Raw genomic sequence first — 139,012 nt, 5'->3', positions numbered from 1 at the left:
TAAAAAGTAAACAACCAACTAGGCAAAGTAATTATTTACAGGAAAAGGAAAACTCCAAGTGAAAAAACACGAGAAAAAATAAATCTTTTTTATTCTTTTTTGATGAAGAAGAAAAATATGCACCATCAGTTACAACAAATCAATCAAAGCTAATAAAATGCAAATAACAAAAACGGAAGCCAAACAAGGAGTAGTGAACAGTGTGCATAACAGAATAAGTAGTCTCCTACCACTACGGTCTACCTAACAAATTTTTTATAGCACCATGTCACAACTATGTAAAGTCCATGTCTATCCCAAGAGCCACACCATTTGTCAATTTAATTGAAAAAAATGTTTAATTATATTTTTATTTCTCAGTAATTGTGTGATCTTAACTTCTAAGATTTTAATTTAATAATTCTAGTTATTAAATATTGTAATTATGCGATTTTAATCTTAAATAATTTAAGTTTTTTAAGTATTATAATCGTGAGATTTTAACTTTTTTTATTAAAAATTTTATAATTTTAAAAATATATCACACACGTGTGTATATATATATATATATATATATATAATATTTTAAAATTATATAATTGTTGACCTATTTAATTTAATTTGGGTTACATATACCATAATTTTCATTCATGTATCTAATAATATATATTTATTATTATTAAATAAATAATTTTTTATATATTATTAGTATTATAATATTATTGATAAATTAATATCAATAATATTATTATATATTTATAAATAAATTAATATCAATAATTTTTTATATATTATTAGTGCTATCATGTTTGCAAAACTTGATCAAACTAAAGTATTAAATAATCAAATTCAGTGTAAAATTATTAATCATCGATTTAAAATCGATGAACATTTCTTTGATTGAAATTGATCTAATTTATTTAATAATCAACTCTATTACCCACTTAATTGAGGGTCATGTCAATCAAAAATTTTTAAAATTTTAACCAAAAAAAAAATAAGGGTTAATATTACTCAAATATAATACTTAAGAACTATTTTTCCTCGATTAAATCTTAAGAAATCAAATTTTAATAATTATCATACTTAAGTGATGAAATGTATAATTAAGTTTTTTTTTTATATATTTTATCAACTTCTTTTATTTTTCTTTCCCTTATTTTTCACATATTTGTTTCCTTCTTATTAATCACACCCATGACTTTGATCTATGAATAATTTCTTTTACTAAAAATATATTCAGAAACACCTAAGTAGAATAATAATTAAAACATAAAAAAAGCGAGGAAGATATTAAAAAGAAAGACATAAATGCAGCATCTGAAGGTGGTCGTGCGCAGCACCGCCCAATAGGAAAGTGGCGTTTGAATGACGCGCCGAGGAAGCGAATTCGGCAGAGTTTTACCCTACACCTCCCGTTCTCATTCCGGTAACAGCCACGAAAACGCACATCAACACTGTTTTTGCCCCAAACTCAACCCATCTATCACACATCACACATCCAGCTGAGAAGGAGAGAGAGAGAGAGAGATCGATCCTCAAACCCAAAAATATTTCTTCCAACAACAATCCCAACCCTTTGCGCCAATCAACGACCCCACACTCAAAATTTTCCCTCAATTTTTCTCTCTCTTAAACCCCTCTCTCCCTCTCCCTCTCCCTCTCCCTTTCCTCTTCCCATGCCACCTTCTCCTTCAGGTATTCCCTTTCCCTCTAAAACCCTCACTCCCCTCTCTTCTTCAATCTCTCATTTCTCTTCTCAATTTTGTTTTTCGCAGAGAACCGAACCAAATGGCGCAAGCGCAAGCGCGATTCCCAAATCGGCCGGCGCCACCACAAGCACGACGAGGAGGACGACGACGACGAGGAAAACCCCAATGCCGAGGAAGACCACGCCGAACGCGACTACGATTCCGAGGAACAAACGCACCACCACCCTAATTCCCAACCGCACCTCGAGACGGAGGTTCTCTCCGACAACGCCGTCCAGATTTCGCAGTTCCCGCCGGTGATAAAGCGCACCGTCAACCGCCCTCACTCCTCCGTCACCGCAATCGTTGCTCTGGAGCGTGCACTCGAGTCCGGAGACAGCAAGGCTCATAGCGCAATCACTCCTCCGATTCTCGAGAACGTGTCTCACGGCCAGCTCCAGGCGCTGTCGTCTGTGCCAGCTGACAACTTCGCTCTCGACGGTGATCCCTCTTATGTCATCACTCCCCCTCCCATGTTGGAAGGTCGCGGCGTCGTTAAGCGCTTCGGAGCTAAGGCTCTTGTTGTTCCAATGCATTCAGGTGAATTCAGTTTCTATCTCGTGTTTGTTTGGCTTCAGTTTCGTGTTTCAGCTTTGGACAGTTTGAATTGATGTTTGGGGTTTCTAACATAGTTTGAATTGATGTTTGGGGTTTCTAACATTCTGTGAACAGATTGGTTTTCGCCTGCCACTGTGCATAGGTTGGAGAGGCAAGCAGTGCCGCATTTCTTTTCCGGGAAGTCCCCGGATCATACTCCGGAGAAGTACATGGAGTGTAGGAACTGCATTGTTGCACTGCACATGGAGGATCCCGGGAAGAGGGTTACGGTTTCTGATTGCCAGGGTTTGTTGGCTGGGGTTGATGTTGAAGATTTGACTCGGATTGTTAGGTTTCTTGATCATTGGGGGATTATTAATTACTGTGTTCGGATGCCGAGTCATGAGTCTTCCAATGCTGTGTCTTGCCTAAGGGAGGAGCCGAGTGGAGAGGTGCGTGTGCCATCGGAGGCCTTGAAATCCATAGATAGTTTGATCAAATTTGACAAGCCCAAGTGTAAGCTGAAAGCAGACGAAATTTATTCGGCCTTAACTGCACATAATGCCGATGCCAATGATTTGGAGGACAGAATAAGAGAGCATCTATCTGAGAATCATTGCAATTATTGTTCTCGTCCTCTTCCCGCTGTATATTATCAGTCCCAAAAAGAGGTACACTGGATTTTTTTCCAAATATAATAATATATCATTGGTCCTATGGCTGTTATTGCTTTCATCATGAGTAGTGGTCTGGTTGAAGTTATTAATAGGAAGGGCTCCAATTATTGAATAACACCATATGACCTTGCATGAGTGTGGTGAGCTACCATAGCATTAAGCATTCAGTGCATATAGTTGTTCTCCCTCTTTGTTATTTACTGATCTACTTTCCATACTGAGGCTTCTACCATTCTTATGCACACATGCTCAGATCACCCAAGGCAAGACTCTGGCATCTTTTCTAAAATAGATGTTACTCCGACATTTCCCTACGCATTCATTCCTAATTGTGTCTTGTCTAGTGTGTTCCCTTATCCAACACAACATTTTCATCTCTCCTTCGTTGAGTTTATTCTCTTATTGACCAACATTCAATTCCTTACAACATTGCCGGTCTTATAGCTTGTAGTAAGATTTTCCTTTTAAGTGATACCTTTTTTTTTATATCACAGATAACACCTAAAGTACTCCTCCATTTCATCCCACTTGAGTCTTATGGTTTATATCTGCTTTCATTTCTATGTTATCCTATATAATGGACCCTAGATACTTAGACTCTGTAACTTAAGGTAAGGTTTGTTTTCCAAGTTTTATATCTATGCTTGGGTTGTTGCTCCTCTTGCTAAGGATACAATTCATATGTTCCACCTTACATTTACTTAAGTGAAATCCATGTTCTTACAACTCCCCATCTCCAACTTCCAATTTATTTCCTCTCTTGATTTTCTCACTATAACTATTATGTTTGCAAAGAGCATACATTATGGACTGACTCTTGGATATGCTCTGTAAGAACATTTACGACTAAAGTAAAATGATAAGGGCTCAAAGCTGGCCTTGGTGCAGTCCTATGGTTGTAGGGAAATTTGCTACGCATCCATTGTGTTCTCACCCTAATTGTGAGTTTGTGACCTATTCGTACATGTCCTTGATTGCTCAAGTATATGCATCACAAAATCCTTTTTCTATTTGACCTTCCACAAAATTTCCCTTGGCATCCCATTGTATGCCTTTTTCAATTCAACTGAGAGCGTATTTAAATTATTTTTATTCTCTAATTTCTCCCACTCTATACAAATATTAATTTATATTTAATCTTCTTGCACCAACTTCTCATTAACATGCTCATATACTTTGTGTTACATATCCATGGTTCTTTCATAGCATTTTACTTTAAAGCTAAAAGAGTAGTACACTGTTATGAACCCAAAAACAGAGTCTGAGATGTCAGAGAGTTCAAGCTGAGAGAATAGAGAAAGCGAAAAAACACTTTTCTGATGATAGATTTAATAGTGAACTGAAAAAAAAAAAAAAAAAAAGAAGAGAATCCTCTTTTCAAGGGTTTCCCCTTAAACCAAAAGTTTCCTCTTTTACAACTGTGTTAATGCTCAGTTCTCGATTATTAACAATTCAGAATGAATCCCCTCCTACTATTTGACCAAACCATGTACCAACTAACTGATTCTGTATCTACACTTAACCACCTAATTAATTCTGCAACTATAACTGCTTTGCCTCAACCTCTACCTCCTAAGTCTGGACAATATCCTTATCCACTTATTGATCTCCTGCCAAGATTGTAACCTTCATACCTTTTCTGAGTACTTGTGCAGGGCACACAATGGTTACCCACACTGAAAACATCTACTCCCACTTCCCTTATTCTGATACGGAAATTGTTTAGCTCCTCCTGTATTTCATTGTGGGTATGTGCTACCAAGATTGTCAAATTTGATACAATATTTAAATTGGTGGAGGGTTGATAAACTTGAGCCGTAAACTCTAAGAGTTTACCTTGTACCAAAAAAATTTAAAAATACATAATTACAATATCCAAACCAAATATAATACCATAAAATAAAAAAAGGAACAATATTTTAACTTCATAAGAAGGCATTCCATAGTAACAGAATGATACTACAAACATTTTCAATGATCTAAGTTATGAAATTCTCAAATTTTGGTCCATATGTGTTGCAAAAAATAAATCAAAACTTTCTTATTTTAATAATAACAACCCAAAAATAACTGGCTTTTTGGTTTGGACACCCAGTTTTCATTTTAATAGTATATGATGGCAGTCAGGGGCCCAAAGAACACCTCCTTTACCTTTCAGTTGCACCTGGATTAGTAGGGTTTGGTTGGTCCTTTCACCAGTTGCTGGCTTCCAGTTGTGGCTGTGTGTCCTTTCTCAGGTTGTGGTTGTTGCAGGGAAGGCTTTGCAGATTTAGGAGTTGTAGATGTGGTTGTGACTGGTGGCTGGTTGCAGGTAGAGAATGGTTTGTGTCAATGGTGGCCAAGGTCATTGAAGGAATGATTGATGGGCTTTGCAACACTCAAATGCAGTTGCTGGTCACAATGGATCTTGGAAGTTTTGGGTGACTTAGGTATTGGTACGAAACAAAAGTGGGAATCCTTTAAGTTCTGTTGTTTTGTGGGGTTTTGAGGGATTTTTTCAGCATTGCTATCTACTCGTGACTTGCCCCTGAATTCGCGAGTTTATTCAAGTTCAGCTAAGTTCATGCAAGTAAGTTTACAAGTGTTCTGGCATGTCTTTGATAGGTTAAGGTATAAAAGTAAGCTTGTACAAGTTTGGGCTAAAATTCGAGTTTAACAAGCATGTGTGCTACTGCTCTGGAGTTGGTTATAGAGCGTATTGGAGCTCTATCCTCTCCCTGTACTCTCCTATTTGAGTAATTGGTTCGGTTAACGGCACTCTAGTCTGACTGGCTCTGTAGATGACTATCCTTGAATCAGACCAATTAAGTCAATTGGAGCTGCTCCAATACACCCCACTTGAGAGACAATTGTTCCCCCAGGATTATGGCATAAACTTGTTGCCAGAGCTTGATGCTGAGATTCTGGGAGTAGTTTGGAAGCATGCAGCTCCTCTCCCACAACTTTGGCCAGCTTAATGGCCTTCATAATGTCATTGAGGCTGTGTCTGCACTCTGCATTTTACTTAACCTTAACTCCAATCCCCCCAAGAAATACCTCAAGACAAGCTCCTTTGAGATCTAAGATCTTCAATGCTTGTGCCACCAAGGTTTCATATCTCAGATACACTGCCTAAATTTTATTCTCTGTACTTTGATCAATGCAGGCATCAGCTCATTCCAGGTCAAGTATGGCATTTTATTTCTCAAAATATGAAACCAATGTTCTGCTAAACCTTCCATGCCAACAAATGTGAGTCTCTGTCTGCTTGGTTTTCTGTACCTCAAAGAATTTCTTCTCATGAGCAATCCACCCAATTGTGTTGCAACCACTGAAATTAGGCAACTTGGCTTTCCTTTCCCAAGACTGACATTCATTGACGAAGAACTCATAATTTCCATCCTCTACTGTGTATCTGTCTTCTGCTTATTCAGCTGCAGAATTGACATCTCTTATGGGGTTATTCCTTGTCTTCCTCCATCTAAGGGCTTATTACTGTTTCTTAATCCCTTTGTACAGTATTTATCAATATCCTTCTGTATCATCCCTATTCTTCCAGATTTCTGCCACATGCATTCAGTAATCCAATTCCATGGTCACTGATTGTCTTCAAAACTCCACCAAATTCTCTAATGATTCTATCCTCTGTTACATTTCTTCCCCGGTAAGAGATCTTGCCGGTCAGATTTTATTATTACTTATTACTAACGCAAAACTAAATATGAGATTAAAAGAGTACTGAGAAAACAGAGAGCTTAGAAAGTGATTGAATGCTTTTATGATGTAGATAGTATGACAATTCAGAGAAAAACAGAATTCTCCTTCCAAGCATTTCTCTGATCAGTTCTCCAATATTAACAATTCAGAATGAACCCTAAACTATTTAGCCAATTTTATAACAGTTTAATCACTCTAGCATCTAAGTATCTAACTAGTCTATAACTACTTCAAATATTTTTGCCTCTCATTCTTGCGTCCAGGGTTCTTTCATATACTAGACTGTTTGTTACTGTTATTACTAGTGTCTTGACTTAATATTGTATTGAGATTGAATAGAGCATGTCTTTTAACCATTATAATGACTGATGTGATGACTGTTCTGACAGCAGAGAAATATTTACTATTTTGAGTATGTGAGGGTCTGTGTGCTTGATTAAAGCCGACTATTTAATGTTTTAACCAAGACTAACATTATATGCTGAAGTGTATAGTACTAAAATTTTTGTAAACTATTAGATGACCCTTGTCCAAAGCAAGTAGGCTGTAGAATAACTTTGAACACCTTTTCCTTCTTATGTAATTAGCATCTATTTTTACAGGTTGACACTTTACTCTGCACGGATTGCTTCCATGATGGGAGATTTGTCATTGGTCATTCAAGTATAGATTTTATAAGGACAGATTCGACAAGAGATTATGGTGAACTAGATGGGGATAGTTGGACTGATCAAGAAACTTTACTACTGCTTGAAGCAATGGAGATTTACCATGAGAATTGGAATGAAATTGCTGAGCGAGTTGGTACCAAGTCAAAAGCACAATGCATTCTTCATTTTCTCCGTCTACCCATGGAAGATGGAAAATTGGAAAATATTAATGTTCCTAGCAGGTCCTTGTCATCCAATGTGATGAATAGAGATGATAGTGGAAGACAGCATTGTTACTCAAACGGAGATACTGCAGGTCTGTCTTAAACTTTTGAATCAACTTGGTGTTATATGGTTTTGATTTGGTATCTATGCTCTCACAGGACCTGTCCATCAAATCAGAGATCCTGACAGCCGGCTTCCTTTTGCGAATTCTGGAAATCCTGTTATGGCTTTGGTGGGTGACTGCTAATGATATGCCTGTTATAACTACCTTTAGTTCTTTTATAAGAAACAAGTGATAATGTATTTTACACCGTCATCTATTTCTTATAAAAGGAACTCGAGGTAGTATTCATTTAAGAGATGCAATTGAAAACATGTCATCAGTCTAGGATGTGATTATAGTACAACACCTAACATCATGTCCCTAAATAGTTTATTCGTGTTTATTTATAAAATTTAACAAAAAATATTATAAAAGAAACTTGTTTCTTCAAGTTACATTGCTTCTCTTTGAAGGAGCAAATTTATTGACCACGACACTTCCCTAACGAAAGCGTAAAAGGGTGACATGTTGACTAAAATTTATTTAGACACTGGATCAGAGTTTCACAACAAATTAAACTACCTTTTGTATTCTGCAGTTCTTTTGATGAGATTCTTACACGTTTGGTTTTGGTTGGTGCATTCCAAAGGTTGCTTTTTTAGCCTCTGCGGTTGGACCAAGAGTAGCTGCTTCTTGTGCTCATGCAGCATTAGCAGTATTGTCGGAGGATAATTCTGGAAGCACGTCACAGATGGAAGCACCAGGACATGATAATGTTAATAGGTGAATATGTACATCCCATCGTCTGCTTTTGTGCTGTTTTTTTTATTAAAAATTTCTTAGACTAGAATGAACCTTACCTAAAACTCTCCCAAAAGGGGGAAAAAGAAAAGAAAAAAAAGGAAAGACAACATTAAGTTGTGTCCGTATCCCTGTTCCTATAGTAGAATGGAATGGTCGGTAGAGTGAGAAAAAAGCTCAACTTGAACTGTTGTTTTTGTATAGTTGCTAGTTTATGTACTAAAAATTATTATTTTTCACATATGAAGGACAAATCCAGAAAGTCGAGATGGTGGCCTTCACGGAGAAACAGCGATTTCAAATAATCATAATGGTCAGTTATGGTTACTGCTTTTATGTCGCTTATAGATAACCTTACCCCATCCTCTAATAAAACCCAATATGTAATTTTCTACTTGAGAAATATTTTCTTTGATTTCAGAGGATAAGACAAAAGTAGGTTCATGGGGTCTAAATGAGGGTAGGACAACCCCACTCGCTGCTGAGAAAGTTAAAGATGCGGCTAAAGCAGGCCTCTCGGCTGCAGCAATGAAAGCTAAATTATTTGCGGATCATGAAGAACGAGAAATTCAGAGGTTATGTGCTAATATAGTAAATCATCAGGTATCACTGTTTTTTTATTTTTACTTCAATTCCAGTTTGTTAAAGTATTAACTAAAATATCAAATATAGTTCATCTCGTGTCTATTTCCATGTGTAAAAACCAGATAAATATTTTTTGTACAGAATAGGGTAAATTATGTAATTGAAGATAAACTCAATCAGTTGCAGAGCTAGTATTTTGATGTATTTAACTTGTGTTGGTGGCTTGCTGCTATTGACAGCTGAAAAGATTGGAATTGAAGCTGAAACAGTTCGCAGAAATTGAGACATTGTTAATGAAAGAATGCGAACAACTGGAGAGAACAAAGCAGAGGTATGCAGCTGAACGGTCCCGCGTGATATCAGCACGTCTTGGAACTCCAGGAGCCACACCTACAATGAATGCATCAGGTGTTGGTCCCTCAATGGCTAGTAATGGAAACAATAGGCAACAAATGATCTCCGCATCTCCCTCGCAGCCCAGCATCTCAGGGTATGGCAACAACCAACCAGTTCATCCGCACATGTCCTTTGCCCCACGACCGTCAATGTTTGGGTTGGGGCAAAGATTGCCCCTATCGATGATACAACAATCACAATCAGCTTCTTCAACTGCCATGTTCAATGCCCCTACTAATGTGCAGCCCACTTCCAATCATCCATTGTTGAGGCCTGTATCAGGAACTAACTCTGGTTTATGATAAATAGGGGAGTAGATGTAAGTTTTGGAACTTATAAAGTGTAATTTTATTTGGTAATCGATTTCAGAAGTGAAGGGGAAGTTAGGTGGAAGTGCCAAGAAAGTTATTTAGTAAGTAGAGCCTGTAATTGGTTGCAGTTGATTGTGAAACTGTTGCTTAAAGGAAATAAGTAGCATTTGATATTCCTTACTTCTTTCTTGTGGTCTTTAGGTACCTTGAACTTTGATTAAGTGGCACATATCTTGTGGAGTTAGATTAGACTAAAACTACTTGGATGAATAAGGACCACGTTATGGTGACTTTTGTCTTCACTCCTCGTGGTATTTTATGCAGTCCATTGTTCTAGGTTTTGTTTCTAGTGAGCGGTTTGCCTCCATAAATACTGTTTTCTGGATTTAGCTCTTTTTTCTTTTAACTATTTTAACGGTATAAAGTATTTAGAGTCGAAGGCAGTGATTAATTTTTGTTGGAAACCTTAAATGTATACAAGATGAATATTTTTTTTTTAACATAATTTATATTATATTCAAGGTCAGAATCTGAATTCTAAACAATTTGGTTTAAAGATATAAGTTATTTTTCCTTGTGCTAACAAATGTTTGTAGTTTTTGGTTTTAGCCGTCTCTAATATTTGTCGACAATTAAGTTTTAAACAATTTGAAACTCATTTCTTGTGTGTGAAAATTGAAAAACAGCTTCACTTGCAATATAAAATTGAAGTTTCACGTGGGGCGAATAAATTTAAATGAAATTAACACTTCTACTGAAAATGATTGTAGTACAACGAGTACAGGAACATAATGCAAGTTTTTTTATTTTTATTCAAGTATTACTTTCGATGTCAACGTGGATAATTTGACATCGAAAAAAGTTAAATTGTTTCAAGGAGTGATTTATGAGAATTTGAAGATAAATAGAGGTGGATCTCACAGAAAAAAAATACCTTATAAAGAAACAGAATTTGCTAGAAATTTAAGAAAAGACAAAATTTTACATATTAGTTATTTCTTCTTTTTTTTTCTCATTTTATTAAATAATGATTAGATGCAATAAAAAATAATAATTTCAAATTTTTAATTTTTTTTCTCTATTTTTTACCTAATTCTACTCTATCAAACAACTATAAATTTTACTCTATTTCTTATTAAATCAATTCTCACCATTCTCTCACATTCTCTTCTATTCCTACACCTGTTCCAAACAAAGCATAAACTGTTTTATTATTATCAAATTTTCAATAAAAGCAAAATTATAACTACGATAAATAACTCCCTATTACAAAATTGGTCTATTTTAGAGTATAATTAAGGGGTTCATCACTTAATCGGCCAAATTTCAGTTTTATACTTTCAACATTTTTTACTTATTTTTTTAGTCTCATTAATTTGACATCTACATATTTTTCCGTCATCTTAAAAAGTTAATTTTTAAAGAAATAGAATTTGTGCGAGACTAAAGTGAAAAATACGGATATGATCCTGGCCTCTCCATTACTTTTCATACTTCCACTAAATTTTTGTCTCTGTGCCGGAGAAGCAGCACTGCAGGAGATACACCCCTCTGTTTTTCCGTTAGAAAACACAATTCCTAAAGAGAGGCCCAAATTTTATAGCAACCCAAAACCAAATACACTATTTCCGTTTCCTCTCAACACCTGCGCATTGAAATAACGTTAGCGACTGACTGGGGAAACCCTCTTACCTGTCGGTGTCACTATGAATATTGATAACAGCACTTCACTATTCCCTCTGTCGCAACTTAATTTCTCTCGCCAAATCAAGGTACCATGTTTTCTGCTTTATGCTCTCAAACTCAATCAATAGTAGCTGTCTTTCAATTTATATTATTTAACATTAACAATTAATTTTGACAAGTTGCTTACTTGTCAGGGAAATGAAACAGAGATTATCATTTCCAGATATGACGATCATTTTCTGGTGAGTGCGGATGGAGTTGTGATCTATGTTTTTATGCTGACAGTGCTTAATTTTCTGACTACTACTTATTAGGTTATTGCCACTCAAATAGGAACCATGGGGACAATGTTGTATGCTAGGTATGCATGTCACTTCTCTACAATAACTTTGATTTCATTTATGTTTCTTGACAAATAAAATTTTGAGCATAAAATTCTCAGAGAATAAATAGTACTACTGAAGAGAATTCCACATTTGACACCTTATGTAGAGTTTTATGAGAAATCATTGCCTTTGTTAGATTAGAGTTAGACTCAGTCACTTGGGTTACCTTTGATTAGAATAGCAATGGACAATGGTCTATCTCTTGTTGTCGTTGATAAGAATTTTTTGTGAGATATTATTGCCTCTATCTTCAGGTCCATGTTTTTGTTGATAAGAAATCTGGCAGGTCAGATCAATCTTGTTACAGACCCAAGATAAAGTTCTTAAATCTTAGGAAGAGAATTAAGGGGTGGAGAAGAGAGAAAGAGGGAACTATTCTAGTATTCTGTAATGATTTATTGAATCAAAAACAGAGATCAATGGAGAGAATTAGAATCCCAATTCCCTTGGGATTCACTTCAGCATAGGATTTTCCCTTTTACAAATGCTCGGTTCCCCAAACTTTACAATCTGAATGAATCCCTCTTCTACACCTCCTCTATTATTCAAGGCCCTGATCTTATTAACTTTACCTGCCTAACTGATTTGACTCATTTTCCTTATTTTCTCTTTTCATCTTTGGATACACCTTCCATGTTTTCTTTTCATTCTTCTGAATCCCTTCAAACCTACCATTTGTGGGTTTGGTTTGGTCAAGAGACTCAAGACCCTTGTGTTCATGAGTTGGCCCAACCCATTGGACGCCCATATTGACAACTAACAAACAAATCGTGCAAAAGTTATGAGAACTAGGACTTTAGAGAATCCTTGGTTTTTTTGTCAGCTTAAAATTCTGGTTCATCATGCACTTTCAAAATAGTGATATGCTTCAAAAAGAAAAGTTTCCTCACACAGTTGCACATGTCTTTCCAATGCCAGAAAGGAAGAAGGGGTGTCAATTAATCCGACATTCAACGTTTCTGTTATATTTGGCAAACGGGATGAGGTATGCTTGCCTATGTCTGAAAATATTTGTTCTCTTTGATCTTTTCCATGATTATTCTTCTTGTTAACTGAATCCATTGATGCAGCCAATGTTAATAGCATGTGCACGTCAGCTGATTGAGCATTTGAGGTAGGTATTCTTTTCTTCCTTAAGAGAATCTGAGTTTTTATTACACATCTTCTGGAGTGTTCAACTTAACATTTCCTCAAAATTAATGTGGGTTTCAAATATCCCTTAAAAGAGATATTTTAAAACAGTTGTCAATATATGATCCTTGAACATGTATAATTTAATAATTCATTTCAGAAATCATTTTGACTCTCCAATTCCTGATTTGCAGTTTGTCTGGTTCCTCCAGGCCATTGGTGCTCTCACTTGGTCTTAAAGATCATTCTGCGGTATGTTATACTGCTTTGCTCTTCTTCATGGGAAAGGAAAAGAAACAACAAATAAATAACCATACACATATTTCAATGTTCTATGCAGGAGACATTGAAAGGCATTGTTTCTGCAGTGATCGACAATAGCACGTGGTAAGAAATTGCTGATGAAATGTCAAATTTAATATAGTATGCAGAACTGCCGCATAGCTCAACCTTGTGGAGTTGCAGTGATTTTTAATTAGTGAATGCTGACTATTTTTTCTACCTTATTAGTATTTTCCAAAGTAAATGCAACAGTGTATTTCTGACTTTTGCACTTCAGATTAGAGTACGTAATTGACATTTATTACTGCAAGATAATCAGATTTTCTACTGTTAGGTGTAACGGATCGAAGTACTCAATTAATCAACTTTTCATCTTATGGTATGCAAACTTGGGTTAATATTGTTTCCAGTGAGTTGCTAATTGTCTGTACTTACATTCAGCCACTCAAAGAAGGGATTGGATTTTGAGGTCAAAATTTCAAATTTATAATAATTTTGTACTCCATCTTGACTGCTATACAACGGGGAAAAAAGTATAGTGGCCTAAAATGAGTAATTTTTAACTAACTTCATCATATTTAATGATAGTGTTCTGAACTACGTACCCTTCATTTAATTGAAATGTTGTTTTCAATGACTTTTTTTTTTTTATATAAATCAAATTCCAGTAAAGGATAATTTAATTAGAAGAAGTTTATATCTTTTTAACGAAATTAGAAAATTCAATGATACGGAGAACTAATTTTCTTAATTAAAATGAATTATTTATTTTTCTTATTTATCAATTTGAAAGGAGTAATATAAATGTTTTGAATTTTAAATATGTGTGGAAAATTTGGAGAGAATAAAGAATGTATAAATAAGTAGAGTCGGAAAGTGGAGAAAAAAAAAATATTTTAAGATCAAAATTTTCCTATTGTTGTCACAGTGTTCTAAAGTTAAAAATACATGTATAATATGCATAAGATTAAGGGTGTGATTTCAATGCACTTAAACGGAAAAGCATGAGTGTGGATGGATTGAGTTCAACGTACATTTAGCTATTCTAAACGGCAAAACAAACATGCACTAAATGTATCTCATCGCATCAATAACAATGGACGATAGTATAAATATAAAATCCAAATGATCGAAGCACGATTACTAGTTTTTAGGAAATTCTTATGTTGTTTAGAGAATTTCTATTGTTGGAGGTTGATTTGATGAAAATTAATAAGGAGCTACGATTACGAGCCAAATGCTAATGAATCAAATAAAAATGTAATAGTGAATAAGCTAAGTTGTTATGTTGTCTAGGGAATATCTCTTGTTGGATATTGAATTGATGAAAACCTACATGCAACGAAGATTATGAACCAAAGGCTAATGAATGAAATAAAAATGTGATAGTGAATAGGCTAAGTTGTGGTGATCTTAATTTTTGTGTGTTCAATTCTATTAAACTTGTATTATCTATTTATTACGAATATGCTACAATTTTTACATGTAATTATTGATTATGATTTACGATTCTTTTTTTTTGGCTTAACTTCTTATTTGATCATTTAAGAAATTAGAATCCTAAAGCTAACGTAACGAACAGAGGAATTGATTAATTAATCAATTAATCTATTTGAAAACTAAGATTGAAGGTCGGTCATGCATCAGTACATAATTTGATTATCCTAAACATCTACCAATTAATTACGATGTGATTGTTGTTCAATTAATCAATTCAAACATATAAGGATTGATCAACCGAAGAGTTAAGGCAATAGAATCTAATTGACTGAATAAGCAATAACTTAATTGAAATTAAAACATTTTGAGTTTTAAGCACAAATTACACCATAATTGTAATTACAGATTTAGCTGCCGGTGGTCATAGGAGATAAACATAAACATTTAAGAATCCACAAAGAATTGGTTTGCAATTGGCTGTGAAGTAATTCTTAAGAAATTCTTTCATGTGGACTTTAGATACCATGAAAGTTTTTTGTCTTCAGAAATCCCTTTTAATAGATTACCACATCTCTAGTGTGCAGTTTGTCTCATGAATGTATAAAGTTTGCCTAAAAACATAAAACTCGAGGTAGAGGAAGAATAGAAGAGAAGAAAACAATTCATTCTCAGAGAAAATGGTTGTAAATTGTAATACAACGAATACAATACATTACAGACTGTAACATCTTGCTTTCAGTCACGCCTTTCATTACAAAGTAAAATTTGACAAAGCTACTTACTATTGGGGTTTATTATTCAAAAACTTTCAAGACCTGTTGGTCCTGGGGCTTACACTGAAGTGGTTAAATTTCTCTACAACATAAAATAACATAAAAACTTATCTATAGTTATGTATTTAGTACGCACAACAAGCACATGGTGACAATTTGAGAGGAGAATTCTCATGGTCCAAACATTACATTCACTTCCAATCCATCATTTTGAGAGCCAGCCATCATCTGTCTCGTTGCTCATTAGAATGAATTGAAAGCAGTGCAATGTTTAACGCTTATGAGCAAAACCCTTCTTTTGGTGATGCATTTTATTTATGAACAAAACCCCTTCTCCTATTGTGGCAGTGGAATATCAGCCAAATCTTCTCTATAGGGAACTTGGCTCAACTCTAATTGACCATTATTCATAAATCCCTTTTCCATGTGGGTTTGCATTGCTGGTTCATTCTTTGTCTCAATATATGTCTTGACAGTGTCTTTTCTGAAGGTTAGGTAGATTACTGCGCCAATATAAACTGCCATCAGAGGAAACACTATGATCCCAATGAACACATTCGCCATCTTTGGTAGACTATTATGAATTAGCCAATCCACGAAGGCAGTAGAGAGGTAGTACACATTGATACCAATGATCCCCAAGCCTAGTATCCATGAGATCACAATGATCTGCACAAAATTATGTCACATTTTTTTCAATCTTTAACTAAAAATATCTCTAATATTGCTCTAGGATAATGGCTAGTGGCCACTATTATATTATGGGATATTAAAACGGAATACTTGTATTGAAGAGGGAAAAAGACAACTCACAATTATAGAATTCTTGTGAGGTCCCATTTTGATACTGCTGCTGCTAAACTTAAGCAGTGGAATTAAAGCGAATGGAAGCTCAAAAGAAAGTATCATCTGCAAAACAATTTTGGATGTATTCTATCATGATTTTTAATACAAATAATTATTTATTAATTTCTTAGCTAATGCTCTTAAAACATTTATTAGTAGGACTTGAGAAAGCAAAGAAAAGAAAGACAAATTCTAGAATATACAAACCGATGCAATGATGATAAGCCGACCAGCCCCTGCAGAACCACCAATGATGGAAACAATGAGACTAGGTGTTATGGCAATGCACCTAGTCACAAGGTTTCTGATCCACGTTTTCATCCTCATGTCCAAGAAACCCTATAGCACCAAACCAACAACTTGAATTGAGTAAATCCTTCATCAAATTATTAAGAAAAAGGGTGTTTGATGATTTTCCTAAATAACCTGCATGATGTATTGCCCTGCATAGGTTCCAGTGATAGCTGAACTTTGTCCTGAGGCTAGCAGTGCTACAGCATAAACTGTTGAACTCGACTTTCCCAACACATTCTACATACAATGAAATTAAAATTTCATGTGAAATAACTTGGAGCTGAGTTAGGATTAAACTTAAGATTATGATTTGACTACGACATTGGCATGGTAACTTATGTAGAATTGAATTAAGAACCTTGAGAAGGAAGGAAGCACTGTTAAGGGTAAGATCGCTGCAGTGACCAGTATTTTCTGCAGAAAGATTGTCAGCAGAGCACACAGTTCCCGTTACAGAAATCATTGCAACATTGATTAGAAATGCCACAAACAGTGCGAACGCACTTTCTATGAGAAAGTATCTACATGCATCCTGCGCAATCAAGAAAATGCGTCATATTAATTTCATTTTAAAGATCGTCACTTAAACTTTCTTTATTTCCTGAGTGGCTTACATTGATGCCACGCACGGAACTTGGTACTTTCCTAGACAGCACCAGAGCAGAGTGGAGGAAAAGATTGTGCCTGCATTTTGTCAACAGAAAAGCATTAGGCAGTGAATATTTAAAGAGATTATTGTTATATAAACTTAATTAACTTGGCTGCACTATGCTAATTAAATTATAACATGTTATCATATTTAAGTGATTTGATAGGGTATAAAATAAAAAAGAAAGAAAAGTAATAAAGTTAAAGAGAGTACGGCATGACAAGGGCACCCAAAAGGGCAATAGCATCTCCTGTGGCTCCATGACCACTGAGTTTTGGGATGAACATTCCTTTGATTACACCAGAAGCAGGTGGTTTCACGTAGCTCAATTCCCCAAAGAAACATCCAGCCATTACAAAAACTAGCATTGATATCAGCAGTTCTAACTTCCTTACCTGTCCAAACCCAGTAACATGTCAATAACTAATCTTACTCTTCAAAATCATCAAAAAGAAAAATTGAAAGAAAATTAAACATTATTATGAGACTTTAGTACTATCTTAAATGAGATATATTGTATCTTCATAATTTTAAATTATTGCAAAAAACTAAATTACCCCAAATCTCTGCAGACCCAGAAACAAGAGGGTGCTACAGCCAGTAACAAGAACTCCTGCCCATACTGGGATTTTGAAGAGTATGTTCAACGCGAAGGCTGTGCCAATCACTGCCACAATCAAGTTTGGTTTAAATTAATGAGCATAAAAGTGTAAAGATTAATTCAACTTAATTAAAAACTAGTAATATTAATGCTATATTTTTGTCAAGTTCATGAGAATGCTTTTAACAAGAGGGTAATTAATTTTGGAAAACAAAACATGAAATCTAAGCATAGTACTTATGAATAACTATTTTACTCACAAAATTTTTACAATATACTGTATATTTTTTTTTCATCTTTCCGTCACGCGTCATATTAACTTTTTCTCTCACTTTATTGTAGAAGTTGTAGTAGGACATTTTTCATCTATTATTTTGATTGAAAGGGTAACAAGGCGATGGAACAATAAAAAGACAAATTAGAACCTTCAGGTATGTCTGCAGCTATGACAGCGAGTTCAGCTAATAACCATAAGCAGTACTTGACCAATAATGGGTATTCCGCTTTGCATAATTCTGAAAGGTGTTTGCCTGCAAAATCCAAACCACAGACATAATTTTCTCAAAAAGAGAAAACATTTCATACTAATAATCTTCACATATATTTATTGCAACTACCACTTCTCTCTCATTCATTAGATAGGAACGGTTACATATCACAAGTACAATCTCAATTATCAAACTAGTCAACTTGATAAACAGTATATATTAATAGTAGCGTTACCAGTGGTTACGCCAAGATTCGCAGCCAATGATTGAATTATAAGCGCAAACACCAGTCCAATAAGTATTACCCACAGCAGCTGAATACAACACAACATATAAAGAGATTCATTAAATAATAGAGTATTAAAGAATATGTTGCTAAAAAAAACTTATATTTCTTCGTTCAGATTTCCTGTTTAATTGGCTTGTATTCTAATTAACTTGTTGCTTAATAGATATACCTCATATTTGTGGTCAGCTCCAGCTTGCAGATCAGTTTCCACTGCGTAAATGAGAAAATTAAAAATAAATAAGCGCTTGCATGTACATATATATGACATAAAGTGAGAGACATGTATAGAGGTATAGAGAGAGAGCTACTGTTTCCAGGATCAAGGTAAGCCAAGGAGACCAGAAAGCCAGGACCTACATATGCCAAAAACTTTTTCCACCCAGGTTTCTGTGTCATTAATAATGCATCAGTGTTATATATCACATAGATGAAGCTAATAAAGACTCACCCTAGTGCTTGAAATACTTAAGTGCACCAAAAAATGTGACTAGAAAAGAATGTTAAAAAGTTAGGCATAGAGAGAAAGAAAGACCTGGGGATGAGATTGAGATGGTGCAGGAAGGTCGTTAGAGGGGGTGGCATTGACGGCTACTATGCGGTTGCTACCTTCCTTCACTTGCTGCTGGGTTAAGCTTGCCATCATGTGTCTGCAGTGAAGTGCAAGGGTCAAGATTTGATTGAATTTGAATGAATAAAGTTATAAGTTTGCATATTTATATTCAACAGTGATGACGTGCTCTTTCCCTTACTTATTTGGAGTTCAGACAAGTCAGAGTTCCATTTTCATGCCTCTTAACTCACCTAGCTTACATCCAAGACGCTGTCTTATTTCAATGTAATATATGGCAGGCATGAGTCGCACACGACATTTTAATCTTCTTCGTCTTAATTAATTTGATATTAGTATATAGTAAGTTTGTTAATTTTTATAATAAATCTGAATATTATTAAAAGTGTAGAATAATTTTCTTGAAATTTTTCTGGCTCAAAACTACATCGTCCTAGACCTACTTATTTTGTAAAAAATTTCTGTACATTAAGAATTCAAACTCTTAGAAAACTAATTATTAGTTTTTAATAAATTTAATGACATACAATTAAGGATGTCACGTTTTTCAAACTCTTATAAAACTAAATTATTAGTTTTTAATAAATTTAATGACATACAATTAAGGATGTCACGTTTTTAATACAAATTATCTGTTTTCATATGATTTTTTTTTTTTATGGATTTTACGAGTCAATCTTTTGTTAGTCCATAAGTATTTATTTCACTGTGTTTTTCTCTTTCATTTACTATTTTGGTATGTACTTGTTGGTTATTTCTCTTTTACTTTTGTGTTTATAGTATCAAATTTTTTGTTCAATTTATTTTTTGTGTGTTTTCTATAGATGATGAATTGATTGTAATGAAACTTAACAGTGGCTTAAAAAGATATGCATGAGTGGGAAGTTTTATTTTTCTTTTATCAATTTATGATGGGCCGGGGGAGATTTGAGTATTTTTCTCTTCATATATTTTCTCCTTCTATAAAAATTCACCATAAAAATTATTTCACGATTCAATATATTATTCAAATTGGCTATATCTAAATTGTGTTATTTCAATTTCTCAATTTATAGTCCAATTTTTATCCATTCTCATTTTTTTCGTTATTTTCTCACACATGTTTTAGATCTAATAATTCCTTTTGCATAAGAAGGGGCAATTAAAAAACTGAAAAATTATTGCATTTTGATTGTGAAATAGAGTTTTATAGTGTGTTTGGATGAGGAATTTATATAGGGTAATTCATTTATTTGAAGAATTTCAAATTTCTTGAGATGAAATCTTTGTTTGGATGAGGAATTTACAAAGAATTTGAAATCCAAGCATTTGTAAAATTCTTTAAAATAGTAGAATTTCAAATTCTTCCAAAAATGAGAGAATTTGAAATTTCTCATATTTGTTTTTCTTATTTCACCTATATATTTTATCTTATCTCTTCATTCTTTTAAATTATTGGATATTCAAATATATTTTTAAAATTATTAAATATTATCTTATATTATTTTTTAAAATTATTAAATATTATCTAATATTAATTTTTAAAATTATTAAATATTTAAAAATTTATTAATATTTATTTTTATAAAATTTAATTTAAAAATCTCAACATATAAATATATTTTTAAAATCAATTTTATTATGATGGAATCAAATTATCATATTCAACCTAACAATTTAAAATTTAAGAAATTTAAATTGACTCATCCAAACAAAATATTTTAAGAATGATAAAAATTGAAATCAAAGTAATTCAAATACCAAGAATTTAAAATTCCTTAAATTTGTAAAATTCCTCATCCAAACACACTATTAAGCATTTCATTTTAGTGTTGCACAAGATTGAAGAATGAAAAATGAGAAGTTGATAAAAAAATTATATCAAAAAAGATACAAAGGTAACTTTCTTATTATTATTTGTCATTCAATATATGTTGAACATGAATTATAATTATTTATTAGTGTAAAATAGTTAATTATACTAAAAAAATAAAGAAAAAAATTGTTATTATTGAATCGGAAGTGTTGATATATTTCATCAAAGAAATTGAACCTTTTATGAAAAAAAAATAGACAAGATGGATATCATTGGTACTATAATGTTTTATTTGTTTATATAAAAATTGTACATGTTTAAAAGACTTGAGAACCGTCTTAATTTTTTTGATTTTGTATTTTTCTTTTCACATAAATCATATATTTTTGAATTTGTATTTTTTAATTAATAACTTTTTTATCATTAATTAAAGTGGCGTAGTCAAGTTAGGAATTGAAGATTATAGACCAATTACCCTAGCTAACTTTCAATTTAAAGTGATATCTAAATTAAAGTGTTGGTCGACCAACTTGCTATTTTGGCTCCTAAGTTTATTTCTAGACAACAGTGGGATTTTATTAAAGGGCATTAGACCTCTGATTTACTATAAAAAAAAATACAAATTACCGACGAATAATTTTTGACGAATATAAATTTATTAAAAAATTTATATTTTCAACGAATTTTATTGACGGAAAAAAAATTTTATAAGAAAAGTTAAATTATTGACGGATAATTTCTGACGGATACAAATCTGTCAAAAAATTTATATTTTCGATGGATTTTATCGACAGACAATTTTTAACAGATAAAAATCTGTTAAAAAATTTATATTTTCGACGGAAGAAAAATTTTGTAGGAAAATTTATATTATCGATAGATAATTTTTGACAAATACAAATCCGTCAAAAAAATTTATATTTTCGACAGATTTTACCCATGGAAAAAATATTCGTAGGAAAAATTATATTATCGATGAAATATTTTCGATGGATTTATATTTGTCGAAAATGTAAGAATTTTTAATGAAAATTTTCAACAGATGCTTAAATCAAATTTTTTTGACAGAATGTTACTGACGAATAATGATTTGTCAAAAATTCCATGGTTTCTAGCAATTGATTTTTGATGAAATATCCGTCAAAAATGTTATATATATATATATATATATATATATATATATATATAGAGAGAGAGAGAGAGAGAGAGAGAGAGAGAAGAGAGAGAGAAAGAGAGAGAGAGAGAGAGGGAGGGAGGAGGAGGAGGAATCAAATGACTCAAAGTAATTCTTGGTAAAGTTGCTCCATTTAATAACTTATGGTATACATTGAATTTCATCGATCCAACTATTAAATTAAAAGTTCTTAAATTTTACTAATAATTAATATAGAGAAAAATTGATTAGCTCTGGAATAAATTATTTGCTAAAAATATAGTTAAAAAATTAATTATTTTAAATTTTTTAACTAGAATCTTATTGACAATTTATTATATGATCATGATATTTTTGTATAACTAATATGTGATTTTAAATTTGATATGAAAATATTATGATATAATTAGATAAGATTTTAAATTAGTATTTTATTTATGATTGATAATTAAAAAATAAAACAAGGATAAATGCATTTTTGAATTTTATATCTTAGATTTAAGATAAATAAATATATTAAGTTAATCAATAATTTATTTAAAATGTTAAAATTTAATTTATAAATATGTAATAAATTAATATTTATAATTTTATAAATTATATTATCATTATAAACTATAAAAATAATATTTTAAAATATATAATTTATTATTTAAACTTTTAAATTTATAATAAATAATTGAAATTGTATCATAATATTAAATTTTAAATAGAAATAAATAGATTGTTAATTATAAAAGTAATTATATATAAAAATAAAGATTAATTAAATATAATATAATTATTATTATTTATTAATATAATTAAATATAATATAATTATTCTATTTTTATAATAGTCTGGATACATCAGAATGAGAGGGATCCAAAGATTGTACAAATATGAGATTATATAGTTGAGAATGACTTAAAGGAATTAATTTGTATTACTTATACTAACAAGATGCATCTAATTTTCGGTAGCTTATCTTATTAGAACTTCACAGTTAAGCGTGCTTAAATTGAAGTAATTTAGAGATGGATGACATTTTGGAAAATTTTCTAAAAAGTGTACGAGTAAGGACAAAACATGCTGAAAAGTGAGGTGTCATGGAATGGAGCGTGTTACATTAATAAATTTATTAAAATTAAATGAAAAAAATTGACAGATTTATCCGTCAGAATCACACAAAGATTTTCAAACAATATCGATGAAATTTATGACGAAATATATGTCGATAATTTCTGACAGATACATCAGTCGATAATTACCGACAGATATTTTCCACAGAATCATCCATCAAAAAATTTTGATGGATTAAATTATTTATGACTGATATTCCTTTTTACCAACGGATTATGTCCGTAAAAAATTTATGTTTCTCTTGTAGTGGATTGTATTTGTATAACTTCTAAAGTCATTATAATATGTTAGATAAAAAAAAATGGTCATAATTTAGCTATTAAATTTGATATTAAGGAGGTTTTTGACACTTTGGATTGGAAGTTCCTAATTAAGGCTTTGCAAGTTTTTGGGTTTAATAGTATGTTTCATGATTGAATCCAAACTATCTTAAAGTTGGTTAGGCTTTCTTTTTCTGTTAATGGTTCTTCAATGGTTATATGTTTTGTACAAAAAGGGTGCACCAGGGAGATTCGTTATTGCCCATACATTTTTGTGTAGTTGAGGATGTTCTTAGTATGGGTATCACCTTCCTGGTGGAAAATAATTACTTTTTTCCAATGGCTAGCCCGGTATCCCAACCCCTTCTCATGTACTATATTTGGATGATATATTCGTATTTTGTCGTGGTATTATTGAAATTTTTAAAGTATTTGAAGCAACTATGAAAAATGCAAATTTTATCATGGCTCTATGTCTTTGGCGAGGGTGGCTAAGGTGCAGGATATACTTGGTTTTGTTGTTGATCGTCTATTCGTCTTCCTTTTATATATTTGGGGATTCCCATTTTAAAAGAAAAACCACATGCCCGACATTTGCTTGGTATCATGGATAAAATTCAATGTAAGTTGTCCTCCTAGAAGAGTATGTTTATTTCCTTCATGGGACAAGTGCAGTTGGTTCGATCGATTATTTCAACCATGTTGCTCTATGACTTTCATGTATACTCTTGGCTAAAATCTTTGGTTAATACATTGGACATATGTGGATTAGAAACTTTATTTGGTCAGGTGATACTTTAGTGTGTAAACTAGTTACGGTAGCTTGGAAACATGTCTGTAGGCCACTTAAGGAGGGGGGTTGAGCATAAGATCTATTAGTTCCTTAAATGAAACACCTACTTTAAAGCTTGGTTGGGATTTTTTACATTCTAATGATTAGTGGGTTTTGCTCATGCGTGCTAGATTTTTGAAGCAACGTGCTCTTATGTTGAGGTATAAACCTTCTTCTATTTAGCCTTCCTTATCGCATCATTGGTTGTCTATCAATGACAATACTGGATGGGTTACTGATAACAAGAAAGATGTCAGCTTTTGGACTGATTCATGGTGCCTAGACACATCTATTGTTAATGCTCTTGGCATTTTTGTAAGGTTACAATGTCACTTGCGTGCATCGATTTCTTGTTTTGTTTAGCATTCTGCTTGGAATATTCCATAGCTAATCCTTAACTAACTATTCCTATTCTAAGTTATGCCTTGTCACATCTATGTACCCCTTGTGGACATGGGAAAGATCAACCGATCTTTGCCATCTTGCTAATGATGGGGTCCTCTCTAAAGTCTAATTTTCATATTGTTAGGCTACCAAAGTAACAAGTCTTTTTAGACTCAATTCATTTCGTCTAATGTCATCCCCTCCTCACGATTAAGCATTTTATGACGATTATTGCACAAAAGCTACCAATTGATGAGAATCTCATATCTCAAGGCATTATCGTGGTTTCTATGTGTAGTTATTGTGGGTCTTTATATGAAAGCATGGATCATTTGTTTCTTGAATGCTGCTTTGCTAAAGCTTTATGGTCTTGGTTGCAAGAAATGATATAAGTTACCATTGATTTATCATCCACCATCTTGCTTTTCAATTTCCTACAAAGAAGTTGGAGTAGTCAAGTTATGGATGTTTTGGCTTCTACAATGGTGCATGTCATTTGGATCATCTGGTTAGGGAGAAACTATTTATGCTTCAACAATAGAGCCTTTTGTTCCAACACTCAATTTTAGTGGTTGTGATAGAAGTGAGTGGGAGAAGTGATGATTGAACTCCTCCAAGCTCCTTCTAGGCACGGATCCACTTCAAAGGAGATACTACCGAATGAATGAACACCTTAGGAAGGTGAGAAGCTTGCGGAATGAAGGCCTAAGCCTTGAAGGAAGCATCCAAGCTCAAGAACATCAAAGGATTGCACACTTCAAAGGGAAGGAAACTAGGTTTTCCTAAGTGAATTTTGAAGGCACTCTCTAAGGTTCTCTCTTGAATGATTCGGTGACTCTTGAAAATGGCTGAAGCAACTCAGATTTTCATATATTCAAAAGTGATTACAATGTGTACGAGAAACACTTTAAGTAGGGACGGTTTTGGCACCTAGACTAAACTACACAAGTTGGCGCCTAAAATTTGAATTCAAATTGGAAATTTGAATTCAAATTTTGGTGCACATGGGTGTGGCCGTGAGTTTAGGTATCTAATGTGCATCTAGGTCTGATTTGAGAGTCATTTAGGGTTAATTTGAGTGTCACATGTTCAGCCACCAATTGGTGCAAAACATGTGACTCAAATGTAACTTAAATGGCTTCCAAATTAAACCTAATTTAACCTAGTTAACCTACTTTAGTATTTCTTGTATTTTCCTAATCTAATGACCTAAATACAATGGTCAAACAAATACAATGGAAAGGAAAAATTACAAGAATGAAAATGAGCCCAATATTGGGTACCAAAAGCCCAAAGGCCCATGAAGCCCAAAACTAGGCCCAACAAGCCAAAAACCTAAAATGCTACTCTATGTGGTCCAAAATACAAGACCAAAATATATGATACCTATACTAACATGATGTATAAAAAACATATGAAAATAGCTATAACAAAATATGGCCCATGAAAAGTTCAACTTGGGCCTTCCTAGGCCCATTGGGCCCGATGGGCCCTGACTGGCCCAAACCTTCATGTCTAGCCAACTCCTCTTGGATCTTTGAGTATGTCACCTCTTGCACTCCAAAGCATGATTCCATCATCCCCTCCCTCTTGAAAAGGATTTGTCCTCAAATCTCGAGGATGAATGGAAGAAGAAAAATTAACACCTACATATAAAACATGCAAGGAATAAGAAGTAACATGGTAAGAGAAAAGATCATGGATCCTAAGAGGAGTCCTAGTATCTAACCTAACAAAGAAAGATAAAATATTAGACTCTCTAAAAATAGGCTCCTCTTCTAAGCATAACCTAGAAGTAAAACCTAAAAATGTAAGAACACTATGACTAAGACAATGAAAAGACTGATTTTTAAACACTACAATATCTTGCCTAAAGTACCCTAAATGGTATCCTAGGCTTTTCCTAAAATATAAAGATAATACTACTAAAAAACGTCCTAAACAATTTTGGATTTGATTGTTTATTAGATACTCATAGTCATATATTCTATTTTTTTCTTGTAGGGAAGGAAACATATTAAGTTCAAAAAAATAAGAACTTCCCATAAGATCAAGCATAGAATATAGATTATTACAATTTATATCTACTAAACAATGTAAACCAAAAATTGGGTGCTTTATGAAATCCAAAGAAATACTTCCTTCCTTGTGCACCTTCAAGGAAGTAGTATAAGGAGTAACACTAGGTATAGTCCACTCCTTCTTCACTATATCTCGAAGTTGAGAAGAATTCTTTACTTGAAATTCATTTTGTTCCTCATTCTCAACTTTAAGATAAGTAGCAGCATTAGGATAAGAGCCAAGACTTTTATGAATAAAGAGAGTTCTTTCCAAATCTTGCTTGGTCATAAAATAACTCTCCTTGGTCACAAAGGTTTTAGTGGAATCCCCTTCTTCCACACTCTTTCCTTCTTTTCTTTCTTTATTTCTTTTTCTTTTCATTTGCTTTTGATCCTCAAACACTTGGGGTGGTGTTAAAGGATTAAAAACAACTTTCTTATTTTTATGAGTGAAGGTTATTTTGTTAGTAAGGCCATCATGTATAGTTTGTTTATCAAATTGCCATGGCCTACCAAGCAAAATATGACAAGCTTCCATAGGGATCACATCACATAAAACTTTGTCTTTATAATCCCCTATAGAAAACTTGACCTTCACTTGTTGATTCACCTCCAATTCCTCACCTTCATTGAGCCAATGAAGTTTATAAGGGTGAGGGTGAGGAATGGTGGTAAGGGCTAACTTGTTAACCAACCTTGTACTACAACAATTAGAACATGATCCACTATCAACAATGAGAGAACAAGTTCTTTTAGAAACCAAACATCTTGTATGAAAGATGTTCTCTCTTTGAGATAGTGAAGTGGGACAAGGTTGGCTTCCAAGAAGCCTTTTGATCATAAGAAGATCACCATCCACAGGATATAACTTTTCAATTTTAGGATCTTCCTCACTAGTCTCACTACCACTTGAAGTGGTAGAACTAGATTCATCAAGACTACTATAAATGTCTTGTCCTCTCAAAATCATGACCTTTTTAGTTGGACATTGAGAAGCTATATGGCCTCTCCCAAGACATTTAAAGCATTTGATGTCACTAGTTTTACTAATAGAAGTGACAACATTTTTATTATTTTCTTTTTTTATTTCTTTTTCTTGACCCTTACTAGAGTTTTTAGAAGAGTCATATTGACCCTCTCTCTTGTAGTCATTCTTGATATAAGAGTTAGTTTGAGTTTTTCCTTTTCTCAAATTTTGTTGTTCCACCCTTATACAAAGTTGAACCAAATCATCAAGGTCCCTATAAGGGAGTAACTCAACTCTATCTCTTATATCAAAATTTAGACCACTTAAAAACCTAGCAATGGTCAATCTTTCCTCTTCCCTTATGCCAGCCCTCATGAGATACAACTCCATCTTTTGTCTATACTCCTCAACACTCATATTCTTTTGTTGGAGTCTTTGGAGCTTATCCATAAGCTCCCTACTATAATAAGAAGGTATGTGCCTTCTTCTCATAGCACTCCTCAACTCATTCCAATAAGTGATTGGAGGGTCATTGTGAAGTCTTCTCTCTCTCTCTAAGGATGTCCACCAATACATAGCTTGTCCTTGGAAAGCTAAGGTGGCCAAGGGAACTTTTCTTTCTTCACCTACTTGGTGACAAGTGAAGATTTGCTCCACTTTCATTTCCCAATCCAAGTAGGCATCCACATCTTCTTTTCCATGAAAGTAAGGGAGATCAACCCTTGATTCCCTCACTTTGTGTTCTTTAATGACTCTCCTAGGATGAGGTTGATAGTAAGCATCCATATGCAAACTACCATCATTATTTTGGCTTTGAGAATCATTGGAGCTCTTGGTTGAGCTCCTAGAAGAACCTTTTGGACTTTTATTTTTATTTAATCTTTTCAAAAGTTTTTCTTCTCGTTGCTTAATCATTTGAATCTCTTGTTCTAAAGCCATGATTTGTACTTCTTTTTCAAGTTTTTCTTTTTGTTTTTGAAGTACTTCATCTTGCTTCCAAAGTTTTAGTGCTTCAACCTCCTTTACAATTCTTTTAAAACTTTTAGGAGATTGAAAGTCACTACTACTTTGAGAATGTTGACTCATGATTAAGCAATAAGAGTTTATATGCTATGCAAAAAGGTATAAAATATTTTTGAGATTTTCTAGGAATGAAAATAGCACTTGGAAGTCTAAGTGTACAAGTTGCACTATCAAGGGAGGTGAGCTACAAAGAGCCACTTAATAACCAAGCCTTTTCAAGTGGAAATCACTAAACTCCTTTGTGGTACTTCCAATTCCTCAAAACTTTTCACAAAACTTTTTGTATGCTTTTTCACAATTGGTTTGTTTTTAACACTTAACTAAACGTGAACAAATAAAACTACACAATTCTAGACGTTTATAGGCAACAAAGTAAAGCAATTAAGTACAAGAAAACTTGAAAGAAACAAGTTAAGCAACTAGTCGGATATCCTAAGTGGAAGCTTGAAACATATGAAATTTTCAAGCCACTTCCACTAGTACTACACGTGAGAGTCTATCAAGGATGTAGATATACCTGACCAGCTTCTTAATACTCCCTCCAAGCTTTACAAATTGGTTTAAAAATACAAGAGAATTGACAAAAATTAAACTAGCCTAAAAAGCAATAAAGTGGCGGCTTTGGTGACCAATTAGTGGCGGTTTTGTGTTCAACTTTTCTAACACTTAACCAAGTGTTTAATCCACCACTAATCCTTCAATATGCTGCTCCTGGACCTGCAAAAGAAACACAACAAAGAGGTTAAGGTGGCTGCCTCACAAGGTGAAGGAATTGGTCACTCAAGTGAAGGAGATTTAGGATGATTTTGGTCACTAAATTAGGTCAAATTTTTAGGTCTTAGTGTCCAAACTTTTCCTACTCTTTGTTGAGCAATGATTGATCCTTGAACAAGGATTTGAGGCCACTTCCAGCACAGGGAATTTAAAGAAAGAAAACAAGACAAGCAACAAAAGCACAATTTAAAAAGCTTATACCAAAAACAAGAGTAATAGGTGTATATGACAAGACACAAAGAGGTTCAACAAATAAAACTGAAAATTAAGACTCCAAATAAAGCTAGCACTCAGTTAGGAATGTTCCTAGATAGGTACTAGAGTAGATGAACAAAACAAAAAAAATTTGAAATCAATTGGATAAGTATAGCACAAGTAGTAGCAAAAACAATAACAAGGAATCAAGTGGATTTTTCAGCTTGTACACCTCTCGGCTTTTTCTTTATAAAATTTTTTTCTCTATTTTTTTTTAATTCTTTCTTTTTTCCAGTATCAAATTAAGAGTCCAGAGAGTATATTTGCCTTTTGTTTCAAATTTTTCTAAGATTCCAAGCTATAGAAACCGAGACTACAAGTTAGCCAAAAATTAGGTCAAAATTCAAGTAAACTTGAGAAACTAGTGCACTAGTCTTTAGGTTTTGATTTGGATTCCTTATGAACTCTTTTCTTTTGATCTTTTGAACACTTTAGGCTCTGTTTTAACTATGTTTTTCCAGCCTTAATATATATATTTTTTTTAAAATTTGAATCCAAAGATAATGCACTAGAAGTACTTGAAATTTTGAATCATAAATGTTTTTATAAGATTTTTCAATGGAAAGTGATTTGAAAACTTTAAGAACACAATGGAAACCTAACTCTAAGGAAACTTGCTAGGACTAATAGCAAATCATGAACACAATAAGGTAAAAGAAAAAGCACATATAGGTAGGCACATATGAACAATGACCGAGAGCAAAATTAATGAACAATGAACTCAAAACAAAAATTAGATCAACATGCTATTCAAGGAATTTTATGACATATAAGGACTACACACAAACTCTAAGACAAAACAAGATTAAAAACCAAAAATCTAATGCAAATGCATGAAGTCCAATCACGGACACATACAAGAATGGAGAGACTCAAATTAAATCAAAACAAGCACAAGCTAATAGGTCCTAATTCATGTTGATTGTGAAAGAAACTCAAAAACAATCAACCAATGGATCTATGGAACACAAGAGGATTCAAAACATATAGATCCACAACGAAACTTAAACAAGACAAGAAGAACATATTGAACACAAATTCGGACACAAAAAGATGAAGCACTTATCTCCTTGAAGAACCTTGCTCTTGATACCAAAAATGATAGAAGTGAGTGGGAGAAGTGATGATTGAACTCCTCCAAGCTCCTTCTAGGCACGGATCCACTTCAAAGGAGATACTACCGAATGAATGAACACCTTAGGAAGGTGAGAAGCTTGCGGAATGAAGGCCTAAGCCTTGAAGGAAGCATCCAAGCTCAAGAACATCAAAGGATTGCACACTTCAAAGGGAAGGAAACTAGGTTTTCCTAAGTGAATTTTGAAGGCACTCTCTAAGGTTCTCTCTTGAATGATTCGGTGACTCTTGAAAATGGCTGAAGCAACTCAGATTTTCATATATTCAAAAGTGATTACAATGTGTAGGAGAAACACTTTAAGTAGGGACGGTTTTGGCACCTAGACTAAACTACACAAGTTGGCGCCTAAAATTTGAATTCAAATTAGAAATTTGAATTCAAATTTTGGTGCACATGGGTGTGGCCGTGAGTTTAGGTATCTAATGTGCATCTAGGTCTGATTTGAGAGTCATTTAGGGTTAATTTGAGTGTCACATGTTCAGCCACCAATTGGTGCAAAACATGTGACTCAAATGTAACTTAAATGGCTTCCAAATTAAACCTAATTTAACCTAGTTAACCTACTTTAGTATTTCTTGTATTTTCCTAATCTAATGACCTAAATACAATGGTCAAACAAATACAATGGAAAGGAAAAATTACAAGAATGAAAATGAGCCCAATATTGGGTACCAAAAGCCCAAAGGCCCATGAAGCCCAAAACTAGGCCCAACAAGCCAAAAACCTAAAATGCTACTCTATGTGGTCCAAAATACAAGACCAAAATATATGATACCTATACTAACATGATGTATACAAAACATATGAAAATAGCTATAACAAAATATGGCCCATGAAAAGTTCAACTTGGGCCTTCCTAGGCCCATTGGGCCCGATGGGCCCTGACTGGCCCAAACCTTCATGTCTAGCCAACTCCTCTTGGATCTTTGAGTATGTCACCTCTTGCACTCCAAAGCATGATTCCATCAGGTTGTCTCGGTCATTTCTTTGACATGTAAATTGTCAACTGGTTCGAGTTCTCGTTCCATGGAGGAATTCAATATCTTGAAACGTCTCATGGTCCATTTTCATTTGTTGAAGCCCACTTTGATCAAACAGGATAATTGGTACCCTCTAGCTCGTGGTTTTATAAAGTGTAACATGGATGGTGGTGCTGAAGGCTCCCTTGGTCATGCTACTTGTGGTGGTCTTTTTAGAGATAGTAGCAAAACTTTTTTGGGTGAATTTGTATCCTACATTGGTATTAAGACCGCTTTACATGCTAAACTTATTATTATTATGCGTGTTATTGGACATAAACATGATGCTGGGTGGCGCAAGCTTTGGTTAGAGTGTGATTCTAAACTTGTTCTGAACGCTTTTGGAAACACCCAAATTGTTCCTTGGGATATATGTGGCAGATGGCGGCATTGTCTCCCACTTTGTTCGCATATGTATTTTTTGCATTCTCATATTTATAGGGAGGGAAATCAATGTGCAAACAAATTAGTTGGTTTTGGTTTAAAGCATAAGATTCTTTATAAGTGGTGACTTGTTCTGCCTTATTTTGCTTAGGAGGTTTTTTTTCATGATCGTTTTGATTTAGCTTCTTTTTGTTTTTGTTGATTCCCACATGGGTTTTGGTATAATCCCCCATGTTATTGTTACTATTTTCCTTTTTATATATATATATTTTTTAGTGTGTTGTAGATGATTGAGATTTCATGATGTCAACATTGTTGAGATGCCTTAATTCTATAGTGATGTTTAGCACGCTAAATCTTTTAATCATTAATCATTTAGAAAACATCATTAATTAATAATTGAATTTTTTTAACTAAATTCAATCAAATTTTTTTATAAAATTTTAATTGTAATCAATTTCTTTTAGTATCATTGATTATGAAAAGGTATATAATAGCGTTGCAATTAGTATTCGGTAACCAAGTATTTTTATATATTAATAAAAATCAAGGGATTGAATTTAATTAAAAATTTAGTTATAAAAAAAGTAAATACTGTGTAATTATTATTGATTATAAGCAATAAAAACAACATTTTTAATAATTTGTAAATATTTTATATTTAATAAATATTTAAGTTCAAATTTATGATATTCATTAATTAATAAAATTGTCAAAATATATATTTAATATATGTTTAAAAATTCATATTTCAATATTAAATTATATTGAAATAAATATTTTCTAAATTTTTTAAGTTTAACAATATATAATATTTAATAATCTAAAAATAATTTTAAATATTTAATAGTTAAAACAAATATTAATAAATTATACATCAATATTGTAGGTAAAAATATAAGCAAAAAATATTGATACGTAAAAAAAATATAGGAGAAAAAATAAAAAGAAGAAAAAAAAAGAAATAAACGAAAGATGAACAAAAAGAGAGAGAAAACATTAGAAGAGAGAGAGAGAGAGGGGGGGGGGGGAGGGAGGAGAGAGAGAGAAAAAAAAAAAGATGAGATAGGGAAGTGAGAGAGAGAAAAGAAGATGAGAGAGGAAAAAGAGAGAAAAAAAGGAGAGAGAGAGAGAGAGATAAATAAACAAAAAAAATCATATGAAATCACAATGATTTTTGTGAGATTGTTGAATAAATAGATTATATGTAAATTTTATTAAAAAGTATCACTAAATCTATTCTTTAAAATAACTCATTGAAATCTCCATATTTTTTAATATTAACATACTCTTTTTAAGTGAAAAAAAAAAATAATTAAATACCATCAGATTTTGATGTACTGCTAAAAAAATCTTTATTGTCTTAATTAAATGCCACCAATTTTTATATACTTTTAAATAAATATGAATTATCTTAATTGAATATCACACAATTTTTTATATTAAAAAATATCTTGATTAAATATCACAAGACTTTTTTATAATAATTTTTTAAAAAATACTTTAAAATCTCAATCAAATACAGCCCTTCATCTATTAGGTATGATTAACATATTTATTTCGATGATTAGTACCGATAGATCTCTTACTTGATGAATCTGTTAATTATTTAATGAAGACAATCATGAAAAGTGCTAGAAAAATTTCACTTAATCTATTATGTATGATTAGCTTATTTATTTCCATAATTACTACTTAATGAATCTGTTAATTATTTAATAAAGGCAATCTTTAAAACTGCTAGAAAAATTTCACTACATTTGTAACAAATCCTTTTAATTATCTACTGATGAAAATTTTCATTAATATTTTTTAAACTAACATTAAGGATGGTGTATTAGATTGAACTTAGATAAGGTTGTTTTAATATATTAAAAAAAAAAAAAAAGTCTTGTAAATTTTAAAAGACTTTATATAAATTTAATGACTTTTAAGAATTTTTTTCAAGACTTTACAAGAATGTAATGACTTTTTAGATTTTTTTTAGAAGATTTTTTTAACCAAGATTTTGTAATATAAGTTTGAATGGATTTGTACCTTATAGGATTTAAAAGGATTTTATTGAATTTCAAAGGACAATGTGAATTCTTTTAAAGACTTTTAAGATCATTGTGTTTGTCACCACAATTATTACCGGTTTTAAAAATTGGACAAGTCATAGTATTGGATCAATGGGTTAGAGGTTGAACTGATGGATCACTTGTTAAATTGCATGAACCAGTCTTTATTAAATTTTAAAAAAAAATATTAATGTCATGCCTATTTTATACCTATAAATTTTAATAAAATTTACATCATCCCTTAAAGAAGTCTTCAGAAAAGAAAAAAAAAAGTATAGTTAATATAATATTAGTAAAGCAACAAAATTATAAATTGGTTCTGCATATATTAATATATAATTTTAAATTAAAAATATGTTATACAAATTATTTAAATTAGTTGGATTACAAAAAAGTATGTGGATTTAGTGGTCATTAAAGTATTAAATAATTAATTTACTCATTAATTAATACAATTAATTGTAAAATTTTACAAACAAGGTACAATTGAATGTGTGTCGTCAAATCTCGTCTCATCCAATTTGCTCAGTTTTTAACTTGTTTAATTGCATAAATGATCCAATATTAGGCTCAAATTGGCTATGAATTGGGATCCAATTCAATCGATTCAACCGATCAATCCATATACCTTTTAAAATAATGATTATTACAACTATTGTCATTATCATTGTATTGTCGTCGTTACATAACCATCACCTCCACCGCTACTTCCACCACCACCACCGCTACTTCCACCACCACCACAACCACCATCATTGTTAGTTGTGTGATGGTGGTGATAGTGATGTAGTAATGGTACAATGGAGGTAGAAGTGATCGAAGAAACTACGATGACTACTATTTGTAAACCTTTAATTTTAAGTAATTTATTTTAATTTAAGGGTTGTTATTACAATAACAATGATGACAACGATTATGATAGAAGAAACTACAAAGACTACAGTACATGGTAACTTTATTTGTATTCTTTTAATCTAAGTCATTTATTATTTATTATTTAATCTAAGGATTGATATTATTTATTTTCATGTTCTCATATGTTACAAAGTCCCATATTTACTGCTCAATTCTACAAGTACAATTTTAGGTTATGTTGTAGTATCAAGCCTACTTATGTGGTTTACTCACTACTTATTGTTGTGAATGTTTCTCAATGTAAAACTCTCCAAGAGTGGTATCAGAGATGATGGTTTGGCTAAGTGACTAGTAATCGACTAAGATGAGTATTGGCCAATAGAATTGACAATAAATAGATCTAAGAGTGAAATCCTAAATAATGAAATTGGCAAGAGATTCAAGATTAGGATCATCCTTTATACTAAAAGTCTCCTTAGAGGTGTAGAGGATGTGTGTTGTTGATGTGCAATGGCAATGCAAGTAAGGTCACCATTGAATACTCGTGGATGAAAAAAAAGACTTTCGCTTGATGGGGAGTGTGACCATGTGGAAGAAATTCACACTTGACGAGGAATGTTGGAATTCAAGTGTGAAATAAGTTCCATATCGATTAAAGTTTGACACATTGAGTAGTATATTAGTGAGAAAGAGATACTTACCTAATGCCTTAAGATTTTGTGTATAAAAATAAGTCATTTAAGATAGACATTGCATGCCTCGAGAGTTTAGATTAGTTCGTGTATTCAACATCCATGGACAATAATCTTAAGGACTTATCTAAGGACTTATCCGCAAGCTCCCATGCAAGTCCCCCAATATGCAACAGGATGACAACAACCTAAAGAATTTATTTGTAGACTCCATGGACAACAATCTAATAGACTTATTCACAAACTCCCATGTAAGTCTCCTGATATACAACAGGATGACAATAATCTAAAGGACTTGCTCGCAGACTCTCATGCAAGTCCCCCAATATACAACAAGATGACAACAATCTAAAGAACTTATCCACAAACTCACATGCAAGTCTCCCAAGATACAACATGATGGCAACAATCTAAAAGAAGTTTTTGACCCAGAAAAGAGAGAAGAAGAGAGCAGTGCTCATTGCATCTAACTTCTACTAATTCTCGGTATTTATAGAAGAAAACATTGACTGTTGTGACTATAATTAATTATAAGAATTAAAATTAATTAAGTTTTAAAATGTTTATTATTAAAATTACAATGGTCAAATTATTATATCTCATTAAAATTGATATTAATTAGATTTTAAAACTTGTAATTAATAAAATAATTATTTTAAATTTAAAATAATTTTATGAATTAATTAACCTTTTTAAATATCTAAAAAAAAAAATATGCAACAATTTTAAGATGAAATATAATATGGTATCACAACTTATAACCCATCTCTAGTCAATTGATTTTAAGTTTGAATCTAACATCATATAAGCAAGTGTTCTTTATTTTAATAATGATTTTTTTTAATAATATTTTATTTTATTTTATATATTTATCATTTTCAAAGTCCAAGATAGATATTATTTTTTTATCCATTATACTCTTATATCTCATATAACTTTAATTAATTTATATATTGACAACTAATATATTTATTAAGGAGTAAAAATTGAAAGAGGATATAATATAAAATATCAAAAATATTTAATAGAAAAACAAAAAAGATTACATTTTTTGGTTTGTTTAAAAAAAAACATAAACAAATATTACAAACGAACGGATATATAGTAGCAAGGACGGATCCATTTGTGTGGGAGGCCTCCCCTATTTTTTTTTTTTATATAAAATTATATTACATCAGAGATAATATATTTTTTTAATGAAGGATTATTTTATTTTTAATGAAAGACCATTATTTTTATGAATATCTATAAACGTTTAATTGTTAAAATAATTTTTTTTTAATTTTTTAATATTAATTAGAAACAATCAATTTGTCTCCTAATTTGTAATGCACTCAAATCGACGAAGTTCATGGTTTTTGTGCTTCAGATTGTTAATTAGTAGAGTTATAGATAATTTCAATATGCTATGTGAAAAATAATTCTATGTCTTGAAGACCATCTGTCTCGAGTCGTCTGTTTAAGAGTCTTTTTCGTAACAAAACAAAACGATAAATTGATTCTATATTTCTCACCCATATCCCCGATTCTATAATATTAATTAATCAGCATGGGTATGAGTATCGTCATTTTGTTTAATAAATTCACCCATTTGTCTGGAAACCATGAATTGATCAGCAATTTAGCATATATGAAAGCCAAAGACGACAATTAATAGGATTGAAATGAATTAGGTTGAAGCAATAAATTTATACTAGTGGCCTGCAAAATGCATATGTTCCTCTAAGTTGCGAGTTGCATGACGTGATGGCGTATTCTTTAACATTCTACACGTATAGGACACAGTAACAAAACATGGAATATAAGACACTTTATTTTCTGATCCTATTGTGTGCATAGATCATATGTGGCATGATTCATTCAAGTATTTTCAAAATATAATAGAAGTCAAAATATCAAGTTTCATTTTCATGATATATATACGTGTGAAGGGAATTCAAACATTAAGTTATGACGTGGCTACAGCATTGAGACGGACTCATGGAGTCATACACAGTGGTTAATGTTACTGTAGCCACCATCAGACATAAAAAAACATGTGGTATCTTACGGTGTGTGTTTGATTGGACTTGTACTTTTCGAAGTTAGACGTACTTGGCTACTCCTAAAACTGGTGATAGTTTAGATAATTGGTCCTGCCAAGTGGACTTCTTGATAAACAGATAAGGGAACAGTCCTTATCAGTTGTCGTACCAGTACCACCGCTTTAAAATGTTATCTACACTAGAAAAACATATTTTAGGAATGAAGTCAACAAACTCATACAAATTGTGTTAACATATAAGGTTTATTTATACACATATAAGTACCCTATCATTGCGCTACAACATCACAATTTATGGAGATTCAAAATTGGAGAAAACATTTGCTAAAACTAAGGAACACCCTTATTACATCAAATCACAGCACAGCAATCGAAGGCGTGTCATTGTGTTGTGTGTGCAATAGTTTTCTAGGTTGTTAAAACGGGAGAACATTCAATTTGCCATCAATCTTATCCTAGGCCTAATCTTTAATTAGTATTTTCGTTTGTTTTGCTGATATTTTCTTTGACAACCAATTTTATCTCATATGGCAAACTCTCTCATAGAGTAACTTAAATGTATACCTTCAGTGCGTTATAACTTAATTTCGATTGGTTTACGTGGAGCTTAGAAGAAAATTAATCATATGTAAATTGACTGCATGTTAAGCAAGAAATTAGCGTCCCTAAAACTACCTTTTGCATCCCATCGAGGAGATATTAAAAATGACAAGCATGTTCATCTTGAAGGCTTCTATCATTGCCAACATTCAATAATCATAACTAGTGCATTGTGCTAAGACACACGTTTTTCATTTCTGCAGATCATTTTGTTCATCATGTACCAGGTTTGTATTACAAACAGTAACAAAAGTTGTATTATGTTGAATTAGCTGTTGAATTATTGATAATGGAGCATGAGATCTCACAGTGATTAGAAACCAATAAAAACAAAATTATGCTATTCCAAAAATGTGAATCAATGGGAAAGGCATGGAAGATTCCTGATCTAGCTTATATAGGCAGTGAAATTTGTTGATTGCCAGAAAGTATGAATGAGAAAAATGAAATATCTCACATATTAATTCATGAATCATGATTGTGTACGTTATGAAGTTTAGAATTAGGAGAGAAAAAAATGGCCAGTTAGAAAAATATACGGGCAGATTCTTGACATGTGCGATTTCTTATAGCCTTAAATTTCACACTGTCCCATCATATGCATACGTTACGGAGGAAATATAAGAAAGAACAACTCATTTTCTTAGGTGCGCCAAACCCATATTCAGAATCAGAGCCACCAACTTTCTTTGATTGAATTTAAAAAACAGATGAAAAAAAAAGAGTGTTGGTTTTTCACTATTTTTTGGACTGGCCTAAGAATAAAGGCCCAGTGGAGACTTGGACCAATGTTCAAATATGTGTATATATAAAGTTTAAATATACTGCCTCTTATCTTTTTTGACTGTTAATATACCGCCTCTTATCCTTCGTATAAAAAATAACTCAGTTTTTTTTTTAAGTATATGAAATATAGTTTGTGTATTAAATACTAATTTATTTTTTATATTTAAATATTGTATTTGGTAAAAAGAAAAAAAATAGAAAGAGAAGAAGTATATAGCAAAGAAGTGAAGATAAAAGATAAGAAATAAAGTAAAAATAAACTTTGTTTAGTTCAAGAGAGATATATGAGAAATACAATAAAAGATAACTTTTTTAAAGATTATAAGATTTTGAAAAATAAATAATGTTGGAAAAATAATTCAAATTTTAAATAAATTGAATGAGTGAATATTTAAGGAGATATTTTAGAAATTTCTAATATGTAGGATATTGTTTAGATTTACAGATTTTTATTTGTTTTGATATCTTCTAGGAATTTGTTTCCTGATTCTTTAATTAGGAGGATTATATGATTCAAATTTTGTATTACAATTTTGCTTTATATACAGAGAGCTAATAAATAAAATATGTGTGTGTTTCATTCAAAATCCTTGGATGTGTGAGTAATCTTATTGTATAAGGAGGAGTTTTTCCCTTCAATGGTATCAGAGCTATGGCAGGGAACACACAAAAATTTGGGATACTTTTATTTGATGGTAAGACAAATTTTATGATTTGGCAATGTACCTTTCAAGATATCTTAGTGCAACAAGGTCTTGATCAAGCTTTGGAAGATGAAAAGACAAATACTATCAATGAAAGAAAATGGAGTCAGATTCAAAAGAAGGTTGTGAGCACAATTCGATTAGCTCTTACTCTTGAGATCAAGTGCAACGTGTTAATGGAGACAACACCGATAGCCTTGTGGGAGAAGCTTGAGAGCATTTATGTGTCTAAGTCGTTAACCAATTGCCTATGTTTGAAGATGAAGTTGTATCAACTCAAAATGAAGATGGGAGAAAATCTTCATGATTACATTAATCATTTCAATCAACTGGTATGTCAATTGTTAAATGTAAATGAAAAAAATTTCTGATGAAGAGCAAGCACTGTTATTGTTGGCTTCACTTCCAAAGTCCTATAAATCTTTAGTTCAAACATTGCTCGTAGGAAAAACATCATTGAAGTTAGATGAAGTGACATCCGCTCTAGAAGAAAATGAGAGAATGATGAAAAATGAGAATATTGATACTGAAGGTCATGCACTAGCTGTGCAACATTACGAGCAAGGGAGAAATAATTCATAGAAACAAGATGGACATAAAGAAAGATCAAATTTTTAATCATATCTAGAACGAGATATGAGTAACGTGCAATATTATTTTTGTAGAAAGAAAGGTCACGTGCAATCAATGTGTAAAAAAATGAGAGAAGATCTTCAAAAATTGATAATTATGAGGGGAGATGATGACAACTCCCAAGCTAATGTAACCCAAAACCTTCTTGATGGTGATGATGTCTATTTGGCAACTACTGAGGAAGTTGCTAAATCAAAATAGGTAATGGATTTTACTAACTCAAAACGCATTTGTAAAGATTAAACAATGTTTCATACTCTAGAAACTAATGATGAGCTTGGTCAATTCAAGTTAGGAAATGGTGGGAAAATTGGAGGTTAAAGGCATTGGAACTGCGAGAATGAAACTTCATAATGGTGTCATCCAAACTTTTAAAAATGTGAGATATGTACCTTCTGCTGCATCTAATATAATTTCATTGGGAGAGTTGACATCATAAGACTACAATATGTTGGTTTAAAATGGGGATGCAAAGTGTACAAGGAGAAACGTTTAATATTACAAGGACAAAAGAATGAGAAAAATCTTTGCTACTTGAAAGGACAAGTTTTGAGAAGATAAATGTTTTAATCAATTAGTTATTTGGGAATTTTAAATTAAAGGAGGATTTCTTGGGAAAATAATTCAAATTTCAAATAAATTGAGTAAGTGAATATTTACGGAGATTTTTAGAAATGTCTAATCTTTAGGATATTATTTAGGTTTACATATTTTTATTTGTTTTGATATCTTTTAGGGATTTGTTTCCTGATTCTTTAATTAAGAGGATTATATGATTCAAATTTTGTATTACAATTATGTTCTATATAGACAGAGTCAATGAATAAAAGCTGTGCGTGTTCCTTTGAAGATCCTTAGACGTGTGAGTAATCTTATTGTGTGAGGAAGAGTTTTTCCTTTCAAATAATAATAATAATATATTATTAGGTTAAGGATAATTTGGGGAAAGAGGACATTCAAATGATTTGAGAATTGATGTTAATCTAGGTGATGTGTAATTGATTAAGATTGTTGAAGGGAAAAAAGTTTTAATCGATTATGTGCATGTTTGCTTATACATAATTAATTGATTTTTCTTCTATTTTCACATAAAAAGAATGATTTGATAGAGAAACAAGCTAAAGTAATTTCAGTTGAATGTGAAATATTACGATTTTAACACAAATGCAAACATGATAAGTTTAGAGGTGATGGGGTTAACACATGGAAGATGTAACTCATCAAGATTGAGGAAAAGAGAGTTAACTAGTTATAATAAGTTTGGAAGGAGAATCAAATAAAAAAGTTGTTATAAAGAACATAAAAATAAATAAAATATAATCAATTATGTTTCACGACATAATCAATTATGTTGCAATAAATAAATTAATAAATAATAATAAGTAAAAAATCAAAACAACAATTAAAACTAGTAGTTTTTTAAAAATCATCTTCTTCACAGAGGTTTCGTCACATGAGTCCCAAAAAAATTAAGCGAGTTGTATTAAATTGAGATTTCATAAGACTATTTTAACATGAAAATGTCTCGTAGATTTTAATGGATTTTAAAGATTTTGAAAGAATATCATGACTTTTAAGATTTTTTTTAAAAGACTTTTAAAACATAAATTTTAATCAAGACTTTATAGCTCAAATTTTAATAAATTTTAACGAATTTTGATGGATTTAATTCATAAGATTTTAAAGGATTTTATAGATTTCATAGGTAAACATAGATTTGTAAAGCACAATTAATGTTACAAGAATTAATAATAATAAAAATATAACATAAACAATAAACAAAAGTAAAACTAACACAAATTTTTTCTATCTTTTGATAAATAATTATCTTTATCTTTTTTACAAATAATTGACTTTAATATCCTTCTAACTAACATTTCTCTACATTATCTAAAGTTACACTCCTCCATTTCCTCCAAAGGTAGCTATTACCATTTGGAGACTCCAAATGAATAACTTGGCTACCTGCAATAATTTGATAAAAGACAAATTATTTTAAATGAAATGGAATCAAGGTGTAATTTTTGCAATCAAGAGCCTGAATCAGTGTCACATACATTTTTCTCCTGTCAGGTCATAGATAACGTATGGAAGGAGTGTTATAAGTGGGGGATATCACAACAGTACTACCAGACAACACCCTACAACACTATTTTCAGGAACCTTCCCTAAGTCCATCAAAAGTTTTTTGTCCAAAAGTGGAGAGTATTATGATGTGCAATCATCTAGACTACTTGGCGGACAGAAACAATGTTGTGTTTAGGGGACATAAATTTGACGCAGAACATGTGGTGAAAGATATTGCTTTTGTCACTTGGACATGGCTAAGATTGGATAAAAATTTCAATTACAGCTATGCTTAGTGGATCTCAAACCCTGATCTGTTTTTACTCTAGGTTAGCCGGCCACATATCATAATATTGTGACAAATTAACTGGTGAGGAATTCGGGAATCAAAACATCAGAAGGTTGACACTACAGATTAATAAGGTGGAGTGATCAAACATGCAGGAGGAAACTTGGATTATTAGCAGAGGAACGGAATGCAATAATGTTACTTTGTTCTTCATTGTGAAAAAGTTTGGGGTTTACAAACATTACATGCTCCTTATTGTTGGTTGAAATGTATCTTTTGAGGGAAAGATGGGCTTATGGCCCACATGGGTTGATTTCATATTGTAATTTTTTTTGCATGGTTAGTCATTAATCTAGTCAAATTGACTATATTATATCTAACCAAGCTTTTTATTTGTATATAGGGTTCATGGCACCCCTAGTGCCATATATTAATATACCTTTGCTTTTCAAAAAAAAAACACTACTCCTCCATATAATGACATATTCTTTTTCATGTTCTTGAGTCTGAACAATATCTTTAAAATTATGGTCTTCCTTAATTAGTAGCACTAAAATTTAAGATTCATCCATTGATTCAATCGAAAATTATTAAAATGACATTCTTTGTGAAGAAAGTTATGTAGCGTTACAAATGTTGATACAAATTTAGTTTGTGTCTTAAATAGAAATGAAAGCATTAAATTAAACATTATAAAGTATGATTTAAAAACATCAAATATCCTCTTGATCAGATTTCTTAAAGACGCATGATATAAATTGAACACTTAATTTTCATTTTGTGGGTTATTACCATAACCTGCAAATTTTTGAAGATGATATCACACATTTCTAAATGGAACTAAAAATTGATGTCTATTAGGAAATTCACAATTCATTAAAACAATATTACCTAATTACATATACAACACATGAAATTAGTATGAAAAGTTAAAAAAAAAAATTATTATTAAAAAATATTTACCTTGGAGCACTTTAGTTCATATTTCCTTATCAAAGCATCACTTAATAACTTCGAATCATGAGTTGAACCTTCTCACTCACTAAAAATATACGTGAATTCCAAATATAAGTTACAAGTTGTTAATAGATTTTTTGATATCTTTCCATGACGATTACAATAATAACTTACATCTTGTCTCTTCACCATTGTCAAAATATCAGTATCATCAATGACTGCAATGCAATCCAAATTTCTTTTGTATATTATTAAAGTTCAACCATTATAACTCTACCAAAATATAAATCAAATACTTCAATCGAAATACAATCAAAATTACACTTAAAAAAACATAGTTCAACAAAGTATTAATCATCCTAACTTGAAGTTTATCCGAGATGAACGTTCTTCTAATGACATCTTAAAGAAAGTGTCCTTCTTTTCTTTATTATCAAGCAAATCAACAACTATAAAATGAGTTTTACAATCCAAATTTGGAATCTCTTTTATAGCATCCAAATAGTATTATCTTTCTGTTTCTCTCTATCTTTTGTTATTTTCTCCCTGTCTTTTTCTCTTTTCTCCAATATGTTAGATATGTTTCAAAATTGATAGTAATAATCCCAATCCCAATTAAAAAAGTATCTAGAACTTTGGCATGATTGTTGGTACCACTTAAATTAGAACTCCTTGTGCACTCGAATCTACTTCTCTTATGAAGGCTTGAATTTTCAATGGGAACCTTTGGACTTAAAAAAGATTAGACAGTGGATTACATTCCTAAAGTGGTGAAGGTTGATAGAATGGTTCATGTTATTTGATTGATAAATTATATATACATCAATATTGATAGATTAAAATGTAACAAAAAAATATTGATAGATAAAAAAAGATAGGAATAAAAGTATAATATAAAGAAGAACAAATAAATGAGAGAGATGGACATAAAGAGAAAGATAATATGAGATAGAGAATGCATGTGTAGAAAGAGAGAGGGGAGAAAAAGAGAGAAGAAAAAAAGAGATAGGGAAGAGAGAAAGAGAGAGAGAGAGTGAGTGAAAGAGAAAAAAGAGAGAAGAAAAAAAGAGAGGGAGGAAAAAATTAAGAGAAATAAACGGAAAAAAAATAAAGTCATGGAAAATCTTAAAGATTTTGGTAAGATTATTAAATGAGTAAATTATAAGTAAATTCTACTAAAATGTCTCACAGAATCCATAATTCAAAATAATTCATTAAAGTCTCTATTTTTTTTAATACGGGGCAAACTTTTTTTAAATGAATTTTTTTTAATTAAATATCACTAAATTTTGACGTACTTCTAAACAAATTTTGATTGTCTTAATTGAATATCATCATATTTTGATGTATTCTTAAAAAAATTTAATTATCTTAATTAAATATCACGTAACTTTTTTATATTAAAAAAAGTTTTATTTGAATATCCCAATATTTTTTTATAATAAAAAATCTTTTAAAATCCTATCTCTGACACAATTGCAAACATTATAAATTTAAAGGTGAGAGGGTTAATGTAAAGAAGTAATCCATCAAGATTGAGGAAGAGAGAAAGTCAACCAACTATGATACATTTAAAAAGAAAATCAAATAAGAAAAGTTATAAAAGAACAAAAAAAAAATAAAACAAAGCATAATTAATTATGTTTTATGACATAATCAATTATATTATAATAAATAACTTAATAAATAAAAATAAGTAAAAGAAAACAACAATTAAAATTAGTAATTTCATACAAATCATATGAGTCCCAAAAAAATTAATATTTCACTTTTATTTTCTTTTACCAAACAATTTATTATAATATATCTTCCCATTTTCCTCTCTTCATTTCTTTTCTGCTCTATTTAACGAATATCAAACAAAGTATAAGAAAAGTGATGCAGATACAACAATTTGTATATTTTTTTTATTTCTCTAAAACATCATTTATTAAATTTCAAATTTATCTTTCTTAGTTGTGCAAAATTATTGTAATTTGTAGTAAAATCATTATATCTCTATCCGTAATTTATTTTAAATTTTGTAAACGAGTCTTTCACTCTTTTATTTTTTTTGGAAATTTCATGCATTAATTAGATTATTAAGAATATAAGTCACAAGCATTGATTGAATAATTATTCCTTCAACTACCACAATGTCATTTTGAGTTGAACATTTATGTACTAATTTTTACTATCAACAAATTACAAATTATGATACATATAACTTTTTAGTAGGTTTTATAAAATTCAATAAAACTATTATATATTTTTATTGGAAGCTATTTTCTCTTTAGTTTATGAATAACTTTAAAATAAAATTTAAATTTACATTATTACTGTTAAATAAAATTAGTTAACCTAATTTTATGTATTAATATTGATGAATTAAGTTTCTATTTCTAGTACATACTATGAACAGAAAATAGAGAAAATCATGTTAGTTGCTCATTTAATGAAATAAAAGTAAATAAGCAACTGACATGATACTATTAAAAAATATAATTGATTGTCAGTGTAAAAAATTTTACACTAACAATGTATAGATGATTAACTCTTATATTTACACAACATCGCGTAAGTCATAACCCTTTAACCTTTTTTCATCGAGAGAAAAGAAAAAGGCTCATGATAAACACACCTCCACTCTCCTATAAGCACACCCCCTTTTAAAAAAATATATATAAAATGTCTAAATTACCCTTAAAAAAAAAATTCCTAAATTTACACTCCTCCTTCCTCGTACCCCCTTCCTCGCACCCCCTTCCCCGCAAGCAGAACGGGCCGTACTGCAAGCAGAACGGCCCGTACTGCTTGCAATACGGCCCGTTCTGTTTTTAGTGCTGGCCGTTCTGCAGCAAAACGGGCCGTACTGTTTTCAGTACGCCCCGTTCTGCAAGCAGTACGTCACGTTCTTCAATCAGTACGGCCCGTTCTGCAAGCAGTACAGGCCGTTCTGCTTGCAGCAAGGGTCGTTCTGCTTGCAGCAAGGGCCGTTCTGGGGCCGTTCTGTTGCAGTACAGGCCACCGCGTCACTTTTAAAATGGCTACCTTATGACTGATTTTAAAATCCCGATTTTAAAAGTTATTTTGTACTAATCTTTCTTTTCATAGAACAAGTAAGAGTCTTTCTCATACAAAATCACTTGCCGACATTGCGCACCCTTCTTCTTTCTCTTTCTGGCACTCCTTTTCTTCTTCTTCTTACTGTTACGAAAAGTTCTTTCCGGAATTATATAAAAATGTTCCAGAAAATACTTTCCATAATATTAAATTCTTATTCCGGAAAGTATTTTCCGGAAATATTTTGTTATATAATTCCGGAAAGTATTTTCCATAATATTAAAGTTACTATTACGGAAAGTTCTTTCCGGAATTATATGAACAATAATTTCTATTCCGAAAAGTACTTTCCGGAATGCTAATGACTGTAAAAGTACTTTTCGAAATGCTATGACTGTAAAAGAACCTTTCTTATGCTGATTATGGTGGGACTAGTCCTTTTTTTTTATTCAGAATGACTGTAAAAGTATATTGCTTAATAACATTGAGCGAAAAGAGGCTTTGGGAAGAAGAGGGGTGTGAAATGTGGGGTGCGGGGAAGGAGGGTGGGGGAAGGGAGGTGTAAATTTAAGAATTTCATTTTTTTAAAGGGTAATTTAGACATTTTATATTTTTTTTTTAAAAAGGGGGTGTGTTTATATGAGAGTGGAGGTGTGTTTATCACCTGCCAAAGAAAAAAGTTCTCCGCGATTCCGATTCCGCATACAAGTCCAAAAATGACCCACTAACTCGTTCAGAAAAGCCCAAAGCCGGCCCATTCAGCATCGCTCACGGGCCGGGGCGACGACACCACAGAAGACGAGGCCGTTGAGGCCCGAAACGGCGAGAGGGACTTGGTCGACGACAAGGACCACCGGCCAAGCGTCTCCAGCTCCGACGTATAATCCTCCTCAACCACACGCTTCGGAACCGCCTTCCTCCGTTGTAGCCGCCTCAAAAACGGCGAAAAGAAACAACCCGACGACACGCTCTCGGCTCGGGCCAGAAGAGGCCGCTCGAACCGCCACCGCTCAGACCGGACCCTCGGACTGGACCGGAATGACCGTGTCCGGGGCTCCACCGGAGAAAGCAGGTAGGACCCCGCCGGCGGCGGCGGCCTCAGCTTCAGCGACGGCAATTCCAGCTTCTGGCGGTGGAGCTTCTGTTGCACTATGGGGAGTCCCGGTTTTACCTCCCACTTGAAAGGAACTGCTCCTGGCTTCTTAAAAGAGTCACCATCATCCACTACTGCACTCGCACCCATTACTCTATACTTTTTCAAAAAACTAAGCAACGGTTTGTGACTTTGTGCTACTTGTGACCACTATGGTGTATTTATATGGTGATTACTGATTAGGCACTGTAACCGCGAAATCAGAGGCACGGATTAGTGGGGACTCTGGGCCTGGCCCACACTCAATTGGACTTACGGGTCCATTTTGATACCACTAACTGACTTTGAGCGCTCTGTTAGAAAAAGAACATACACACCATGTGAGTAAGCTTTATGTACTAGACTTTTTGGTGTCAAATTTTAAAATTGAAACGTCTTTTGAGAAATCAGATTATGGACCTACCTTTTTGTTTCATTTCTTCTGAGGACGGACGTAAATTTCTCCGATTTTCGGTTATTGTTTTTGTCTTTTGCAAGGTCTAGAGTCCCTCCCAGAACAACAATTGAACGTTCAAGGGAATGATTATCGCTGCAGCAGCCTCAATGGATGATATAGTCAATTGCTAATATCAGACTAAACATAAGATTCAAATTGGTTGGCAAGAAGAGAGATACATAGGTGCATGTTCATAGGGACAAGTTGGACCACGTGTAATCATTTAGGTGAAGTCGCATTTGAAAGGGAAATGGCGCCACTAGAGACCAGTTGAGTACTAGTCTATTAGAAGAAGCTTAATGACTCATAATAACATTGCCATACAAGACCAACATTAATAAATCATTTTCTTCATGTGGGCAAAAGAATACTAATGGATGTCGTTTTGAGCAATTACTGTTTCCAGAACATAATAATATTCAGCGTGCTGACCCTTCAATTAATTAGTACTTTCATAACTTCCTTTGTTGGTTATTCAGTCAACTTATTTTAATGTCAATGTCTTTGAATGTTTTTCATTATCATTGTATTCCCTCCTTGAATGTTTTTTTTTGTTGTCAATGTTTTTTTTTTTTTTTTGACGTTCGTAATACTACATCCCTACTTATAAAACCATTTCAACTAAATTACATTTTTTAAGAAAATAAATTGTTTTAGTTAAGAGCACTAAATTTTTCAATAATTTAAATTATTTTTTTAAAATAATTTTCTCTCTTTCTACTTAATCATTTTTTTATCTAATTATTAATGTTTAGAAGAGAAATATTTATGTACTTATCTATCTTTCCTAATCTTATTAAGAGAATTTTTATCTAATTAATTTCAATCATAAAGTTATTAAATAAGAATATTTTAGAAAAGATATAATTAATACAATTGATAGACAATTAGAAGAAGGTCTTATTTAAAAGAATAGACAAAAAAAAAAGAGTCTTATATATTGTACCGTCTCGGTCAGAATTCGATCTGACCCCGTTACATGGGTGCACTCAGTCAGAATCCGATCTGACCCCTCTATATGGGTGAACTCAGTCAGAATCCGATCTTACCCTTTTGCGTAGGTGCGTTGTCTTGGTCAGAATCAGATCTAACTTTCCCACGTAGATACTGATTCGATATCAAGGATGAAATTATATCTTTAATGACCAAATATTCCAAAATAAAGCCGTCATAAAAATCTCTGCATTCGTGAGGCCCATGAGACCCATGGTGAAGAAAGTATAAGACCTGAAACCCTAGAACTAGGAGAGACAGATTACACTCTTGAATGCTCTGACTCGGAAGACTGATCTAGGAAAAGAACCCTAAACGCTCCCTTAGCTAGAATATATATATATATATATATGGATCGAAGTAGTAGCTTTTTGTATCTTTTTGAATTATGAAGGGTGGGAGTGAGAGGGTACAACCAACTGCTAAGAGGACTTTAGTTTATATGCACACCCTACCTGTCATGTATTGGCCCGTGGTTTTCTCTGGTGATTTAGATGAGTTATAATTTCAAATTGTTTGCTTATCTTTGTTCAGTTTCCCTCATATTTGATATTTTCTAGCCATGGCAGCATCATTTGATCTGACTTGTGAGGGTGGAATGTGGCAAAAATATTAGACTCGGGTATATTATGCTTGGTTTTCCTTCTTTATATGAGACAGGGAAGGAGCACCCTGATGTGTCACACTTAATAAATGCACCCTTTCAGCTGCATGAGTCACTCATGGTATGAATTCTATTACTCATGTCTTATTTATGTTAACTATCCTGACTCGAGTTTTTTTAAGCACTCACTGAATGTTGTTCTGTTTGCGAATTTCAAGGTTGTTTTGCATTTTATGTCATGGTGAACTACTTTGAACTTATCCTAAAATGCCATGTGAGGGAAAGGTTTAAACTTTAAAAGGTTCTTGCTTTGTAGTCTTGACTTCATTGTAGTGACATGTGAATTCATATCCCTTTGGTGTGTAGGGTTCATGCTGTAAGTAAATTTAATATATGAGCGTGTGCTCACTCCCTAGGCGATCATACGTAAGGTACAAGCCATGACTATTATATCGTGGTAAATTTTCAAATCCAAAGAAATCATGGCAAAGACTTATTTGATTAATTGATGCTTGTTATTGATGTGTGCTCAGATTTCAAATTCTAACTTTTGATGTCATTAATTTTAGGAGTTTTTTCCCCGATTTTTCAGCATATATATGTGGAGTATAATTTATGTTATGTATGTATCATAAAACTTAAAATTAGCAATATTCCTACTATAGCATTTTTGGGATTGAGTACTATGTTACCATGATTACTATAATTCTCATTAGTTATTTAGCTCCTTAACGATATGAGATTAAAATTATCAAAGAAAACTACATATTATAGCATGGAAAACAAGGTACATACTAATATAGTTGCATATAAAAAAAGTTAAAATCTTAATTTGATTTCTTATAATATTAAAATATTTTAATTTAGTCTCATTTTTTTTTTTTCAATTTAGTCCCAAATTATTTAAAATACTTCAACGTGAGACTTTCGTCTAAATTTTACAAATGGTGTTAAACGTTCATGAGAATCACGCCCGTGATTCTAAATCACAACCATGATTCTCATGCCTCGTGTTAAATCGTGGTGGAAAAGGGCTTTCTTTGTTCTTGTTCTCATTCTTCGTTCTCTAATCACCACTAACGTTGGAAACCGCCACACGTTCACCTCCACTATCGATCGTGGGCATCATCGGAGGCTCGCTCTTCATCGCGACCCTCATCCAAAGCTCCAAGAACAGCAGCAACAACTTCCTATGCATGTTGAGGAAGCAACAGGGGGTGCGAAGCTGACCACCTCCTCTCTAGCTACCCCCGATCTCCGGGCCCACACCGTCCGCTACCGCACGTAGCTCCGCGAGGCCGACCACCTCCTCTCTAGCGACCGCTCCGAGCCCGCCTGCTCACCAGCCTCTGCCACGTTCCGCGGCAACGAGCGCCACCGGCTGACACTGCAAAACCTCCCTGACAAGGTCTACATCACGGAGTGGAACCTCGTCATGATCAACGTGCCCAAGGGTTATACAAATGGATGAAAGCAAAAAAAAAAATGGGGTATACAAAGATATTTTGGATATGAAGATATCGAGTATTTCAATTTGACTACTTAGCTTCTTTAAGCCTTAGAGGCTTAAACTTATTTGATTCCTTGATGTTTGTTGTTATTTGATTCCTTTATATTGTGTAAATTGTCATCAACTGTTGAGAAATTTTTAATATTTTCATTGATTGTCCCTGTCAACATGAATCCTATCTCTCGGTAGTTGATACCTGTCATCATTAAACTGCTAATACAAATTACACAAAATAAAAAAGAACAATTAAGTAGAACTTGAGGTTTTACATAACTTTTAGGTGTTCTAAATTATCATTTTATTATATTACATAACAAAATAACAGACATTTTATAAGTGCCTTGTGTTTAAATAATTAATTATCTACTTTCTTCACACTTTAAATTCAGATTTAAGCTGCCTGTGTACCCGATAATGTAATTAGTCTCCTACCGACATGTCAAGAATTTATTTACTTACCCAATTCCTCCTAAAACCTACTGGAACCTTATAATATAAATAGTATTTGATCATAATCAAGATAATATAATCAGTATGATGTGCATGGGAGAAAGTTGACTTATTTAGGATTTTAATTGTGAAGGAGGAAAGACATGATATTTGAAGGAGTGCATGTTGCGAAGGGAAAAAAAGGGGACAAAAAAGAAAAGAAATAGTATAGAAAAGAGCAAGTAGCAAAAGAAAACTCAACAAATCACATTTCTTTCAATACTAACCCTAGAAGTTGAGGTCTTACATAAGGCTCCTATAGTATATTTAGTATTAGATCATCAAAGTGCAAAAGAGAGAGTCCGCTTAACCAGGATTTCAATTATAAAAGAGTAACCACCGGTCTCAACAGTACGATTCAAAGTAGTACAAGTTATGCGCTAATGGAAAAAAGTAACACAAAGCAATTTGCAATGACGAACTCAGCAAATCATTTTAATACCAATGCCCATGTGCAAAGTACCTATTGACATAGCTCTTAAAAAATAAGAAAAAGAAAGTTTGCTACTATTTAATACCATGTATGCAACAATTCATAGTAACATCAAGGAAAGTGTCAAAAACTCTATTTTATATAACCATGTCAATAGAGGAAGCGCATATGTACACATCCATTAATTAAACAAAAGAACATGTTAAAACAGATAATGTGTTCATTACACATATAAGAACCAAATGAGCAAAAGATGAGTTCTTTTATATGCAGGAGCTAAAAAGTAAATAACATGAGGAAAAATAAATCTTTTTTTATTTTAATTTTTGACGAAGAAAGACGTACACTATAAGTTACAACAGATCAATCAAATCTAATAAAATGCAAAGTACAAAAATGGAAGCCAGACGAAGAGAAGTCAATAGTGTGCATAACAGAATAACCAGTCAGCTACCACCATGGTCTACCTAACAAATTCTTGATAGCAGCATGTCACACCTATGTCTCGTCCATTTATATCCTCTGAGAGCCACACCATCTGTAGATCTCACTCTAGTTGAAAAAAGGAGGTAAATATTTGCCAGAAAGTTGAATGTCCAATGCCTAATTTATAAGGTGAATATGGAAAGACTAAAGTTGCTTTTCTAACCAACTTCTTCTTCACTGTCTCCCATCTTTGCAGAATTACGTTGTTTGATTGTCCGCAAATGTAAAGGTAGGATGGCCTTTTGCGAAGGTAATTCAGCTATGAATAACAGAGTCTGCGCCCAGCCAGCATATTTACCATATTTCGATACAAATGCCTCTGCAACACGATCGCAGAGCTTTGGCGTCAACTGGGAACCTGCAAGCTCAGGTAAGAGATACTTTGTGGCAATCTTACCCAAGTTCAAAAAAGACACATCCAAATTAACACTCAATGCTAAACTCTAGACAAATCCAATCCCAACATTCTACAAGATATAATAACCAATCAGTAAAGCATAAATGATGACAGGAATCCTCCTAAAGCAACAATGCAATTATAGAATAATTTGTTTTCCACTAAGGAGCTTACCCGCCAGACGTGGGTGTCAACAGGAACGGCATGGTGTTGATCAAGCGAGAAGAGAGCAACGCAAGCAGCCACTTTAGGACCCACACCGGGTAACTTAGAAAGTTCAGATATAACGTCATGAAGATCCAACTTACGAAGAGAGCGAAGCCATTCTTCCCCTCCACCAGGTTTTGATTGCAAAGCATTAACCGTCCCAATTATATATTTAGCCCTAGCAACAAGACAATCACAATCACAATCACAACCATAATCACAATTGAATAATGGTTAGGGTTAGGGCATGGGATGAACCTGTAACCAAAACCAGCGTCTCTGAGTTGTTGCTCTGAGAGCGACGAAAGCTGTTCCAAAGTAGGGAAAGCGTGGAACTGAAACCCTCCAACGTCTCCCACGTGGGTTCCGAGGGACGACACGTAGTTGACCATCTTGGTGATTCTTCCGATGTTGTTATTGGAAGAGCACAAAAACTGAATCAGGCACTCCAAAGGGTCTTGCCGGAGAACTCGTGCACCGCTTAAGTGGCCGGCGAGTTCGGCGAACCTCGCATCGGAAGCGGAAAAAGCGTTCCACAAGTCAGCGAGAGAAACGGTGGCGTTTAGGAAATCGAGCAAGGCCGTTCTGGCGTTGTCGGAGTGGGAGTGGGAGCGGGAGTGGAGGCAGTAGGAAACGTCGCCGTTTTGAAGGTGCTTGAGGGATACGAGGTGGGAGGCAACGACGCCGGTGTATTGAGAAGGGGCAGTGTTTTTCCAGCGGAAGGTTTGGCCCGTGGGGAAGGTGAGGGGCAAGGAGAGTTCGTCCTTGGGGAGATTGAGAGGGGCCCAGGATTGGGCTTGGGCTTTTGCAGTGTTGATGGAGTGGCGGGCTTGGGTTTGTGGAGTTGGAGGCGTCGAGGGAGGTGGCGGTAGCGGTAGCGGTTTTGGGGTTCTTTTTCTCTTCTTCATGGCCGCGGAAGGGACGTGGATGGCTCTCAAATGCAAGGAGCTCATGTCAGGGAGGACATCGTTATTCGTTACGGGTCGGGCGATGAGTCCTGCCTGACTATTGAAGTTCAACGGATACATGGATGAAATAAAAAAATTAACGGATATAAATTCTAACCTTGTTCAAAGATCATTTTCTTTCCAACAAAAATCTTGAAAATAAATAAATTGTTTATAGATCAAGGTTAGGATGATCTTACTAAAGTCATATACCATGATTAAAATTTACAATGATAAGAACCCATACATGTAGTAATAAATACTTGAAAGATTAACATTAGCTACATAAAACTCTTCCATCGAAAAACGTCATTTTTGCAAATACTAATAAACCAATTTATTTTTTAGTAAAAAAAATTAGATTAGGTCAAAATAAGGGTCAATCATCAATTTCTTTAAAGATTTTTTTTTAAGTAAAATTACGAATTACCTATTTCATTTTTAACACAAATACATATATAAGGGTATAAAATATAAAAGAGGTCAAAAGAATTCATTAGTTGTCATTTTCACAAGACTATATACTAGATTTTATATTCGTCTATAATACGAATATAAATTATTTGTTAATGAATATTAAAGTGTTAAATAAATACTGTATAAATGTTGTATAATATTGAAAAAACATATAAATGAATGATTTATTTTACATGAATATGTTTAAATTAGGTGAATAAAATTTCCTTCAATTTTAATTAAAAATAGTTAATATTATTTTTTTTTAATTTTTTTAAATAAAAAAAAAAAATCATTATAATTTTATTAAATTATGTTCTCGGAGATGAAATAGATTATGTTAAAAGATAAATATCTTGCTCAAAGTCTTTAACAAAGATTAATCACTATTTTTGATAATAAATACTTCATATTAATATCATAATTAAGAAAAATCATTATAATTCAATATAAATAATAAATAAAAAAAAGTCATTATAAATAAAATCTCAATTAAATAAATGATATCATAAAATGAAATTAGGTAAAGTTTATTTATATATCTTAGTTAATAAAACATGATCTTACATGACTTGGTGATAAGAAGTTTTAGATAGAATAGATAAGTACGTGTTTTAACTTTGTTTCTGTCATTAAAAGAACTAAAAAAAATGATGTATTTTTCTGTTATTTTAAAAAGTAAAAAATAAATAAATAATGGAATGTGTGCAATTAATTTTATTATGGAATAGTTACAAATATTAGCTTTTTTATACTCCAAGTTACAAATATTAGTTAAAGGATAAAAAAGTGAGAACACTGAAACAATCTATCCCCCTATTAAAAGTTATATGCAGACCACATGACGTAGACCTGATATGAGTTTTGAAGTTCCCGACACTGTTTAACATGCAGCAACTTACAGTGTAATGCAAAGTGTTTTGCAAAAATGTCGATGGAAAACTGTCACCAAATATTTTGAACCAGTCAAACTAAATGCAACAGGCATACAAATAGCTTATCAAGCAACGATACAAATGATGCATCAAGATTTTAATTATTTTGATTGCCATTGTTAGCAAAATCATTTATTGTATAAATATATAACTTGTCGATTCCAGGAAAAGAGTAAGAAAATAAATTATGAGAAAAAAGGTGACATAATTGCTAAACACAGCAGTTATTTAATTGTAGAAAGCATAATTTCAACTGAGTTAAAACTAAAAAGTTAAAAAAGTTATTGTTGAATTTTAAATAAAGGGTGCAATACAGAGTTGAATTGCAGCTAAACTTAAATTCAAAAATTGCATTGAATTCTATCTGGTATGACGGAATGGAATTGAGACTCGAGAGGAAAGGACTGCTTATACTCAAAATATTTGTGTGCAAACACAGTAAAATTGTTCCGTTATATATTCACTTTATCTGCAGCGGCGTCAATTTTGTACTTGGGAATGTGCTATGCTAGTGTCTAATTGCTTGTGGCCATTTACTTGAGTGCAAAATACCCACGCTGGATGAATTCTTCAAAATCCAAGTCTACATAAAGCAAGTTAACAATGGACACCAAATCTAATTGCGATACATAAATGCATGAGTTTTTTTTCTTCTATATAGCAGAATAATTGATCCTTCCAATATGCTGACTATCCTATATCTAGCTCTCGTAAGCAAATCCTTCTGGCATGTTACTAAAAGCTTTCATTGCATTGCTGACTACATCAAGAAGTTGCAAGTATTCATCAGCACCATCAACTAAGCACTGCAAGTCCATAAGCAACAAGTGAGAATTCTACCCAGAATAGGCAAATGCAATTCGGTATATTCTTTAATGTTCGTACAAGTCACAATACCAACAGAAAATAATAATAATAATAATAATAATAATGTAATGAACAAGAGCAGTAAACGGGAAGAGAGGGAGAAGCATATTAATTCCTTTAGAGTCATAAGTAACCTTATCAGCTTCACCCAGCTTTTTGGATATTCTTGCTTTCTGTTCATCTGATATGTCATTTTCTTCCACAATGGCCTCTAATAACTGGGGAAAATTAGAGAAAAAAGAAAAACTCAGTAACATAGTAGAAGTCTTAATGAAACTGACCCAATGAAACAGAAACAGGCAAAAGCAAGACCTGAGTAAGCATCTGAGAAGCTGGATATCCCTCTGCAACAAAATTGTTGACTTCCTTGTTTGCCAAATCAAAGTTACCACTTTTGCAAGCTTTAAGAAGTGCCTCCACAGCCTTTGCTGGAATAACCTGATATTTTGAGATTTTGGAATGTCAGGACAAACAGGAAGGGGGGAAAAGATGCGATCCTCTGTTACAAAGTTACCAGAAAAGATGTCACAAGAAACATAACAATTTGAATTGAAAATTAGTTAATGTTGCAAAAAAGCTTGATTAGAAAACCAATTCAAGGAGTAGATGCAATGTTGACTTTCAATGCTTCACAAAATGGCATTTAGACTGCAATTTTGTGAACTTATATATCAAGGCACCACACTATTAGAACCAGTGAAAAACCTTTAAACCATATAGTTACAAAAGCCAGGGTGAAAATCACGTTAGATAAGAATAAAACCAAAACTGCAATTCAAAATCCTTGTCCTTCAACTAATAATTATGTCAATGCTCAAGTACAACGTGAATTATCAAGACATTCAAACACCAATAATAATAATGTTATAAACAACTTTAAAAGTATGTCATTGTTTCCTTTGAAAATAAAACAGCACAACCACAGGAAATTATTGCCACAACCTACCCCAGACACAGAAATCAGATTCTCTGAAGAAATTGAAGATCCAAATAAGCGTGCAGCAGACTGCAATGTTAATACCAAGTTAGTTCAAAAAATAAACAGCATGTACATACAATGTGTTACAGATATTGTACAGATATTGTTGGATACATATATTATCCTCACTATCAATTAGGGATATGATTAGATTTTTTTTTTCCCTCTTTTTCTTCTTGCAGGGGCCTTCACCGACCGCCGCCGCCCACCGGCCGCCACCGCCGCCGACCGCCGCTGCCGCCGTTCGCCGCCGCCGTAGATTTTCGCCGCCGCCAATCGTTGCCACTTATATTCGTCTTTCATGGCTGCTTCTACTTCAACTACGACATTTACCAACATCCCTCCGATTCTGTGTGAAAAGTTGACCAGAGCAGCCAATTATACCACTTGGGCAGCTGCGGTTCAGCTTTGGTTTCGTGGTCAAGGACGTGCCAACCACTTAACCACTCATTTTTCTGAGATTGATACCGATCACCGTGAGCAGTGGCAACAAATTGATGTCTCGCTGTGTACGGTTCTTTGGTTTTCTATTGCTCCGAACCTTCAACATTCTTATCAAGCATTTGACACATGTTACGATGTTTGGCACAAGGCCAAGAAAGTTTACGCTAATAATGTTCAACGTCTTTACAACGTCATCACCACTATGATGACCACTAAGCTTGAGAATAGGGACATACAAACATATTTGAGTAAGCTTGACCGTCTGATTGCTGATTACAATAATTTAATGCCTTACCCCTCTGATGTGGCGAGCTTTGAGAAACAGCGAAACCAGTTCTTCATGATTCTTGCACTTGTTGGTCTTCCTCCTGAGCTTGAGTCAGTCCGTAATCAGATTTTGTCTGCCCCTATTATTCCTACATACGACATTGTTAGTGAACAATTGTTGCGTCTCTCCATCTCTCATACTGTTGCTACTCCTTCTGCAACTGCTACAGACTCCTCTGCTCTTGTTTCTCACTCATCTAATCGTGGTAATGGACGTAACGAAGGTCGTGGAAAACAGAAGCCTCGTTGCAATTATTGCCACCTCTTTGGTCATCTTGAAGTCAACTGTCGCAAAAAGGCCCGAGAACAGTCATCATCAGTGAATGTTGCTCATGTGCCTAATACTACCTCCTCTGCCGACTCTTCCTCTCTTATAGATGTCACTATTTCTGCCTCTGAGTATCAAGATCTTCTTCAGCTTCGAGCAACTCAACAATCTGCCTCGCCTGCCACTACAGTGGCTCACTCTGGTAATCCTGTGGCCTTTATGTCTCAATCTCCTTCTCTTGGACCTTGGATTCTTGACTCTAGTGCATCTGATCATATCACTGGTAATCAATCTTATTTTTCTAAATTGTCTTTCTCCGACTCCTTGCCACCTGTTACTCTTGCCGATGGTTCTCAAATTAAAGTTCATGGCATTGGTCAAATTCACCCCCTCCCTCACCTCCCTTTACACTCTGTTTTGTTTGTTCCTGGTTGTCCTTTTAATTTAATTTCCATTAGCAAACTCACCAGTACCCTTGATTTCTCTGTGTTGTTTGTTAATAATTCTGTTCTTATTCAGGATCGGCGTACTGGACAGACGATTGGAGCAGGACATGAGTCTGGGGGATTGTATCGTCTCTCATCACCGATTGCGTGTGTTTCCACCTCTGCTGATCTTGCTCATCAACGTCTTGGTCATCCCAGTTTGGAAAAATTACGACTTTTAGTTCCTAACCTTTCTACCGTTAAAAACATCCAGTGTCAGTCATGTCAATTAGGAAAACATGTTCGTCAATCTTATCCATCTAGTGTCCATAAATGTGCTGCGTCACCATTTACCCTAGTTCACTCCGATATTTGGGGACCTAGTCGAGTCTGTTCAACTTTAGGTTATTCTTATTTTGTTACCTTTATTGATGATTTTTCGTGTTGTACTTGGGTTTTCTTAATGAAACACCGTTCTGATGTTTTTCATATTTTTCAAAGTTTTTTCACTGAAATTACTTCTCAATTTGGTCAATCTATTAAAACCTTACGTACTGATAATGCAAAAGAGTATTTATCTTCAAAATTTCAGTCTTTTCTTTCCTCCCAAGGTATTCTTCATCAAACCTCTTGTGCCCACACACCACAGCAAAATGGTGTAGCTGAACGCAAAAATCGTCATTTGGTTGAGACAGCTCGTACTATTCTCCTTCATCACAAAGTTCCACTTCGATTCTGGGGTGATGCGATTCTTACTGCTTGTTACTTGATTAATCGCATGCCCTCCTCTGTTCTCAGCAATCAAATCCCATACGCCATCCTATATCCACAAAAAGATCTCTATCCTGTTCCACTTCGCGTCTTTGGTTGTACATGTTTTGTCCATGATCTCACTCCAGGTAAAGATAAATTTTCTGCTAAGTCTCTCAAGTGTATATTTCTTGGTTATTCTAGACTCCAAAAAGGGTATCGTTGTTTTTGTCCACAACTTCAACGCTATATTGTTTCCGCTGACGTTTCCTTCTTTGAGTCATCCTCCCCTTTCTTTTCTGAGGATATTACTAGTCATACTTCTTTAGATGATCAACCTATTAGTCCTCCTCCGGCTCCGGCTGTAGTCATTGATCCACCACCATTACTTGTCTATCAGCGTAGGACACGTCATCCACAGGTGGTTCCATCTACAACTCCCCCAGCTTCATCTTCTGCTCCAACCGACTCTCTAGCGATGCCTCCTGCACTTGAACATCCTTTGCCTGAGTTACCCATTGCAATTCATAAAGGTATTCGCACTACCCGCAATCCTCATCCTTTATATGCTTGTACTCTTTCCTGTCATCGATTGTCTCCTTCCTACTTTTCTTTTGTTTCTTCTTTGGATTCTGTGTCTATTCCCAAGTCTACAGGTGAAGCTATGGCTGATTCTCGGTGGAGACAGGCGATGCTAGATGAAATGGATGCTTTGCAGACTAGTGGCACGTGGGAGTTGGTACCTTTACCACCTGACAAGTCTACTGTTGGTTGTCGATGGGTGTACATAGTGAAAGTTGCACCAGATGGTAGCATTGACCGCTTTAAAGCGAGATTGGTTGCAAAGGGCTATACTCAAATCTATGGCCTCGATTATGGGGATACTTTCTCCCCTGTCGCCAAGATGACTTCTGTTCGCTTGTTTCTTGCTATGGCTGCCATTCGTCATTGGCCACTACACCAATTGGATATTAAAAATGCCTTTTTAAATGGTGAATTGCAAGAAGAGGTTTATATGGATCAGCCCCCTGGCTTTATTGCTTCCGGTGAGACTAACCTTGTTTGTCGTCTTCGTCGTTCTCTTTATGGCTTGAAGCAATCTCCTCGTGCTTGGTTTGGACGCTTCAGCTCCGCCTTGATTGAGTTTGGTATGACTCGTTGTGAAGCTGACCACTCTGTTTTCTTCCTTCACTCCTCATCTGGACTTTGTATTTATTTAGTGGTGTATGTTGATGACATTGTCATTACTGGTGATGACTCCGATGGTATTTGTCGTCTCAAATCTCACCTTCACCGCCAATTTCAGATGAAAGACCTTGGTCCACTTAGATATTTTTTGGGGATCGAGGTTGCTCACTCCACTTCTGGTATTGCAATTTCTCAACGAAAATATGCTCTGGACATTCTCACTGAGACTGGTATGGTTGACTGCCGCCCTAGTGATACTCCGATGGATCCCAACATCAAGCTTCTTCCTGGTCAGGGGGAGCCATTGGATGACCCAGAAAGATATCGTAGACTTGTTGGCAGACTTAACTATCTTACTGTCACCGGGCCAGACATCGCATTCCCAGTAAGTGTAGTAAGCCAATTCATTAACGATCCTCGTGATAGTCATTGGACTGCAGCAATGCGGATACTCAGATATATCAAGAAGGCACCAGGCCGAGGACTACTATACGAGGACAAAGGCAATTCCAAAATTGTCTGTTATTCAGATGCTGATTGGGCAGGATCACCATCAGATAGAAGGTCTACCTCTGGCTATTGTGTTCTAATTGGAGGCAACCTAATTTCATGGAAAAGCAAGAAGCAAACTACAGTTGCTAGATCCACTGCGGAAGCTGAATATCGTGCTATGGCAGCAGCTACAAGTGAAGTTACATGGCTACAACAACTTCTCAAGCAACTTCAAATTGGAGACACTCAGGGAACTAAACTCATCTGTGATAATGAAGCTGCTCTCCACATTGCCTCCAATCCAGTCTTCCATGAGCGGACTAAACACATAGAAATAGATTGTCATTTTGTAAGAGAGAAAGTGCTCTCAGGAGAAATCACCACTGAATTTGTCCACTCTAGTGACCAGTTAGCAGATGTGTTCACAAAATCTCTTAAAGGGCCTCGGGTTGATTATATTTGTAACAAGCTTGGCGCATATGATATATATGCTCCAGCTTGAGGGGGAGTGTTACAAATATTGTACAGATATTGTTGGATACATATATTATCCTCACTATCAATTAGGGATATGATTAGATTAGTTTCCATAATATAAGAGATTAGTATCTCTATCATTTATTGTATTCACTCTATAAATAAGATTGGTGTGTGTACAACAAGACACACAATTCCTGAATCACAACACAATGCAATCCCTTTATTTTCAGTATGGCTAGCTTTGATTTAAGAAACAAATTATAGAGCACAAGATAATTCCATTTTATATTTTATGTTAAATGCTAATAAATTAGTAGTGTATGAAAAGTGAAAGCAAAATCTACATTGAAACCTACAGGAAGGAGAACCCTATAAAAATATTATTTTTAAAGGATAGAACAGGTTGCAAATAAGTACCGACAACCACTACACATCTATGTTCTACCAAGTTTAAACAGAGGCTCTATAATTAGACAGTATGTTTATAAGGAAATGTCTCTCACCTGCAAATATGTGATTGCCCGGCGAAGATCTCCATGAGAAATAGAACTCAGGGTTGAAAGAGCCTATGGAAATAAAGGAACTTAAAATAATCCATGATGATGTCAACAAAAACTCTATAGACGAGAATTGAAACCAATAAGAATATCACTACATTACATAGGCCCTAAGGTTCCCACCTCAGCATCAAGAAACAGACCCTCTTCTTTGCAGATGTATGATATCCTGCTGCTCATGATTTCTTCTGATAATGGCTTGAACCTGAATTTTGCACACCTTGAAGCAAGTGGTTCTATAATCCTATGAAAAAGTTGACAACCATATACTGTATGAAGTCAATGTGCCACCTATCCTTGGAAAGCAATTGACAAGAACATAGGAAAAAGGCTCTCAAAATATTATTCTTTATTATTTTTCTGCAGACTTCACATGAGCCTTAGAAAGTTACCACTATAGTTCTCAGTATATTACAGAACTTTACATGCCAAAATTGATGAAAATCATGCTTATTATACAGGGTCATAAGTTGAAAATATAGCACTGCTATAGCAGTGTCACATTGTGAAGCATTTTTTGGCCATAGCAATTTATGGAGCAAATTGAGCACAAAGACATACATTGAAGAAAATTGTCAAGGAGGAATTTATGGTAAATAACATCTTTGAAACTTTGGTCTTTAACCAAGCCAATTACTGTCATTAAAATGTTGGGTTTGCCATATTGTAGTTAAAATGTCAGGAAGTGAGCAAAATTGGAGTACCTTCAAGCATCAAAGGTTGCAAGACTTTTTTTTATTAAGAATAACCAAACTCAAAAGGAACATTTGAATGTCATGATATGATGGATCCCATTCTCTTAAATGACATTGATAGTAATGACTAGTTATTAGGAGAATCGGGTGGAGATTATCAAGGTGTTGAAGATGAATTGGTTTTGAATGATGATACCTTAATTTAGGGACTTGTTGCTAATGCAATGCAAGTCAGGTTGGTGAGCAAACAAGATCAAAGAAGACAAATGCATTTGCTTCTAGACTTTCAAGCTTTAAGGGGTAAAAAAAGGAACTTGTTTGAAGAAGAGGAGGAAGAGCTTTACAAGAGTAAGGGTGAAAGCAAAAATTTGGAAAATGAGGTAAATATATTTTGGAGATGAAGATATCTAGTATTTGAATTTGACTACTTAGCCGCTTTAAGCCTTAGTGGCTTAAACTTAAGTGATTCCTTGATGTTTGTTGTCATTCATGTGCGTTCAGTTTTCAAATTCTAACTTTTGATCATTAATTATGAATGTCATTAATTTTAGGATTTTTTTTTTCAATTTTTCGGCATATATGTGTACAATAATTTATGTTGTGTCATGTTGTATCATAAAGCTTAAAAGTAGCAATCATCCTACAACCCGCTATAGCATCTGTGTAGTCAGTCACTCCATGCAACTATTTGGGATTGACTACTATGTTATCATGACAACTATAATTCTCATTAGCTCCTTAAAAGATATGAGATTAAAAATAGCAAATAAAACGGCATATTTTAGCATGGAAAACAAGGTACCTGCTAACATAGTTGCATATAAAAAAGAACCTTGTAACTTTAGAGTAAGTTTCCATTGTACGCCTCAGGGCATTCTGTACAGCAATTGCAGGTGGTGTGAAGCCATAACACTATTAGACAACTAGACAAACAACAATAGGAATGAAAATATAGCAAACATGCCTGAGCATCTTCGGTCATTGAATCTGCCTCATCTAGAACAATAATCTTAAATGGTGGACAAGGATAATCACTGAAATTCCAAAACACCAAAACAAAGAGGAAGTTATACAAATCTTATAAGCAAAGAAAGGAAGGGGGTAAAGTCCCGAAAGAGGATTAGATTTCACTTACCTTTTACGCTGATTAGTACCAACAGCCACAGCAGCAAAATCTTTTATCTTTGTCCGAACAACATTAATCCCTCTATCATCACTTGCATTCAGCTCCAGCACCCTAGACTTATAGAACTCTGGCCTGTAATTTGTGGTTGTTATAAATTATCAGTAATGGAATGGCAGTACAGGTAGGAGATGAATAAATGTGCTTGTAGTCCATGTGTCATCGTGCCTATTAGCACACAAGGTAGATTAAGGAAGATAACAGCAGCATCTTTTACTACCTATGAATCCCAAGTCTTAAAACAAACATAATTGACATTTTGTTAAATTAAGTTTTCAAAATGATCATCTAATGCATAACTATAGGTCTTCCATTCCTACCATTTGATCAAATAACTTTTCCAGTAAATTTATTACCATAAGTTGCTATACAAGTCACAAGTGGTAAACTTCGATAGTCCATGGATCTCTATGACTCGGCATGTCAAGAATTCAAAAGGTAAAATACACAACATATAACTTTCAGAAACCTGGTCATATAACTCTTATAACAATATTTGAGCTTAAAGTATTCCTTAAATCATATTTGCTTTCCTTTTTCCTCAACAAATGGTTTCATAATCTAATTGTACTGAAAAAGGCTTTATACAAACCAGGAAAAATGAAGCACTCGTGCCTTTGTTGTTCAAAAAAATTTTGTGGGAAAATGATGAAATGAGAGTGTGAAGTTAACTTTACAATAGTGGAATAGTTGTGTGTAATGTGTGTTAGTTGTAGGGTAAGAGTCCAGAAAATATGGACACCATAGCATCATATCGTCTCTATTAATTGTTATAAATATTTTCATGAGTGAAACAAACCATATACTAAAGTGACAGTTCATAGTACTTTGGCTTCCATTATGTAAAATGGCTATTTGGTTAGTTTTTACTCAGCAGCTTTGTATACTTTGCTTTGCATAAAAGCTAAAGCTGGTAGCTGTTAGAACTGCTTAAGGTGTCACAAGTCACAAGGCAAACTTAAGAAATTGGCGAAATAGCTACAAACACACAATAACTCTGCTAATTTGAAAATTAATATATATATATATATATATATATGCATACCCGAAAAGCTGATGGGCAATTGCAAGGGCAGTAGTTGTTTTTCCAGTGCCGGGTGGACCATAGAAGAGCATGTGGGGGCACTGCAATACAAGATCTATGTGATTCAACGAGGAAGAGGAAGACCAGAAGGGAAGGAGAAGGGATTTAAAAAGGGTCATTACACTTCCGGTTTCAAGGGTGTTTGTTAATACTCGAACAACTTCGTCTTGGTGAGCAACATCTTTCACTTGCTTTGGCCGGCTGGATTACAACAGGAAAAATTAGAATTGCATAAAATAAGATACAAAAAAGAATCGAAAATTGAAAGCATAAACATGTTACTATTTCTCGACCCATGGCTGAGAGCTCTGCAAGACTGGTGCCATCTATTCTCCCACACTATTAAAAAAATAAAAAGTTTAAATCAACATATATCAAGACTGTTACATATCAGGCAAATATCTTTATTAGGGGAGAACTTAAAACCAGACCCATTTTTGAGGAACTTGTTGCTAAGCCTACCCGATAGAAACTTGTAAGTTGTTTACAACCAAAATGGAAGCAGTACAATATGGATACACAAGATAGTGCATAGTATCAAGCAACCGTACAGGTGGAATCTAAAGTTTACACTATTTAAAGAAGAAGAAGAAAAAAAAAGTGAAACAGCAGTAAAAAAGATAGCATGAAGGAAACGGGTAGCGACAAGAAAATTCCATGACCTTCAATTGCACATTCTGAAATAGATGTGAAAACAAACACAGGGAGAGATAGAGGAAGGAGGAGTGTACAGAAATATATCAGTGAGCACGAACACCAACCTCAAACGAAAACAATGGGGTTTTCTAAAATAGCGGCTACCGCGGCCGCCTTAAGCGTCGCCGGTGTTGCGTCGTCGCCGGGTGGGGCGCGTGGCAGCGTTGTGTTGCAGCGGTGGGATCTGGTGGAAGACAGTGCAGCGACCAGGGTTCTGCGTGTTGTGTAGGTTGGGGTTGTGGTATTTGGCGCCTTCGGGTTTCGTTCGACCTTGAAAATGTTGGAATTTTTTTTATTATTATTGTTGTTTATGTTGGGCTGACTTTGGTTTTGAAAATAAACTGAAGAGTCTAATAGCCTACAGATATCTTTTACTTTTTCATTCTATTTATTTTTATTCTTCGCAAAGAAAATTCATTTAGTTGGATTAAGAGTGAAATAATTTATTTTTAATAATTAATAGGATAAAACACTTTTATTTTTCTTTAGTTCTTAATTTGAAATTTTAGTTCTCCTATTTTTAATTATATAATTTGTTTGTTTAATTTTTAAAGACTTGTAATTTTAATCCAACCATTAAATTTGCATGCATTGGAAGATTAATTTCATAAAAGTTGTTAAGTAGAAAGTGATAATTTAATGATATTTAATGTTCTTGTGTTATTGTATACATGTGACTTAACAACTATTACCTTCAAAATTATGTATGCATTGTATATTAGATAACAAAATTACATATTAAAAATTAAATAATAATTAAAAATATAATTTAATCTAATTAATAAATATTAAAGTATGTTATAAATTATACAATGAATATGTTTAAACATACATTCAAACGGGTTAATCTAATGGTTGGGTGGGAAAGAGTTGGGGTAGTTAGAAGCATGAGTACGTTCAATCCTCATTGCGATCATCTTTATAAAAAAAAACATACATTCAAACAATTGAGTTGAATAGAAAAAAAAATTATGAAATAATTCAAATATATTTACTTCATTATATATTGATATATATATATATATATATATATATATATATATATATATATATAAACAAGGATGGATCTATACATGATAGAGTGGGGGCACTTGCCCCCACTATCATTTTACACATACATAATTTTCTTATAAAAAAAATAATATATTTTAAAAAAATAAAAGTTATATTCTAAAAAATAATATATATATATATATATATATATATTTATTTAAATTATCGTATGTATAAAATATAAATTTAGAGGAACCGTTCTTTTATTTGATATTTGTCAAAATTTTGAATGAACGAGATTAGTTTTCATATGTAATAAACAATACTCTTTAATAATGAATCAATTTTTTAAAAAAATTTAATTATAATATATATATATATATATATATTAATGCTCACATATATAATGTAATATATTACAAAAATTAATTTTTGATAAAATAAAATTTGCAGCATATATGTTTACCTTTTGTGTTTTCTATTTATTGTATATATTGATAAAAAAAATCAAAAAAAGAAAGGTTGGAAGTTTATGTTCTATTTAAAAAATTTATTATAAAATATGTTTTTAAATAAATTATCATCTAAAAATTTATATCACATATTAAAAACATGTTTATATCAAAAATAAATTAAACTTGATTTTTATAAAATTTAACATATTTTTTTGTATGTTTTTATTAGTGTTATATTATTATAAAGTAGGTCTTTAAGATTGTAGTTTTAACTAAACATTTGAAAAATTCTATGGAAGATAAATATATATATTAATGACATATATTTTTTAAAAAAGTTAAGTTCAAACCTATTAAATTATAATATAACATAATCTGACCTAATTTATTTTTATCCTTAATCGTCATTATAAATATAAACTTGTAAAAAATAATTATAATATATTTATACTTTTAAAAGTTATACGTAAAATTTTTAATATTATAAATATATAAATAAATATTGTCTCCACTATTTAAAATTTATGGATCCGTCACTATATATATATATATATATATATATATATATATATATATATATATATATATATATAGTCTTGGTAATATTATAAGAGGTTTATTCATTGTATAATATTTAAGTTAATCGTCTGAATTTGAGAATTGACGAATATTTATCGAGTTGAGAGGTTTAATACAAGAATCAATGTCATTAATGCATAGATCGAATTTTATAATATAACACTAATCATTCTAATATTTTAGGATTGAAACTACAGAAAACATGAAACTCAAACTCATAAATGGTAACTCTACTAGAGAATTGTGGTCTTAAAGAAAGATAGATTACACATTTTCAATGTTTCAAATTTAGATTGCAGTCAGGTCTTTTCTAGTACGTCTTCCATAACGAAACATTTTGACACCATGTGGAGTTTTAGAGGAACTCTTCTTGTGACCACTACAACTACGATCTCCGACCTTGTGGTTAAACTTCAACTCCACCACTAGAGGCTTCTTGAATGTAACATGTTTACGTAGTTAACAAACTTGAAATAAAAGATAGTTAAATATCCAATTTAATTTTTCATTTTTCTTAATGTCCGATTTTATTTTACCAGATCATTTATATATAGTTCTAAACTTAAAAAATGCATCGTTATATATAATATATGAATTACTTTTTAATAATTTTGTTTGTCCATAAACTAAGTTAAACATGGCCAATTGATGATGTACACAATGAGATCCTACATTTTTGTATTGGATTTAATTCATATAATGATTATTACTATTGTTTATTTGAATATTATATTATAATTTCATTGCTATTTAAACATATAAGCTAATTTTAAAATATCTAATTTGAAGAATTTGGTGTATTTTTTTAAATATCACTCCTATCACATAAAAATTATTTTCTTATTTAAAAATAGGAAAATAACTTTTGATTGTCTATTCAACCTCCAACAAATTTATTATCTATTTAAAATATAAGGAATGCCTTCAACAAATTTTTTTTTCTAATGTTCAAAGTCTTTTTTAACCACTTTATGTCTCATACTTGTATTTAAATTTATTTTTTGGCAAGTTTTTTGATAATTTGTGTATCTTTTACTCATTTTTTCATTTATTTGCACGAACTTGTCTTTTTATTTAAATATTTCTTCATTCATTTATTTTGTGTATCCACGAGATCATTCTCATGGAAAGGTTATTTTGATAATAATTAAGTTCACGTATATGAAATTTAGATTTTTTAAAACCATATATGCAATATTAATTAATGTTATTCGTGGAGAAGGTTTTCATGTATATTATTTTATATTAAAATTCTTACAAGGCAAAATAATAATTAAACCGTTCATAGTAGAAAAATTAAAGTAGTTGATATGTAGATGATAAAATTTTAGAATTCAAGTTTTGAATGTCAATAAATAGATATGATGTCTGTATGGTGAAAAATAATGGATAAAAATATTTGTTGATTATCTGTTAATCATTATTTTTTTCATCAAAATTATTTATTTTGTGGATTTTGTTAGGTTCACATATTCAAAGATTTATTGAACTTTGATTTTTAACAATTAATTAAAGACAATGAAGACATGTGATTTGAATCAATCATACATCAACATGTGTGGTGTGACCTTAATTGAATATCAAATTTGAAAAATTTAAAAATAATTGTATTATATTAATTTTTGTATATATTTCATAATTTCAGTTATTAGTCAACTATTATGACTATAATTTTTTGTTTGTCTGTTTGATTCATTTCAAATTAAATAACCAAACATGAAGAAGAGATATGTGAAACTTTGACATGATTATACACTATCGATAATTGATTCAGAAAGACATAAGTAAGACTAGCTTGCAACCCATCACCACACACAAAAAATTGACTTGAAAAGACATAAGTAGCACCACCTTGCATATCCAGCTCTAAAATAACTCATGTTTTTGAAATGCTAAATCTGGTACAATTACGCTCATGGAGATGGTTAAGGGTCAGATTCTCTTCTTTCAAGTATAATTTCTTTTCTTGGTCCAATTCTCCTAGTGTCTGCCTCTCTTAATATTGCACATTGGCTGTTAGCATTTTGGGATACGAGAAGTTTGTTGGTTATTAGCTAATTAAGTCGTTCTTTTTGTGAGTTTTTGGGTTGACGTGGATTGGATAACTTTCTTAAGTTATTTTGTAAAAAACTATGTGTATATAGGTTAGAGTACCATTTGTACTCTTGTCAATTCTATTTTGCTTATAAAAAAAAAGCACCACCTTGCATCTGACCACCATGCATAATAAATCGATTTGGAAAGACATGTGTAGGATCGGTTTGCAATAGACTACCATACAAAAAAAAAGACTTGGAAAATGTGAGTAAGGTCGCCTTGCAACCAACCACCACGCACAAAAATCGACTCACAAAGATGTGAGTAGGACCACCTTGCATTTGAACACCATGCACAATAAATCGACTTAAAAAGATGCGAGTATGGCCGTCTTACAACTGACCACCACACACAAAAAATCAACTCGAAAAGACATGAGTAGGATCGCTTTGCAATCAATCACTATGCATAAAAATTAGACTAAAAAGACATGAATAGGATCGACTTGCAACTAACCACCACACAAAAAATCGAATCCAAAAAAAAGTGAGTAAGACTGACTTGCAATCGACTATCATGCACAAAAAATTGACTCAAAAAGACGTGAGTAAGACTGTCTTGCAATCGACCATCATGCATAAAAAATTAACTCAAAAAGACTTGAGTCAAAAAATCAGCTCAAAAAGACGTGAGTAGGATTAACTTACAAATAACTATCACACAAAAAAAATTGACTTAAAAATGCGTGAGTAGGACTGGCTTGCAACTGGCCATCATGCACAAATTAACTAAAAAATACATGAGTAAGAACAGTTTGCAATTAACCACTATGTTCAAAAAAATTGACTCGAAAAGACGTGAGTATGACTTACTTGCCACTAGTCGCCACACACAAAAAATCAATTCAGAAAAAAAAAAGAGTAGGATCAATTTGTGGCCAACCACTATATAGAAAAAAAAAATTGACTTTAAAAGATGTGAGTAAGACCGACTTGTTACTGGCCATCACAAAAAAAAATAAGGATTAAGGCTAGGGGCAAGTGAATCGTTTCGAGATTATTCTAAAAGGCATCGACTAATCGACAAAAAATGAAGAGTTGCCTACAACCTTTATGCACTTGTGTTTTAGGCTGGGGGCAAGTGTATTGGCTTAAAAATATTCCAAGAGGTTTACTCATTAAACAATGTTTGTGTTAGTAGTTTGAGTTTGGGGATTGTGGAATATTTGGCGAGTTGGAAGATTTAATACAAAAATCAACGATATTAAAGCATAAATTGAATTTCATAACATAACACTAATCATTATGAGATTTTAGGACAAAAACTTCAAAAATCATGAAACTCATAAATGGTAACTTTGCTATAAATAGAGACGTCTAGTCATTAAGAAAAACATATTACACATCCTAATATTTTATATTTAGATGACGACTAGGTCTTTTATAGTACATTTTTCCATACTAGAACAATAACAAAGTAGAAGATTATCGGATAAGAATAAAAGACAATCAAACTAAAGTGAAAATTTAATATTTTTATAATTAAATCTTTATTATATATACTAATTTATTTATCAATTTATGTATATATTATATTGACATTTTTTCTATATTATTAATGTTTCTTTTAGTTGCTTTGAAATATATTTTATGAATAATCATTAAATTTAAAGTTTTAATAAATACAATTATTTTTTTTATTATATAATACTTAAAAATTTTTCAAATATCTGATAACTTATACATGTATATATAAATATATATAGTTTAAGATAATTATATTTTATTTAATAATAAATTAATATCATTAAATATCACATTAATGTGAAAGTCAAGTCAATTTTAATTTGAAAGAGATTATACATATAAAAATTTGTATGAAATCACCGAGATTGCCTAATAATAAATAGTTAGAGTAAAATGCACATAATTTATGTTCAAATCTTAATGACATTATTATAATCTTGTTAGATAAAAAAAAAGAAATTTTATAAAATTAATGAAGATCCATAATTAATGAATTAAACAAACAATTCATCCCACAATTAATTAATTATACAAGCAATTTAATAAATAACATATTTTTTAATCTATTTTCCTACATTACTATGTTTTGTATTTTATTTTTTTTATTTTTGTTGTTGTCTATGATCATGATCCACATATTATTTTCAAAGTTAACAACTAATATGTGTTTTCAGAATGTGGCTTCCACGATCATTATAGTAAAAAAATATGATATTTTAGTTTCTATGGATATTATTATTATCCCATTTTTAATCCTTGACATTTATTTTTATAGGGAATGCAATTATAGTAAAAGAAAAAATCTATACAACGATAAAGACAATTTTTTTTTTATAATTTTAGAAACTAAAAATAAATTTATATATATATATATAAACTAAAATAGAAAATTTAAAATTATAAAAATATTTTTTTATGAAACTATATAAATGGTAATTAGTCCATTATTAATTATTAACATGAGTAATGAGTAATTTATTTATTATTTTTTTACAAGCAATTTAATTATTTATTAAATATTTTATTTCGCAGGGATGAAATTTGTTGGATACGTCATGCGTTAACAACCCATGGAAACAAAAGGGCGGTCCAGATCTCATGTCGATTCCAATCCGACCGTCACAATTGTCCGCCTAAAACTCGAGCGTTTCGCGCTTTCAGAAACAAGTATCCGAACTCAAACTTTCTCTTCTGAGCGTTTCGTTCGCAAAGTAAATATCCTCTGAGAAGTGTTTTCCCTGCAATCCGAAAATATACGCTCGTCTTTCTCAATCAATCATCCATCACGCTCTAGGTTTGTTTTTCTCCTCTCTTCTCTCTCTTTCCGCCAAATCTAACGACCTGTTTTCTCTGTTCGTGCGATTCATTTCTTCTTTTTGCAACAAAACTGATCCTATCGGATTTTTTTTTGCAGCGAGAGGTTATTTTTTAACCCTAACAACAAAATGTTTACCCGAAACCGACGCTTCCTGTCCTCTCCCGAGAAGAGGTCTTCCGTTTCGGAAAATTCAAGCAAGAAGAAGGTTACTGCGGTGAAGGATCAGACGGCAAAGAAGCGTCCCGCTCTCGCCGATGTATCCAATAACAGAAGGGCCTCTTTCTCTAAGCCCATGGTACTCTTTAATAATTTTCTCTTACTGGTTCTGTCTAATTTTTTTAATTCGTTTTTGTAACGGTATTCTGAATTTGTGTTCCGTTTGCCTATGTTGTGATTGATGTTGAATCATCGCTGGTTATGTTTGCTCTGTTTATTGGCACTTGTCTTAGTGAGTTTGCATGTGAATTGCATGTATGTGTGTGCATCTTGTGAGAATGGTGTAATGACATGCGTGACGCAGTTTATAGTGAGGTTTATTCTCATTTTTATCAAAAGACTTGGCAATTGGTGTTGTCATCTTTAGAATTTTGTTTTAATGGGCAAGCATGGTTCATGCATACATAGAATTGGGATTGATTTCTATAAAGTTATTATTATTTGAAGGTTCCATGTGTGTCCAAAACTGCCAAGACAAAGAAGGCTGGTTTGCAGAAGAGAGGCACTTTGCAAGCCCCATTGAGTGAAAAATCAAGTCGACTGGTACTTTCCAAAGAGGCACATTCGACCAAAAGTGGTGAATCCAAGGATGGAGTTGAATCCTTCGTTGCCCCATTCATTGATAAAGTGGTTTGTGCTCCGGGGTGGACGGACATTTCTCCAAGTAAATCCTTTGGCGGCTCTGTTTCACAAAGTGAGAGCATGTCAACCAGGGATTCCTTAAGTTTGGAATTTGAATATGATAATGTCATATCCACCAGATCAATTGAGAATAGGACATTTAACATTCTCAATATTTCAGAGTCTTCAAAAATAGCAGGTATTGAAAGGCTGAATCTTATTTGCTCACCTGGCCCTCTGCTTATGCTTTGGCTGATTTAAATCATTCACATACCCTATTCAATAATTACAAGTTACAGACTGGAATACTTGTTTTACCGCTGTTTGCATACCTCCCCCCTTATTTCAGGGAGAATATGTGGTAGTGATATTGATACCATCCCGAAGATAGAAGCAAATGGAGTTGTGGATATTGACTACAGCATCAAGGACCCACAATTCTGTGCATCCATTGTCCATGAAATCTATGAATATTTGCGTGCATCAGAGGTTTGTTATCTTCATCTGTTTTACTGTTTAAATTCCATGTAATTCTCAAGGTGTTTCCTAGCAGAATAGCATGGCAATTATATTAAATGTTTATTATATAATTAAAATTAAAAATAAATTATGTATACTAATGGAGTCAAGGTATTTTATGTTTTTATTAAAGATAAAATAAAAATTTATATTAATCTATATTAATATATATCTTTCTTGGTAACTTTTTTAGTCTCCATCTTTTTGGACCATTATACTCTTTTACGTTAAAAAATTAGAAAAAATATTTTTTAATTAAAATTAAGAATTTGAAACTAATAAATCATTTTTACAATAATTACTTTTGATTTTCATTTTTACATGAATCATTTTATTTTTTATTTATTTTTTAATAACTACTTTTTTATGAGTAACTTCTTATTTTTTTTCTTTTAATTTTTTTAGCACAATGCAGACACGAAATACCTTTTTCTTACTAGTAAAAATAAAATAGATAAAAAATAAAATAGATAAAAGTATGCTGATGTAATTGGTATTATGATTAATTTATTATTTTTAAATTCTTGAATTTGATATAAAAATATTAATTTTTTAATTATATTTAAAATTTGAATAAATGAATATTTTTAAATATATAAATTATATTTTAGATTTTCAATAAATGATTTATGATTTATATTATAATATAAGATTATTTTTATTTATTAATAATTTATTTTAAGGTATTAAAATTTAATTCATAAATAATTATGATAAATAAAAATCAAATTAAATATAAAATTAAAATAAATTCTAAAAACTTTTCCATAAAAAAAAGTCTTTGAAAATGCTTTTGTCCAAAATAAGAGTTGACCAGAAAAATCAATTTTTTCTTGGAATTGAATCAGATTTTGGTTCTTATGTTGGAAAGCAATCCAATTCAAATCAAACTGAACTAGATTGTGTATTCAAGATAACTCAATAATTAGTAATATGGTCAAGAATTCAAAATTTTGTTCAACTAGGAAATTATCATTTATTATATATTTGTTTTTTCAGAAATTTTAAGATAATTTTTAACTTATAATTTGAATTTATATTTTGAATTGGGTTGGTGAGTTATAGGATGTGAAGTTAGATTAATTTACTTTTAATATTTGTAGACGTTTTTCTAAAAAGAAAATAATCCCATTCAAAATGAAATAATTTGGATTCGTTTTGATTTTAAAATCAAACTAATTGAATGGTCAATGAACAAATTAAATGATTGAATTGTATATTTTTTTTCTCAAAAGTCTGATTCGATTCAATCCACAAAGTCACAAACACTAGTTATATTGCAACCTTTGTCAAAATGCGAAAGATGAAAATATCCAATCTCACCCAACCGGTTCAGTAGAAAAAATTGGTGGTGATGATCATTTCCGTAACTATATTTATTACTAAGAAATATTATAACAGTTAAAATAAAGATTGAGATTGAGTTCTCATGCATCCATTACAACTTTCATATTAACTATTTTGAGAAGTACAGGAAATTGATAAAATAAAAGGATGGATACATGATAGGCATAGCTTTGGTTTTAGAAAATCAGAATTTATTATATCAACATTTAGCATTTGCAATACGCATGTTAAATGCTTATTATATAATTATTATAATTATAATTTATAATAAATTATATATAAAAAATAAGTTTAAATATATAAATTATATTTAAAATTTCTATTATATTTAAAATTAAAATTTATATAAATATATATTTTTAAAAATATAAATATTATATTTTAGATTTGTGATACATAATTTATATTGTAATATAATATTATTTTATTTATTAATACTTTATTTTAAATATATTAAAAATTAATTAACAAATAATTATAATAAATAAAATTGAATTAGATAAAAAATTAAAAAAATATCTAAAAATTCTCCCTTCGAGAAAAAATTCTTAAAACACTCTTGTGCAAAATAGTTGTTCTTATTTAATGTATAAGGGATTAATTTGTTTTCATCATTTTGATTTTTTTTTTAAAAAATATTATTGAGTTGATTTCCTTATTTTCCTAGTTGATACAAATTTTTGAATTCATGACCATGTAATCAATTATTGAATTGTCTTGAATTATGTCGTTCAATTTGATTTGCATTGATTGGTTTTCAACATGAGAACCAAAATATTATTCAATCCCTTGAAAAAATTGTTTTTTCATTTAATTTTAGGTTTAAACATATTTTTAATCTCTCAAATTTAGTATAAATTTATTTTTAGTCTCAAATTTAAAATTAGTTTTTTTTTTAATTTTTGTAATTTTAAAAATATTATTTTAATTTTTATATTCAAATTTTATTAAAAAATCTATCAAATACTATCTAACAAAATTCATCTACTAATATTTTATTAATAAAAATATTATATTAAATTTAATTATTATTACATAACTATCTCAAACTGTCACGCTAGATATATATAATTGAAGTTGTGAGGGTATAAAACATTCTATTGTAGTTTTATATATTGTACAACATTGCTAAAAGTTTATAATAAAGATTCGGTATAATTGTAATAGTTTTGTTCACATGAGGAGGAATTTTATATAACATTCAGATGCATCATTTGTACTTTCCTCTCTTTGGTTTTCCCTTCCCACAATTGTAATTTTTTTTGAACGAGTTTGACGTAGAGTAGGGTCACAACGAGAGCAAAATAATTAATAACATCTACGATTGAATGCTCTGTACGTTGACGGTGATTTGGTCCCACTCAAAAAGCCACTGTCTTTAATTTTGACAACAGTTAAACATGTGTGTTAGAACTATTGTATCCTTTCTCTCTATTTCTTTTCATCTTATGTTTTGGTCTAATTTCTGGTTTTAGAAAATTAAAAGGCCGTCTATGGACTTCATGGAGAAGATACAGAAAGACCTCAACCCTAGCATGCGCGCAATACTTATTGATTGGCTTGTGGAGGTAAACTATGGTGGGTAGCGGTATTGTCAGGGTGATATATTTGTTTTTAGAAATTTCTTTAAATGACCCAAATTTTCAGAATGATTAAAATTAATGATTTGTAAATTTCTTATTTATCAAGTACAAATTAGTCTTTAGTTGTGGGTTTCAAAAATACTGCGTGAATATATCTATAGACACAAAATCTTATTATGTTATGAGATAGAAAAACATGGGCAATTATAGTAGAATATTAAAATCCACATTATGTGTATGGGTTTCATTAAACTAAATCCTTCATTCAATTGCTATATTCAATGTTGTCTTTACATTGTAGGTTTCCGAAGAGTATAAGCTTCTACCTGATACGCTATATTTGACAGTAAACTGCATTGATCGCTATCTTTCTGGCAATGCAATGAACAGGCGACAATTACAATTACTTGGTGTTGCCTGCATGCGTAGGCTTCCTATCTCTTAATGCATGTTTGTTAAGAAATATATAATATATTTTCGTGAGTGCACACGTGTGTTTCCTCTCTTAATTATGTCCTCTGTTTGTCGTGTATTTATATCTCTATCAGTCTATCCCACAACCGTAAGCTTATAATTTGAATTTGCCAGAAAATACGAGGAGATATGTGCCCCTACGGTGGAAGAGTTCTGTTATGTAACTGATAATACATACTCTAAGGAGCAGGTTTGGATTTTGTTACGTATTGATTCATATCTGCGGCTCTGAATGTCTTTTGATTATCTTATTCTCCTAAGAGGATAATTGAATGAGATTACTGCAGGTGTTAGGGATGGAATCTGATGTGCTGAATTTCTTGAAGTTTGGAGTGACAGTTCCTACAGCTAGATGTTTTATGAGGTAATGACCAACTTTTTGTCTTATTATTGGCAAGTGCAAGTGGAAGTAAGTTGCCCAATGATTTATGAGTTGACTTGTGAATCGTGATCACAAACACAGGCGCTTCATTATTGTTGCCCAACGAACTTGTAAGGTATGTATTTTGATTGGGATTTTTTAATCTCTAGTTTTGATGATAATGACACTTACGATAATGGTTTCATACTATTTTTAGGTTCCATTGTTGCAGTTAGAGTATTTCGCTGATTATCTTACAGAGTTATCTCTTCTCGAGTATGGCATGCTTAAGTACACCCCATCGTTAATAGCTGCATCCGCCACTTTCTTGGCTAAATACATCCTACTTCCTAGTGAGAAACCTTGGGTAATGTATCACAGGAAACCTATTTAATTTACTGAGGATTATTTTTCATTTGATAGACATGTGTAATGATGCCGTGCACCTATGTTGTTTTGGCATAGAATCCTACACTAAAGCATTACACATGTTACCAAGCATCAGAATTGCGTGAATGTGTCAAGGGATTGCACTGGTTATGTTGTGATGGCTATGACTTACCTGCCATCAGGGAGAAATACAGCCAGCATAAGGTGAGAATAATCCCCGGTCTTGCTCTCTTATGCGGTTGTAAAGTTGGATGACTTAAAGCAAGTATACAATCGCATTCCTTAGTACTTGGCATTTTCTGCATCTTACCTATCATTTTCTATTTATTTTAAACAAATAGCTGATTAAGTGATATTGATCATATTTCTTTTTGTTTTGATAATCTAGTATTGAAAATATTTATTAAATACTAAATTAATAAAATTAAAAATAATTTAAGGAAAATTTCCATAAAAACTAAAATAATTAAGTTATAAAATAAATAAAACAAAACAAAACAAGCTTAAGCTTTTTTTTTTTTTTTTCAATTAAATTCTTTTAGATTGATGAGTTAAGCTTGAGCAGCTTAATCTTATTCGCAAGCCAAATCTAAACTTCAATGCTGGACTCCGCTTATTTATACCCCTAATTAAAAGGTATAAAGAGTTTCTTGGAATTTCATACATTTGGCAAGAATCACAGCGTGTGCTTATTTGAATCTCGTCTTAACCTGCAAGTTTCCCCATCTATTTATGGTTGAATGTATTGCTCTAATAATTGTGGCTTGAATTACTACTAATATGATATGGTTTCATGTTTTTTATGTGCATTCAGTTCAAGTTTGTGGCAAGGAAATATTGTCCTTCGTTTATACCTCTAGAGGTATTCCGCGACTAAGCCCTAATACTGTGATTCATGCGTGATGCGGTGTCCGCTCTGGAACTTCTGGATCATTGCAGTCAGGGGTTGTGGTTCTCTTCTCCTCATTCATCATACTTATATGGGAATTTAGATTAACTGTGCCATATTCATTTACGAGACACGGACAGCGTCCTTAGTCGTTGCTTGCCTTCTTCCTGTCAATGTACAGCTCACCCTTTGTTACGTTAAATGATGTAAGTGGAAATTACATGCCGATTGTTATATTTTGTTTGGAGTTTAATCAGCTGTGAAAATAAGTATAGAAGTTATCCCTTTTTATATTTCGACAAACTTAATAACTTGTCAATAAATCATAAAGGCTTGGATTTGACAAGCATTGGTGGGGAGAGTGGGGACTATATATAGATTGTTGAAGTGGGCTTTGTGTTGATGAATTCCCTTTATACGTATGATGATTGGAAATTAAATTCTATATATTATGTTTAAGAGATTTATTGATTTAACAATCGGTATTGGATTTTATTTATTTATCTAAATCCACATTAATTCTATTTTTTTGAGAGCACGTTAATTCTATTTACAACAATACTGCTGTTGTTTAGTTAAAAACCGAATTTAATCATAAAATTAAGCTTACTTACATTTTTTTAATCCATGAGAATTAAACTTATGCTAAAAGTATTTTTTTTTATAGCAAATCATGTTTAATCAATTGTGTTATACTTTTGATATAATGATTGTTTTTTAAAAGTAACTCCACAGAGTGAGACTTACTTATTCTAATAAAATTTTTTGATAGATTTATTTTACTTAATAATTCATGTTATATATTAAATTTTACTGATATAATTATTAAATTAAAAGTTTTTAATGTATAGACTAAATATAATTTTTTTACTCATATTCTATATTTAATTTTAATGGTATAATTGTTAAATTGAAAGTTCTTAATGCATAATGTTTTGTTTCAATAATTTCAAATTGAATGACAATCATAAAAGTATTTTTTCACGTTTATTTGAATGTATATAATGAAGTATCATATGATTTTCAATTTTTTTAAAAATTTTGTAGATTTAATTTATACATTAAAAAGTTTTAATTTAATAGTTGAATAGTTAAAACTTGATGTAAAACACAAGTTATTGAGTAAATTTATCTTTTATATATATATGTATAAGTTGAGTTACTTCAAGAATAACTTTAAAAGAGATTAATTTTCCTCAAATTTAATGGTTCTAATGAGTAACCCATAATTTGTTAGATTTTGAAAAAATGAATGATTATGACTCATCAACTCTTAGAATTACTTTAATAATAACTTGATCTCATCTCTAATATACATGTTCTTATTTTTAATAAATAAAATAAAGAAATATAATTTTTTCTATTAAGAAATCAAGTTTATCATTGATTCAAATGCAAGTACATAAAAAATAGTAATTAAAAATTTAAATGATAACTACACAAAACATAAATATAGATTTTTTATTTTTAAAATTGCAGTGGGTTAAATGGGTTAATTTGACTCACTTAGACTCAAACTCATTTGACTCACGAGATTAAATAAATTGGGTTGAAATTTAATCGAAATCGTTGTATCATGTTTTTTTGCTAACCAAGTCTAGTCTCATGGTGAGCTAAGTTGACCCATCAAGTTGGATCCATTTGACACCTCTATCTGGAACTAATTCATTAAGTGTGATTTGGATCATACCTAGTGTTACCTTATCTCAAAATGATGTTGAATGGCGTTAGGCAAGACACTCCTCACTCAATGTAGGGAAGTTGGGGACCTCTTTGGCATCCCTTTGCCCAACATGACTCCTTCCACGCCCAACACAGGAATCTAGGTTCGTCTCGCCTAACGCCACGAAGGCACGCATGGAATTGTCGTAGATTTTGAACTTCGCAAAATTGTTGCCTTTGCACTACGAGGCTTAGGATCACCCCACTACCCCTACCCTTCACATGCATCCATGGATGCAACATCTTCACTCTCCTTTTATCTTGAGTGGTGATTCCACAGTACTATTTGTTCTCCATAGCTTCATCCGCTACCCCACACTCTCTCTTAGGGTTTCAAAAGGTTGCACAATGAAAATCTAACACTCATTATTTTTGTTAAGTCAGACGAAGCAATTCCCAACAAAGTTTTGAATGAGACAAATATAATACATATTGTTATTTCTAACAAGTGTGTTAGTGTTTCAGAAAAACATAAGTATAGGCAAATTGAAGAATAGTGCATGTGCTACTTTTTATACTAGAACCAATATAAAGGAAGGAAAGCTTCAAGCATCACACGAAAAGGTCAAACGAAGCTAAGTCCAGCACAAGAAGAAAAATGATCAAGCTTTAGATGAAGCACATTCATGAAAGAGAAGACAACACAAGAAGAAAAATGATCAAGCTCCAGACGAAGCACATTCATGAACGAGAAGAAGTCCATATAGATCACAGACGAAACTTCTTCGAGTACCAGACGAAGATTAGTCAAGGCAAAGCACAACACAAGGATCAGATTAAACAAAGTCAAATGATAGATGAAATACGAAATGAGCATCAGACGATGATGAATCAAATACCAAAGTAGGTGTGTCAAGCATAACCTAGAGCGCAACATATGAACTCAGACGAAGGCTGGTCAAGAATTAGACAAAAGTTAACTACATATCAGACGAAGGACAACACAGACTGAAAAGCATTCTAGACAGAAACAAAGTCTGTCCATCTAAAATATTGACCAGACCAAAGAAAGTCAAAGCATTAATGACAAATGTTCAGACGAAGATCAAGTCTTGAGATGCACATGGACTACTAGATGCAGACGAAGACTGCTATGCAAACATTTGAAGAATCAAGTCTCAAGGGACAATTCAGGCATCGTCTACAATCATACAAAAGCTCTCAATATGATCGCGCGATGAAAGGAAGAAAAGAAAAAGAGGAAAAGCAAGCGCAAAAGTAAAAGCATGCATGTGTCAGAAAAAGTACATTACTTTTTCAGATAAAGACAACGCCTCTACAGCTACGATGACCAAAAAAGGACAAAAAGTTCCTAGGTCTAAATTAAAGTCAGACACTACAGCTAACAACATAGAATACTTCACGAAATGTCTATAAACAAGAAGCAACATTTAATGCAAGATCTAATGCATTAAATGAAAGATCGAACTAGTTATGAACGACTACATTCTGCTTCAACAAACACTTGCAACGGGCAGATATTATAGAGACTATATATATGTCATGACTTCAAACCTGGAAAGGTTGGTGAAGAGAGTGATTCTGAGCCTAAGAAGCAACGAAACCAGAGATAGCGCATACATAGTCAAATGTACAATATTGTATTGTATTTATCTCTGTAGACTAAGGAGTTCTAAGTGTAACTTAGGAACATAAACCTTAGTGAGTGTAGTAAATCTTTGTATCCTCTTTGTGACAGTAAACTACACACTCGAAACAATTTATCTATCATTTGTAAAGCTTGAAGAGACTAGGGAAAGAATACTTGTATAAGCCTAGAGAGGCTTCTCAAAGAATCCTCACTGAGAGCCTGAAGAGGCTGAGCAAAGAATACTAGTGCTAACGAGTGAAGTTAATGGGCCAGGAGTGGTCGATAATCCTCATTGAGAGCTTGAAGAGGCTGAACAAAGAATACTAGAGCTAATGAGTGAAGTTAGCCAACCAGGAATGGTTGATAATACTTGGGGACCAGGCGTGGTCGAGAATACTCATTGAGAGCCTGAAGAGGCTGAACAAAGAATACTAGCGCTGACAAGTGAAGTTGGCGGGCTAGAAGTTGTCGACAATACTTGGCAAACCAGAAGTGGTGATAATACTTGTACTTAATTGAAAATCTAGTGGAACCCTTCAATTGAAAGAGACTAGACGTAGCTCAGTCTGAGCGAACCAGTATAAAATTTTTTGTACTATTTATTTGTTTCAGACGCAATTTCGTTTAGTTGAAATCATACTAAAAATTTCGTCCATTACATATTCTTCACTGCAACTTTCTTTAGACGAAAAATACACCTGCTTAACTCATTATGTTAAGAAACATTTTCCTTGTGCAAACGATAAAATCTCATACGCAAAATCTTTTGTTGAGCTAATCCTACACAGTTTTTAAGTCTTCAAAATAATATTTTTATTGGACGAAAAGGAGTCTCTCTGCGAAAATGATTTTAAAATTCCTTCGTACACACACATATATTCAACCCCCCTTCTATGTGTTTTTCCTCTAACTTCAATTAGTATCAGAGTTTGACCCCTTGGGTTGAGCAATTAACATTGCAGGGGTAGAATACGATCCATGGAAGAATGAAGGACAAACGGGAAGTTGAAAAGCAAGAAGGACAAACAACTGGTATAGGCAAAACAGGTATCAACTCATTTACTTCAATGAAGCATGTTCCAAATGTTATAAAAGTAGATCACATCAAATACATTGGAATATTAATATATTTACTGTCCAGTTTCGTTTGAAACTCAATAGGAAAACAAACGTAGTAAACCACTACGTCTGAATATCCCTTAGAGTGCAGTAAAAAATAACTGCGTCTGAGAATCTTCGTCTGATAAAGTGTCTAGATAATTTCCCTTGCGTCTGAATATACAGTCCTTGCGTCTGAAAATTCAGTTTGGCATATTCCTAATGAATGACCTTCATCATTAAACTTGAAATCTGTCTAGAGCAGTCGGAGACAAACATTCTCCGCATTTAAAGGATAAAAATTTAAATAAATGAGTAACAAAACCGTCATTGGGGGTTTTTATTTGAAAAGACAGATCTTTTACCCTGAATTAAATGCGAGTTGTGCATAACACACGTCACTCTGCACGAGGAAGGCAAAAGGGCTCCATGTCAAACAAATAATAATAAAAACAGAAATATTTTTCTGTTTCAAAATCCTTATATCTTCCCTCGTACTCACTATCTTACTCCATACTCTAAAGACCTCAAACTTTCAAGTTTTCTCTCTGAGCCCAAAACCCTAATCACTTCAAATCTTCCTCACTCATTACAATGGCTACCCCAACTAAGAACGCTCCAACTGTGACCATTCCCATAGAAATGCGCAAAGCCACTGACTGCGCCCATACCTTCTCTATGGAGGTAAAGCCAGTGATGTATCTAGAACATCACTTCAACATCAGTTAGATGAAGGAATGGGGAATACCCATCTACGAGGATTTGGCTGACTGTGGAATCTTCAAGTATTTCAACATCAAGGAGGTTGTATACCCTGGCTTGGTGAAAATGTTCTATGAATCCCTGAAGGCCTCTCAAGGTTTCTTTGAAGGAACGGTGCTTGGAGTAACCGTCAGAGTCTGTCTTACCACCATCGCACAAGCCATTGGGTGTGAGAAGACAAGCACCATCTACCACAAGGGGTGGATGTCTAATGTAGGTGGTCTGTCCCAGGTCACCAAGGTCCTTCACAAGGAGGGTGAAGGAGGACCTATAGCCTACAACAAGTTTGAAGATAAGGCTAAGGTCTATCAGCAGATACTGAACAAGTCGATCCTTCACAAGGTAGGCGCCAAGTTCTGCTTGTTCTAGATGATGACTAGAACCGCTTTCAACCTCCCTCAAGTCCTCTTTCAGCACTGGAGAGGGTGCTTGAAAGACAACAAGGAGTTCGTGGTTCACACCATGATCCTCAACAAAATCTTCTAGGACCACAAAGTCTACCACACCTTCTTTACCATTGAAGAAGAAGAGAGACAGAGGATCATGGCAATGAGGAGAAACAAGAGGTTGAACCCCATTGTCTTTAGAAAGGCAAACCTAGGGAAAATGCTAATAAGCTACAACATCTTTGACCCCACAGTAGCCTTGAAGATAAAGAAGGAGATCGGAGGAGAACAACCGATGACGCGTTTTAGCAAGAAGCGCCAACCCTCTCTGTCTCCAAAGGAGGATAAACCTTTGGTTGTTGCTGCACAACCAGCAAAGAGGAGAATGATCCTCCAATCCGGATCAGACGAAGAATCTGCGTCTGATGTAGAGGATAGCCAACCCATAGGGAAGACACTGAAAATAAAAGCTCATCTACCTCCTCCAGCTTCCTTCTCCATGCTTGCACGTTGACCTGCCTTTGGACTTAAGCAGAAGTCTCCTCCCTCCTCTCTAAAAGAGCTTGAAGATCAGTCTAGACATCCTCCATCTACGTACTATCTTCTAAAGCATTTTCCAGCCCTTACTGTTAAAGATCAAGTCATTTAAATACATTTAAGACCCTTTATTATCCTGTAATGGTTAGATGTTACTTTCGGGCAGAATTGTTAAGTATTTGGTTAGGCTGAGTACTTCTTGACCTAATCAAACACTTCAACTTGAATTAGAATTACTATGTTTATCCTTCTATAATAAAAGGCCAACAATATCTCAATTTTAATACGTATCCTATACAAACATCTAATCTATCTACTCATTACATGTAATACACATTTTTTAATTGAGGTAAACTTGGATAGTTTAATAAGAAACTTTTCTAATTCTCTTTTGTTGGAGAACCTCGAGCCAAATGAGTAAGAATAAAATTGTCACTATAAAATGAAATATAATATGTAATAATAATAAAAGAATAGCATAAAGTGCATAACAAAATAAGTATTTTTTTTATTAAAAAGAAATAAGTGTTAGAAACTAAAATTAAAGTTTAATAATAATAATTTTGACATATAAATCATTTCATTAATTAATTGACATTTATAATGTTTCTTTTAAGTTCATTTTTCAACTTTTATGTTCTCATTCATTTTGTATAAAATTTTGTACAATATGATTAAAAATTTAAATTTTTTTCTTGTGGATTTTTCATGCAAATTAACTTCTTTTATGAATTTTGTTAGGTTTTTTTTCTTCTTCAAGATATGCAATGATTTTGAAAAAAATATGATTATTTCCTTAAGTTTATTGAAAAAACAATGAAACTTTTAATTTTTTTTATAGGTTTTCATACAAATTGTATTGTATTAGGGACGGATCAATGTAATTAATTATGAGGGCAATTATCCCCTCTAAGTTTTCTATTTTTTTACTTAAATGCATTTAATAATAAAATACGCCCCCACAAAAATTAAATACTATCTTTTTAAAATAATGATTTTTTGAAATGAGTACTGTAAAATTGTTATAGATAAAAATAAGAATAAATTAGTACTAATTTTATTATTTTTGTCATAAATTTTATCATTTTATTCTTAATTTAATACTAAACAAACCACACAAAATTACAAATATATTTTAATAAAATATATCAAATAAAAAGAAGAAATTATCGATTGATTTATTAAATAGTTTTAATTTATAGAAAATAAGGCATTTAGTTTTTTTCATGAATATATATTTTATAAAAATTTATTATATTTTTATTTATAAAAATATTACATTTCTTTATCCTACTAAAAAAAATTCTAAATCCGCCACTATATTGTATAAAATAACTTAACTTCTCTTGCAAATTTTTACAATAATAATTTACAATAATTTCTCTCTTTTTTATTTAGTAAGAGATAAATACATAAAATCGTAAAAAAAATAATCAATGAATACATCAATAAAGTAAGAAAAAGATGTTTTAATATCACAAAATATTCAAATAAAAATAATTATTATTTAAGTAATATCATTTAATATTTAAATCACATATAAAAAAAATAATATTATCTAATATATTTTGGTCCCTTCAATTTTTATTTATTTATTTATTTGTTAGTTCCGCCACTGAAATTTTATTATGCGTCTGATTTTTTAACACAATCCTCCAAATCATGAACATGTCTTTATTTTGCAGGTTAGAGCGTGTTTAAACTACCAAATTCCCTGAAATGCTGATGATAATTGTGTGTTATCATACACTTCACTCAATTGTTTTTAAGTAACAGATTTTTAGAATTTTTTCTTATTTATATATCAATTTCAAAATTTAATATTTTTGGTTTGGTTCGAAATGGATAAAGAGAAAAAATTAGGTGTTAGTTCAAAATTTAATATAACATTGATTATGTTTTCTTTTTATAATTTTTTTTATCAATTAGTATATTCTTGTTTTGACCTAATTTTTAATTAGTTTAAATATTTATTATGAAAATGGAAATAAAAAACCAATATATATTTATTAAGATTCATAAAATTTATTGCATTTTTTCATACATAAAAACCTTAAAAGAGATATAAAAAGAAATAGTAAACATTTTTCAAGTGCAAAAATTACCATTCTGCTAAAGATTGTGTTTCCCTAACAAAAGGAGATTTAAAAATGGACAACTTCTTGAAGCTCAAATTTTAAAATGAACAATTAAATTAGCAATTTTTTTCAAGAGGATGTGTTTGATTTTCAAAGACATGGCTCCAAATCATGAACATTGCCATTAGTTTCTTTTGATTTGCGTGTGAATAAGTCACCGAATTCACAGCCAAAAAAAAAAAAAAGTCACCAAATCCACTAAAATGCTAGCAACAAGGGTGTGTTGTGATATAACATTTTTTCACGTGTAAAACATAAAATTATACAAAAGAATTTATTCCCTTAAAAAAAACAAAAGTTTAAATTAGGTAACACTCCAAGTAGAAATTTGAAATTTGGCCAATTAAATCGGCTTAAGAGGCATCTTATCTTAATCTTAATTGAATTTCTAAAAAAATCCTCCAAATCACAATATATTTTGGTACCAGTCTCATTACATTACCAAATTCAGTGGGTGTCTGCGCTGTGATTTTACATTCCTTAAGTACAAAAAAAACACCACCAGTATTATGTTAAACATTTTCTTCCCTTAAAGAAGGGAAATTTAAATTCCCAATCCCGTTGAAGCAGAAATTTGAAATGTGCAGAAATGGAAAATAATTTTCAAGTAAGTCGCAGGCACGCACGATCACGGTTGGGAGTTGCGAGTCGTTTGGCTGGCTAGCCGCAAACGACAGATCCAGTGACCGTTTGAATTCAAATTCAAACAATGAAACCCAAAGCTTCGAATTCTCGGCCTGTCCCCCTTGCCTACGTGGCCGTAGCAGCCAATCGTAGGTCGCTCTTAGAACCAATTTGAAAACCTCGGCAGCGTTGGGCCCCACACGTGCGTCCCCCGCTCCTCACCCAGCCCAATCCTACGGCCCAGATCCTCCTCCCATTTCAAACCATCCCCTTTCCCCGCCTCATTATTAAATTATTATATAAATAAATAAATTCCACCAAATTTATTACACTCACTCTCTCTTTCTTTCTTTCTTTCTTTCTTTTTCCAAACACACACAGTAACGCTCTCTTTCTTGCTTCTTTCTTGAATCTTAGCGACAAATCAAAATGTCCAGCCAGAACCGCCGTTCCTCGTTTTCCTCCTCAACGACGTCGTCTTTGGCCAAACGCCACGCCGCAACCGCTTCCTCCGAGAACAAGGCTCTGGCCAAGAAGCGACCACCGCTCACTAACCTCACCAACACCGTCGCTCACCGCAACTCATCTTCTTCGGTAATAAATTACAATAATCCATCCTTTTAACTCACTCCACGACATGCATTGCAATTTCAAACTGCTTTAACATTCGCTCATGTGAATTTCGCGTTGCCAGGTTCCTTGCGCAGCTAAAGTTGCGAAGACCAAGAAAGAGGTTATTCCGGCGTGCTCAGGCAACAAAAGACCTACATTGGCCAATGTTAAACCTTCGAATGCTGTTGTTTTCCCTAAGGCTAGTTCTCTCCCTGAAAGGAATGTAGCTGCTGCTGCTGCACCCCCTCCTCCTCCTCCGTCAGTTTCCGCCACCGTCGTTGTTCCTGCTCCGAGCACTGTGGTCGATGTTTCACCGAGTAAATCAGATGGCATGTCGGTTTCTATGGACGAGTCAATGTCTTCGTGTGACTCTTTCAAGAGTCCTGACATTGAATATGTGGACAACAGCGATGTTGCAGCGGTGGATTCAATTGAGAGGAAGACATTCAGCATTCTCAACATCTCTGATTCGGCAGAACCAGCAGGTTTCGTTTTCTTCACTTTTGCTAGAAAAAAAATATGAAATTCTTTGGTCATATACGTATAACAAATATCAAATAATTGCCTTCTAATGTGAGATGTTATTATTGTTATTGATTGATATTTTTGCAGGTAACATTTGTAGTAGGGACATACTTGTTGAGTTGGAAAAGGGGGACAAGTTTGTCAATGTTGATAACAATTACGCGGATCCGCAGCTTTGTGCAACCTTTGCGTGTGATATCTACAAGCACCTTCGTGCATCTGAGGTAAAGCTAAGCTACATTTGAACTATTAATTGTTAAATGTAATTATCAAAGTCATTATTGTTTATACTAAGTAGACTTATGAATTTCAATTTTTGAAATCTTAGGCAAAGAAAAGGCCTTCCACAGACTTCATGGAGAAGGTTCAGAAGGACATAAACCCCAGCATGCGTGCTATATTGATTGATTGGCTTGTGGAGGTATGATATGTTTGTTCATAGTCGATTGCAGTGAGCTTTAACACGTTAAATTAAAAAATGTGAGCATTATTATATTGCATATGGGGATATTTAAATAATATTTTATTTTTGGGAGTAGGTAACATGGCACCATCATACCACATTGTGTATATGGATATAAAGCTAAAGTCAATTTCTAATTGCAGGTGGCTGAAGAGTATAGACTTGTACCTGATACGTTGTATTTGACAGTAAACTACATTGATCGATATCTTTCAGGGAATTTGATGAACAGACAAAGGTTACAATTACTTGGTGTTGCCTCAATGATGATTGCCTCGTAAGGAACCATACAAGTCCCTCATTATTTTTTATTCTGTCTCTAGCATTGACATAAAGGCATTAATGCAGTGCCAGTAACAATATTTGGATTTGGTTTCTGTTGCCAGTAAATATGAGGAGATTTGTGCCCCTCAGGTGGAGGAGTTTTGTTACATAACTGATAACACCTACTTCAAAGAAGAGGTTTGGCTTGAATTCTTTTCCGGCTTCAACTTATCTGTTTATATATGGTAAGGCCGTATGGTATTTGAGGGCGCACATCTCAAGCAAAATCATTTGATGCAGGTTTTGCAGATGGAATCTGCTGTCTTGAATTTTCTCAAGTTCGAAATGACAGCCCCAACAGTAAAATGTTTCTTAAGGTATTTAACGGATGACTATGAGATTGACCCGCTTGAAGTTCTTTGACACCGTTCTAATACAAAACTTTTTTTTTTTTTGTTTATGATTTACAGAAGATTTGTACGTGCAGCTCAAGGAGTCGATGAGGTATAAACCTCACTTAAGTTTAGTATATTTTGTTCAAACATGTTTATTGACTCTAAATAGTTACATACAGTTAGAAATGTAAGAAAACCATAGGGTCTCGTACCATTTACATCAACGGCTTTTCTAAATTTTGGGCTTTGGATAACGATAACCCCATGATTTTAACGTACGCGAGGTTACGAAAACCTACCAATTATTTATTATTTATATGCAACAAGAACTAACCTAGCGAGAGCTGATAAATTTAATTCACCTTAAATTTAACTTTAATTTAAGGAAATTATTGTTATTTTTTAAAAAAAATTCGTGAAGCCAAGAAAAGATATTATTTCTTCATAACAGGTTGGACCCGTTAGCTTAGCGTTTTTTGTCAAGTAATTTACAAAAATTAACTTGTTCTTATAGTCAAATGAAACATAACAATAAAAGTGGTAGTAATAATGCTATAATCAAAAGAAAGCACCGACGGTTGCTATAATTACTATGTTAATATGAATTCCATTTCTGAAGTATTGGCCCCCTTTTTCCCATGGGTTCTCAGGTCCCTTCGCTGCAACTAGAGTGCTTGACAAACTATATTGCCGAATTGTCTCTCTTGGAGTACAGTATGCTTTGTTATGCTCCATCACTTATAGCCGCTTCTGCTATCTTCCTGGCCAAATTTATACTTTTCCCTTCAAAGAAACCATGGGTATGCTGCTAATAACATAGAATTATGTGTCCCAACTTGTAGGTGTTTTATGTTTTTGGTATGCTTGACTTACTATTTCTGATTTTGACGACAGAATTCCACATTGCATCATTACACGCTGTATCGGCCTTCTGATCTGTGTGTTTGTGTAAAGGATCTCCACCGTCTTTGTTGCAATAGCCCTAACTCTAATTTGCCCGCAATTAGGGAGAAATACAGTCAGCATAAGGTTAGTAATCTCGTTGCCTCATGTTAACCACAAGAATCTGCTCAAGAGTTGTTTTTTTTCTTTTCTTTTTCTCTTTTTCTTTTTTATTAATATTTTTGATGAATGATTTGCTTACCTTCTCTTACAACTTATTTGTGTTTCAGTACAAATATGTGGCCAAGAAGTGCTGCCCTCCTTCAATACCTTCAGAATTTTTCCAGAATTGAGCAGAGATGACAGTCTAATTTCCGGTTGGTGTAGGCTTAGATTGACATAACCTTGTCTCGAGAGAAGACGCGCTTCTCTAACACTGTACAACGTAGTTGCCAACCCTCCATCTTAATTACAATTCTTGTATCTGCTTTTATTGATGTGCACACTCTTGTGCACACAAGTTCACAAAAAAAATTCAACAAGCAACTTGTTTACGATTATTTTCTAATTAGAATTAGAATTTTATTTTAATAATCATCATTAACCTTGTGTTTGACTGGTGAACAATAAATATTAAAGCGTTTCGCATACGATTAAAGTATTGCAGATTAAGTGACAAATTTAATAACGCAATGGTAAACATTAAACCAATGCTGGTGAACGTTACCTCAAACCCACCCAAGCACATTTTACTTTTAAAAATGGCATTAATAAACTAAAAGGGTTGGTACAATGTGTGTAATATACTTCGAAGCTAATCAAGCTATGTTAAGTCAATTAAAAACAGCACAATTTTAACGGTTTTCTTTTTCTTTCTTGGTGCTGGTTCTTCTATCAAGTGGATCCACTACTAGAGTTAGATATGGCTAAGCAGCAAGGCGTAAGAACATTTATTTATTGCCTAACAATTTATCCAAATCTTAACCTAAAGTCTCTTTGTTGGAATTGTATAATCAGAGCACAACAAATTTGGAAATGTCTTATTCGTTCACTGTAACACCCCATTTTTTTCTTATTTCTATTTTTTTATTTTAGAGGGTATTTTGGTAAATTTTATAAAGGTATAGAGGTGATTTAGTAGCTTGGAACGGGCTGTTCCGGCATTGGAACGGGCCGTTCCAAACTACCAAATTGTATGTTAGTTCGTAGGCCAGAATAGGCCGTTCTCAAGTTGGAACGGGCCGTTCTGGACTATTAAAAACTGCTTTATACTTTAAGTGAGAACGGGCTTGGAACGGGCTACGGCAGTTGTGAGTAATAAATGCAACCAGAACGGGCCGTTCTGGTTTGGGAACGGACTGTTCTGGTTTGGGAACGAGCCGTTCTGGTTTGGGAACGGACCATTTTGGGTGTGATTTTTTGCCCACGATTTTGGGGTCCAGAACGGGTCGTTCCGAAATTGGAACGGGCCATTCTGGCGAAGTCTGAGGCCTATAAATTGAGCTGTCTGCCACTCTGAAAAGGCACACCTCTCATTTTCTGATTTCTTTTCTTCTGCTCTCTCTTCTTTTCCCTCTACTTTTTGCTTCAGACCGAGGAGAACCCAGCGAGGGAGACCAACCAAATCTCGTATAAATTCAGCTTCTACGTATCCAGGTACGGGGGAAAAGGGGATTATATATATGTAGAGTTACATGAGGGAATTGGGTAGAGGAAGAACCCTTAGGATTATGAGTAATTTTATAATTATTTCTGTTTGAAGAATTATTGGCATTATTTGATTCTGTATATATATAGGACAACAAATATATGATTTGTTTGTAAAAATGATGCTCTAGGAGAGAGAACGAAATTATAGAAAAGTGTCTGTAGGTTAAGTTTTGGAAAAATTGGATTATTTCTGTTTGAGGAATTAATTATATCATTAGTTTCTGTATGTGTTGAGGATTATAAATATGCTAATAATTTGTTGAATGATGATCTAGGAGAGAGAACGAAATTATAGAAAAGTGTCTGTAGGTTAGGTTTTGGAAAAATTGGATTATTTCTGTTTGAGGAATTAATTATACCATTAGATTCTGTATGTGTTGAGGATTTATAAATATGCTAATAATTTGTAAGAATGATGATCTAGGAGAGAGAACGAAATTGTAGAAAAGTGTCTGTGAGCTAGGTTTTGGAACAATTAGGAATTTTACTGTTTATGATGAAATTATATTAAATTACTAATTCTATTGGTTATTATATTAATTTATGAATATCATTGTTATATTATTTGATAAAAATTGATGATTTAAAATGTGAATTGCTTGATATGTATGAAACCTATTATTTTGGACCTACTTGATGTGTGTATGAAATTGAGTTATGAGATGAGATGTTGTATGGATGTGAATAGGATTATGATTGTAGTTCCTCACACTAATGACTAGGGATGGCACGGCCCCTGGGTAAGTGATGCTACAGGGAGGGCGTGACCCTGACATGATGTGGGATGAGTAAGACAGTTAACACGTATCACTTATGTCAAATATGACAGCCCTGGCATAGGGTTAATTGTAAGAAATTGTGTGAATTGTAATGTGAGTGTGGTTCCTCACATCAATGACCGGGGATGGCACGGCCCCTGGGTAAGTGATGCTACAGGGAGGGCGTGACCCTAGCATGGTATGGGATGAGTGAGACAATTAACCCGTATCACTTATGTCAGTTGTGGCGTGGCCTTGACATAGTGTTAATTGTAAGATTGTGTGAATTATGAATGTGAAAATGATAATGTTAATTGCAAGATTTGAGATAAATGGGTGTGATTGCGAATTTTGAAGTGAAAATGATGCATGATTGATAGAGTTATGATGTATATAGAAATGCTTGTAAATATTTCATTGTAATGAGATTACATTGTTGTGTATGTGCTTTACATATGGATGTTTTCTTTTTTCACCGTACAAATTGTGGATGTTTTAGGTGAGGAAGATCCTGCTTCGAGTGGCATCTAGTATGCCAACAGTTGAATTGTGGGGATGCTCTGATATTGTGACATCGGGGCAGAGGATTTTTTTTAGAACATATGTTTTTATTTGGATTTGGAATTGTAAATGTTATTTTTGAAAACAATTTATAAACTCTTGCGTTTCATTTTTATTATTGTGGTTATTGAAGGATAATTTTGAAGATTCTCATGTGAACCCTTTTACCGAAATTAAAAAATTTATTTGTAAGTTTTCATTATTACAATTGTTCCGGTATTGGAGATCACCGCCGAAGAACCCTTAGCGATACCGAGCTAAAAGAACTTGACAACAATCTTGACCTAGAACATTTGATAAGAGTAACCCTCTTCTTAGACCTAATCATTGTTATATATAATGGTGTAGCGTTACAGACATGAATCGCACACTTCTCTTTATGATCCCATAAATCACGCCTCATTATGGACTCGTAACTCCCGGTATTTATTATTGTTCCCACGGATTGTGGGATCTTATTGATTGATTGTCTGAGTGAGCCAGTGAATCTTCCCATATTTGGGTCCCTATTATGGGCTCGTCATTTTGCCGATGTGTCTCGGGTCGGCCAATGAGAGACCACCATGGTACATAGCTCTCCATGCTCGAGCACTAAGGTGCGAAGAACATGTCAGATCAATATTTTGCCGACCTATTTCGGGTCGGCTCATGGAAGACCACCACAGTACAATAATATATATGTTGAGATAGTAAGGATGTCACATTCACTGATAATCCACTATGGCTACATAAAGAAAAGAACCAAGACATGAAACAGCCCACCTCTTCAATTAAGTATAAGTAAACAAGAATCGGAATAAATAATAGGGTTACTTATTGACAGAAACATAAATCTTAACATAAAAACTTTGAGCATGTTTGAAAAACCATTTTTGTAACAAAACGTAAAAATATATTTTTCAAAGCACTAAAATATAAAGTAACTAATTCTATCTAACAATAAAACAAACAAATACTTTGTCCCACATTTAATCATACATAGTAACAGACCCGTTACAGAGCGCATCGAGACTTAGACACAGCCGCACCTGTGGTATTGAGCGTGATGTTAAGAAAATAACAATCTTGAAAAGAGCAATAGGGTCCACCCTTGGGCTTCTCGACATTCAGCGAAGGTATATACTTTGGCGACCAAGCAGGGGTTCCATCCTCGAACGAGCTATGAGTCAACCTCTTGAAATCCGACCCATCCAATCTAATGCTGAATACTTCACCATAGGGCAAGGCGGTATCAGGGTTGGAGATTGGCTCAGCAGATATACCCGCATAGTCCGAAGCAAACACTACACTCTTCCCATCCGGGCTAAAATGCGGGTGGTTCACCCTCCCACCCGACCCGCTTTTCATCAACTTCCTCAACCCGCTTCCATTGGGGTGGATCAGGAACAGCTCGTAGCTCGCAGTACCCGGGGCATGCCGGTTCGACGCAAAAACGATCCATTCCCCATCCGGTGACCAGTTGCACATGGTGTCATTCCAAGGACCTTCCGTCAACCTTCGAAGCTCCTTCCTCTCTCCACCCACCGCATCCATTATGTAAAGGTTCTTATAACCCGACCGACCCGACCGAAACACGATCCATTTCCCGTCCGGCGAGGCCGACGGAAACGCGTTGTTGCTCCCGTCAAAGCTCAATTTCTTCACACTGTTTCCTTCGTCAACGTCGATGGACACTATATCCACTTGGGAACTCTCTGAACCAAATGATTCCCCAATCGCAGTGTATACCACACCCGCTCGAACCGGGTCCCAAGCGGTGGAAAATGCCATCGCGTCCGAAACCTTACGCAGATTGGAACCGTCCGGGTTCACCACGTAAACCCCCGGCACGGCGGTGTACGCGATTCGGTCGGCGGAGGGTGAGAAAGACGGGAACTCACCGGCGAAGCGGAATAGAGACAGACCAGGGACGGGGCTTTGAACGTTCTCGAGTAAGAGCTGAGCGTTGGATTCTCCTCTGCATTTGTGGTACCCCACTCGGGATGAATCCGGTGAGATAAACGGGTTGTAATGGTGAGAAGTTGGCGAGACCAAGCGTGTTAGCTCCTTGAATTCATTATTAACCAGATCGAATAGCTCGATGTGCCGAAACGTTGACCCTGCCCTTCTTGTTGCCACGGCCATGAACTTGTTGTTGCCTGGTGAGGTCGCTGGTGTGAACGCGTGGAGACCCGGTGGGGTGACTCGTTCGATGAGTACCGAGTCAGTGGAAAAGGGAGCTTCGGAGGGGAGAATGGCTCTGTAAATACTCCACCATTGGTCGTGGGCCCTGCGGTGGAAGTAGAGAGTGCGGTCATCTGCCCAGGAGGGCCAACCAGCGTCGTCAACGAGTTTGACTCGGTGAGTTCCATCGCGAGTGTGGAAAACGTAGATGTCTGTTGTGAACTCTTCTAGTTCCCCGGCCCAGCCGTGGGGGCCGTAGGAAGCAACCGCGGTCCAGAGACCGGAGGGGGAGAGGGCTGGGCTGAAATCAGTGAGGCCGTAAGGGGTGAGCCTTTGGGTGAGGCCCGATAGGAGGTGTGTGGAGTAAACTGCGGCCCAACTGGCCCGTGGAACACCCGGGTCCTCGTGGGTGGATACGTATAGTAAATATTGGCCATCGGGGGTTACACTGGGCCTGTCTTTCATGGAAACTTGATGAGTGTGGGTGGGTAACAGAGGGACTTGGATTCTTGTGTTTTCCAGAGCGGATCTTGTTTTAGATGTGGTGGTGGAAGTGTAAACGGCGTCGTAGTATACAGTGGGAGAGCCGTTTCTCTCGGTGATGTAAACGAGATGGAGAGGAGGAGAGTGCGTGGGGAGTTGGATAGCGGAAGCATTGGAGATGAAGTGGCCGTTATAATTGACGGAGTGGCCATCGGTGAGTTGAAGTTGTTGGTTAGGGGTGAGTGGTAGTTGCTGAATTGGGAGAGAATAGATGTCGAAGGCGAAGTTAACTCTGGCGACTGTGTTGAAGATGATGGTTGTGGGATCTGCAGAGCTTAGAGCTAACAGTGGCAGCAGTAGCAGTGCCGACAGAAACGGTGAGTGGCGTGTCTTCATTGTATGTGTTGTGTTGTGGTTGGAGTGGGGTGCACTTTGCTTTTAAAATCGGAACCGGAGAGAGCACGTGCCTTCTCGCGGCTACTGCGGCGGAGTACTACAAGTTTACAACTGTTTCCAGAGGTTCCAAACTCTCTCCATCACTTCTTATCATGATTCAATATTATACATAATTGAGTGAAAAAAAAAATATTATACATAATTATTTTTTTATAATCATTTTAAAATTCATTTTTATTATACTATGATTTTTTTATTAATCAAGTTTTTCGAAATACAATAATATATGTTTTTACTGCATGATTATTAAACACTTTATAAAATTTAATTACTTAATTTATTTATTATAAATAAAGAAGTCGGATAACTTATTTAATATCTTGCCTACCACGCTTTTGGGCAATAACCCTCCATCTGTAACGGTGGAACTACTAAGTTCTATTTTTACGAATATTTATTACTTATTATTTTCCTATATAATAAATTTCCTCATGCTTTAGTGGACCAAAAACGCACACGATGAACTACTTGAGAATTAGGTGAATTCTGCGGTACACATAACAAGTGAGATGGTAGACGGAAATATAATAATAATAATAATAATAATAAAAATGAGATTATCAGAATAAATTGAAGTAAAACAAAAAGAATTAGAAATTTTAATAGAAGAAATAAGTAAAAATTAAATTTTAATATTTTAAAATAAATTAGAAGTATCAAGTATGGGTCTAGGTTCAATTCTCATTGCGATCATCTTTATAATTTTTCTTATCTTTACCAAAAAAATATTTATCAAAAATAAAAAATATAATTTTTAAATATTCAAAAATATCTATTTATATAAATTTTAAATATAATTTATATATTCAAACACAATATTTATTTGTATATGTTCTTACCGGAAATTTGTCGTAGAGACGGTCTTTCGAGCAAGATTGGTGAGCCTCCTTCGCGGGTACGCTGGTGCTTCAAGATGGGGGTGGTACCTGCAAAAGAGACTCCGATGCCAAAGTTAGTGTTTGTGGGAGTATGAATTTCGTATAAGTAATGCACGTACCTTAGTGTGAATTAGGGTTGCTTTGGGCCTTGGGCCTGAGATAAGATATGATAAGATCTTGAGATAAGATATGATAAGATCTTGAGATAAGATATGATAAGATCTTGAGATAAGATATGATAAGACCTTGAGATAAGATATGATAAGATCTTGAGATAAGATATGATACGATCTTGAGATAAGATATGATAAGACCTTGAGATAAGATATGATAAGATTAGATAAGGGATCTCGTCTGGAGCGAGATCCCTTGAGATCAGTTATTATCTACTTAAATGCCGAGCTGACGTCGCGTAGCGCGTGCTCGAGGTCATCTTGCGTTGTGATGTCGAGCTCGGAGCTCGGCTTCACAACACGGACAGTACACTAGCCCCCCGAGCTCCGAAGATCATAGGTCGAGGAGTTAAGACCGAGCTCGCTGGAGGGGAGTGACCTTTCGCGCATGCTTGCCTGTCAAGATGCCTTGTGTTGCAACTGTCACCTCGTTCTCGAGAACGTGTAGGCGGCATGGTAACAAGATTGTATTTTTATCTGTTTCATGATGTGTCCTCTTTGGGCCGATGTGGTATTCCGATGTCCATGTTTCATGGCCGAGCTGAGGAACTCGGAAATGATGGGTTTACTGCTTGGTCAGGCTGGTAAACCTTTGATTGAGTCAATGGATTGGTGAGGGACAAGTCGGCAACTTGGTTGGCCAGTACACTTGCCCCCCAAGCACTGAGTGATGTAAGAGCGAAGGGGCTTCTGAGGAGCTCCCAAATTTGTTGTTTGAAGGTTCGAGCTCGACCTTGTTAAGTAGATGTCATCTCAAGGTTCGGACTCGACCTTGGCATATCAAGGTTCGAAATTGAACCTTGGTTAAGAAAATGTGATCTCGAGGTTCGGACTCGACCTCGGCATATCAAGGTTCGAACTCGACCTTGGTTAATAAAATGTGATCTCGAGGTTCGGACTCGACCTCGGCATAACAAGGTTCGAACTCGACCTTGGTTAATAAAATGTGATCTCAAGGTTCGGACTCGACCTTGGCATATCAAGGTTCGAACTCGACCTTGGTTAAGAAAATGTGATCTCGAGGTTCGGACTCGACCTCGGCATAACAAGGTTCGAACTCGACCTTGGTTAAGAAAATGGGATCTCGAGGTTCGGACTCGACCTCGGCATAACAAGGTTCGAACTCGACCTTGGTTAAGAAAATGGGATCTCGAGGTTCGGACTCGACCTCGGCATAACAAGGTTCGAACTCGAGCTTGGTTAAGAAAATGTGATCTCGAGGTTCAGATTCGACCTCGGATGGCAGTATTGAGGTTCGTATTCGACCTCAAACCAAAGTTGGATGAACTTTTAACGAGGTTCGAATTTGACCTCGGAATTTAGAGTGGAATGTATTTCATCAAGGTTCGGATTCGACCTCGGATGAGAGTATTGAGGTTTGTATCCGACCTCAACTTTGAGTGAAACGATTGAACTAAGGTTCGAATTCGACCTTAGGTTAGAGTATCGAGGTTCGTGTTCGACCTCAAATTCGAGTGAAACGATTGAACTAAGGTTCAAATTCAACCTTAGGTGAAAGTATTGAGGTTCGTATCCGACCTCAAATTCGAATGAAACGATTGAACTAAGGTTCGAATTCGACCTTAGGTGAGAGTATCGAGGTTCGTATCCGACCTCAACTTTGAGTGAAACGATTGAACTAAGGTTCGAATTCGACCTTAGGTGAAAGTATCGAGGTTCGTATCCGACCTCAACTTTGAGTGAAACGATTGAACTAAGGTTCGAACTTGAACCTTGGTTAAGAAAATATAGTCTCAAGGTTCGGACTCGACCTTGGCATAATAAGGTTCGAACTCGACCTTGGAATTTTAACGAGGTTCGGACTCGACCTCGGGTAAGAATATTTAAGGTTCGTGCTCGACCTTATAATTTCAACGAGGTTCAGACTCGACCTCGAATAAGAGTATTTAAGGTTCGTGCTCGACCTTACAATTTCAACGAGGTTCGGACTCGACCTCGGATAAGAGTATTTAAGGTTCGTGCTCGACCTTACAATTTCAACGAGGTTCGGACTCGACCTCGGACAAGAGTATTTAAGGTTCGTGCTCGACCTTACAATTTCAACGAGGTTCGGACTCGACCTCGGATAAGAGTATTTAAGGTTCGTGCTCGACCTTATAATTTCAACGAGGTTCGGACTCGACCTCGGATAAGAGTATTTAAGGTTCGTGCTCGACCTTACAATTTCAACGAGGTTCAGACTCGACCTCGGATAAGAGTATTTAAGGTTCGTGCTCGACCTTACAATTTCAACGAGGTTCGGACTCGACCTCGGATAAGAGTATTTAAGGTTCGTGCTCGACCTTACAATTTTAACGAGGTTCGGACTCGACCTCAGATAAAAGTATTTAAGGTTCGTGCTCGACCTTACAATTTAAACGAGGTTCGGACTCGACCTCGGATAAGAGTATTTATGGTTCGTGCTTGACCTTATAATTTCAACGAGGTTCGTATTCGACCTCGGCAAGTCGTCATGGTTAATGTGCCAATATCAAAAATGTGTGGGAGTGGAGTTGCTTTATTGATTTATTTCTGAGATGTGCCTCGTTAAAACCTTCCTTGGCCAAAAACCCTTTTCTTTAGTGGGAAAAAAAGGCTGAGGAGGAAAAAGACTATATCACCTGAATTTACAAGTTAAGAGAAGTAAAATTTGAGGTGGGTGGAATTCCAAGTTCCAAATTTTCCTTTGTAGGGGTCTATTCTTGCCTCCCTCACCCCACCAAACAAGGTCGCCAACTTTAGATGTTTGTGGCCTGACCTTGGTCTTGCTTTCCTTATGGTTTGTCGCGAACCTGGTTACGAAAAGCAGAGTGCTCTTCCATTTGAATGTACCCTGCAACTCGGGCACGAAGTTCGTCCATATCAAGAGGAGATCGTCGACACAGGCTGTCCACGAAAGGTCCAGGCTTGAGCGCCATGAGCATGGCGTGTAGGGCGACCTCGGGGTTCAAGTTTCGAATCTTGACCGAGATATTGCTAAAGCGTTCCATGAACGCCCTCAATGATTCGTCATCGCTCTGTCTGAGGCTGGCCAGAGCAGTTGACGTTATGTGATGAGGCCGGCTGGTGGCGTATTGTGCCACAAATCGCCGCACCAAGGTGGCAAAGCTGCCGATGGATCCGGCTGGTAGTTGGGTGTACCAATGAAGTGCGGGTCCCTTGAGTGAGGTCGGAAAAATTCTACACAATATAGCGTCGCTGTTAGTGTAAAGCTTTACCTGAGTTGTGTACGAGTCGATGTGCTCGTCGGGGTCCGTGGTGCCGTCGTAGCGGTCGAGGTGGAGGGGCTTCCACCTGCGGGGCAGTGGGGTCTCCATGATGCCATCCACAAAAGGATGACGGCGGAAGGGTTCTTGGCCCTCAGAGACATGGGTGGGGGCCCTGCTAGTACCCTGCCCTGATCTGTGCGTTGATGCATGAGACCGGTGCGTGGCGGGCCGTGAAGTCGGTGCCTTGGTCGTCGCTCGGGATTGGGAGGCTGAATGTGCCTCCTCCTCATGAGTGTCGCTCTTGTGCGGAGGTTGTTCGGAGTGGTGTCGAGGGAGCTGGGCGCGAATGCGCTCATTCTCGGCACGTAACGCTGCGAGGTCTGCTTCATTAGCGGTCCGCATTGCTGCAAGGTCGTTTTCGTGCTGGGTGCGCATGTTTTGAAGGTCGGCATCATGCTGTTGTCGCATCTGCTCAACTTGGTCGATCATCCGCCTTAGGGTTGCAGCATCGCTGTCCTTGTTGATTGAGTGGCTTGCGTTGTCTGTCGCTCGTCTGATATGGCTTCTAGTAGAAACCATGCAGGTGGCCGATAAGAGTTGTCTTGATCGGCCCCACGGTGGGCGCCAAATGTTCTTACCGGAAATTTATCGTAGAGACGGTCTTCCGAGCAAGATTGGTGAGCCTCCTTCGCGGGTACGCTGGTGCTCCAAGATGGGGGTGGTACCTACAAAAGAGACTCCGATGCCAAAGTTAGTGTTTGTGGGAGTATGAATCTCGTATAAGTAATGCACGTACCTTAGTGTGAATTAGGGTTGCTTTGGGCCTTGGGCCTGAGATAAGATATGATAAGATCTTGAGATAAGACATGATAAGATCTTGAGATAAGATATGATAAGATCTTGAGATAAGATATGATAAGATCTTGAGATAAGATATGATAAGATCTTGAGATAAGATATGATAAGATCTTGAGATAAGATATAATAAGACCTTGAGATAAGATATGATAAGATCTTGAGATAAGATATGATAAGATTAGATAAGGGATCTCGTCTGGAGCGAGATCCCTTGAGATCAGTTATGATCTACTTAAATGCCGAGCTGGCGTCGCGTAGAGCGTGCTCGAAGTCATCTTGCGTTGTGATATCGAGCTCGGAGCTCGGCTTAACAGCACGGACAGTACAATATATATAATTTATTATAAGTTTTAATTACATATAATAAATATTGCACATACTAAAATACTGGTAAGTAATAAAAAAGAAATGGATATGAAAATATAAAAAGAATATAAAACATCCTTTTCTAATTAGAGAAAATTTTAGAAGATGAGAAAAAATAAATGCATAACAAAAGAAGAGATCAAAATAATAGAAAACATATTAATAAAACAATACCAACTTTACCTAAATCTACAAAATTATTAATGTTTGTGACTTCATATATGGAAATATTGAAGAAATCAAATGATAATGAAGAAATTCAACCATTATTGGAACAATTCAAAAATAAATGAAGAAGAAAATAATCAAACGCAGAAAATAGACCAAATCAAAATAAACAAAGAAAATGAAAAAGTAATATTAAATTATAGTAGCTCTTTAGAATTTGAATCAAATTCCAATGAAATACAAATGAAAGGAGAATCAAGCGCATTGAAACAATACTAGAGAATCATAGGATGCATATGAATATGAAACAATGTAATGTAAAATAATGGTACCCAAGAAAAAAAATAAGGAGTGGACAAAAATTGAACATTGATTTAAGCCTCATTATGAAACAATAAGAGTAGAAAGTATACTAAACGTTGATTGAGTATGAAATAGAGAAGATTTACTTATACAATGGACTAATGAATTAACATTACCAGTTGCAACAGAAGAGAGATTTAGTAACCTAAATATAATAGATGTTAGACATTTATATATTTATAAAAATAAGGTAATGTACAATTTTTTTTATATAGAAATTAAAGAAAATAGACTATACCGAAAGAGTTTGACATAAGGAAAAAGTCGAGGATTCTCAATCTATATCAATGATTAATAAAGTTTAAGGGGTTATTAAAAGTATGATAATCATTAATGAATCTATCTTGTGGATATAACCCTAGTAAGATTAGTATGAATAATGATGTGTAGAGAAAATAAAATATATATTTGCATTTATTACAAGATTGATTTCATTGACTTGTTTGTATCTAAAGACTAACTTGAATGTTAGAATGTCTCTTGTAAATATCTTCCCTTCTCTTTTTGTTGGACATGTATGACCAAAAACTATTCCTTTTATTATCAAAGGAAAGGATAATACATTTTAAACTCTTTGAGTAAGAACAACCGAAGACTAGGAATAGACCAAAGCAAAGACTATATGAATGGGGACTTATTGGATGATGATGGAAGTGACAAAATTACTAATGTAACCTCATGTAGGTACATTAACAATAATATGTAAGATTTATAAGAAATAATCAATAATTTGCTAGACTAATTATGAATATAAATTATATAATATATAAAAAAATTATAAGATATAATATTTTTGAACAATAAACAAATTGATTTTTTTATACATCACATATTAAAAATAGATTACATATATGTATTATGTGTGAAATAGAAAGTTTTAATTATGAATATAAAAATTATTTACAAATTAAACATAAAAACAAAAGAAATATATTGTACTCTCTTGAATATTTTTTTAGAGAGACATACCTACCTAACCCTTATGCCTTTTAAGCTCGAGGTTAGTGAACAAATGTATCTTCTCAGATATTCTTTAACACAGACGTATCAAGGTGGGGCAGATAGACAAATAATTGATCGAACTAGCCACATAGATAATTAGATTTAGTTTGACGCTTATGCCTAATGGATAACCGACCAAGACTTTCCCGGGATCAATCAAAATTAATCCTTTATCTTGTATAAAATCTTATCTTTAAAATCTTTAATATTAAAATCTTGAAATTTTTGGAACCCATAACAATCAAATATAAAAACCTTAACACTAGAGTAAAAAAGGCGAATTACACTTTTGAATACTTTTGACTTTAGGTTCATAACTTCATAAAAATCAAGTATAAAAACTCTTATCCTAAAATAAGAAAAGATAAAATCTACTTTTGAATGCTTCGACTTTAATTGAGTGATTAAATTAATCCTGATACATTTTTCAGACTAAAACATGTATAAACATATTTTTATAAATAAATTTATATATCCACTTAGTATTAAAATAACAACTATTTGTAATTATGATCCAATAAATTACTAATATCTTGCACGGTATTATTCAAATACTATATAATGACTTAAGAACACTAGAAATCCATAATTTTATTTCAAGGAGCCAAATATATTTTTGGTGATATGTATATATATATATATATATATATATATATATATATATATAAAGTTTACTATAGCATCATTCAATATTATACATAATTGAGTGAAAAAAATATATTATACATAATCATTTTTAGGTTTAAATATGTTTTTAGCCCATCAAATTTAGGGTAAATATGTTTTTGGTCCTTCAAATTTAAACTTATCGTTTTTAGTCCCTGTAATTTCAAAAAAATCTTATTTTAGTCCTTATATTTAAATTTTGTTAAGAAATTTATCAAGCATTATTGTATAAAATCTATCTATTGGTGTTCTTATTAATAAAAATATCACATTAAATTCGGTTGATATTGCATAACTGTCTTAAATAATCACTTTCAAATTTTTATTGGTGACCTAAAGGACTAAAACAAGATTTTTAAAAATTACAAGGAATAAAAATAACAATTTTAAATTTGAGGGATCAAAAATAAATTTATCTTAAATTTGAGAGACTAAAAATATATTTAAGCCTTATTTTTATTCTAATGATTTTAAAAATCATATTTATTATGCTATGATTTTTTTATTAATCAAGTTTTTCGAATTACATTAATCTAAGTTTATACAACATGATTATTAAACACTTTATAAAATTTGTTGTAAAAAAACACACTATAAAATTTAATTACTTCATTTATTTTTTTATAAATAAAGAAGTCAAATAACTTATTTAATATCTTGCCTACCAAGCTTTTGGGCAATAACCCTCCATCTGTAACGGCGGAACTACTAAATTCTATTTTTACGAATATTTATTACTCATTATCAATTATTTTCCTATATAATAAATTTCCTCATGCTTTAGTGGACCAAAAACGGGCACGATGAAATACAAGAGAATTAGGTGAATTCTGCGGTACACAAAACAAGTGAGATGGTAGATGGAAATATAATAATAATAATAATAATAATAATAAATGAGATTATCAAAACAAATTGAAATAAAGTAAAAAGAATTAGAAATTTGTATAGAAGAAATAAGCAAAAATATAATTTTATTGATAGAAAAGTCTAATAAAATTGTAAATTATACTTATAATAGATTACAAAAAAAGATAGATAATATAAGATAAATATTAAATAAAATTAGTTCCTATATATTAAACATGAATATATATTTTGTCAGATAGTACTTTTAAGAACTTCTTTTTTAACAAGATAGATTTTAAGAACTTTTTTAACTTTTTATTTATTATAGTTATTTAGGAATTAAATTATTAATAAATAAAAATAATATTGTTCTACAATATAAAATATTTATAAAAATTTACAATATAATTTTATATGATCAAAAATATCTATTTATTTAAATTTTAAATATAATTTATATATTCAAATATAATTTATTTGTATATATAATTTATTATAAGTTTTAGTTACATATAATAAAGGCTAAAATAGTATTTTAGTCCCTTATAATAATTGTTTATTTCAATGTAGTCCCACTTTTATTTTTTGTCTCAATTTGGTCCCTAATAAATAATTAGTTTCAATTTGGTCCCTAATAAATTAATTGGTTTCAATTTCGGACTTCCGTCCAAATTATTTAAACGGAGTTAATTGTTGGCCACGTGAATGCCACGTAGATGCATAGGTGGATGCCAATTTTTTGAAAACACCTGGAACCAGAACGGGCCGTTTTGGGTTCACTCTTGGTGTGTAAATTTTGCATTCGGAACGGCCCATTCCAGGTGTAACATTAACACACTAAATGTGCAACCAGAATGGGACGTTCTGGTTCCAGACTGCTAAACATAAACGATCAATGATTATAGTTCACGATTGTGAATCGTGGAAGGAAAAAGACCCAAGGTACAAAGCATTTCAAACACTGAATTTAGTAATATTGTCAATGGAAATCGATAACTTCAATTGCTAAACAGTTAGGTTATACAATATATCATTAAGGACAATGCAGTGTATCACTAAAGACAATGGTAGCAAATTTTATTTCATTTCAAACTGGAGTGAACCACTTACTACCAAATTGACACTATGCAGTAAAGGATGAAATGATATGATATTTTTTCTTGAAGTCATTAACGATGTACCCCAACAACAACAACCTGTTCTTGAAGAGGTAGAACTTGAAGTAAAGGAAGAGGATACACAAGACTAACATTTCACCACACAACCACATGCAGGGACAGATCTAAGTTAATCATAGTGGGGCACTTGCCCCCACTAAATTTTTTTTCATTTTTTTTAATATATAAAATATTAATAATTTTATAAATATATATATTATTAATTATATTTTAATTATGTTGTTATATCTAATATAATAAATAATTTGATATTTTTTATATATTTTATTTTATTGTTTAATTGTTTTTTATTTTGTGGTAAAATTATCTTCATTTTTAAAGAAGAAAAAATTTACTTACTTCAAGAGTAAGTCTTAATAGACTTATTCTATTTAATAATTAATGTTTTAGATCAAATTTATAAAAAATTTTAAAAAATTAAAAATCATATGATACTTCGTTAAATTAATTCTAATTAACATATAAAATATTTTTGTTTTAAATGAATGTAAAAATTTAGAGGACACTAAAAGAAAATAAATTAATAATTTTAGTATGTTTATCCTATTAATTTTTATCATTTTATTCTTCTAATTTTAAGTAAGTTGCAAAAAATTATAAAGTGACACTTAAATATTTCTTCAGACAGAAAGAGAAAAAAGAAAAATTATTACTCTATTTATAAGAATTGTATTTTATAAAAATAAGTAATTTTAAATTTTTTATCATAAAAAAATATTTTTTAAAATTATTATATTTTTTAATAAATCTAATAAAGAACATTTTATTATCTTCATTGAGTTCTGGAACGGGCCGTGTTCTGGTTTCAGAACGAACTGTTCTGCTGTATTGGTGGTGTGTTAATTTTGCATCTGGAACGGCTCGTTTCAGATGCAAAATTAACACACCAAGAGTGCACCCAGAACGGGCCGTTCTGGTTCCAGGTGTTTTCACGAAATTTGGCATTCACGTGGCATCCACCTATGCATCTACGTGGCATCCATGTGGCCAACAGTTAACTCCGTTTAAATAATTTTGACAGAAGTCCCAAATTGAAACCAATTAACTTATTTGGGGCCAAATTGAGACAAAAAATAAAAGTGGGACTAAATTGAAACAAACAATTATTATAAGGGACCAAAATAAGTTTTTAGCCTATAATAAATATTTCACATGCTAAAATAATGGTAAATAGTAAAAAAGAAATGGATATGAAAATATTAAAAGAATATAAAAAATCCTTTTCCAATTAGAGAAAATTTTAGAAGATGAGAAAAAATAAATACATAATAAAAGAAGAGATCAAAATAATAGAAAACATATTAATAAAACAAGACCAACTTTACCTAAACCACAAAATTATTAATGTTTGGGACTTCATATATGAAAATATTGAAGAAATCAAATGATAATGAAGAAGTTCAATCATTATTGGAACAATTCAAAATAATTGAAGAAGAACATAATCAAATATAGAAAATAGACCAAATAAAAAATAAACAAAGAAAATGAAGAAGTAATATTAAATTATAGTAGCTCTTTAGAATTTGAATCAAATTTCAATGAAATATAAATGAAAGGAGAATCAAGCGCATTGAAACAATACTAGAGAATAATAGGATGCATGTGAATATGAAACTGTTCCGGCCAAAGGGTGGACTAGGATTTTTTCCTAGGTCAAGCCTTCGAGCCAGAGCATTCAAGAGTGTAATCTGCCGTCCCAAGCTATAGGGTTTTAGGTCTTATACTTTCTTGTCCATGGGCCTCATGGGCCCCGTGAACGCGGAGATTTCCCTAACCGTTTTTATTTGAAAGATACTTGGTAATTAAAGGCGGGATTTTGTCTTTGACATCAGATAGCTTCTGTGTGGGAAGGTTCGGTCAAATTCTGACCGAGCAAACCCATATAAAGAGGGCAGGTCGGATTAAGATCGATCAAACCCACACAGAGAGGTCTAGTCGGATTGTAACCGAGTGAACCCATATGGAGAGGGAAGGTCAGATTGTGACCGGTCGAACCCATGCAGGGAGGTCTAGTCGGATTTTAACCGAGCGAACCCATGTAGAGAGGGGTCGGCTCGAATTATGACTGACCTGTCCCGTGTAGAGGAGTTAGGTCAAATTCTAACCGGGACGGTACACTTGCCTTCCAGCCCTGAGCCTGTAAGGCGAGAGGGCTTAGTTGACCAAGCATCAGATCAACACCTATGCAGGGAGATCAGATTAACTTCTAACCGAGTGGACCCATATAGAGAGGATAGATCGGATTCTAACCGGGACAGTACACTTGCCTTCTAGCCCTGAGCCTGTAAGGCGAGAGGGATTAGTTGACCAAGCATCGAATCAACACCTTTGTAGGGAAATCTAATCCCGAAGGATCCCTTTGGAAGAGGTAAGACCTGTAGACCCCTAAAATTGTCCGGGTCGGAAATAAGACTCGAAGACTCTCGAAAACCGAAGGAAAGTCAGCCGAAAGGACTCCTGGAAGACCCTGGAAGACCCTAGGATGATTCTTCATAGGTTTAGAAGTCTTAGAGTAGCTTAAAATAAGGATGTGGGAGGATTGGAGCTCAATACGGCCTCCTAGAAGTTCAGTACGGCCGTACTGAACAATTTGAACTACAATACAGCCGTACTGAAACCAATACGGCCGTAATGAAGTTTTTGAACTTCAGTACGGCTGTACTGAATTCAATACGGCCGTACTGTAGTTCAAAACTTCAGTACGGGCCGTATTGATGTCAGAGGCTGTACTACGCCTCACTCCTATATATAGGACGTCATTTGGACGTCATTGGACACATTTGGACACTTTTTCCAGATTCTTGGACCCTCTTGTTGAGCATTCTGGGGTTTTTGAGCAGTGTTCTGCCCTAGAAGTCTCTCCGAGAGCCGATCCGACGAAGTTCTTGAGTTCTGAGCATTTAGCTTGAGGATTCAAACTAGTCGAAGGGAAATCTTTTTGATTTCCATAGTAAAAATTAATTTTTAGGGAAGGAGCGAGCAAGCGTGTAGTGGGAAGGAGCGCCAAAAAGCCTCCTAACATCTGTTTAAATATATAAAAGCACGCTTCAAAGGTTTCTTTTTCAAAATCCTTCCTTTTACTGCTTTCTGATTGTTGCATTGCATATTTAGAATTTTCATCATGTAAATATTCCGCTTATAATCGTTTCTAATAAATAGGGGTAATTTAGTAATTTTACACTGTTATTTATGAAATAATCCGTCATAAGGAACCCGAAAGGGGCGTTGTGGGGTGCTAACACCTTCCCCGCACGTAACCGACTCCCTTACCCAACTCTGGTTGTAATGGCCAAGGTTGATTTGCGAAAATCAATTGCCTTATCCCTTTTTCCAATGTTTTGAGTAAAACATTGGTGGCGACTCCAAGAACCCTTCTTTTTGCGAAAACCACTAATCCATGGAGGGTCCCGCTTGGGATTAACATGGATTGGTGAATCATTTAATAAAATTGTTAGTTCGATGAGGTCTCAGTTTGAGAATAAGTCGTTCTAACAATCCATCATTTTTCAAAACTTAAAAAGAGTCCAACCATCGTCGCGAATGCCAAGGTCCGTTTCGGCGGGTGGCAACAGATGGCGACTCCACTGGGGAAGCCTCGAGAGTCAGTCCCATTTAGTGATGGATTATTTCTAAAATAATAGTTTAAAATTACTTCATTACCCCTCGCTTGTATGATAATATGTTTTATCTAGCTGGCTTTAATAACTGTTGTATGTTTAAATTTTCGCAATTGTTTGAAATAAAAACTGCACACAAACCTTTGCACACAACAGTTCCCTCTATACCCGGGGGCATGAGTGGAAAGCCATAGGGAGTGGATGTTAGTACGGCCGGTTGTCGAATGGGTCTATAGGTGCCCGTAGATCGTTGTCGGAAAGCATCACTCAAGGTGAAAACCATGAACTCAAGTCCGACAGTGCGTTGGAACTTTCCATCGACTTACGACGAGAGGGATTGGGTCCCTATAATGGGGGCACCTTGGGGGCCTCAGACCGGTGAGAACAGTTAGAACCTCCTTGAATATGCACTTTTCTGCAGGATACCCCTACCTCGTGATTCGCTCGTGACTGTTCGTGGATGAGTGAATTGTTTGTGCATTATTTATGTGACATTGTATGAGCATACATTGCATTATTTAAACATACAACATCCCCTTTTAAAATAAGAATAAATAGGAATAAAAAATCTTCCATTACATGGTGTTAACATCTACCTTCATCACATTCATATAGGTAGTTTCCCTTTTCACCCAAAAAAAAAAAAAAAACAAAAACAAAATACAAAAAACAAAATATCCAAAAAAAGATATTTATCCAAACCAAGCAATATCATGCATCATCTTAGGAGCATCCCGAAAACATGATAATGCTTAGTTGAATAAACACAATGCATGCATATTCAACGTCATCATCTCATATCATGCATTCTTATCAAAGATCATGGAGGGATCTAGGTTTGCATTTCATACATCCCTCCTAGTAATTCATTAATAAACATTAATAAAAAGAAAGGATTAATCGATGCGTATGTTCAGAATGGATCGCACGCCATTTGTTATTAAGTGTAAGCCAACAACCGCGCCAAGCGAACGCACATCAACTCCGTTGTTGGTAATCAAGACGAATAAAGGGGAAGGTCCGACACCGTTAAGGATCACTGCTCCAAGACCTTTTCCCTACGAATCAAATAAGGCTATGCCATGGATATACGACATCCATTCTTCTGTCGACAGCGATATCTCTAACATCGCTGGACTTGGGGGCATGACTAGGAGTGGCAGGATCTACACTCCCGAAGATCTTCATGATAAAGCTCCCAAGAATAAAGGAAAAGAAAAAGAAAAAGAAAAAAACGAGGAAAATAAAGAATCCGAGGAGGAGACTGATGAGCTGTTAAAATATATCCGACAGAGCGAGTACTCCATCGTGGATCAACTTCATAAGACGCCATCAAAGATTACTCTGTTGTCGTTGATCCTATGCTCCGAACCGCATCGGCAAGCTCTGTTGAAAGTCTTGAACGAGGCATACGTGTCGCACACTATCTCCCAAGACAAATTTGAGGGGATTGTTAGTCACATCACGGCTAATGATCACCTCTCTTTCACCGATGAAGAGATCCCCGCTGAGGGACCGAATCACAACAAGCCCTTGCACATCTCTGTAAAGTGCAAGGAGTATCACATCGCTAAAGTCTTGGTGGATAACGGATCTTCCTTGAATGTGATGCCAAAAAGAACGTTCGATCAAATGGCAATCAAGGGAGTCCAAATGCGCCCGAGCAACATGATCGTCCGAGCTTTCGACGGTTCTAAAAGAGAAGTGGTGGGAGAAATCAATCTTCCAATCCAAATTGGACCCACCATCTTCAATGTCGAATTTCAAGTGATGGATATTACTCCCGCATACAGCTGTCTCCTCGGCCGACCTTGGATTCATGATGCGAAAGCTGTTCCCTCTACGCTCCACCAGAAAGTCAAATTCATAGTGGGTGACAAGCTGGTGACCATACAAGCTGAAGATGACATACTCATCAGCAAGCCATCTGCCATACCTTACGTGGATGCAGCAGAGGAAGCTCTAGAGACCGCCTTCCAAGCATTGGAGATCGCCAATGTCGAAACGTTTCCCCGAGAAATGAAGAAGGTAGCCTACATGCTCACCAAGAACGGATACTTGCCTGGATAAGGACTTGGCAAGGATTCCCAAGGAATTCCCGAGCTACCCATTATTAAGGATAATCCGGGGAAACAAGGGTTAGGATACAACCCTAATAAAGATCAAAGGACGAAGAGGAACCAAGATCCTTCTCGATGTTCTTTAAGCCAGATCTTTAGGAAGGCCGGTTCACAAGCGTCAAGGCCGGTCGTCGTCGTCAAGTGCTCTTCTCCTTCCGATAGGGATGTATAGACCTGATGACTGTTAGAGATTACTCCTCGGGGACAGCCCGACCCCCGAGCCTCGATAGGGCACATGTTTCCGCTAGAATTATAATAAAATCATTCTTTATTATTTCTTATTGCTTCTTTTCTTGCTTGCAATAAATTTCTAGACCACATTATTTTAACCCTGTTTGAATAAGCATGAATGAGGTTAAAATTGTCTTAATAACAATAAACCCACATCATTTTTATGTGGAAGTGTGTGTGTGACAACTTGGAGCACCTTCCCTTGGCCTCGACAAATGCCATCATGGATAAAAAAAGAAATCCTTTAAAGACAAAATCATAAAAACAAAAAAAAGCTCGGCAGGAAACCCAAAAAGGGGGCTGCGCAAAAATAAGAGCAAAGAACCCGCTAGGAATCCCACGAAAGGGTGACCTAGGCAAAAATTAGGGTTGCAAAAATGAACAAAAACAAAGGTCCGCTAAGACGCCACAAAAGGGTGTTTTAGGCAAAAATAAGGACTATCAAAAAGCAAAAGAAATCCATGATGGTACCATGAGCCGAATTCAAAAAGAAAGGTTCAAGGGAAGCTATCTAAGTTGTCAAATCACAACGTCAATAACAGGACTTTCTTAACTTCATAAGTGTTTAATCAAACAAAGCCTAAACACACGAGCCTACCTTGGCCAGCCATTCTTACAAAAACCATTTTCAAAACAATAATAATCCCCTCTAAAACACAAACTTTTGAACAAAAATATCTTTCCTTTCTTTTCTCTTGTCCCAAACGATTTTAGAATAATCTAGTGGAAACATGGAGATATAGTGGTCAATAGGAGGGTTGACACGTTTTCTAAAGGAAGGAAAGGATCACTTGGTTGATGACACCAATCTCGATATAACACGCATCATTCCTCGGTTACAGAAATCGGCAGCGCACAGCCCGTCTAGAGGAATGGCAAAATCCAAGCAAAGAAACGCATCGGTTAATTCTTTTGAAAAAATAAATCAAATAGAATTAGGTGCATCATACCGCATACATGCATACAGATGATAGGTGTACTGGAAGATCACTTATTCTCTGTTTATTGAAAAAACCAAAAAAATAAAAATAAAAATCAAACTTCAGAAAAACAATGCGCCCGTACCATGTTCAGTACGCCCGTACTAAAATTAGGGTTATGAACAAATTTTTAACTCAATACAGGCGTACTGAAATGGATACAGCCGTATTGGCCTTTAGTTGCACATTTAAAGACCTTATCATGAGGCAATCGCATAAAATAGAAAAATAGAAAAAAATTGCTTGTGTATGACAGCAGTCAACAGAAAAAGCCAAAAAACGATAAAAAAGGAAAAAATTCAGAAAATCAACCGCATCATACAGAATAACTGAGCCTGGAGAGGCTTGTCGAAATAATACTCCTTCATCATACAGAATAACTGAGCCTGGAGAGGCTTGCCGAAATAATACTCCCTCATCATACAGAATAACTGAGCCTGGAGAGGCTTGCCGAAATAATACTCCCTCATCATACAGAATAACTGAGCCTGGAGAGGCTTGCCGAAATAATACTCCCTCATCATACAGAATAACTGAGCCTGGAGAGGCTTGCCGAAATAATACTCCCCCATCGTACAAAATAACTGAGCCTGGAGAGGCTTGCCGAAATAATACTCCCTCATCATACAGAATAACTGAGCCTGGAGAGGCTTGCCAAAATAATACTCCCTCATCATACAGAATAACTGAGCCTGGAGAGGCTTGCCGAAATAATACTCCCCAATCGTACAGAATAACTGAGCCTGGAGAGGCTTGCCGAAATAATACTCCCCAGAGACATCTCAGGTTGCACTCTTGGGCCGAACTCCTAGTGAAAGCTATCAGCGCAAGATCAGCAAGATTCCCCAATGGAAGCATGATCATCCGAACAGAATATCCGAGTCAAAGGACTTTGACTTCCTCAGTGGAAGATAGCTTCCCAACTCGAGCGACGAGTGAAGCTAAGCCTGAAGAGGCTTTCTAAATAATACTCTGGGATACATAAGATCTTCAATCCCCATTTGCCTACTAAGAGGCACTCCTTCAAAAAAAAGAAAAAAATCAAAAACATCAACAACCATTCCCCAAGCGGAATCCGGCACTCAGCCGAACACCAAACATCAAGATAATTCGCCTACTTAGAGGCACTCCTTCAAAAAGAGAAAAATCAAAAAGATCAATAACCATTCCCCAAGCGGAATCCGGCACTCAGCCGAACACCGAACATCAAGATCATTCGCCTACTCAGAGGCACTCCTTCAAAAAAAGAAAATCCAAAAAGATCAATACCCATTCCCCAAGCGGAATTCGGTATTCAACCAAAAAAACCGAACGTCAAGATAATCCGCCTAACAGAAGAGGCCAATCAAGATCAATACGACAGAATCCCCCAGCGGATAACAGCCTACGCAGAGGCAACAAAATCAGAAAATCAAAAGAGTCACCCGAATAAGGATAACCGGGATACTCCACCAACGTCGAAAGGACGTCAGCCAATCATAAGGCATCGCTCACCTCAGGAAGAGCATCTTTGTGTCTGCATCCTCACGGAATCAGAATTTCCCAGTGGGCACCAACTACGCAATGGAAAGTTGGGGCACAAGAACCTATGAGTAACTGCACATCCCCTAGACGGATCCCTGCGTTATCCAGCCCTCAGCGGCACCAAAATCAAAAAACAACCGTCGAAGCAGCATCGTGGACTGTGGAGACAAAATTATCACAACAGAATCCCCCAGCGGATAACAGCCTACGCAGAGGCAACAAAACCAGAAAATCAAAAGAGTCACCCGAATAAGGATAACCGGGATACTCCACCAACGTCGAAAGGACGTCAGCCAATCATAAGGCATCGCTCACCTCAAAAGGAGCATCTTTGTGTCTGCACCCCCAAGGAATCAGAAATTCCCCAGTGGGCACCAACTACGCAATGGAAAGTTGGGACACAAGAACCTATGAGTAACTGCACATCCCCTAGACGGATCCCTGCGTTATCCAGCCCTCAGTGGCACAAAAATCAAAAAACAATCGTCGAAGCAGCATCGTGGACTGTGGAGACAAAATCATCACAAATCCCTGGAGAGGGAAAACTCACACTGCCAACGTCGTCAGAAACACGGAGGCAGACCCTGGGGAGGGCAAACCGCAGACCCTGGAGAGGGCAAACTCAGCTATCAAGGTTGTCAGAAACACCGAGACAGAGCCTGGAGAGGCGGTACTCAGCTACCCCGTCATCAGAAACACGGAGGTATGCAACCCTGGGGAGGGCAAACCGCAGACCCTGGAGAGGGCAAACTCACGCTACCGAGGTTGTCAGAAACACCGAGGTATGCACGAGCCTGGAGAGGCGACGACTAATACTCAGCTACCCCGTCGTCAGAAACAACGGAGGTATGCAACTGTCAAGGTTGTCAGAAACACCGAGACAGAGCCTGGAGAGGCGGTACTCAGCTACCCCGTCGTCAGAAACAACGGAGGTATGCAACTGCCAATGTCGTCAGAAACACAGAGGCAGAGCCTGGAGAGGCGGGTACTCAGCCACCAACGTCGTCAGAAACACGGAGGTGTGCAACTGCTAACGTCATCAGAAACACGGAGGCAGAGCCTGGAGAGGCGGGTACTCAGCTACCGAGGTTGTCAGAAACACCGAGGTATGCACGAGCCTGGAGAGGCGACGACTAATACTCAACCTGGAGAGGCTACTCAACAATTTTCCACCAGAAGACACTACAAGTCGGAAGGATGGCTTATTCCCCGGACAATTGGGTCAACTCCTTTACTTGTCAACCGGTACACCAAAAAGCCGTTTGACTAAGTAAAGGGGGGGCAGCTGTAGACCCCTAAAATTGTCCGGGTCGGAAATAAGACTCGAAGACTCTCGAAAACCGAAGGAAAGTCAGCCGAAAGGACTCCTGGAAGACCCTGGAAGACCCTAGGATGATTCTTCATAGGTTTAGAAGTCTTAGAGTAGCTTAAAATAAGGATGTGGGAGGATTGGAGCTCAATACGGCCTCCTAGAAGTTCAGTACGGCCGTACTGAACAATTTGAACTACAATATGGCCGTACTGAAACCAATACGGCCGTAATGAAGTTTTTGAACTTCAGTACGGCCGTACTGAATTCAATACGGCCGTACTGTAGTTCAAAACTTCAGTACGGGCCGTATTGATGTCAGAGGCCGTACTGCGCCTCACTCCTATATATAGGACGTCATTTGGACGTCATTGGACACATTTGGACACTTTTTCCAGATTCTTGGACCCTCTTGTTGAGCTTTCTGGGGTTTTTGAGCAGTGTTCTGCCCTAGAAGTCTCTCCGAGAGCCGATCCGACGAAGTTCTTGAGTTCTGAGCATTTAGCTTGAGGATTCGAACTAGTCGAAGGGAAATCTTTTCGATTTCCATAGTAAAAATTAATTTTTAGGGAAGGAGCGAGCAAGCGTGTAGTGGGAAGGAGCGCCAAAAAGCCTCCTAACATCTGTTTAAATATATAAAAGCACGCTTCAAAGGTTTCTTTTTCAAAATCCTTCCTTTTACTGCTTTCTGATTGTTGCATTGCATATTTAGAATTTTCATCATGTAAATATTTCGCTTATAATCGTTTCTAATAAATAAGGGTAATTTAGTAATTTTACACTGTTATTTATGAAATAATCCGTCATAAGGAACCCGAAAGGGGCGTTGTGGGGTGCTAACACCTTCCCCGCACGTAACCGACTCCCTTACCCAACTCTGGTTGTAATGGCCAAGGTTGATTTGCGAAAATCAATTGCCTTATCCCTTTTTCCAATGTTTTGAGTAAAACATTGGTGGCGACTCCAAGAACCCTTCTTTTTGCGAAAACCACTAATCCATGGAGGGTCCCGCTTGGGATTAACATGGATTGGTGAATCATTTAATAAAATTGTTAGTTCGATGAGGTCTCAGTTTGAGAATAAGTCGTTCTAACAATCCATCATTTTTCAAAACTTAAAAAGAGTCCAACCATCGTCGCGAATGCCAAGGTCCGTTTCGGCGGGTGGCGACAAGACCAAGAAGGGTGAAGGTTGATCCAAGGAGGCTCACACTTGAAGACCATTAAGCCTTTAACTAGGTCCATGGTTAGGAGGCTAGAGGAGGTTTCTAGAGAGGAGGTGCTTCTTAGACCTATGCTCAATATGAGTATTGAGTATGATTCCTCTTTTTAATCTCATAGTCTCTATTGTACATACATTGTATAGTTTGATTTCTTGTACCTTGTATATAGTAGATACTTGTATAGGTGTATTTTTGCCTTTGTATTTGTGAGGCACTTTATTTCCTTTTATTAGCTATTTTATATTGTTTCTAGGGTAGGTTACTTGGACACTTTGACTCCATTTAACCTAATCTAGAAATACACTCTTTTCTTAGTTTTCTAGTAGTAGGATTGGGAGTGGCATTAGCAAGCTAGAGAGTGTAACTAACAAGCTAGAGAGTGTTACTAGCAATTGGACCTAGAGATGGGGCTAGGCAAAATTTTACATATTAGACTTATTTTACTCCTAATTTTTCATAGATTTGATTTAGCTAGGTTTCATTCACATTGGATGAACCTAACTAAACCAAATCAACATTTTTTCAAAACTGGTTGGAGTAAAATAAAGTCCATGAGCCGCCTACCTTGATTTGTGTTCACATTGCTTGTTCACACTCAAGCTTAGAAGCTTGAAGCACAAGCTTCTCCTAAGATTTCTTACCAAGCAAGCTAAGTGAGTAGCTTGCTCTCCAAGCCTCTAGACCATGGATGGTTAGCTAGACCTTACCATGGTTCCTAGTGAACCATGGTTAAGGCTAGCTTGCTCTCCAAGCTTCCTACTCCTATATTTTCGTTTTTCCTTCATTGTAAAACACTTTTGGATGTTTTGAGATTTCATTTATGAAATATTGTTCAGATTTCTCTCTTCTAAAAGTCCCTAAACCTCTTTGATATTCATCCAATTCTCTTATCCCTTCACTAGAAGAGTGTGGTGAGAATTGAAGAGGCTTATCTCTTCATCAAGGAGTGGCGCCTCTTGGGAGAGTTCTCCACCAAACCGTGGTGGTTCTAAGGTCTCCTCCTCCATTGGAGACCTTAGCAAAGCTTAGGAAGAATCAAGGAGCCGAAGATCTAGGGAGGAACTTGAAGAGGATTCACATCAATCCAGATTCTCCAAACAAGTTTCCATCATGTTGGGTGAGCGAGCTTACAGATTTAGCTCGGGATTTGTCCAAGATAAGATGTGAGCTTAAGTAACCGCGAACAACCATGAGTACGACTTGACACCTCCCCTACTCGGCTATACGATACGTCGTAGTGTGATACCCCGAGTTGCGTCCTTTCGTATGGTAATACAGGGGACATGCATTTAATTCGCAGCCATTTTTTACAGAGAATTGAATGATTTCCTGCCACATGGCAGAAACGTTTGGCTCAAGTAGATGTGTGGGGCCCTTGCGGTCAGAAGCTGTATCGTTCCATGCGCGAAGGAACGTTTCGATTTGACCCCTCACGCACGGGCCTCTACCCCCATAAATATACACCTTTCAAGAGCATTTGGAGCTTGCTTTTCTCCCTTCCCCGTCGCGCACTCTCCTTTGTGTGGGCTAACTTGTTGTGAGACACCGGTGGTTCATGGGGTTCTATGGTGGTGCTGTGGCGTGTATTCGAGTGAAAGGAAGTTGGTGTGAGCTCTTTAGGTACGCGTCTATCTATACATTTGGCCCTCTTTTGTTTACAGAAAGAAACCCCTGAGTTGCTATTTAAGTTAGGCTTATTTGCGTAATGGCGTCCGTAAACTATGGAGAACTGTCTAAATGGGTAAAAGATGATGTTTTGCGTTGCAAATCTTCAATAAACTCTTGGGTTGCCATGGATAGCTTTTGTAGGGAGCACGTAGTTTGTGGTGAGGGTGATAACGTAATTATTTGTGAGCTGTGTGTAGATAAAGAGCCTGTATGTGTTGGGGAGGGTTCTATTGAGTGGTTCACATTTTGCTATGCAACTTTAATTTCCAAACAAAAAATAAGATGGCCGTTCACCGATTGTGAGAAGGGCGTACTTTAGGCGTTGAACATGGCTCCTACCTAATTTCACCTAAACAGTTAGGCTTTTGTTCATGGTTTTGAGATTCTATGCCTAGGCTTAGGCATAATCCCTACCATAGAGAATCTTTTTTATTTCTTTGAAAGTCATCCCAGCAAGTGCAGTAGTTGGGTGTCCATTAATGGGTTTTCTGGTCGGGGGATTCTAACATTATTCCAATCGTCCTATAAGAACTTCAAAAAGGCATATTTCCGAATTCGTTGCACTCCGGGTAACGAACACATACTTGATGGGTACCCTTTGTACTGGAACCAAAAGACAATATTCTTTGGTGGATTAGCTGCTGAAAAGATCTCGGAGACCGACCAGGAAGACGTTAGGAAACTTGAGGACCTCAAAACGATTTTCAACACCGCCAAACTCCTAGACTTAGAAAATAGGCCCAACGAATTGAAAACTTACATAGGTATTCGATTTTTTACCGATAACCCTTCGTTTTGTTTCCTTCATGACCTATGTTTTGTATTTTGACCGAACAGTAATACATTTAGTGGTTTTGCAGATAAAATGGCAAGCATGAGCAATTGTGAGTTGATGAAATTGTACAAGAAGCAAGAGGCTTCTAAAGCGGCTGGAGTTGGTGGATCAACGGATGATAAGGTCGGGGATACGGAGACTTCCACCCTAAAAGGTAAAGGTGAGACTACCCACAAACGTCGCCGAGAGGCCGAGAAGCCCATCTTTGTTGTGAATCTGGATACTATTGTTGTAATTGGGGGGAACGAAGAACATGAAGTTCAGTCTGCCGAGAGGACATTATGCTTATGTCTCGGTGAGAACTGGGAGCCTGTGGATCATGGTACCGAGCGGGGCAAGGCCATGTCCTTTTGGGACGAGAAATTTAATCATTCTTCTCACATTCGCCAAATTGATCTGCTCGATGGCAACAAAGACGACCTGGAGAAGATGAGTGCTTTCACCATCGCAAAAGGGGTGGAATCATTGGCCAATCGCCTTTCTTCTCTCTTGCTCTTCAACGAGGACAAGGTTCGTGGATTGGTAAGGGAAATTAAGATACAGGGGAAGAATATTTCTTCCCTTGAGGAGAGTCTGAACAAAAGCAAGGCCGATCTCAAATGGGTATCCACTAAACGGGACAAACTACTTGAAGGTCGTCATGCCTTTGAGGAAGAGAAACGAGTTTGGTCTGCCGAGAAAGCGGCGATGGAGAAAGAGCTAGACGAGACTCGCCTCAAAGGTCTAGGTCTCCTTGGTAAATTCGTTCTTAAGCTTTCTTATCTTGTTTTTTTCGGTTCAAATCATGTAAAAGTGTGTCTAAACTGTTCCTACACGTATTTCGTTTTATTGTCTTGAGTTTGTGTGCCTTGAGTTGTTCTTGTGTCACATCTATAAATCTATAGAACACACTCACTTTGTCTTGTTTGTTTTTGGTTCATGTTCTAAATTCTTGTGAATCAATCTTTGTGTGTGCCTTAGGTATTCTTTGTATGTCTTTTTAAATGTTTTAGGATTGCTTTTATCTTCCATTGGACTCCTATTAATTTCGGACTAAAAAGAAATTCCCAAAAAGAAACAAGAATACAATCATTTTACATTTCTTAATCTACTAGTTTTGTCTTAGAGTCATGTGTAGTTGTTTTGCTTGTCATTAAATCCTTGTTGTGCCTTTTTATTTTTGAATCTATATGAATTGATATCTGTTCTTGTATGGTGTTATTGCTGTCTGAACATTAAAAAATCTTAGTGTGCTCATAAAATGTTTCCAATGCATGTTATTAGTCCTAACATGTTCTAGAGTCAATTTTTGTGAACTTCAATTGCTATTTGTTTCTCAGCAATTTGTGGCCAGCAATTCCTTGTGTGTCTTGTGCTTGTTTTTAAAAAAAGAGGACAGAGTTAGAAGTGTATTGAAAACGAAAATCAAAGTGTACAAAAGATAAGAACAAACTAGTACCAAAACTAGTAACATTTTGTGGTTGAAAATTTTGACTAGTACACTTACATTTCTTACACTTCTTGCTCTTCTTTTCTCCACCACTTGGAAACCTCTTTATTAATTGTTTGGCCTCTGTTTTAAGTGCTTACTCTCTGTATTCAAAGAAAAGAAAGAAATAAAATAGACAAAAATACAAGAAAAAGAAAAGAAAACAAAAGAGAAAAACCTAGAAAAAGAAAAGTGAAAACAAAACACTAATAGTAGCACTTGGCCTTGAATTTTTGTGTGAATTTTCTTGAGGTTTGCTTGCTGTCCAGTGGTTGGAAAAAGACTTTTAAACACTCAAAACAATTGAACAAATTTTGTTTGGTTTTTGTAATCCATTCTAGTCCCATTCCTAGGACTAATCTTTTGTGTGCTAGCTTTTGAAATTAGCCTTTACTTGTTGCTTTGTGTCTTCTTGGCTCTCTTTGTTTTGTCACATTAATTCCTATAAGAGTGTAGCCTATTCTAATTATGCTTTTCAGTTTTAATTTCTTGGCCTCTACTCTCTCTTGATTGACTGTTAAACCTTGGTGAGATATAATTCTTTTTCAAGCCATTACACTTGGAAAGAAGGGCTAATTGAGACATGTTAGGTTAATCTCAAAGGGGTCAACACTTGAAGGAGATTGAGGTACAGATTACTTGAGTGAAACACCTTGGAAAGGCTCACTTGTTTGTTCATTTTGCAGCCAAGACATTTTTTCTAATTTTAGGTCAAAGTTAGAGACGGATTTTGGAAGCAATTTAGAGACGGATTTGAAGAACTTAGTGACGGATTTGGATACTTAGAGAAGGATTGGTGGAGACCAATTTGGGACGTTTCACTTGACTCCAAGGCTGTCCAAGCTTGCTTCCAAGCACCCTTGGTGGAAGTTCTTCAAGCATTCTTGATTAGTGTTGTTTCCATTGTTTGTAACTCCTTAACCCTACCTTGGGTTAACCTTTTAGTTTCCCTTTGTTAAAACAAACTTACATTTAGGAGTGGTTGTTTGGGAATTTGATTAAGTCCCACCACTTCCTAAGTAGTCTTAAATAAAGATTCCTAGACACGTTTAGTACTTGTGGAAGGGTGCCCAAAGGCTTCAAGTGCCATTTGGGCTTCCACTAGGATACGTATAGTTTACTTGCTTTCATAATACATTTAGGACTTGTGGAAGTGTCCCAAAAGGCTTCAAGTGTCACTTGGACTTCCACCCTAGGACCCTACGACTAGTGTATGCTTTACTTGCTTTCCTTTACTTGTATTAATTTCTAAGTTCGTTTAGAAGGCTTCCTTTGCCTACTAGGGGTTTCGTGCACACACACACAACTACTTGACTTGTTTGTGTGAAAAATTTGTTTTGTAAGAAAGGTATAAGGGGGTTTAGTAATTTCCACTTGAAAAGGCTTGGTTATTAAGTGGCTCCTTGTAGCTCACCTCCCTTGATAGTGCAACTTGTATACTTAGACCTCCAAGTACTTAGTATTGCACCAAAAAGAGAAAATCTTTTGTGAAAATCTTTATCACTCACTTTGCAAAATTCTTTAAGATTTGTGAAAACCTTTCTCTTGCAAGAATGAGTGATCATTCTCATGAAAGTAGTGTGCATGGTCATCATTCTCCTAGGAGTCATAAAAGCACTAAAGATGAGCTTAGAGAACTTAGGGATTATATTAGGAAAAAAGAGATAGAAAATGAAAAAAATAACAAGACTATAAGAGAGTTGTTAAGTAAGCTTGTGGTGAGGGGTGAGACTAGCAAACCCCATGCCAATGAGGGTCATGGGACTACTAGGTCCAACAGACATGGTGGTGAAGGGCCTTCTAGGCCTCCTAGGAACACACATGATGAAGAATCATCACGGTCCAAAAGCCAACCTTCACACACTCACTATTCCACAAGTGAAGGGTTTTATAGTAGTCACCATGATGATGACTACTATCAAAGACCCCCTAGGCAACATAGGCCTAGGCATGAAACAACATCTCTTAGAGAACCTAGGTTTGACCTTCCTCCCTTTCATGGAAAAGACAATGTTGATGATTACTTGGATTGGGAGATGAAGGTTGAACAACTCTTCACTTGCCACAATGTGAGTGAAGAGAAAAGAGTTCCTATGGCCACCCTTAGTTTTCAAGGGAGTGCCATGCATTGGTGGACTTCCCTAATGAGAGAAAAACAAATTATGAGAGAGCCCTCCATTAAATATTGGAATGAACTTAGGAGTGCCTTAAGGATAAGGAACATTCCTCCTTATTTTGAGAGGGAGTTAATGGACAAGCTCCAAAGACTCCAACAAAGGAACCTTAGTGTGGAGGAATATAGGCAACAAATGGAGTTGCTTATGCTAAGGGCTGGAATTAGGGAAGAAGAGAGAACCACCATTGCTAGGTTCCAAAGTGGTCTTAACCTAGAAATTGGGGACAAGGTTGAACTATTACCCTATAGAGACCTTAATGAACTAGTTCAACTTTGTATGAGGGTAGAGCAACAACTTCGAAGAAAGCGTAGCTTTAGGAAAGAAACTACCCCCTACCCTAAAAAGGACTTCAAGAAGGAGGGTTACTCCTCTTATTCAAAGGATAGACCACTAGAAAAAGAAAAACAAAAACAAAAACCTTCCGATGAACCTAGAACTAGTTCCATTAAGTGCTTTAAGTGCTTAGGGAGGGGACACATAGCTTCCCAATGCCCAACAAAAAATACCATGATCATTAGGGGCAATGAGATCCTAAGTGAGGAAAGCACTTCATCTTCTTCATCATCCTCAAGTGAAGAAGATGCTAGTCTTAGTTCTAGTGAGGAAGCACCATGTGAAGGTGACCTATTCATTGCTCAAAGGTTACTTACCAACCAACCCAATGACCAATCACAAAGAGAGAACCTTTTCCATTCTAGATGCAAAATTTTTAAGAAAACTTGTTATCTTATTGTTGATAGTGGATCTTGTAATAACTTTGTAAGCCAAAGGTTGGTTGATAAGCTTAACCTAACTACTATAGCCCATCCTAAATCTTATAAACTTCAATGGCTTAATGAGGATGGACCTATAGAAGTTAAGGACCAAGTAAATGTTCCTTTCTCCATTGGAAAATATAAAGATGAAATTTTATGTGATATAATTCCAATGGATGCAAGCCACATTTTACTTGGAAGGCCTTGGCAACATGATAGGAAGGCCATTCATGATGGTGTTACAAACAAAATTTGCCTAGTCCACCTAGGCAAGAAACACACCTTGACTCCTCTTTCACCTTTACAAGTGTTGGAGGATCAAGTATTTATGAAATCGAAAAAAAGAAAAGAGGAGAAAAAGAAGGTTCTAGAGTTGGAGGGTAGTATCTCCTCCAAGGAAGTTGTTCCTAGAAGTCAATTTTTAGTAAAAGATTCTATCAAGAAATGTCTTCTAGTTGAACAACCTCTTCACCTTCTTAATACTAAAAAAACACCTCTTGGAAAAGAGTAAGGAGGATAGTGTCTCCTCCAAAAATCTTGTGCAAAAGGAAAGTCACTTTTTAATTCAAAATGATTGCAAAAAGACTTTTCTTCTTCACAAAGATTTTAACTCTTTTTCTATTGCTGCCACAACCTTAGAGCTTAAGATCCATAACCTAACCATTTTTGAAAATAAAGGATCTCAAGTTCTTAGTCTTGTGAAGAAGGAGTGGACTTCACCTAGTTCTACTTCTTATGCTACTACTTTGGTGGTGCCCAAAGTAGACAACCATTGTCTATTTAGGACTTCTCTTTCTTTAGTTATTCTAATAAAGCACCCAACCTTTGGTTTATATTGTTTATTAGATACATCTTATGGTGTCTTATTTTCTATTTTTGATCTTAAGGGAAGTTCAAACTTCTTTGAACTTAATTTTACTACTTCCCTTCAAGACCAAATTAGATTCTATGACTTTTCTAAACTCTTTACACCCTCTTCCATGATGTATCTAACATATAATATGATCAAGGGTTGTCTAGGTAGTTTCCTTATTATATTCACTTTGTTTTCTTGTAGAAGCCTAGGTTACTACATAGGGTACTTTAGGAAAGATACCTTAGTATGTAGGAGTACTTCATTAGTTTCTTATAGTTTTAGTACTTTAACATTTTTAGGATTTAGTTTTACACTTAGACTACACTATAGTGAGGATCCTATTCTTATGCTTAGAGAACCCATCCTTCCTAGTCTAAGAACCCTTGTTAGGACTATAGAAGGGATTCCTCATAGGGTGCTCTTTGCACATGTATTATATGCATATATCATTACTAATGCTTTATTTCTTATTTTTGTAGGTGATGCTATCCTTGTGGAAGGACCACGGGATTTGAGGACAAATCCTTTCGAAGGGGGAGGGTATGATGAAAATCTAATCCCCAAGGATCCCTTTGGAAGAGGTAAGACCAAGAAGGGTGAAGGTTGATCCAAGGAGGCTCACACTTGAAGACCATTGGGCCTTTAACTAGGTCCATGGTTAGGAGGCTAGAGGAGGTTTCTAGAGAGGAGGTGCTTCTTAGACCTATGCTCAATATGAGTATTGAGTATGATTCCTCTTTTTAGTCTCATAGTCTCTATTGTACATACATTGTATAGTTTGATTTCTTGTACCTTGTATATAGTAGATACTTGTATAGGTGTATTTTTGCCTTTGTATTTGTGAGGCACTTTATTTCCTTTTATTAGCTATTTTATATTGTTTCTAGGGTAGGTTACTTGGACACTTTGACTCCATTTAACCTAATTTAGAAATACACACTTTTCTTAGTTTTCTAGTAGTAGGATTGGGAGTGGCATTAGCAAGCTAGAGAGTGTAACTAACAAGCTAGAGAGTGTTACTAGCAATTGGACCTAGAGATGGGCCTAGGCAAAATTTTACATATTAGACTCATTTTACTCCTAATTTTTCATAGATTTGATTTAGCTAGGTTTCATTCACATTGGATGAACCTAACTAAACCAAATCAACATTTTTTCAAAACCGGTTGGAGTAAAATAAAGTCCATGAGCCGCCCACCTTGATTTGTGTTCACATTGCTTGTTCACACTCAAGCTTAGAAGCTTGAAGCACAAGCTTCTCCTAAGCTTTCTTACCAAGCAAGCTAAGTGAGTAGCTTGCTCTCCAAGCCTCTAGACCATGGATGGTTAGCTAGACCTTACCATGGTTCCTAGTGAACCATGGTTAAGGCTAGCTTGCTCTCCAAGCTTCCTACTCCTATATTTTCGTTTTTCCTTCATTGTAAAACACTTTTGGATGTATTGAGATTTCATTTCTGAAATATTGTTCAGATTTCTCTCTTCTAAAAGTCCCTAAACCTCTTTGATATTCATCCAATTCTCTTATCCCTTCACTAGAAGAGTGTGGTGAGAATTGAAGAGGCTTATCTCTTCATCAAGGAGTGACGCCTCTTGGGAGAGTTCTCCACCAAACCGTGGTGGTTCTAAGGTATCCTCCTCCATTGGAGACCTTAGCAAAGCTTAGGAAGAATCAAGAAGCCGAAGATCTAGGGAGGAACTTGAAGAGGATTCACATCAATCCGGATTCTCCAAACAAGTTTCCATCATGTTGGGTGAGCGAGCTTACAGATTTAGCTCGGGATTTGTCCGAGATAAGATGTGACCTTAAGTAACCGCGAACAACCATGAGTATGACTTGACACCTCCCCTACTCGGCTATACGATACGTCGTAGTGTGATACCCCGAGTTGCGTCCTTTTGTATGGTAATATAGGGGACATGCATTTAATTCGCAGTCATTTTTTACAGAGAATTGAATGATTTCCCTACCACATGGCAGAAACGTTTGGCTCGAGTAGATGTGTGGGGCCCTTGCAGTCAGAAGCTGTATCGTTCCATGCGCGAAGGAATGTTTCGATGTGACCCCTCACGCACAGGCCTCTACCCCCATAAATATACACCTTTCAAGAGCATTTGGAGCTTGCTTTTCTCCCTTCCCCATTGCGCACTCTCCTTTGTGTGGGCTAACTTGTTGTGAGACACCGGTGGTTCACGGTGTTCTACGGTGGTGCTGTGGCGTGTATTCGAGTGAAAGGAAGTTGGTGTGAGCTCTTTAGGTACGCGTTTATCTATACATTTTGATGACAACCCTCCTTGCATGGATTGAGTTAAGAGCGTGAAAGAGGGATGACCGGACTCCTTGGATCTTGGAACTCAAGGTTTCTAGCCTTGGAGATGGAGATGGGCGAATGGTGTTTATGGAGGCTAGGTGTTTGATGAAATGCTAAGGTGGTACTCTAGGGTTTTGGCTCACTTCATTGATGGATGAAGGCCACTCCTAAAGGTGAGAACACTCACGGTGAAGATGAGAAGGATAGGTGGCCGAAATGACCAAGGGGATTAAGGAAGAATATTAAGACACAAAGGCTCTCTTAATATCATAAATTCCAAAGTATTTACAAGGTGTGGGGTGTTGGGTATTTATAGGAGGGGAGGCATCTAGGGTTGCATTTGGAGTAGGCAAATGCATTCCAAATGAAATGCAAATGAATCCTAGATGCAACTTGGTGGCCAAGGATGGAATCTTTGGGTTTAGATTGGCTATATCTAGGTGCATGATAAGACCATGCAACCTTTGCCCTCCACTTGGGCCTAAGCCTTTCTAACACCAAAAATAAACCCAATGACACCAAAAAACATGCATCACCCTCTAATTAACACCCTAGCCCAAAATTAAAAACCTAATTATCTAGAGCACCCCATAATACAAAGGCAAAATGGGAAATATAAGGAAAATAAATTCTAAGTCCTAAGCACCCCAAAATACAAGGGTAAAATAGGAAATTAAAGATAAGGGCAAAAATAGGAATAAAAATAAATGCTATAAAAACTTAGGAGCTAAGGCCCAAAAGTAGGCTTACTCCTCCTATGGATTTTCAACACTAACTCATTCCTCTTGCTTCCTTCAATATATCACCTCTTGGTCTTCTTGGCCTTAGTGTTATTCCATCATTCCCTCCCTCTTGAAAAGGATTTGACCTCAAATCAAGAGGTTCCTCATGGTGGGCATCATGACCAACAAAAACATAAAAATAAGCATTAGAGGTAATAGTATATGATAGAAATGGAAAGTGTATCCTAAGAGGAGTTCTACTAAAAATGCTAAAAAGATTGTCTAAATTAAAAGGACTAGACTCTCTAATGTTAAGGATAGGATCCTCCCCATGGTGAAGCCTAGGTGTATAACTAAAACCTAAAAAGGTAAAAAGACTAAAACTATAGCACACTAATGTATTAGTCCTAAAAACTAAAATATCTTGTTGGAAGTGCCCAATGTAATGACCTAGGTATGTATTGAAAAATAAAGAAAACTTAACTAAAAAATTACCTAAACAACTTTGTATTGCATAATTTGTTAGATACATATGAGAAAAAGGTGTTAAGAGGAGTTTAGAAAACTCATATAATCTAAGTTTGTCTTGTAGGGAAGTATCCAAGTTAAGTTCAAATAAGTTTGAACTTCCCTCAAGATCAAAAATAGAAAATAGGACACCATGAGATGTATCCAACAAATCATACAAATCTAAAGTTGGGTGCTTTATGAAGGGAACTAAAGTGGAGAAAGTCTTAAAGAAGGAAGGCTTATCTTCCTTGGGCACCACCAAGGAAGTAGCACAAGAAGTGGGACTAAGTGAAGTCCACTTCTTCTTCACTAAATCTTGAAGTTGAGATTCTTTTTCTTTAAAAAGGACTTGCTTTTGAATCTCCACTTCATGACTAGTGGCAATGTGAGAGAAAGAGTTAAGGTCTTGATGAATAAAGAGAGTTTCTTTTAAATCATTTTCAATGGGAAAGTGACTCTCTTCAAGCATAAGCCCTTTGGAGGAAACATTATCCTCCTTACTCTTCTCTAAGAGTGTTGGTTGTGTTTCATTTTCTAACCACTCTTGAACTTTTTCTATACTTTTCTTCATTTTTTCTTTCTTTTCTATTTTCTTTTCTTTTTCTTTTCTTCTCAGTTCATCCTCTCTTTTTTTATTTTCTTCCTCATGCATACTCTTAGGGATTCTAACCTCTTTGGAATTTTGATACCTAGTTGAGACAACCCTAGGTTTGGATCCACTAGTTTCTCTCCTCTCAACTAATTTTGCAAGTAACCTTTTTATTTCCGCATTATTTTTTTCAAACTCTTTTTCTTTTCTTCTCAACTCTTCCTTGTAGACACCCAATTTCGTCCGGGGGGCACACAAACAAGGACATGGATCTCTGTCATGAAGGGAAGGAACTTCCGAAGAGTGCAAGCGACAAGATAGGACATTAGGGGACCCAGAAGCCCAAATCAGACATTTTCAGTGTCCCGGAACGGGCCGTTCCAAAATTGGAACGGGCCGTTCCAAGGATTTTGAAAGGCTTGTATTTTGTAAACTGGAACGGGCCGTTCCAACTGGAACGGGCCGTTCCAGTCTCCTAAAAATGGGCTAAACCAGCACCCCAGAACGAGCCGTTCTGAAACCAGAACGGGCCGTTCCAGGGTCCAAATTAAGGCACAACGGCCATATCCAGAACGGCCGTTCCAATTTTGGAACGGCCCGTTCTGGACCCCTTCCCGAAGTCTATAAATAGACAGCTGGGGCTCATTTTTCCGGACTCCAAAATTTCGTCCAGAGCTCGAAATTTCTCTCTTCTTCTCACTTTTTCTCTCTCTTTCTCTCTCTTGTATTTCTTGAGAGTTTGTGAGGTATTGTAGTGTGAAAAGGTCGCCACAAAGCACCTAGAATCACCATTAACAAAGCTTGATACGAGGTATTTCAGTCAATCTTCTTCTCTCTCCTTTATTTTTATCTTTGTTTCTCATTTCTGATAAACATCATTATAATAAAAATAACCATGTAGATATTTTAGAGTCAATTGTTTAATTTAAATTTCAAGCATGTAAATAGTCATCAATAAAAGGGGATTTAATATTTATATTATTATTATTTATAATGTTAACTTCGTCATAGGGTACCGATTAAGGGCGTTGTAGGGGTGCTTTATACCTTCCCTACACGTAACCGACCCCCGAACCCAATTCTGGTTATCAAGGCCATTATTGGACTTTTAAAAACCTTTTCTTTTTCCAATTTTTTGAGTAAAATATTGGTGGCGACTCCATGAACCTATTTTTAAAACTATTAATTAAGGATTAGTCTGGTGTTCGGGCATTCCTTAATTGATGAGATCTTTAAAAGGATGTCTAAACCATAGGTCGCAAGATCGGAAATCTTCGGGTTGCGACATTCCTCTCTTTTTATATTTTCCTCTTCTTTTTTTCTTAGGTACTCTTTTAGTTGCCTAAGTTCATCCCTAACACTAGACCTAGTACTACAAGAATTATGACCATGAACACTAGAATGATCACTCATCTTTGATCAAGAAAAGGTTTTCACAAATTTGTTTTCAAAAAGGTTGAAAAAGTTTTTCACAAAGAGTGAGTGATAAAAGGGTTTTCACAAAAGGTTTTCAAAGTGCAAGATAGGTAGGAAAGGCCTAAGTGTACAAAGTGAACTTTCAAAGGGAGGTGGACTACAAAGAATCACTTAATAACCAAGCCTTATCAAGTAAAAATCACTAAGCCTTTTCAACTTTTCTTACAAAACAATTTGGCACAACAATGAAGTGTGTGTGTGCACGTTACTCCTAGTAGGCAAAAGCAAGCCTTCTAAACGTAATTGGAAGCAAAGTAAGGACCTAAGCAATTATACTACTAAAAGCTTTAAAACATGCAACAAGGAAAGCACTTAAAACATACTCTAGTCGAAGTCCTAGGTGAAGGTTTTCAAATCACCTTCAACTACACGAACTAAAACCAAAGTGAAGAGGTTTAGAAATGGTCAATTACAAACCAAAAATGAATAAACAAAGGCCAAATACAAGTGGCCTAAAAGAAATGGTGCAAAAGATAAAACAATTCAAGAAATTGAGTCTTCAAGTCTCCCACTTGTCACCCCTTCACAAGGAACAACCAAAAGTTAGCCTCTCAATGTGTATGCACTCTTTTTGATAGTAGAAATCCTTCCAAAGGTCTTGGAATCAAATCGGACAGCTCCTCCAATCAATTCACCAAAAGTGTATGTGATGAGTTTTAGGAGCTTTCCACACCTAGATCAAGAAGAAACCACCCAAGAGTACAAGAGTCCAAAGAAATAAAACTAAAAAGGCACAATTAAAAAGGCTAAACTCAAGTAGAGATATATGTGACAAAACTTAAGAGTAGAAAGAAGACACAAAAACTAAAATTAAGGCACATTAAGAAAGGCAAGTACTCAAAAGATTAATTCCTAGAATGGCACTAGAATTGAGTAACAAGTGTTTGATAAAATGTTGCACTTAACATGTTAAATTTTAAAGTCTCATTCAGCCACTAAAACATAGTCCAAAGGTCCAAAGAATAACTCCAATTGCTAAGGTAGGAAAAATTGTCCAAAAGTCCACAAGTCTAGCAAAGGATCCCTTTTGTTTGCATTTTTTTTTCACTTTTTTTGGCACTTTTTTTTTAATGATAATGTCCAGCCACTTTCTTGCTTTTTTTATATATTAATATTCCTCCTTTGCTTGGGTTTTACACTTGTGTTTGTTGATTTTGATTAGCAAAAAATTTGGAGTATCCTTTTAGCAATTAGTGATGGCTTAATGAGTCAATAATTTTAGTTTCTTTGAGCTTTTTGTGTAATAAAGTCCAGCAGTAAAATAAGCACATATAATCACTTTTCAACCTCAAATTATCAAGCAAAACATGTTCATATTAAGTGCAAATGGAAAAGGAAAGCAAGATGGCCGATTTTTGCAATGTGTGCAAAGATACAAATCACACATGAATGGTTAAATATCAAGGAACATGCTAGGATTAATTAGCATGCATGATTGACTCTCTAAAGCACTCTAAATCCCACGGCCATTTCAACAAACATATAGCATGCATATCATATTTTGATCATGAAAGTCTTTAGGCATGTGTATTTGGATTTTTCTTTCAAGAAAAATTAGGGAGAATCATACTCTTATGACAAAACTTAATATATTATAAAATAAAAACACATGATCATCATTTTTCTTATCATGCACAAAATTTTCTAGCCACCCAAACTTAAACAAAAATGGACAGATCCTACAAAGAAACCTAGGCACCAAGATGATTCATAAGGAAATTTATGGCATGAATCAATGAACAAAACAAGACACATAGACCATGAGAATATAGCATGAATATGATCTATCAAGCACAACTTCAAGACAAGTAAGAAGACACCATGACATGACCGGATTTTTAAAAGACTCAAAATAGACTAGAGATTACCCTTGAACAACCATTGGCTCTAGATACCACATGATGGCAACCCTCCTTGCATGGATTGAGTTAAGAGCGTGAAAGAGGGATGACCGGACTCCTTGGATCATGGAACTCAAGGTTTCTAGCCTTGGAGATGGAGATGGGTGAATGGTGTTTATGGAGGCTAGGTATTTGATGAAATGCTAAGGTGTTACTCTAGGGTTTTGGCTCACTTCATTGATGGATGAAGGCCACTCCTAAAGGTGAGAACACTCATGGTGAAGATGAGAAGGATAGGTGGCCGAAATGACCAAGGGGACTAAGGAAGAATATTAAGGCACAAAGGCTCTCTTAATATCATAATTAACACCCTAGCCCAAAATTAAAAACCTAATTATCTAGAGCACCCCAAAATACAAAGGCAAAATGGGAAATACAAGGAAAATAAATTCTAAGTCCTAAGCACCCCAAAATACAAGGGTAAAATAGGAAATTAAAGATAAGGGAAAAAATAGGAATAAAAATAAATGCTATAAAAAGTAGGCTTACTCCTCCTATGGTTTTTCAACACTAACCCATTCCTCTTGCTTCCTTCAATATATCACCTCTTGGTCTTCTTGGCCTTAGTGTTATTCCATCACATTTGGCCCTCTTTTGTTTACACAAAGAAACCCCTGAGTTGCTATTTAAGTTAGGCTTATTTGCGTAATGGCGTCCGTAAACTATGGAGAACTGTCTAAATGGGTAAAAGATGATGTTTTGCGTTGCAAATCTTCAATAAACTCTTGGGTTGCCATGGATAGCTTTTGTAGGGAGCACGTAGTTTGTGGTGAGGGTGATAACGTAATTATTTGTGAGCTGTGTGTAGATAAAGAGCCTGTATGTGTTGGGGAGGGTTCTATTGAGTGGTTCACATTTTGCTATGCAACTTTAATTTCCAAACTAAAAATAAGATGGTCGTTCACCGACTGTGAGAAGGGCGTACTTTAGGCGTTGAACGTGGCTCCTACCTAATTTCACCTAAACAGTTGGGCTTTTGTTCATGGTTTTGAGATTCTATGCCTAGGCTTAGGCATAATCCCTACCATAGAGAAATTTTTTTATTTCTTTGAAAGTCATCCCAGCAATTGCAGTAGTTGGGTGTCCATTAATGGGTTTTCTGGTCGGGGGATTCTAACATTATTCCAATCGTCCTATAAGAACTTCAAAAAGGCATATTTCCGAATTCGTTGCACTCCGGGTAACGAACACATACTTGATGGGTACCCTTTGTACTGAAACCAAAAGACAATATTCTTTGGTGGATTAGCTGCTGAAAAGATCTCGGAGACCGACCGGGAAGACGTTAGGAAACTTGAGGACCTCAAAACGATTTTCAACACTGCCAAACTCCTAGACTTAGAAAATAGGCCCAACGAATTGAAAACTTACATAGGTATTCGATTTTTTATCGATAACCCTTCGTGTTGTTTCCTTCATGACCTATGTTTTGTATTTTGATCGAACAGTAATACATTTAGTGGTTTTGTAGATAAAATGGCAAGCATGAGCAATTGTGAGTTGATGAAATTGTACAAGCAACAAGAGGCTTCTAAATCGGCTGGAGTTGTTGGATCAACGGATGATAAGGTCGGGGATACGGAGACTTCCACCCTAAAAGGTAAAGGTGAGACTACCCACAAACTTCGTCGAGAGGCCGAGAAGCCCATCTCTGTTGTGAATCTGGATACTATTGTTGTAATTAGGGGGAACGAAGAACATGAAGTTCAGTCTGCCGAGAGGACATTATGCTTATGTCTCGGTGAGAACTGGGAGTTTGTGGATCATGGTACCGAGCGGGGCAAGGCCATGTCCTTTTGGGACGAGAAATTTAATCATTCTTCTCACATTCGCCAAACTGATCTGCTCGATGGCAACAAAGACGACCTGGAGAAGATGAGTGCTTTCACCATCGCAAAAGGGGTGGAATCATTGGCCAATCGCCTTTCTTCTCTCTTGCTCGTCAACGAGGACAAGGTTCGTGGATTGGTAAGGGAAATTAAGATACAGGGGAAAAAGATTTCTTCCCTTGAGGAGAGTCTGAACAAAAGCAAGGCCGATCTCAAATGGGTATCCACTGAACGGGACAAACTACTTGAAGGTCGTCATGCCTTTGAGGAAGAGAAACGAGTTTGGTCTGCCGAGAAAGCGGCGATGGAGAAAGAGCTAGACGAGACTCGCCTAGCCCGAGACAAGAATGTCGATGCTGCCCAAGTCTTTGAGAACGATTTGTCATCGTTGAAAGTCAAAGTTGAGAATCTACAAACCGATCTTCAAGCGACCAAAATTGAAGCTATGAAGAAATTTGTCGAAGCCTTTGATGTGGCGATGACTCAGATAAAGTTTCTCCATGCCGATCTTGATATCGGGGGTATTGGGTATTTTAAGGAGATCGTGAACGGCGAGTTGGTAGATCCTCCTGAGGACAATTGAACTTGATTTTACTTGGCATGATGTTTAGGATTTTATGTTGTGTTGTTTTGGAACTATTATGACTATGTTAACCATCTATGAAGTATGCATATTTTGTTAAAGACTTTCCTTTCGAAATGGAATTGCATCATCTAAATGCTGACCTTATTGACAATGAGGAAAAAATAATTCTAAGTTAAAAATGTGTTTTTGAACGGGAATACATCGTCCAAATTCCGACTACATTAACAATGAGAAAAACAATTCTAAGTCAAAAATGTGTTTCTGAACGGAAATACATCGCCCAAATTCCGACCTCATCATCATTGAGAAAAATACTTATAAGATAAAACATCAAGTTTCGAACAATGTGGTCGTCCCAATTCCGACCACATTAACAATGAGGAAAATAATTCTAAGTTAAAAATGTGTTTTTGAACGGGAATACATCGTCCAAATTCTGACCACATTAACAATGAGGAAAATAATTCAAGTAAAAAATGTGTTTCTGAACGGAAATACATCGCCCAAATTCTGAACTCATTATCAATGAGAAAAATTATTATAAGATAAATCATCAAGTTTTGAACAACGTGATCGTCCCAATTCCGACCTCACAAAATGAGAAAAATAATTCTAAGTTAAAACTTTAATCATCCAAATTCCGACCTCATGAAAATGAAAAAATAATTCTAAGTTGAAACTTCAATTTTGAACAATGATCGTCCAAATGCCGAACTCACAAAATGAGAAAAATAATTCCAAGTTAAGATCCTTTACTGTAGACACCCAATTTCGTCCGGGAGGCACACAAACAAGAAAATGGACCTACATCATGAAGGAAAGGAGCTTCCGAAGTAGGCAAACAACAAGACAGGATATCAGAAGGCCTAAAGGTCAAATAAGGTTGTTTTAGTAGCCCAGAACAGGCTGTTCCAGAATCGGAAAGGGTCGTTCCAACGTGACTAAAACAAATAAAAATCCAATACCGGAACAGGCAGTTCCAATACCAGAATGGGACGTTCCAAACAAGTCAAATTTGGAATGGGCCGTTCTGGAAAGGACAAATATATGTTAATTTCTACTATGGAACGGGCCGTTCCATTTTCAGAATGGGCCGTTCCAGGGTGCGTAATCTGAACATAACGTTCGGATCTGGAACGGGCCGTTCCGAATCCAGAACGGGCCGTTCCGGCCCACATCTGATCCCTATAAATTGAAGCCTCGGGCACAGTTCTCCAGGCAGCCAGAGAAATTTTGAATAAGACTCCTTTGAGCACGAAAATTCTCTATCTCTCTCCCTTCTATTGTATTTCTTGAGATTTGTGTCACATCTCTATATTCTCTCTCCCTCCTATTGTATTTCTTGAGATTTGTAGGCATATTGTAGTGTGAAAGGTCGCCACAAAGCACCTTCCCCATATTTGAAGAGGTATTTTAGTCAATCTTCTTCTCTTCCTTTTATTCCTCATCCTTATCTCTTTTTTTGTTATAATAAACGTCATAATGTAGATATTTTAGGGTTAATCGCTTAGTTTATATTTCAAGCATGTAAATAAATATTAATAAAGGGGATTTAATATTTAATTTATTCTTATCATGTTAACTTCATCATAGGGTACCGATTGAGGGCGCTGTAGGGGTGCTTAATACCTTTCCTACACGTAACCGACCCCCGAACCCAATTCTGGTTATCAAGGCCATAGTTGGATCTTTAAAAACCTTTTCTTTTTCCAATGTTTTGAGTAAAATATTGGTGGCGACTCCATGAACCTATTTTCAAAACCATTAATTAAGAATTAGTCTGGTGTCCGGGCATTCCTTAATTAATGAGACTTTTAAAAGGATGTCTAAACCATTAGTCGCGAGATCGAAAATTTTCGGGTTGCGACATTTACTAATCACGAGTTTGGTCTTCGAGTTATTTATACTCGCCAGTCGGATGTTTACCGGTCAATCACAAGTTTGGTCTTCGAGTTATTTATACTCACCCAGTCAGATTTTTACTGATCAATCACGATTTGGTCTTCGAGTTATTTATACTCGCCTAGTCAGATTTTTACCAATCAATCACGAGTTTGGTGCCTTTAAAACAAAACATGTCAATAATGGAGGCATAATAGGAGAAGACATTTATTGAGATGAAATTTTATTGGTTAATGGTGCCTCGTTAACAACCTTCTCAACAAAAAACCCTTTCACATTTTTATAGGGAATAAAAATACTGAGTTAGGAAAAGAGTGCACATAATACAACAAGCAGATTAACTGTAATAAAAATGTAAATTTGCAGCATTCCATGTCATCAGAATTCTTCCGTCATCTAGCATCTTCAATCAGTAAGCTCCTTTGCCAACTACTTCGTCAATTCTATAAGGGCCGACCCATTTGGGTGACAATTTATTCCTCATCTGAGTTAGCTGAGCATGCTTCAGAACAAGGTCTCCCTCAACAAAATCTCTTGGGACGACTTTTGAATTGTACTTAAAAGCTGCCCTTCGCTCAGCTGCCACTTGATTTATCCAGGCTTTGTCTTTTGTTTCAGAAATCAAGTCCAAATCAACTCGCCTTCCTTGTTCGGATTCCTTCTCAGAGAAGCACGTTGCGCGCACGAAGGGCTCGCTGATCTCAATCGGCATCATCGCATTTGTCCCGTACACCAGGTAGAACGGGGTGTCTTGAGTCGACGAATGAACAGTCGTGTGATATGACCACAATACTCTAGGAAATTCCTCCACCCATGAT

The 139,012-nt window shown here is 34.7% G+C and overlaps 9 protein-coding genes across 13 annotated transcripts; 4 read left to right on the top strand and 5 right to left on the bottom strand.

Annotated features, from left to right (window-relative positions):
* Positions 1-1,442: 1,442 nt before the first annotated feature.
* On the top strand, positions 1,443-10,040 carry SWI3C (SWITCH/sucrose nonfermenting 3C). Its single transcript, XM_020355888.3, has 9 exons — positions 1,443-1,677; positions 1,758-2,270; positions 2,403-2,938; positions 7,243-7,606; positions 7,674-7,747; positions 8,208-8,341; positions 8,608-8,672; positions 8,781-8,962; positions 9,184-10,040. Exons 1-9 carry the CDS (start codon positions 1,659-1,661, stop codon positions 9,640-9,642), a joined length of 2,346 nt encoding a protein of 781 aa, XP_020211477.1. The 5' UTR covers positions 1,443-1,658; the 3' UTR covers positions 9,643-10,040.
* A 1,059-nt stretch (positions 10,041-11,099) lies between these two features.
* LOC109797405 (proteasome assembly chaperone-like protein) lies at positions 11,100-13,545 on the top strand. 2 transcript variants are annotated; one of them, XM_083077041.1, is made up of 7 exons: positions 11,100-11,423; positions 11,532-11,579; positions 11,652-11,698; positions 12,642-12,708; positions 12,794-12,837; positions 13,067-13,106; positions 13,195-13,545. In XM_083077041.1, the coding sequence occupies exons 1-7, from the start codon at positions 11,358-11,360 to the stop codon at positions 13,243-13,245; spliced, it is 363 nt and encodes a 120-aa protein (XP_082933167.1). In that variant the 5' UTR covers positions 11,100-11,357; the 3' UTR covers positions 13,246-13,545. The 2 variants fall into 2 exon arrangements, with proteins under 2 accessions (XP_082933167.1, XP_020213026.1); XM_020357437.3 differs by having other exon boundaries at positions 11,106-11,423; positions 13,049-13,106.
* A 1,674-nt stretch (positions 13,546-15,219) lies between these two features.
* Positions 15,220-19,386, bottom strand: LOC109798016 (metal transporter Nramp6.1). Of its 2 annotated transcripts, XM_020358204.3 has the most exons (14): positions 19,266-19,386; positions 19,049-19,163; positions 18,825-18,903; positions 18,686-18,726; positions 18,463-18,541; positions 18,165-18,269; positions 17,696-17,805; positions 17,352-17,533; positions 17,104-17,173; positions 16,848-17,021; positions 16,622-16,726; positions 16,403-16,534; positions 16,163-16,258; positions 15,220-16,018 (listed from the first exon to the last, which is right to left on the bottom strand). In XM_020358204.3, exons 2-14 carry the CDS (start codon positions 19,157-19,159, stop codon positions 15,686-15,688), a joined length of 1,617 nt encoding a protein of 538 aa, XP_020213793.1. In that variant the 5' UTR covers positions 19,160-19,163; positions 19,266-19,386; the 3' UTR covers positions 15,220-15,685. The 2 variants fall into 2 exon arrangements, with proteins under 2 accessions (XP_020213793.1, XP_029126705.1); XM_029270872.2 differs by lacking the exon at positions 19,266-19,386 and having other exon boundaries at positions 19,049-19,217.
* A 28,010-nt stretch (positions 19,387-47,396) lies between these two features.
* LOC109798133 (hydroxyproline-rich glycoprotein family protein) lies at positions 47,397-48,378 on the bottom strand. Its single transcript, XM_020358364.3, has one exon. The coding sequence runs from the start codon at positions 48,217-48,219 to the stop codon at positions 47,710-47,712; it is 510 nt and encodes a 169-aa protein (XP_020213953.1). The 5' UTR covers positions 48,220-48,378; the 3' UTR covers positions 47,397-47,709.
* A 4,509-nt stretch (positions 48,379-52,887) lies between these two features.
* OGG1 (8-oxoguanine-DNA glycosylase 1) lies at positions 52,888-54,733 on the bottom strand. The gene is made up of 3 exons (XM_083077039.1): positions 53,943-54,733; positions 53,652-53,862; positions 52,888-53,472 (listed from the first exon to the last, which is right to left on the bottom strand). Exons 1-3 carry the CDS (start codon positions 54,710-54,712, stop codon positions 53,239-53,241), a joined length of 1,215 nt encoding a protein of 404 aa, XP_082933165.1. The 5' UTR covers positions 54,713-54,733; the 3' UTR covers positions 52,888-53,238.
* A 1,547-nt stretch (positions 54,734-56,280) lies between these two features.
* Positions 56,281-66,767, bottom strand: EMB1968 (ATPase family associated with various cellular activities (AAA)). 3 transcript variants are annotated; one of them, XM_020357931.3, is made up of 13 exons: positions 66,523-66,765; positions 66,044-66,100; positions 65,884-65,962; positions 65,723-65,802; positions 64,630-64,752; positions 64,459-64,528; positions 64,297-64,370; positions 62,923-63,043; positions 62,746-62,808; positions 57,836-57,895; positions 57,202-57,327; positions 57,024-57,107; positions 56,281-56,828 (listed from the first exon to the last, which is right to left on the bottom strand). In XM_020357931.3, exons 2-13 carry the CDS (start codon positions 66,085-66,087, stop codon positions 56,724-56,726), a joined length of 1,029 nt encoding a protein of 342 aa, XP_020213520.1. In that variant the 5' UTR covers positions 66,088-66,100; positions 66,523-66,765; the 3' UTR covers positions 56,281-56,723. The 3 variants fall into 3 exon arrangements, with proteins under 3 accessions (XP_020213520.1, XP_029126703.1, XP_020213521.1); XM_029270870.2 differs by lacking the exon at positions 66,523-66,765 and adding an exon at positions 66,424-66,442; XM_020357932.3 differs by lacking the exon at positions 57,836-57,895 and having other exon boundaries at positions 66,523-66,767.
* A 6,102-nt stretch (positions 66,768-72,869) lies between these two features.
* Positions 72,870-80,866, top strand: LOC109798023 (cyclin-A1-4). The gene is made up of 12 exons (XM_029271233.2): positions 72,870-73,341; positions 73,462-73,660; positions 74,029-74,401; positions 74,552-74,691; positions 77,544-77,636; positions 77,953-78,079; positions 78,233-78,315; positions 78,413-78,489; positions 78,589-78,622; positions 78,704-78,853; positions 78,952-79,080; positions 79,691-80,866. The coding sequence occupies exons 2-12, from the start codon at positions 73,493-73,495 to the stop codon at positions 79,751-79,753; spliced, it is 1,437 nt and encodes a 478-aa protein (XP_029127066.2). The 5' UTR covers positions 72,870-73,341; positions 73,462-73,492; the 3' UTR covers positions 79,754-80,866.
* An 8,073-nt stretch (positions 80,867-88,939) lies between these two features.
* Positions 88,940-92,364, top strand: LOC109797163 (cyclin-A1-1). The gene is made up of 11 exons (XM_020357101.3): positions 88,940-89,217; positions 89,318-89,720; positions 89,848-89,984; positions 90,089-90,181; positions 90,367-90,500; positions 90,610-90,685; positions 90,788-90,864; positions 90,958-90,991; positions 91,533-91,682; positions 91,777-91,911; positions 92,055-92,364. Exons 1-11 carry the CDS (start codon positions 89,053-89,055, stop codon positions 92,115-92,117), a joined length of 1,467 nt encoding a protein of 488 aa, XP_020212690.1. The 5' UTR covers positions 88,940-89,052; the 3' UTR covers positions 92,118-92,364.
* Positions 92,365-95,538: 3,174 nt separating this feature from the next.
* On the bottom strand, positions 95,539-97,970 carry LOC109798018 (uncharacterized). Its single transcript, XM_020358205.3, has one exon. It carries the CDS (start codon positions 97,833-97,835, stop codon positions 95,787-95,789), a length of 2,049 nt encoding a protein of 682 aa, XP_020213794.2. The 5' UTR covers positions 97,836-97,970; the 3' UTR covers positions 95,539-95,786.
* Positions 97,971-139,012: the final 41,042 nt, after the last annotated feature.

Source organism: Cajanus cajan, chromosome 6 (assembly GCF_000230855.2).
Source record: "Cajanus cajan strain Asha chromosome 6, NIPB_CcT2T_4, whole genome shotgun sequence".
Classification (NCBI taxonomy): Eukaryota; Viridiplantae; Streptophyta; class Magnoliopsida; order Fabales; family Fabaceae; genus Cajanus; species Cajanus cajan.
Note: the sequence above shows the minus strand (reverse complement) of the source record. Positions and strands in the feature narration are given on the sequence as shown.

What these genes read in the sequence shown, in the direction of transcription:
- SWI3C (XM_020355888.3), top strand. An exon ending in TGTTGTTCCAATGCATTCAG is followed by an intron (nt 2,271 to 2,402) that starts GTGAATTCAGTT and finishes TTCTGTGAACAG; the next exon opens with ATTGGTTTTCGCCTGCCACT. An exon ending in GAAATCCTGTTATGGCTTTG is followed by an intron (nt 7,748 to 8,207) that starts GTGGGTGACTGC and finishes TGCATTCCAAAG; the next exon opens with GTTGCTTTTTTAGCCTCTGC.
- LOC109797405 (XM_020357437.3), top strand. Translation starts at nt 11,358, where the DNA reads ATGAATATTGATAACAGCACTTCACTATTCCCTCTGTCGCAACTTAAT. An exon ending in ATTTCTCTCGCCAAATCAAG is followed by an intron (nt 11,424 to 11,531) that starts GTACCATGTTTT and finishes CTTACTTGTCAG; the next exon opens with GGAAATGAAACAGAGATTAT. An exon ending in TATTTGGCAAACGGGATGAG is followed by an intron (nt 12,709 to 12,793) that starts GTATGCTTGCCT and finishes CCATTGATGCAG; the next exon opens with CCAATGTTAATAGCATGTGC.
- LOC109798016 (XM_020358204.3), bottom strand. Translation starts at nt 19,159, where the DNA reads ATGATGGCAAGCTTAACCCAGCAGCAAGTGAAGGAAGGTAGCAACCGC. An exon ending in TTACCTTGATCCTGGAAACA is followed by an intron (nt 18,727 to 18,824) that starts GTAGCTCTCTCT and finishes TCATTTACGCAG; the next exon opens with TGGAAACTGATCTGCAAGCT. An exon ending in GTTCCGTGCGTGGCATCAAT is followed by an intron (nt 17,022 to 17,103) that starts GTAAGCCACTCA and finishes TTGATTGCGCAG; the next exon opens with GATGCATGTAGATACTTTCT.
- LOC109798133 (XM_020358364.3), bottom strand. Translation starts at nt 48,219, where the DNA reads ATGGGTGCGAGTGCAGTAGTGGATGATGGTGACTCTTTTAAGAAGCCA.
- OGG1 (XM_083077039.1), bottom strand. Translation starts at nt 54,712, where the DNA reads ATGTATCCGTTGAACTTCAATAGTCAGGCAGGACTCATCGCCCGACCC. An exon ending in GACGCTGGTTTTGGTTACAG is followed by an intron (nt 53,863 to 53,942) that starts GTTCATCCCATG and finishes TCTTGTTGCTAG; the next exon opens with GGCTAAATATATAATTGGGA. An exon ending in TTGACACCCACGTCTGGCGG is followed by an intron (nt 53,473 to 53,651) that starts GTAAGCTCCTTA and finishes AACTTGGGTAAG; the next exon opens with ATTGCCACAAAGTATCTCTT.
- EMB1968 (XM_020357931.3), bottom strand. Translation starts at nt 66,087, where the DNA reads ATGGCACCAGTCTTGCAGAGCTCTCAGCCATGGGTCGAGAAATA. An exon ending in CAGCCATGGGTCGAGAAATA is followed by an intron (nt 65,963 to 66,043) that starts GTAACATGTTTA and finishes GTTGTAATCCAG; the next exon opens with CCGGCCAAAGCAAGTGAAAG. An exon ending in ATATGCAACTATGTTAGCAG is followed by an intron (nt 63,044 to 64,296) that starts GTACCTTGTTTT and finishes ACTTTTTCATAG; the next exon opens with GATTATAGAACCACTTGCTT.
- LOC109798023 (XM_029271233.2), top strand. Translation starts at nt 73,493, where the DNA reads ATGTTTACCCGAAACCGACGCTTCCTGTCCTCTCCCGAGAAGAGGTCT. An exon ending in TTATTGATTGGCTTGTGGAG is followed by an intron (nt 77,637 to 77,952) that starts GTAAACTATGGT and finishes TTTACATTGTAG; the next exon opens with GTTTCCGAAGAGTATAAGCT. An exon ending in ATACATACTCTAAGGAGCAG is followed by an intron (nt 78,316 to 78,412) that starts GTTTGGATTTTG and finishes AGATTACTGCAG; the next exon opens with GTGTTAGGGATGGAATCTGA.
- LOC109797163 (XM_020357101.3), top strand. Translation starts at nt 89,053, where the DNA reads ATGTCCAGCCAGAACCGCCGTTCCTCGTTTTCCTCCTCAACGACGTCG. An exon ending in ACCGCAACTCATCTTCTTCG is followed by an intron (nt 89,218 to 89,317) that starts GTAATAAATTAC and finishes TCGCGTTGCCAG; the next exon opens with GTTCCTTGCGCAGCTAAAGT. An exon ending in CAGCTCAAGGAGTCGATGAG is followed by an intron (nt 90,992 to 91,532) that starts GTATAAACCTCA and finishes ATGGGTTCTCAG; the next exon opens with GTCCCTTCGCTGCAACTAGA.
- LOC109798018 (XM_020358205.3), bottom strand. Translation starts at nt 97,835, where the DNA reads ATGAAGACACGCCACTCACCGTTTCTGTCGGCACTGCTACTGCTGCCA.